The sequence below is a fragment of the Miniopterus schreibersii genome, assembly GCF_964146895.1.
Source record: "Miniopterus schreibersii genome assembly, chromosome: 21".
NCBI lineage: Eukaryota > Metazoa > Chordata > Mammalia > Chiroptera > Miniopteridae > Miniopterus > Miniopterus schreibersii.
Genome location: NC_138123.1, coordinates 8,230,170 through 8,364,538, shown reverse-complemented (window position 1 = coordinate 8,364,538; position 134,369 = coordinate 8,230,170). Strand labels below are relative to the sequence as shown.

At 40.5% G+C, this 134,369-nt stretch overlaps 3 protein-coding genes across 4 annotated transcripts; 1 reads left to right on the top strand and 2 right to left on the bottom strand.

The window, feature by feature from the left end:
* The first annotated feature begins 17,502 nt into the window (after positions 1-17,502).
* Positions 17,503-34,605, top strand: SCCPDH (saccharopine dehydrogenase (putative)). The gene is made up of 12 exons (XM_081123833.1): positions 17,503-17,852; positions 19,448-19,560; positions 22,021-22,101; positions 24,232-24,361; positions 27,049-27,098; positions 29,079-29,209; positions 29,867-29,984; positions 30,757-30,876; positions 30,965-31,021; positions 31,674-31,785; positions 32,979-33,060; positions 33,966-34,605. The coding sequence occupies exons 1-12, from the start codon at positions 17,675-17,677 to the stop codon at positions 34,069-34,071; spliced, it is 1,278 nt and encodes a 425-aa protein (XP_080979959.1). The 5' UTR covers positions 17,503-17,674; the 3' UTR covers positions 34,072-34,605.
* Positions 34,606-35,786: 1,181 nt separating this feature from the next.
* Positions 35,787-68,978, bottom strand: LOC308550305 (kinesin-like protein KIF28P; the record flags this gene model as incomplete). The annotated part of the gene is made up of 23 exons (XM_081123986.1): positions 35,787-36,259; positions 39,264-39,446; positions 39,669-39,842; positions 40,101-40,195; positions 40,422-40,588; positions 41,337-41,471; positions 43,088-43,362; positions 45,614-45,721; positions 46,241-46,359; positions 47,191-47,335; positions 48,439-48,562; positions 48,695-48,749; positions 49,723-49,813; positions 51,090-51,181; positions 52,467-52,576; positions 53,001-53,068; positions 53,958-54,069; positions 55,309-55,463; positions 57,187-57,411; positions 58,328-58,363; positions 61,511-61,714; positions 67,288-67,482; positions 68,910-68,978. The coding sequence occupies 23 exons, from the start codon at positions 68,976-68,978 to the stop codon at positions 36,083-36,085; spliced, it is 3,114 nt and encodes a 1,037-aa protein (XP_080980112.1). The 3' UTR covers positions 35,787-36,082.
* Positions 68,479-125,423, bottom strand: AHCTF1 (AT-hook containing transcription factor 1). Of its 2 annotated transcripts, XM_081123772.1 has the most exons (36): positions 125,278-125,423; positions 120,218-120,345; positions 118,001-118,254; positions 116,162-116,342; positions 111,983-112,190; positions 110,302-110,418; positions 108,731-108,815; positions 107,681-107,831; positions 106,053-106,185; positions 105,786-105,967; positions 105,320-105,381; positions 104,402-104,530; positions 103,409-103,499; positions 101,991-102,080; positions 99,664-99,804; positions 98,922-99,026; positions 98,022-98,115; positions 97,302-97,425; positions 97,087-97,143; positions 96,137-96,283; positions 95,437-95,624; positions 91,332-91,476; positions 91,123-91,254; positions 90,304-90,454; positions 89,725-89,875; positions 89,316-89,423; positions 87,326-87,518; positions 85,444-85,647; positions 84,454-84,850; positions 82,827-82,950; positions 80,500-80,579; positions 78,683-78,891; positions 75,317-77,144; positions 72,561-72,694; positions 71,372-71,439; positions 68,479-70,416 (listed from the first exon to the last, which is right to left on the bottom strand). In XM_081123772.1, the coding sequence occupies exons 2-36, from the start codon at positions 120,336-120,338 to the stop codon at positions 70,224-70,226; spliced, it is 6,777 nt and encodes a 2,258-aa protein (XP_080979898.1). In that variant the 5' UTR covers positions 120,339-120,345; positions 125,278-125,423; the 3' UTR covers positions 68,479-70,223. The 2 variants fall into 2 exon arrangements, with proteins under 2 accessions (XP_080979898.1, XP_080979899.1); XM_081123773.1 differs by lacking the exons at positions 116,162-116,342; positions 120,218-120,345; positions 125,278-125,423 and having other exon boundaries at positions 118,001-118,084.
* Positions 125,424-134,369: the final 8,946 nt, after the last annotated feature.

Genomic DNA, 134,369 nt, shown 5'->3' with positions numbered 1-134,369 from the left:
ATGTTGAAAATGCGTTTGATAGTACACTAGAGCAGCGATTTTCAGCCTTTTTCACCTCATGACACACATAAACTAATTACCAAAATTCTGCAGCACACCAAAAAATATAGTTTTGCCGATCTCACACACAAAAATAGGTATAATTTTGATTGATTTACCAAAAAAATAATAATAGTAGTAATTACCTACCCTTTTTGCTTCAAGGTGTGACTCTTTAAAAATCTGGTACCAAGAATTAACCAATCGTGACCAATAAGATGCAGCTCTATTATATGACCTATAGATCTATGGTTCGAGACAGGGCATTCACACTGGGCGGCTATTGTGTTGGCTCCTGTCATTTTTTTATTTGACAATCTAAGGGAAAAGAGGTCAGTGCCCTGACTAAAACAGTCATGTTTGTTGCACACTGGTTGCAAATCGCTGCACCAGAGTGTGCCAGTTGTTTACCCCGGGATCTTGTGGCCGGCTGGGAGCTGTGGCTGGGAGCTGTGGCTGGGAGCCGTGGCCCAGAATCATGGGGGAGTAACACTAGCCCAAGAAAACATCAACTTCAAAATCTGAAGTACAGTTTCTCCTGAACGTGTGTCACTTTCACAGCGTCATAAAGTAAAAATAAATCATAAGTCGAGCCATGATAAATCGGGGACCGTCTGTATATAATACCAAAGAATTGCAAGAGAGCTACCAAAGCTAATGCATTAATTCCGCAAAGTTGTAGGGTACAAGATTGACACACAAAAATCAATTGTGTTTCTAAACAGCGACTAATACCTTGGAAAGGAAATTAAGAAGGCAATTTCATTTGCAGTAGAATATGAAAGAATAAAATACCCAGGAACAAATTTAACCAAGGAGAAGACTTGTACACTGAAATCAATAAAACATCGCTGAAAGAAATTAAAGAATCTAAATAAATGGAAAGCTGTCCTGTGTTTATGGAAGATGATAAATCTTCATGACTAAGGATTTGCAATGGATTCTTAGGACACCACCAAAAACACAAGCAACAAAAGAAAAATTTGATAAATTGGACTTTATCAAAACTTTTAAATTTGTGCATCAAAGGAAATTATCAAGAAAATGAAAAGACTAATAGAATGGGAGAAAATTTTTGCAAATTAAACAACTGATGAGGGTTTAATATCCACACTATATAAGAACTTCCAGAATTCAATAAAAAGAAAAACAGCCCAATGTAAAAATGTGCAAAGGACTTGAGTACATATTTCTCCAAAGAAGATACATGCAAAGTTTTGAAAATATAGTATGGGGGTGATGGTTACACAACATTGTGAATGTACTTAACGCCACTGAATTGTACACTTAAAAATGGTTAGAATAGCAACTTTTCTGTTACACATTTTACCACATACTAGTGCACACATACAAAAAACTGCCACTACCAAGTGTTGGTGAGGCTGTGGAACAACCAAATTCTCATACGCAACTAGTGAGATGATGAAATGATACAACCACTTTGGAAAACAGCTTGGTAGTTTCTTATAAATTTAAGCACCTCATCTACTATTGATCCATAATAGCCAAAAAATGGGAACACCCCACTCCCTTCATTACCACAGTAGAAGCCTATTCAATAAAAAAGAACAAATTATGGATATACGAGTGACATGAATGCATCTCAAGATGATCACTCTGAGTGAAAGAAACCAGAAACAAAGGAGTACATACTGTATGTTTCCATTTATATAAAATGTAAGGAGAATGTAAACTCGTTCACAGCGACAGAAACAGATCAGTGGTTCCCTGAGGGGCAAAGGATGGTGGGAGGACTGCTGGTCGTGGGTAGCTCTGGGGACTGATGGAAATGTATCTTGATTGCAGTCACAATTTCATGGGTATATACATCTTTCCAGATGCATTGAGTTGTACACTTTATATAGATGCAGTTGTGTACATAAATTATACCTCAATAAAACTGTTATTTTTAAAAAGTAAGTTGAGCTTGTAGCTTCATGGCATGTCAAGGTATTGTGAGGGGCAAGGGAGCGCTAGTGTGTATCACTGTTGTTGCTTAATTGGGCTAAAAAATACATATTTGGTGACCTCCAAGTACCACCTCTCATTTGCACAAGACCTAACTAGTCAACTAGCTACCCAACAGTGTTGCAGTAAGGTACATTCGTTCAAAATGCCTTGATTTCAGTCTTTACCTTCTGAAATGTGGAGATGGTGATTTAAAACTATGCCTTTTTTTTTTCCCCACTCAATGCATCGGTCCAAATTCCAAACCCAATCTAATTATAGCCATTCTGTAAGGACAACCTGATCTCCCTCTGGCCGGAATGCATTGATCAAAAGTGAGGTTTTGAGATTTTATTGCTTTTCTTAATTGCCTTGGATCAAGGGTCAGGAAGGAGATACGCACTTAGGGAGCAGAGAAGGCTCACATCATTCACTGGAATGACGACAGCCCATAAATGGCTCGTTCTTATTTTCCAAGTACAAGGTTGGGGGTTGAAAAGGTCTCAACAAACCAAAGAAGAAGAAACCCTTGCCTAAGCTTCTGGTCTGGCTGGGAATTTGGTCCAAAAGTGACAAAATATAGCCAATTTGCTTTTTTTTTTTTCTTTCCCAATTTCATTTTTCTTGATTGGAAAAATGAAATCATTGGGATAGGAATAGTTAGTTTGCTGGACCCTGAAGAGGAGAGGCCATCCCTGGAGTGGGAATCCCGGTGATGAAAGATCACATTAACCCTCCTTCTCTTGAGACTTCAGTTTCCCCGTCTATGTAATTTCTAAGATAACTTTAAATGTCTGTGGTACTCAAGACTCTTAAGTCTTGCCCTGGCCAGCGTGGCTCGGTTGGAGCATCATCTGTGCACTGAAGGGTCACAGGTTCGATTCCCAGTCAGGGCACATACCCAGGTTGGGGGTTCAATCCCAGTCGGGGCTCCTAGGGGGGAATACAGGAGGTAACTGATCAATGTTTCTCTCACACATCGATGTTTCCTTCTCTCTCTCTCTCTCTCTAAAATCAATTAAAACATATCCTCAGGTGAGGATTTTTTTTAAAAAAATTAAAACTCTGAGTCTCTAGAATTTAAAAATGTTTTTAACCTTTCACAAAAGTGAGAATGTAATCAGAGCTTACAATGTAATGCAAAATAATTCAGTTCTTCCCCTGTGTGCCGTGTCCCCTATAGTGTCCATCACACTCAAGATCCAAATTTACAAAACTCTGTTTTGCTCCTGGTTTTCAGAGAGCAGCAGCCAATGACACAAATAAGTGATATGGCCTGTAATACCCATTTTTGTTTAGCTCGTAGGTCATCTTGTTTTTATTCAGGCTGTGTTCCAGATATAAGATTGCTAGCTGGACCTCGCCAAAACTAAATTATTCATCTTCCCTTGTGATAGAAGATGGCTTTTTAGTTTGGTGCGTGTTCCCAAGCTTAGCTTTCGATTGCCACTGCTTTCCCCCAGCAACTGTTAGTCCCTCTGCCTTTTTGTTTTCAATCCGGGAGACCAGTTGCTCCTGATGAGAGCTTTCGTCTTCTCTGTCTGACCTCTTCAGGACAGCAAATCCCATTTTCTGTTAAAAATAAATAGAAGTGCATTAGTGTTAGCCGTGGCCCACATCCATCTGGTCTCTTCCTTTCTGTGCAGAGTGATAAATTGGCAAAAGGGCAAGAGGAGGAGGGTCGAAGAGCAGGCAATGCTGGTCCCTGCAGAGCCACAGCCGGTGTGCACAGATGCCAGCCTCCTTGTGCAGACGGGGCTCTGTGTGTCCTGGGAGGTCCCCTCCCCTGAGCTCCCTGGCCACTGCACATTCTAATGTGGGACACAGAAAATGCCCTGTTAGCCTGCACAACCACAAAGCACCTTGGATTTGTCAGAGGAAAAAGCAAGTAAGAATAGAGGGGAAGGCAATGAAAGGTAAAAGAACTTTAGAAATCATGCATTTGATGAGTGTGTGCAAATACTCCCCCTCCCCCATCTAGCTGGTTGCTCCTCAGCCTAGCAAGGCATAAATACTTCAAGGATCAATAATTTAAACAACAATAAATGTTAATGGAAAACGTTAAAAAGGGTAAAAAAAAATCACGAAATGCAGGCCTGAGAGAAGGTAGCATCTGGGGGGAGATGAGAGGCACCTGCATTTCCCTTCCCCAGAGGCCCCGAGGCAGTTCTGGGGACCCCTTTCTGTGACCTCACAGTGCAAAGCGTTGTCTTAGCTACAGGGAGGAATGAACAGGCCGCCACTGCATTAGCTCTGGGCTTATGGAAAGCAGACCCTTCCTGCTCCTCCCTCCTTAACAATTCCAGGCCCCATTTCTCATGGGGTTGCCTTTCCCAGACATTATTTTTCTTTAAATGTTTTTTGTTTGTTTTTTTAAATTGATTTCAGAAAGAGGAAGGGACAGGGGGAGAGAGATAGAAGCATGGATGGGAGAGAAACATGCATCAGCTGCCTCCTGCACGCCCCCTACTGGGGATCCAGCCCCAACCCGGACATGTGCCCCGACCCAGAATTGAACCAGCGGCCTCCTGGTGCACAGGATGGTGCTCACCCGCTGAGCCACACCGGCCGGGCTGCCAACGTTATTTTTCAATAGGGTTTTTTAGGTCTGTGGAATACGCTGGCAAAAGCAAAAATGTTTCTCATTCCAGTAAGGACAAGTCAGGACTAGTCAGAAGGCCTCAATAAGGAAGAAACCTAAGTCAAAGTTTCTCCAAGGGAGAGTCATTATCTTAGGAACTGTGCCACTTACGGATTTACTGACTTTCAGCTCCAAAGAGTTCACCCATTTGAACTGCTGCGTGGACATGGACCTGGGCCTTTAGTTTTGCCTGGGGGGCTGCACTGAAGGTTGTGGACAGAAGGCACCAGAGGCGCAGTGCGGGAGGAAAAGGGGTTGATTTGCTTCCTGGACCCAGTGTGCCGGCTGCGGGGTGCCTGCCACCTGTGGCACCCGACACGCTCACAGCTCTCCCAGAGCCCGGCCCCTGCCGTGCACCCAGCAGCACCCAGCTTCTCCCCTGCCCCGCCCCAGGAATGACATATAAAACCGAGGGCAGCTTGATAGCCTCTAGCGATCAAGAAAACTCCCTGTGAACATCTGCCCTCCACATTTCAGAGGGCAGATTTCCAGAAACTTCCACTGCATGGCACACACAGCTGCTCCAGTATTCAGTGAGTCACCCCCGCACAGCCCTGGATCTCAGCCCGGGTAGGGTGGGGGCTCTTGCTTGGGTGCTCTCTCTCTCCCTATAGTCCTTCCATCTGCCGTGTCCATATTCATTACAGTTCTTCTTATTTCTTACTAGCCGATCCCGTTATAGTTAAGAACTCTTTATATTCGGATAACTGTGTGATATCCCACTCCTGATCGGACCCAGATGGAAATGTGCTCTAGAAGGAACCGTGTATTTACTGGCACCTGTATCACCCACCTGAAACAGAATTCTACAGCACCTGGCTACCTGAGAGCAGATTTTGATGGTCGTTCACGAGCGGTGAGCAGGTGGTAGGCCTTCCCCGTGTCTGCGGGGCTGTTCCTCACACGCTTCCCTCGTGGCAGGTGGCCCCGGAGCAGGGGACCCCAAGCTGAGCCAGTGAAACTCAAATGGGGTGTTTTCACCCCAAAGCAATGTCTCTCCCTTTAACTGAAATAGAAAAAATGTGAAGATGTCACTTCAGAGCTGCTGGCCATCACATCCCTTGCCCAGGAGGGGGCTTTGAATGTGAGGTTTGTCCACAGATGTCACCAAGATGAGAGGTGACAAAACAGACAGAGACTTCCTAACGCCATTGTGGAGTCTCTGAATATTTCCAGGACAAGGTCGGTCCTTTCCGCCTATAGAAGCTAATGAATCCCCCAGTTTTTCATACCCAACTTCGGTTGACTTAGGTCTCTGTCTCTGGCAACTGAAAAGAGCCCAAATATAACATTTTTTTCTAGACTTCCCCAGAACCAGTGCTTGATGCATTAGTCTCTGTGGAGCCAGAGAGGAGAAACAGAAACATTTCCAAACTAGGCAAAGACAAAACTTTGAGCCCGTTCATCCAGGTTCAAGACAGTTTCTATTTTTAAAAGCTTTCATCAGAATAACTTCAAGTTCTGTTCTCAAAGCTGGAAGTGCTAAGATGCTACACCTCTGCTGGTTTCCATGACTACTTTCCCCAGCTAGGATAATATCAAGACAAAAGCCAGAGGATTGGTGATTCCACTTCTATTTTGTGGTCAGATTATCACCAATCTTTTTTTTTTTTTTATCATCACCCAAGGATATTTTTTCCATTGCTTTTCAGAGTGGAAGGAGGGAGAGAGAAAGAGAGAAACATGGAGCCTGCAACCCAAGTATGTGCCCTTGGCCGGAGTCAAACCCAGGACCCTTCAGTCCACGGGCCAACACTCTAACCACTGAGCCCAACCAGCTAGGGCAGATTATCACCAATTTTAAAAGGAAATGCTTAGCCCCCTTCACTGCTGTCTCTCTTGCATCTTCAGTTTTCCCTAGTCTGGTGGATATATTAATAAGAGGCAAAGGGAGGGGGTCCCCTGTCACCCTGCTGAGTTTAGATTCACCCTCCAGATGCGTTCCTTCTGATTGGTGACATTAATTCTTGTGACATAAGTTGGGCTAAAGTGATTCCTGGGGCTAATTGCTCAAAATAGCTCTGTGTTTGTTTCATAAATAAACTCTGTGGCAGGCTCACAATTTTTTTTCCCCCAAAGGAGAGATTCCGACGGCCAGCATATGGGTCACAGGCTGTGGGTTTCAGGATGGAGACAGAGGACACAGAGGCGTCTGTCTCTCAGGAACACCACGTTTAGCTCCCAAGGCCTTGAATGACCCTTCTGCCATCTCCTTGCTTTCCCATCTGCCCCCTGGGAAGGAGACCTCCTGGGAACATTGTACCTGATGATGACATCGTCGCACGAGGCACTGCACCCTTGGATGAGCAACTGCAATGTCCCCCTTCTCACATCCTGCCTGAAACAAGCCTTCCAGATGCTCAGCTGCAAAATCCCCAGGAATCTGAGGGTTTTCTCAGCACATCAGAGCTTATGATTGGATAGTGTAAGGTTTTATACCACCCTGTTTACCACAGGGCCTGTTTCATCCTAGATTCAATGCAAACACTTTTTGATTGAAGGAAGACAGCCAACTTTTATTGGGTCACTATTATGTGCCAGGCACTCTGGGAGGTACTAGCATGCATGTCAAATTATTTAGGAGGCAGGATGGCAGAATAGCCATGGGCAAGAGCTCTAGTGTCAGAAAGACCTAGACTTCAATCCCAGTTTTCCCACTTATTCACTGTGTGACACTCAGCTTGTTACTTAACCTCTCTGAACCTGTTTCCTCACCTGCAGAATGGGAATAATAATAAATCACCTCCTAAAGCTGTTACAAGGATTAAATAAGGTAATGCATATAAAGCCCATTGTCTGGTACTCAGGAGATGTTCAATAAAGGTTAGCTATTGTTGTTGTTGTTAGTAGTGGTTGTAGTAGCCACAGAACAACTCCGTGACCCTGGGAGCATCTTCTGTGATAGAACATTGTCATAGAGAAAGTTCAAGTCCTGAAAGAAAACTTCCAGAGTGTATAAGCCTGAACATAGTGGCTCCTCAGATACTGGCTGGATCAATGACAGTGCCAGCGTCTGAGAATCTTGCTACTTGGCCCAGAGATTTGTTTATTCTGTACTTGCCGTGTGCTGGGCACAGCGCTAGGCAACGTGATCCATGACTTTATGAAGTTGTTGTGGAGACAAGGCCAACAAATAGAACATTGTGAGCCATCCAAGCAGAATATACTGTTAAACTGTATTGCACTGGCAGAAGTGCTGGGTGAGTTAAGAAGTGAAAAGTAGCAGTAACTCAGCACCTGCTGTGTCCTAGGCCCAGGGTTTAAAACATCATGTTATTTAAGTCTTCGTTAATTCTAGGAGGGAGATCTTATATCCCCATGCTAGAGATGAAGAAACTCCGGCTCAGTGAGATTCACTGGCTTCCAAGGACACACAATTAAAAAATGGCTGAGCCAGAACTTGAACCCAGGCCTCTTGGCTTTTAAACCTGGCAGAATACCTCCTCCCAAATGGAAGCAGACATCCTCGCCCATCTTCAGAAGAGGAAACTGGTAGTCAGGGACATTAAGTGACTTGTCCAAAAATAGCAGCTGGCTGAGCTGGATTTAAAGGCGGATCTGGCCCTGGCTGGTGTGGTTCAGTTGGCTGAGCGCCCTCCCAGGCACCAAGAGGTCGCTGGTTCGGTTCTTGGTCAGGACACAGGCCCAGTAGGGGGCATGCAGGGGGCAGCTAATCGATATTTCTCTCCCATGGATGTTTCTATCTCCCTCTCCCTTCCTCTCTCTCTAAAACTCAATAAACATATTTAAAGGCGGGTCTGTCCATCTCATGATCTCAGCATTCCCTGCACACCTGACAGCCTGTCCTGGGCACCTTCCGTTGTACCGCAGGAGGGCAAACAACGTGTGGCGAGTCTGAAGAAGTGGCATCTTGGCTGCAGCCCTGAGTTGGGTGAAGGTTGTGGGGTCTACACAGAGGCACCCATTGGGCCTCCTCAGGACAGCCAGCCCCTCATCTTACAGATGGGGAAAGTGAGGCCCAGAGCAGCTCAGGCCACCCCCATCGCAGTCAGTCCCACCCCTGTGCCTTGGTTCAGTGGCCCCTCACCCGCAAGCCCCTCTGTGCGCCCACCTGCCCATACAACCTACTCCTTCCCGAGACTTTCCCCAGCACACCCTTCCCCAGCCTTTCCAACTTCCAGCTCGGCTTGTGGGCCTGGTAGCTACCGGGAAAGCGTTTGTAAGTGGCCAGGTGATATTATTAATTATTGTCAGCTTCCATTTCTTGGCTCCTGATAGCACTCTGCAAATGTTTGTTTGAAAAGATGGGGGGGGGGGAAATCATTAAATAAACCAGGACACTAAGAGCCAGCCAGGTAGGAATGTGCTGAGTATTAAAAGTGGGTAACCTCTCAGCAGCGCCACCTGGTGGAACCCACGAGGAACTTCATCAGGCAGGGCCTGCAGCCGCTGGTGCAGGGGACAGTCCCCTGGGGAAGCTGACCCTGATGCTTGGCAAACCTCCCCCAGCCTTACCCCTCCCTGCCCAATGCGGAATGTTGAGAATCCTGTGAAAAATCAGATGGAAACCATACAACCGGGAGATTTTACTGTCGTTAGAGAAACAGGCGAGATCTCTGGACCGGTTTTCATTAGCTGATCGCACGAGACAGACGAAAACCTCCACATTTGTCACCCGTGATGAGTGAAGGTGGATGCTCACACACACGCAGTGATGGTCCCCGTGCCCATGAACCTGCACGTCCTTCGGGAATTCGAGAGGGGGAGGCAGCCTGGGCACAAGGACAAGCAGGTCATGGCCCAGGAATGGGAGGCGAGGATGATTCTGAGCAGAGATAAGCCACCTTCTACCCAAGAACAGAGGAGCACAGAGGATAATTGGGGGAGTCTCTTTCTCTGCTGAATTCTTAGGTCACTGTACTCTTTAACTCTAGGATTTCTGGTTTGTTTGGTATTTTGTTTTGGTGGGGGTTTTTTGTTTTTTTAATCTTCACCCAAGGATATTTTTTTCCATTGCTTTTCAGAGTGAGTGGAAGGGGGAGAGAGAGAGAGAGAGAGAGAAACATTGATGTGAGAGAGACACATCGAATGGTTGCCTACCACTCACGTGCTGACCAGGACTGGGGATCGAGCCTGCAGCCGAGGTACATGCCCTTGGCTGGAATCAAACCCAGGCTGACGCTCTAACCACTGAGCCACACCGGCTAGGGCTTGGTTTTTGTTTCAATGGTTTCTATTTCTTTGTTAAACTTCTTTTGTTCATGTGGTGTTCTCCTAAGTTTGTTTAGTTGCCTGTGTCCTTGTAGTTTGCTGACCTCATTTAAAAGGATTCTTCTGAATTCGTTGTCAGACAGCTTATAAAGCTCCATGTCTCTCGGGTCAGTAACTGGAGCTTAGTTAGTTTCCTCGGCGCTGTCATATTTACCTGATTCTTCGTGATCTTGGATCCTTGCATGTGTGTCTGTGCATTTTAGTACACACTCTCCTCTTCTAGATTTTACAGGTTGGTTTCGGCAGGGAAAGACATTCACCAGTCAGCTCAGCTTCGTGTTCTGGATGGGCCAGCTAGAAACATCCACACACAGGCGGGACTTGCTATCGGGGTTTCTAGTTGGACAAGGCCCCTGCTTGTGCTCTGAGGCTGGGGGGTGCCATTGACTGGGCTCCGTGCTGCTGGCTGGGCCCTGGGGTTATTTGGAGCCACTGTAATCACTCTGTAGTCACCGTTGGTCAGGTGAGGTCTCAGGCTATGTTCCCTGGCATGGCTCTGGTTGGACTCCACCATAGGGCCGGGCTGTGGGCCAAGCTCTCCAGTGGCTCCTGGATGGGTGAGGTCTCAGACTGTGCTCCCAGCCTGGGTGACACTGCTGGCTGCACTGTTTTTAGGTTGGATCTGGCCACAGGCTGTGTTCCAGAGTTGGGTGGGGCTACAGGTGGGGCCAGAGGTTATGCCTGACAGTTGGTCAGGGCTACTGATTTGGCATCCTGCCTGGGTGGGCCATAGGATGAGTTCTGTGGCAGCTGGGTGACTGTGGCTATGCTTCCCAGAGGGGCAAGACTGGGGGCTCCGCTGAGCATTTAGAGGGAGCTGTGAGTTTGCTTCCCTGTCTGAGAATGGCCATAGAACAGTTTCCAGAGCCAGTGTGGCCACTTGGCAGGGGACCCAGATCAGGTAGAACTTCCAAGTGAGCTCCCTGCCCAAAGGGGCCGCTGGCTCAGCTCAGCAGATAGGCAGAGCTGCTGGCTGGGAAGTCTGCTTGGGCGCCTTTGCAAGCAGACATTGTAAGCCCTGCCTCCCTTCTCCAGCTCTGTCTGATCCTCCCCGATCCCCATGAGTAAGACCCAAGTGAGCCTTAAAGGAACAGCCCACAACACTGGGACAGCATCTAACAGCCCCCACAAGGTCCCCTTTTGAGGACACTGCTCAGTAATAAGAAATCAAGGCCCATGTCTCACAGAAGGCCAGAGCCAGAAAGAGACTAAAGGTCTTGGAAATAAAACTCAAAGTGCTAAAGGACAATGTGTGGAGCTCAGACATGGGTAAACAGAGGCCAGAGTATTCATACCACGAGGTTGTTTGATAATTAAATGAGATATTTCCTTTTCATATGAAGAGTTTGGTGTTCATAAAACAAAAGTGGCAACTAAGTCCTTGTCATCAATTTAGGAATTCCAGCCCTTATTACTGGGCATATTATGTGCTAATGTATTTACTGCTTTGTTTGATACATTGTATCACCTTTATTTGTGATTATAGAATATTTAGTATTTTAAATGCTCCAGTTTGCAGTAATGGTGGGTTTTTTTCATACTAGAATTTAGGCAAGATCTTGGAGAAAACAATGTTATTGGATTCAGAGAAAATGTAGAAAAAAATAATGAAAACTTATTTTGGAAATGAATTTACATTTGTGCATGTACAGGAGAAAGACAGAGAGAGAGAGAGCACAAAGACAGAGGCCTAAAGATCAGCAAAACCCACCATTTCCTGGCATGTTCACGCATGTTAGATAAATGTAGACAGTCTGAAGGTATGTCCCATGGGGCACTGGCAAGCCCGGGTCTGGCTGAGACCAAACCTGAGTTCCTCATGGGTCTGCTTTTATTCTGAGAAGGCGGGAATGACAGTCATCATCAAGCAACCAAAACACGGCTTTCCTGATGACGCTGAGTCACCTCCTGCATCGGGCAGCTCACACATGCAGGAAACAGATGGCAAAACCAGAAGGAGTGTGTCTGACAGCTAGAAGTGGGTGTGCAATTAGCTGGAGTCAACATGGCTAAATATGTATTATTAGGTGGAACATATAAATCCTTCTTACTCATTTTGAGAATATTTAAATTTTCATAAATTTATCCAGATTAGAAGAAATAACTACTATAGTTGGGGTGCAAAGATATTTTAACATTTGATGCCAATATGTGTCCTGGATTATTTCGAATCATCCCAGACATTATATCACTTTATCTGCAAAAAATTCACTATGTGCCCTAGTCGGTTTGGCTCGGTGATTAGAGCAGCTGCTGATGGACTGAAGGGTCCCAGGTTGGATTCCACCAGAGGAAAAGTGAGGGGTGACCCCCAGTTCCTCCTGACTCACCGATCAGGTAAGCTTTCCTCCCCCACTGGGAGAGAGGCCTGGGAGAGGACATCAGGTGTGTTACTCTAGAGGAAGTTCCTCCACAGCGAACCTTAAAACCATGGACAAGAGGTGCTTTTCTAATGGTACTCAGAAAGGTGTGTATGGGGTATTGTGGGGCACCTGGGATGTTCCAACCTGGTGGTTCCAGGAAGCCTGAGTTAAGTTTTGGGGTCAAATTTATTCAGGCAAGAAGAGAGAGAAAGGGTATTTTGCTCAGAAGGCAGAATATGGGCATGATCATGCCGACATGGAATAGCATTGTGAGCTTGGGGACCTGCAAGCCTTTTAATGTCATTAAATCACAACATATGAAGGAACAAAGGGTAAGACAGAGAGCTGGCATTGTATGCAGGGACCAGATTAGGGAGCCTGGTGTACACCCAATAGGGACCCTAAAATAGTCTAGATTCCCTTGTCAAATGAGTAGGGGTAATGAGAGGGAGAAGGCAAGGGTTGTGAGGATATTTTTAATATGCCCAGTACCTAGCTTGGTGCTTGCCAATATTTCAGTAAGTGATCATTGTATTGAAATAATTTGATACTTTCAGATGAGGGGTTCTGGCGGGTGCTAAAGACACCTATCAAATGTACAGTGTCCCATCCTGTTCTCTCGAGTTTTTCTCTTGAGTCAACCGTCTACAACGGTGGGTTCTCAAAGTGTGGTCTTGGGCCAAGAGCACCAGCATTACCTGGGACTTTGGTAGAAATGCAAATGCTCAGACCCCACCCCAAACCTATGGAATCAGAACCTCCGGGGGTGGGGCTCTGCAGTCTGTGTTTCAACAAAACCCCCGGGGGATTCTGATACATGATGAAGTTTGAGAATCACTGGTCTAGAAACAGGTCCATCTAAGTAGCACCATGCATGCCCACCCAGAGAAGTTTTTGACCTGTGATCTGTATATTGTCTGTTAAGAGTCATTAGGCTTTTAGACACCAGCAAGCAAATTGTTCTGAAATTTTGAATCATGGTTTTATATCCTGATTGTTAATGAGGACAATTCCAGTTTTTCCTGTTCGCTGATTTGCACATCTCTTATAAAACTCTTGTTTGCTAATCTTTTCCTGTTCATGACTAAAACACCAGTTGGAACTTTAAGTGTCCCCATATTGTAACATAGCTCTCCTAACTGCGGTGGCTGGGACATCACGAGGATACTCAGAGGTATCCAGAGACTGTGCTTCTTAAGGAAATCTGATTGATTTGATTCAAACATGCTCCATTTGAGTGAAACCAACTATATTAGGGTTCCGGAGAAACAGAACGATTAGAGTGTGTGTGGCAGGGGGAGAGGGGGAGTTATTTTATGGAATATGCTCATGCAGTTGTGAGGACTGGCAAGTCTAAAATCTTCAGGGCAGGCCAATAGGCTGGACACCCAGGGAAGAGCTGATGTTGCAGTCTTGGGCTCAAAGGCAGCCTAGAGGCAGAATTCCTTCTTCCTCAGGGTACTCCAGTTTTTTCTCCTAAGGCCTTCAACTGATTAGATGAGGCTCACCCACCTTATTAAGGGCAATCTGCTTTACTCAAAGTCTGCTGGTTTCAATACTTTCTAAAACTTTTTTCACAGCAACATCTACACTTGTGTTTGGCCAAATCTGGATACCATAGCCTGGCCAGTTCACAAATAAATTTCACCATCACACCAACAAACAATTGGGAGACCTAAGTTTCCCATACTGGATGTTTATTTGGGGTGTTATGCAGGCAAGAACATATTCTGGTCCAGAGATATGCCAACCTGATAAGCTTCCAAGGAACCTGACTTTTCCCAACTGGCTGAAACCAGAGTCTGGATACTTATAATGAAGATAAATGTGTGGGTTTACCAATACCTCATCACTTTGTCTTGCTAAGCATTAGCAAGGGTTATGTGGTCAAAGTGGTTCTCACTTGAGGTGATTTTGCCCCCATTCCCACCTCTGGGGACATTCTGGAGACAATTTCAGTTGTTGCAACCAGGGTGGGGTGGGGGTGGGGCTGCTATTTGAATCTAGTGGGTAGAGACCAGGGATGTTGCTAAACATCTTCCAATTCAGGACAGCCTCCCACTAACAAAGAATTCTCTGGCCCAAATATCAATGGTGCCACGGATGAGAAACCCTCATATAGACTTAAAGGCAAAGTAGAAACTTAATAAAGTAAAGAGCTGGAGCTCTGACCTCCTTAAAAATTTTATATGTGTATATATTTCTCTATCCAAATACATGATATCAATATATGCCCATGTAAGGGTTATTTTGAACCTGAGCAAATTTTGATGTTTGCCAAGCAACTAAACAAGAATAAAATTTCTCTGTACCTACTGTTTGAAGCAATAGGCAAATTAGGAAGCAGCTGGGAGTGGCAAAATAAATAAACCAACCCCATTTTTGTTAAGCAGAAGACTAAAATGTTCAGGGCAGGCCAGTAGGCTGGACACCCAGGGAAGAGTTGATGTTGCAGTCTTGGGCTCAAAGGCAGCCTGGAGGCAGAATTCCTTCTTCCTCAGGGTACTCCAGTTTTTTCTCCTAAGGCCTTCAACTGATTAGATGAGGCTCACCCACCTTATTGAGGGCAATCTGCTTTACTCAAAGTCTGCTGGTTTCAATACTTTCTAAAACTTTTTTCACTGCAACATCTACACTTGTGTTTGGCCAAATCCGGATACCATAGTTATTCATTTGGAGTTATTGGTATATGGATGCTAAGTAAAGCTATGTAGCCGGGATTGTCATCAGAAGCCTGAAGCATCACCTGTTGCTTCGTTACATGGCTTGGCATAAGCCATTATTTTGTTTGACTCCAACTCTCTGCTTACTCAACACCAGACCTGCACAGTTGAGCAAGGCTGAGAAAAAACAAGCATGGCCAATCAGTCTTGCCCTAAATTTATGATCACTAATCTCAGGAGGGTGGTCACACTGTCTTTTCCTAGACCATTATCAGCCCTCCCACCCTCCTAGATGACCCTTCATTCTGGATTCTATCTCCTCAAGCCTCATGCTTGCATAGAGGAGTGGCTTCCAACTTCACTGCAGAAAGTTATGTAATCAGAAAAACTTTCGCAAGTTCTGACCACTACACCTATCCATTTTCCTGCATTTTTGTCTTTGTAACACAAGGCTCAAAGGTTGGTTGGAGAGTGCCAAGATTATTAGTACATTTGCTTTGCAGAGCAATTTGATTACATCTCACATATGCATATTCTAGGACTAACCATTTTCATTCCTAGGTGACATGATACATGTACAAGAATCTCATTATAGCATACCTTGTAGAGTACAAAAATTGTCCAAAAGGATTATAATCTCTCCCTCTATACACTCATACTACACATCATATTTTGTTCTGAACCATTTGAGACTAAGCTGAAGACATCATAAAAGGTCATGCAAAAGGATTAGCATTTATTTAAAAAGTATTGCAAGACAATACTGTAATGCTTAGAAATACACATATGGCAGAAATAGGAAGATAGGAAAAGGAATTATAAACACCAAATTTAGGCAAGTGGTCACCATGGGGATAGGGAGGGAAATGTGTTCAGGGATGGCTGCCCAGACCTCACCACCTGAAATATTTTTCTTAGGTTGTGTGTGTCATGGGTATTCATTTGTTATTGGCTTTACCTTTTTTGTATGATTTCATAATTTTAAAAAGCATCGATCTATTCCTATTTTAATGAGAGTTTAGAAAATCAGGAGATGTTGAATCTTGTCAAGTGACTTCTTGATGTTTATTAAAATACGACTTTACTTCAAAATCTAACCCTGATTTCTCTACTTGGTACATATGACAAGCCCAATAAATACTTACTGGATCAGTAAATGAATACCTGTCTCTCAATCCTTCTATATCTACACCTTACTAATTTAAGTGAAGGCCAAGTTCCTCTCGAAGACTCTCTCTTCGGTGAACTGTGCCCGTTACTGCACACCCAGGGGTCCCTCACACAGTTTTGGGCATCACCAGCAGGTTGTAACCCAGGGCAAGTGTTTCTCTGGTTTCTTCTGCCCCAGAGAGAGTTCCTCTTCTCCTTTGCAACAAGTACTGCAATTAAATTGTTTATCCCCCGATTAGGGACTCCCTGTGTTCCCAGGATCTATTTTAAGGCTTAACACAGAATTGGCTCCTTGGAAATGCTTGCCGAATGGCATTAAATGAGACAACATATTTACACGCATCTGATACAAATGCAAGCGAATGGTTTTTTTAAATACTTTTAAATTTTATTTTAGAATGGTCTAGATTTACAGAAAAGTTGAAAAGATAGTGCAGAGCATTGCAGGTAGGCATCCTAGGCCCGTCTCCTCTGTGACAGTTTCCCAGACTGTCCTTGTTTCCGAGGACCCTGGCAGTCTGGGGAGTACCAGACAGGTATTTTGCAGAACCTTCACCATGGTTAGACGGAAGATAGGAGTTTGGGGAGGAAGACCACAGAGATGAAGTGTCATCTTATCCCATCGTACATGCCAGTGTTCCTTGCTATCGACAAGACTCATCAGGGACGTGGTTAACTTTGACCATTTTGGCTCCCCCGTCTTTCCACCGTCTGCTCTTTGGAAGCAAAACACTAAGCAAAGCTCCTGCTCAAGGAGAGGAAGGTGAGCTCCTCTCCGAGAGGAGGTAATAACCCCACAATTATTTGGAATGCCTCTGAATGGGAGCTATGTCACTTCTCCCCGTTTATTTCTCTATTTAGTTGGCATTCAATCATTTATTGACATTAATGTGTGTGTGTGTTTTAATATACGAATAGCACTGATCAAGAAACTTTCTTATTTCTTTTGCATTTTGAGGATTTCCTGAACCCACCGTTCATTCTGCTTCTCAGCTCCAATGGCAGGACAGCTCCGGAAGTTACTTCCCTACGGAGCTTGCCAGCATTCACCACGGTGTCACCGCCCACCGAGCGCGGTCCCCGAGGGGTGGGACCAAGGGGATGGAGTCGGAGGCTCGCGGCAGCCGGCGGTGCTCCGCGGAGACCCCAGGACCCAGACATCACTCGTGCAAAGCGCTTCGAAAGCAAAATGATGCCTTGGCGCGTCATCAGAAGGTTTTTGCAAACGCTTTTCTCTGCGCAAACCCCTCCTGCGACAAAAAAGAGCCACAGCCGCCGCCTGCAGCAGGAGGGAGAGGGCGCGACGCCCCGGCGCTCAGAGCTCAGCTGGGCTACGGCCTGGACGTGGCCGCAGCTGCAGGGAAAGGAGCTGCAGGGTGGGCGGGGCGGGCCGGGGCAGTGGGCGGGGCGGGCCGGGGCAGTGGGCGTGGCCTCTGCGCGGCGGCGCGCAGGGGGCGTCGGGAGCGCGGCGCGGAGGCGGCGGCAGCGACGGCGGCGGCAGCGACGGCGGCGGCGCTCACTCCGGAGGCGGTTGCTGCGCCGGGTACTGAGGTCGCTGCCTGAGGCGCAGGCGCCGTGGACTCTGCCCGCCCCGGGCCTCGGTTCGCTGGGAGCTCGTCATGGCGACCAAGCCGCGGCCTTTCCACCTGGTGGTGTTCGGCGCCTCTGGCTTCACCGGCCAGTTCGTGACGGAGGAGGTGGCGCGGGAGCAGCTGGACTGCCGCCTGCCCTGGGCCGTGGCGGGCCGTTCCCGGGAGAAGCTGCAGCAAGTGCTGGAGCGGGCTGCGCAGAGGCTGGGTAAAGGAGGCGGGGCGGCGGGGCCGCGGCCCGGGGGGGCCCCCGCTCCCGGCCCCGGGGCTCCCACCGCCCGAGCGAGCGTTTGTCCTTCCCGCGTGCGGCCCTGGGGCTCCCCGGGCCCAGCTCGAGGGCCGGAGGGCGACGGCGGCGCCCCCAGCAGGGCCGTGGCTTTGTTCCTCTCGCCACCTGAGAAGAAAACAGCGCGTTTCTGTCCGTCTGTGGAATTTTCCCTTTAGTTTGAGGGGAGCCCCGCTGGCGAAATGATCCAGCACTTGAGTTTTTTTTCATTTTCTCCGCGTCCCTCCCCAGAGCTGGAGGTTCCTCCATGTTGGGCTTCTTGGAGACCGTCCTCCCCGTTCGTCTCGGGCGCTGGGACGTGGGAGGGAAAGCTGAGGCGTTTTCCTGGCCGGGAACGTTTGTTTAGTGGGGTTGGTTTGTTTAGAATCCTCCGGCAGACTCGCTCGCTGTTGACCCACCTGCCGCCCCGGGGGCCCCGAAGTTCGTATTTCTGGTTGGGGCGCTTGGCGTTCATTCCGCGGGCGCGGGGCAAGGGGTTTCTCCGGGGCCGGGGCGTGTTCCGCGTGCCCCGGGTGCAGAGGTGGGGGGACAGACAGACGGGGGCGCGCAGACCCTGCCCCCGCGGTGGGGGCGACGTCTAATTCAGGACTCGGCGGCCTTTCAATTAGCCTTTTTGCCACCCGAGTGTCCCCTCGTGCGGACAAATGGCACCTATTAGAGCTCCGGGTCTGCCCTCCTGTTCTGTTCAGTTTTTATCTCGCTTTCTTGTCCTGGTGGGAATGTCGCATCTATTTTGTTTGGGGCTGTGTCCCAAAGACATAACCACATGGGCTGGACTCTCTCCTGCAACTTCCTGCTGCCACTACCCCCAAATACAGGATCTTGACCAAAGAGCTTTTTGGTCTTTCTTTACTTTTCCAAAAGAAATCATTTCACTGTTAAAATAGATCCTTCCCTGTCTTTTTTCCTGTTCTTCAGGAACTGTACAGGCACAGCCTACTTACCTTCCACCCGGTAATGCCCAGATCAAGTTATTGTGGGGGATGCACCTCGCCCTGTCAAAACCTGCCTTAGTCTCTGGATTCAGTGAATTCCAGTTACTTCCTTTATATGAGCCTGAGTGTGCTTACCTAGACTGTGCTTTCTGCCGGAGTCCTCTTTTGTTTGCGTTATGCTGATATTAACAGCTATCCTCTACCCACATAATTTTATCATATTTAGCTGAGAAGCTTTTTATAACATAATTCTTGGCAGAGAGGAAGTCAGGACGATCCGCTGTTCAGTATCTAAACGACTGAAAAATTGTCGTTTTACACAAGATTGTCACTTACATGTTACTTATGTTGGTTGTGTGTGTTTTTCAAGGTTAGTAATGTTTTTAGTCACCCTTAGTATTAACTCCATTTTCTTCATAGCTTTTTCCTTTTTTATTACCCGGTTGAAAACAGTTTTTATCTTTTGTTGGAGAGGGAGAGTTAGCTTTCAGGATTTTGCTGTCACTGATTACTATGAAAAGAAGATCTGGAAGACCTAATACTGTATCACATTCACTTAAGATGATTTATTTCTTATTTCAGGAAGACCGACACTACCATCTGAAGTTGGAATAATAATATGTGATATCACTAATCCAGCCTCACTTGATGAAATGGCCAAACAGGCAACAGTTGTCCTCAACTGTGTAGGACCAGTAAGTAATCAGCCCTTCTTTGTATTAGAACAAAGAACCTCTTCATTTCTAGCAGAATCTGGTATTTTTTTCTTCCAGGGGAATATGAGGGCAGAAGACAGAGAGAGTTGGTTCAGGGCCTTAATCCTATGTGGGGAGTTTTCACTTCTTGTGATTAGCAAACAGATATGATCAAAATCTCCTGAGAGAGAGAGTGACAGGCCTCTGTGATGCCATACTCCAGGAATGTATTCGGTTTGTTTGGTTTGTTTATTATTTACGGCTATAATTGCCAAGCCTTTTTTCTCTTTACTGTATGCCCTTAAGTAAATACTGTTTGAGCTTGTTCTCCTAATACACTATTTATTTATAAATTATATTTCTGTATTATTGTACAGATATACTTGTTAATAACATGCAGAAAAATAGAGATTGAAAAAGGACACGTTCATTTATTGAATGTTTGCTATACAGGGGTGGGCAAAAGTAGGTTGACAGTAATTAACAAAGTAGGTGTACAAATTAACAATGCAAGAATAAACTTTGGGTTTGAGTACTCACAACTATAAACCTACTTTTGCCCACCCCTGTGTGTAAATGCATTAGTCTAGGTACCTGCGACATAATGGTGAGCAAAACATAATCTCTCATGGAGCTTACAGTGCAGCGGGGGAGACAGAAAAATAAGGTTCCAATAGTGGTAGAGATAAGTGCTTTGAAGAAAAATAAAGCACAATAAGGAAATAAAGAGGTGGGCACATCAGGGCGTATTAGGTGGTCAAGGAAGGTCTCTGTGAGGAATTGACATCTGCCTGGAGACCTGAGAAGTGAGGGAGCAAACCATGTGAGTATTTGAGAAGGGTGATCCAGGGACACGCACATGCAAAGGTCCTGAGATGAGCATGTGCTTGGCAAGACTGAAGAATGTGAGAGAGGCCAGTGTGACTGGGCCGTGAGCAGGGCAGAGAGGTAGGAAGTTAGATTGGAGCAGTACCCAGGGTTGGCTAGGGTCGTGTAGGGTCTGACAAGTCAAGTTTTGAATTTTCTTCTAAATGTGATAGTCGTTGGATGGTTGAAAACAAGGGCGTGATTTGATTTACAGTTTTGAAGTTCTTTGACTTCTGAGAGGAAGAATAGGTGGTAGGGGAGTAGCAGTAGGGTGGCCCAAGCAAGGCAAGCACAGGATAAGGGTGTTAGAGGTGGTTGAGTTCAGAGTATATTTTGAGAGGACCACCAACTTTTGCTCTTGTACTAACTGGATGTGAAAGAGGCACTTTTGCCTGTGTAATGGTGAATGTTGGTGACCTCAGCTAATCTGAGGAAGGCATCACAATTGGAACACTAAGCGCTGGAACACTAAGCATCTAGAAAATTATTGATTATTTTCAAAATGAAAGCAGGAAGGTTTTTTGATTGTTTTCTGTGGTCCTTTGCTTGAATTACTTCTATATACATCCTCAGCTAGCTCCTTTGCCCTTCCCTCCCCAGTGCTCTGAAAAACCCCCGGTACTGGTTATTCCAGCTCTCCGCCTACTCTTTACCTGAATGGGAGTAACCCAGCATGGCTGAAGAAAAATGCATCCCCATGCTGACTGGTCCCACTTTAAATGTGTGATTGTAAACCTCTCGGAACCCCAGCACCTCCAGCAGTTTTGCTCCTTTTTTCCCTAGGCTGTTCTTTTCTCTTCTACTCTTAGAAGCAGCAGTTTTACAACTTTTTCCTCACACTTTTAGCATCCTGTCCCTTTTTCCTGTTATCTGGTGACTTTTAAAAAAATGTTTATTGAATTTATTGGGGTGACATTGCTTAATAAAATTATATAGGTTTCAAGTGTATAATTCTCTGATACATCATCTGTATATTGTGGGTTCACCACCCCAAGTCAAGTCCCCTTCCATCACCATTTATCCCCCTTTACCCTCTTCTACCTCCCCTCACACTCCCTCTCCCTCTGATAATCGCTATACTGTTGTCTGTGTCTATGAGTTTTTGGTTTTTTATTTTTTTCTATGAAAATAGAAGTGGCCAAAATAGGTAAAAGTTCAGTGTTGACAATCAGGGTCCTTCCTGAACGGCCCAAGGGTTTGTTTTTAGACTCATCGCCTACCACTCCTCTCAACTCCCTGTGCTTCAGGTATCCTGAACAGCCCCATTTCTTGCACCTTTGCATATACTTTGTCTTTATCTGGATTTTCTTTTCTGGCAAATCCTTACTGTTCTTCAGAATTCAGCTCAAATGAATCACTTTTATAAAACTTCCCATTTTGTCTTCAGTTAGAGGTAAGCACACATCCCTCTGTAATTCTATCCCATGAGAGTTGGTATATTGCAGTTACATTATTTTCTCAATTTATGTTTAGGCTACTTTATTAATGTTTGATTTATTAATAACCAAGACAGTACTTCCAAAACTGAATGGTATTTCATTCATTTAAACTTGCTTAGTAAGAGTAAACTGTTGGTTTCCTTTATTCCCCCAGTATCGATTTTATGGAGAACCTGTAGTAAAAGCATGTATTGAAAGTGGAACTAGCTGTATTGACATCTCTGGAGAACCTCAGGTATGTAAACTGAAAAAGAAAACAGAATTAATAGCACAATTTTCTGTTAAAGTGGAAAACATTTAATGCAGTTTTGTGGACATTTTAGAAGGTGATGATCTCCTTTAGAGATGGTATTCCATTGTTGGCTTCCAGGAGAGCACGATGGTAAGGTTTTAGCTTCAGTTTTCTTGAAATTTTCTTCCCTACAATCTTACTTATTTCAAGTCCTTGGAATATAGCATATGCTGATTTTTTAAAGTTACTCCATTCTGTGAACTGAATTAATTAAAATAGTGTGCCGTGGAGTAATTCTCAGAATCTTATTTTTGTAACTTTCACTATAAATTTCTTTTTTAAAAATCTAGACACCTTTACAACATTACAAAAAAATAAATGTAAAATCTTCTCAGCCTAAAAATGTTAAATGTTCACATTCATTGAATGCTTTCCACATGCCCTGCAGTGTGCTAAATAAGCATTTTATGTAACTTTTTAAACATTTCTGTAAAGTAGGTATCTTTTTCCTTGTTTTATAGATGAGGAAATTGAACCTTAGAAAGGTTAATTAACTAGTTCAGTCATGCAACTAGTAAGTACAAAAACTAGGACTTGAATTGAGGTTTGCCTGACTGCAGGAAGTGTGTGTTGACAGCACTGAACTACACTACCTCTTTTAAAACTGTGACCTCATATGTCCCTGTAGTCTACTGATTACTACCATCAGTGTGCCAATATAGTACCTACTTAGAGTTTATCAATTGATAGTGTATATTGGAAAATACTAGGAAAGTATAAATTACCAAAGTTTACTCATGAAGAGGTAGGAAACATTGAAACAAAAACAATAAAAACAAAAATAATGAAACAAAAACCAATTTCTATCTTACTTAAAATATTCCAGAGCAGAGAAAATGGTGAAAAACTTTTAAGTTACCATAAAAGTGATATCAAAACTTAATAAAGATCTAGAATATATAAAGAACTCTTATAAGTCATAATACAAATTCAGATAATCCAGTTAAAATGAGCAAAGGGATGAGAAGAGACAAATTTGTGCAGAAGAATTCCAAATAATTCATGTAGCTACTCTGCCCTCAAGGATTGGAAGCATAGCTCCCCACTCCTAAGTGTAGTCCTTACATAGTCACTTCCTTCCAAAGAATATAGTATGGAAAGGGGGAAAAAGAATAACTTTACAGTGAAAAAACCTGAAAAACACTTCCTCAGGCAGGTATTCAACATCAGCGTCAACATAGATAAACTGTATTGATAGTATGTACTTCTGATACGATTTCATGACATGGCACTCTATACCCCTGTGGTCCTCCTTCCAAACACCTATAACCCCAGTTCTCATCATGAGAAAAACATGCAATAAATTCCAATACGGGGCATTCTACAAAGTACCTGACCAGTACTCCTCAAAACTGTCCAGATCATCAAAAACAGGGAGAGTCTGAGAAATTGTCACAGTCAAAAGGAGCTCAAGGATACATGACAGTAAATGTAATATGGTATCCTAGATGGGGTCCTGAGACAGAAAAAAGACATTAGGTAAAAGCTAAGGAAATCTGAATAAAGTATGGACTTTAGTTAATGTATCAATTTTGTTTTACTAATTGTAACAATGTATAAGGTGTACTTATAGGGGAAACTGGGTGAGTGGTACTTGGGAACTCCTCAGCTTTTCTATAAATCTAAAACTTCTAAAAAAATCAAGTAATTTTTAAAAACAGAAAAGAATTTGAATAGACATTATTAGTTCCCTCTTACATTCCCTCCTTTCCTGCCACTCTATTTTTCTGTTACACATATGCATGTGTAGATACATGTCTATAATGATGTTCATCTGGCTAATGTGATTTGATGTAACTTGTTTTGCTTTCTTTGTATTTTTCTGTGTTAATAGGTATTTTTATAAGATGTATTCTTTTGCATTTACAAGTCATTCTGAAAAAGTAGTGTCAGTAGGTCAGATCAGCACCTGACATGTGGTAAATGCTAAATAAATCAAAAACATTTTGACAAAGAGCCATATTGGTTAGCATTTTCAAAGGTTAATTGTTTTGTCTTTAAAGGTAATCATTTAATACTGGTTGAGATGTTTCTGTACAGTTTTGATTCAGATCTTTTGTCCTGAATTTTTAGTTTCTGGAACTAATGCATTGGAAGTATCACGAGAAAGCTGCAGAAAAAGGGGTTTATATCATCGGAAGCAGTGGCTTTGACTCCATTCCGGCAGATATGGGAGTAATATATACCAGGAATAAAATGAATGGTAATTATTGATCAATTTGCAATAGTTGAATTTGACAATAGAAAGACTTCGTGTTTGCAGTTAATGATGAACTAAAATCTGGTTGGTTGAGAAAAGAAATATAACTATAAATGGGTAATGTTAAAATACATACTTTGTAATATAGCTATGCTTGTTATAAAATGCTATTGACACTATTTTTTTTTTGAGAGATGGATAGTATAAGTCTTCTAAAGTGCCAAGTTATCCGTTGCCTCAATTTAGTTATGATTACAGCTGTAAAATTTCTGGGGGGAAAATTTTGGCAGCCATTATAAATTCAAACTTGCTTTGTTTAGGAATTGATACATTTAAAAGTATAATTTATATAGATATTATAATTAAAGGTTTTACTTTTTTTTAAAGCATATCTTTATTGATTTCAGAGAGAGAAAGGGAGAGAGAGAAATAGAAACATCAATGATGAGAGAGTCATTGATTGGTTGCCTCTTGCACACCCCAGACTGGGGATCGAGCCCACAACCCGGGCATGTGACCTGACCAGGAATCAAACCTCCTGGATCCTAGATCGATGCTCAAACCCTGAGCCACGCCCGGCTGGGCAAAAGTTTTAATTTTTTTTAACCAACAAAGCTAGAAAGCATTGAACAAAGTTTTTGACATCTTTTTTACCCCATTTATGAAATGGAGACAATGGTTATAGGCTCGATCCCCTGTCGGGGGCGTGCAGGAGGCAGCCGATCAATGACGACTCTCTCATCATTAATGTTTTTCTCTCTCCCTCTCCCTTCCTCTCTCTGAAATCAGTAAAGATATATTTAAAAAATAAAGACAATAATTTAAGAATAGAAAATATTAGTAGTGTATCATCATCAAACTTCATGGAAGTTACTAACATCATGCATATTTTTAAAGTATTTATTTAGAAAATGACCTGAAGCAGATAATTCCAGTACCATACAAACTGTTCTAGAGCTTACAAAGATGGAAAGTATTCTAGTTTGTATTAAAAAGTTAACTGTGAAACCAAAGCCCAACAAAGCACACACAAAAAATAAAAGCTAAAATCAGTTTTGCTTGTGAAATAGGTAGTAAAAAGAAAATGCTAAATAAAATTTTAATAAACATCCAGTGACATTTTAAAAGAATAATATATCCAGACCAAGATTTATTAGGAAGTTATGTAATCATCACATCAGACTATCAGAGGTGAAAGCTATAGGCCCATCTCAAGAAATGATTTGAAAATTCATTTACTGATTTCACATTTTTAGAAACTGAAGAATAGAATACTTTCTTAACATAATAAATGTCATAGAGCAATAGCCAATATCATACTTAATGATGCAGCACTGGAACCATTTCCAATAAAAAGAAAAACATGAACATCTTTAAAATATTTAGTCTTTCAATCCATAGACCTGGTATGTCTCTGTTTATTTTTAAAAGTCTTTTAAGTCTATAAAGTTTAGACGTTTTCTTCATAATAACCTTACATATGCCTTATTGAGGTTATTCCCAAATATTTACAAGTTTTCGTTACTTTGAATAGGTCTTTTTATTTTTCTTCTTAAGGGAGAAATAATACTTTAAGGTTTGTTTAAAAACTTTTTTCAGATACTAAAACCTAGGAATCAGCATTTTAACAATTATGCTATTCAGTTTTTGATGCAGGTGGTCCACATCTTATAACATACTGCTTTAGTTGTCTTTGTTCTTTCTGTGGAGAGTGTTAGGTCACAGAGCCATATATTCAGGCCACATTCTCTTAACAACCCTTCACATCATCTTTAGTGAGATACACTTGAATGATCTGTTCTTGGTTTTTGTCAGTGGCCAGACTGCTGACATTTATGTGACGCTGGTTCTCTTCTGCAGCAGCATCATTGTGGATGACAAGATTTTTCATTACTTTTCTCAGTGTTAACTTTTCTAAGCACCCATGTTTTCATTTTTTCTTGGAATTAAACCTAGGAGCGCTGTCTCTTATGAAATTGATGTATTTCATTTTTATCAGATTTTGAGAATTAACCAGCCCATTATGTTTTTCTTTTGTCTTACTGCTCTGGAGAATTTCGGATATTAATTAAGTACTTAAGCACTATGCCTATATGTTAGTCCTCATGGGTAATATAATTGATTTCTCCCCTTTTTTCTGGTTTTGGTTTTGTTTTTACTTTATACTTATATATATATATTTTTTTTTTCTTCTTTTTTTTATTTTAACAGACTTATTTTAAGTATTTTACAAACCATCACAGAGGCCATTTTGATAGGTTTTCTGTACGTTAATTGTATGTCACTATTAGTAAGTATTCTTAAAAGCTGTCATATTGGAAAATCAAATAATTTCCATAGATGTAATTTTGAGAACTATGTCTTGCTGGCCTTCCAGAATGAATGAGCTAAATTGTTGCCTTATTGGAAGAGATTTTTAGCATCAGTTTGAATAGGAGGAAATATTTTGTCAGTACTAGGAGATAAAGTTTATGCTAAACTACTCTTCCTGACAATTTACTTGGCTCAGCTGATTTTTAAATCTGTTTACAGTAACATTATAAAACTGTTCTCAGTATTGATTTTCTGACTATATCAGCTGTAGGCTTAGTAAAAGCAGTCCCTAAATGAATAGAAATACGTCATTGTTACTTGTCCTGGCAAAATAGATTTTATTTGATTTTACGTTGACCATTTTCCTACTCTTTTAGGTACTTTGACTGCAGTGGAAAGTTTCCTGACTATAAATCCAGGACCTGAGGTTAGTTTTTCTGTTTGTCAAGTATTTTCTAAGTTAATATTAAAACATTTTGGAAATGATACATGCCTCTTAAAGATTTAGATTAATTAAATTATATGTACACACACACATATATACACATATATTTGTAATTTTTAGTGTATGAAAGTCCCTGTGTTTAATTTTAAAAAATAAAGATACTGGATTGCTGAGAATTCCTTTGATCTACGAATAGAATCTATTTTTAAAACAATTGCACAGTTCGTTATATTAGAATTAATTACCATGATCCTAACTAAAGTTTCTGTCAGTGTTTTGTAATAAATATTGTCAGCCAAGACAGTTATCACCTTAATGCAGAGTAGATGCATTTTTATTATGTGCCTAACTTGGAGTTAGGTACTTTTGTGGCCAAACAAGAAATGTATGGTGTAAATATAATCTTACTGAGTTTACAGTCTTTTTGGGAACATAAGATACTTGCATTTCTGGGAAGAGACCATGTTTTATGATAGTACTTTTATTGTCAGTAGTGTCTAACCCAGTTCTGTATCTTTACTTGAGGCTTTATAAGTATTTGTTCTCTTTAAAAAATACTCATTCAGCCCTGGCCGGGTAGCTCAGTTGGTTAGAGTGTCATCCTGATATGCCAAGGTTTTGGGTTCGATCTGTGGCCAGGGCACATACAAGAAGCAACCAGTGAACACATAAATAAGTGGAACAACACATTGATGTTTCTCTCTCTCTCTCTCAAATCAATAAAAGTTTCCCAATCTTACATTTAAAAAATAAAAATGTAAAAATATTCTTTCAAGTACTGTGTAGTTTCACAAATCAAACCCTTAAGACTTTAGCTCTGTTTTAGTTTTAACAAAACGGAGGAAATTAATCTGGACCAAAATGGAAATTAGGTTTGGTGTCGCTCTGCCTTTCAATGTCATCAAAGCTAAATATGACAAACCTGACTCTTCCGATGGTTTTATTGTCCCCCCTGTTCTGCTGATTAGCAACCAACAGTATCTTCACATATGCCTTACTTACTGATAATTCCTCTTGCAAAGTCTTGTGACCAAGTTGGTTTTGAATGTTTCTAAAGGACTTTGTTCTTTTAAACAAGGTAAACAACATATAAGGCAGGATATAATATAGTTGTGTACAATCAAAATTATAAATTAAGTTTGAAATATTTACATAATAGAGAAGTAAAAGGCCCACTTAGAAGTCTGGTAAAGAAGGGTCAGCACTGAGACAGTAGGTTCCAGTATTCCATCCTCACCTGTGCTCTCCTTTTGGCCACTCATTTCCAATTGGATTTGGAGGCAAGGGTTGTAGAAGGTCCTGAGAGCTCGGAGTCTCATGAAAGAGATGAAAATGAAGTGGTGAAGGAGAGTGTCGGTAAGATCAAGCAAGGATTCTATCTGGGTACAGTGTCAGTAAGAAACTGAGGGATTGGGGAAGAAATTAAATTACAAATATTAATAAGCCTTAAAATTAAAAAACTAGCAAGACTTCTGTGGGAGACATTTATCTAACTTGGGGCTAGAATAAGTGGTGTTAGGGGCAGGTGGGTACGATACTGCAGGGAAGGAATAGGTGGGCAGTACATTGTGTGTGTGCACGAGTGTGGGCGTGAATAGATGGTGACGTTTTAAGGAGTCAGCATGAAGATGGGGACTAGAGGCAGATTTGAAGGAATATGGTCAGTTGGTTGAATGAAGATTATGAAGTGAAATGCAGTGGCTTATTGAAAAGAGCGTAAATAATGGTAGGAGGGAGGAAGAAAGGGCATTTGTTGGTGTAGACATTGAATGTGACCAAACTAATGAGTGTTATCACTGCCTAGCCCGTCATGAAATTCATCGCAAGATTTCTAAATAAGGGTTTATGCCGTGCATGAATAGAGGTGAAATGTTCTTTGTGCCAATTATAACTTACTTGGTTTTACATTTTAGTAATTATCCCTTAAGACGTGTTTCTTTAACTCTTGAATTATTTTATTAGGGGTTGTGCATTCATGATGGCACCTGGAAGTCAGCAGTTTATGGTTTTGGAGATCGCAGCCAATTGAAAAAGCTACGAAATGAGTCAAAAACGAAACCTCTCCCAATTGTTGGTGCAAAATTAAAAAGAAGGTATATTGATTCAAAATCTATTAGTATATCTAGTCTTAATTATTTTGTGTTGATCTGGCTATAAATAAAATATGCTACTAAGAAAAGCCTGGAGACTATTTTGTAGTAAGTCTAGAATTGATTTTAGATAAATAAAATATAATTAATACGTTACCCTAAGCTTAAGTACTTCGTATATAATAATACATAATACGTTTGTACCCATGGAAAAAAATTTTTGGCTTTTCACTATCAATATCAAAATTAAACATCAATTAAATTTTGTGTAGTAAAACTAACTTCAAGTGTGATGATCATATGTAGATTACTTAATCAATACATTAATAGCATTTATATGTAAGAACTGTGACCTCAGAGTTTGGCTGTTGAAATGAGTGTTCTTTTTATCATTGTCCAGTGAAATTGATGGGGTAAAACATAGTTAAACTACATGTATTAAGTGCCTTTGGTGTGAAGAGTACTCCTCTGTTCACTTGTCACTTGTTTGGGTGTAGATATAGAGAGCAAAGGACAAAACTGAAATATTAATTAAGAGCAGATCTGCCATCTTCATTGTTATTACTGCCTCAAGAAAAGTTAAATTTTTTTCCAGAAATTTACCAATTAAAATTGTGGTCACTGTACATGGAAAAAATAGAACATGGGTCTGTCTTGCAGGTGGCCAGTCTCTTACTGCAGAGAACTCAACAGTTACTCCATTCCATTCTTGGGAGCAGATGTGTCTGTTGTGAAGCGAACTCAGCGTTACTTGCATGAAAATTTAGAACAATTACCTGTAAGTGTATATGATTTATTTTTTAATAAAGGATACTCTATGTTTGTTATAGTTTCCCTACAGTTTAATTAGGATTTTTGTGTTTATAAAGCAAAAAAAGAAATAGCTAAATAATGTGCGTTCCAGTTTCTGGAAGTATACAGTGTTGGTAGTATAGAGCATTTTGCATTTTGTGGGGATGGTAATTGCCTCACCCCATAATTGATATCTGGCCTGCTGAATACCTTTTTAATGTAACACAACAGCAGCAAGTTTGGTACAGGAAATCCTGGTTCGTAAACACCCGGCAATTAGCTGCCAGAATATTCTTTCTGTGCTTGTGGAGATGTCTGGGTTTTCTCCTCCACCTCTCCTTGCTACCTGTGAGTATCACCCTACTCCTTTTTTTGAGGGAAGTACACAGTTGCTCCCTCTGCTGAGACTTGAAGAGGAAACTATCTCAAGTTAAAAGATAAGAGTATTTTCTTATAGAAGACATTGGAAGTGTAGTCTGTATTCTAGAATGTATAATTGCTAAATTCAGGCATATTATTCAACTTTTTATATGTGGATTATGTAGACTTTTGTATTCAAGTGAGGAAGCTAATTACTATTTGCAATAATTTCTTTTTAAAATATGCTCCCAGTGTCTGGTTTCTGCATATTCATAAAGTGGAAACAGCTTTTGTTTGATATTTATGACTACAGAGTAAGTTACAAGTAGCCGACATTCTTATGTTGCTTGGCCTAACAAAGGAGGGAGTAACGTTCTGACTTGACATTCCTTATCTAGATTCAGTATGCTGCGTATGTAACTGTGGGAGGCATCACCTCTGCTATTAAGCTGATGTTTGCAGGACTTTTCTTTTTACTCTTTGTGAAGTTTGGCATTGGAAGGCAGCTTCTCGTAAAAGTAAGCAATATGTTTATGAAATTCAATCTAAAAGTATTTTCTGTGAGTTTTAAAAAGATCACTGAGGGTGTTTGTTTTTTCCCTTTAGTTCCCATGGCTCTTCTCCTTTGGTAATTTTTCAAAACAAGGTCCAACACAAAAACAGGTAACTCTTTCTTTTGTATTCAGGTCTCTAAAAGAACATTTTTCTTTATTTATTTGTTTTTTACTTTTCCTCAGTGCAGTGACAATAACAGCTAAGACTTGATGGAACACTTACTATGTATCAGACACCCTTGTACATTCTTTACGTAAATTAGATGACTTAATCTTTTCAAACACCTCCAGAAGTGAGTATTATCTCCAGTTTACATCTCTAAGTGGAACAGTTGTATATCTGTGCCTCAAGTCCATATTGCCATTACTTGCAGGCTACTTTTGTCTTGTCACCTCAAACAGATACCTAAAACCAGGTTATCATATTTTGTCACCCTAAAATAAAAACTAGCTGCAGCTTTTGCTCTAAAACTGCCTATTTTAGTGGTGCTGCCCTCTAAACCTCAACATAAGATTCATCTTTATCTCTTCGCTGTTCCTCATCACCTCCCCCCCACCGCAACATCATACCAGTCATCAAAACTTGCACCTTCAAAGAATTAATTTTTGCTCCATGCTTCAGGGAGAACAGGATATTCTAGCAGATAGACAGTTGATATTTTTATCTACTGAAAATGTCTCGTGAAGTAGAATAGTAGGTTAGATTGTTTCAGGGGGAAATGACGTATTTCTTAAATAAACCTTTGCTTTCTTTTTCTCAGATTGATACCGCATCATTTACAATGACATTCTTTGGTCAAGGGTACAGCCAAGGCTTTACTCCTGAGAAAAACAAACCCAATATCAGAATTTGTACTCAGGTGAAAGGACCAGGTATTTCACATGTGATTTAAGAATGCTTGGGAATTTTACATTGTCTTAAGGTAGTATGCTATTCTTTTCAAAGCATAATTGTTTTAGAAATACATTTGCAGAAATTATTTAAGTATTACTGATAAATGATTGTGTCAAAAGAAGGATTGAAATTATTGGTATAATCCCGTTTTATTAGTGTATCCCTCCCTCTGTTTTACTCTTTCAGTATGACTCAGTAATTCCAAATGGCAGATTTTAATACTAAAAAGACAAGGGGCTAGTTGATACTTAGCTGTTTGATCCAAGGTTTCTTTGGAGTTTGTAATTACCCTGACATCGTTCATAAAATGGGTGTACATGTGTGCATTTTTATGGGGAGAGCTAAAGCTTTTGTATGGATGTTAAAAGTAACTGTCATCCAAAAAAGTTCTAGAACTTTTGCTGTAAATTTTAGATAGCTATACAGATAGTCCCACTTACGAATTATAGAATAATTGTAAGTTTAGTTACTGTCATCCCTGATAGGTTACAAGGGGTTTGTTTTGCAGTTTTAATCAAGTGAGATGGCAAAGATCTTTGCATCTTGCCTTCTTTTCAGATTCCCATCTGGATTATTAAGATAAGTTGACTGTTTTTATTACTGGACAGGAGTGTAAACACTAATGTCTCAGTTGCTTAAAGTTACTTCATGAAGTGAGACTTCTTTTGAAGTTACTCAGCATTTAGTTGTTTGGTGTGTTTTTTAAGAAATTGAGTCCTTTTTGTAAGTGAAATTTAATGTATTAATAGAGAAACAAGAAATCCTAGGATCACTGACTTAGATTATTGTCATGAGGTAGTGGGTAAGAGCTGCCTGGGTGTAGTTCTGGCTCAGCCACTGCCTAACTTTGTGAGTTTGGACTATTCATTTAACCTGTCTTTGCCTCAGTTTCCTCATCTCTAAAATGGGGATAAAAATAATGCTAACCTCATGTAATTGCTAGGAGAATTAAATGAGTTTAGTAAATTTAAAGCACTTAATACAGTTCCTAACACTTTGTAAGTACTGTATAAATGTTAATTACTATTTTTGTTATTAAGTGAACAAAGTGTTTATTGAGATAATTCTGTATACCTAGAGTTAGATATAAAACCTGCTATTAGATTTTCAGGTGTTGTTGAATGCATACTTCATGAAAACTTTTTTTTCTTTGATCACCTGTTTTCTGCAGAGGCTGGCTATGTAGCTACTCCCATAGTGATGGTCCAGGCAGCCATGACCCTTCTAAATGATGCCTCTGATCTTCCGAAGGTGTAAGTCCGGTTTCCTTCTAATTTGAAGATATCTTTTTCATCTGTTATGTTTTAGCTTATTTTGATTTGATTTTCAGGTGTGGGTCTGCATATAAGCATTTACAGTTCCTTTGATACAGAGAATAGCGGTAAATTAAAATTGTGAACAGGAAAATTCCTTATGGGCCTCTGGGAACAATGCAGAGGTAAATGAGGGAGACAGAAAAGTTTGAGAGCCATGTAATTTGACTTTGGTTCCCTGGGAGCCCTGACAGCAGCGTGAATTGATTCTGGCACCTGGCGAGATGATTATCAATTAGCTCTTACCTAAAAGTAGTCCAGCTTCACAAATGAACATAGGCCCTCAGGCTTAGAAATAAATAAATTTAGGTATGACCTAAAACAATATTAAGTAATAAACACAAAAATTATATAAAGTGACACCTAATTAAATTTTTCCAAATACTTGTATACCCTTTGAAAACATTTAGCATTTGCAGTTAGCCATTTAAAGAAACTTTTTTCATTCAGTTTAAGTCCTGTTTATGCTTTATTAATAATCAGTTACCTAAGGTCTTTATTTGATCCTGATCTGAGGGCTGTCTTTGTAAACAGCAGCAGTTACTTGGTTGATGACCTTTGGTGTGCCCCTCAAGCACACCATATTGTGGGACTGTCGAACTAGTCACGTTGAACCAGTGCAGTGCTGGGGCGCTAGCTTTCCCCTGGGTAACAGCTGCTCGCTCATTTGGCTGGTTTTAGGAATGGAATCCAAACTAGTCCATGATAGAATCAGAAGAGTCAGGTTTTCATGAGCTCTGTAGTGATTTGATAGCTAGTCTTCCAGCAAATCAGTCTTCACACTAGAGGAGAAAAGGGCTGGAGACCAGCTTTGCACACTGTTGTATCTTATTATTGTCTTACAGGGGCGGGGTCTTCACACCTGGAGCAGCTTTCTCCAGAACAAAGTTGATTGACAGACTCCACAAACGTGGCATTGAATTTAGTGTCATTAGCAGCTCTGAAGTCTAAACAATTGAAGAATTTTCCAAAGTCATAAAATGCATGCATTAACAGCTTTTATATTTGATATTTGAAATTCTTCTGTAAGCCTGTCTGGCTATATGCAGAAAAGATTACCCAATCTAAAATATGTATACACATTAAAAGCAGGAAATTATTCTAACTTACCCTAAATTTCAAATCTTAGCTGATTTTGTGATTTTATTGCTTGTGAGAGAGAACTAATATTTGACTGACTTTTTCATTGCAGAATTTATGGTCAGTTTTTATAAGTGAGCTGGCAGATCAGAAGGTGGGGTGGTGTCTCTATCTGTGTTGCTAACAGATTCCTTGATGAGTAGCCCAGGCTGGTCAAGGCCACACTGCTGATTTCCTTGCCCTGATATTGAGTGGATCTTACTTTCCAGTGAGTTTTTCTACATATGTGTGGGCCTTTGCCAGATTAAACTGTACTTTTTGTTATTTTAGCTTAGTTTTTCACCCATCTACATTGATTGATTTTGGACTTACCAAAAGTTGAATAATAAAGGATTATCAATTGAATGGTGGTTTTGTGTTTGACTGGCCTAGGTATTTGAGTAGTGGTAGATACGTGCTTGCTGTGTACAGCCTTTCCCATAGCCCCTGGGCCCTGGTATTAAACAGATATCACCAGCCTAGAGCCGCCCCCGCCCCCCCCCCCCCCCCCGCCTTCCCAGGGAGACTCCATTTTGGAACCCTTGATAACCTCTTCTACCAGCAGCGTTTCAGTGCCATCCTTTTTGATTTCCCTAACTTTATATTTCAGCAAGAATTGGAGTTGTCACCTCTCTTTCCTCCTTCCTGATTTCTTATGCAAATCAGTCTAACCGCTCCCCAGATGGTCCTGCATATTAAGGTAACAGGCCATGTGGTTAGGAATGTAGTCCCTAGAGTTGCCCCCCTGCTTACAGTGGCTTGGACGAGCCTCATTTATCTAACCTTTAAAGCCTCGAAATAATAGTGCCAAACTTAGAATTATGGTGAGAATTAAATGAGCTATTAGACGTTTAGCACTTAGATAAATGCCTAGGCACAGAGGAAGCACTCTTTAAGTCTCAAAAGGGTTCTGTACAGCCTTTCCCAGACCACTAAGTGCCTGTCAGTCCTTAACTGAAACCCATCAGTCAATTCTTTGTGTGATCAAGATTGCTTCGAGATTGCCCTGGCTGGTGTGGCTCAGTTCATTGGAGCGTCGTCCAGTACACCAAAAGGTGGCGGGTTTGATTCCTGTTTGGGAAGCAATCGATTGCTGTTTCTCTCTCACATTGATATTTCTCTCTCTCTCTCCCCCCTCTCCCCCCTCTCTCTGTTTGGAATAAAAAAAAAAAAGATTACTTTGAAATTGATTTACTCCTGGCAGATCTCATCAACAGTTTTAATCTCTGCCACCCAAGACCCCTGTACTGAACCAGTCCCACAGTACGGGCACTAACACTGCTTACTTAGTGAACTGAACATACTTCAAATAAACCTATGAAGACAGAAAAGAAGACCAAGATTACAAAACGAGGGCACGAAATAACCATTGGCTCTATGTCTGACAGCAAGAAATTTATCAAAAGAGCTTTATTTGAAGTTTCAAACTGTTCAACATGAAACTATTAATTATCTTTTGTTTTTGTGTGCCAGGGACTATTCTAGGGACTTTATATTACTTTATTAACTTATCATTTCTGTATAACATAAGGAATGAGAGGCTTAGAGAGGTGAAGTCATTTGCCTCAAACTACACAATTCATTAGAGATGGATTTAAGCAGGACTTGACCATAGGGAGTCCAACCCCAGAGCATCTCCCACTTCACCTTCACCCTAGATACGGATTCTTTTTTACATGACTTTTCAGTCAGAATGAAGGAGAAGAGCTTTACTTAAAAGTGGTAAAAAGAAATAGGTTGAATAATTGGGAAGTGGATTGAATGTGTTGAGTCCACAGTTCACCTCTGATGGCCACATTCATTACGCTGTTTAGCTGCCCAGGTCATCTTCACAACTCAGAGCTCAGTGTTTTCCATCAGTGTGTCCCCACTGGCTGTGCAGTAAACATTCTCTCTTCCTTTTCACTATCAGCGCTACATCGTTTTTCAGTTTCCACAAGCTGGATTCAAGTCGGTCCCCAAAGTCCTTCAACATTTGCGACTGTTGGTGTACAAACGGCCGAAGCATTTGGTCGTCTTCCTGGAAAAAAAACAGTGAAGAAAAAAGATAGCAGTAGACTTACATCATTAGAGTAAAAATACGTGTGCGTGTGAGTGGGGTGCACAGTGAGTTCTTCCTTTGGGCCAGAAAGCTGCATTTGAAAGTGGCTGGCAGAGGCAGTAAGTCACCCGGGAGCATCTTTGGTTTCAGGAAGGCCACCTGAATGGTCTTTCAGTTACTGCCAGCAGGAGACACTGGTGAGGTAAGTCAGACATTTCATACTGGAACCATATACAGGGGTGGGCAAAAGTGGGGTTACAGTTGTGAGTATGCAAAACAGTTTATTATTATTCATTAATTATTGTATTAGTTTTCATACAAACAATTGTAAACCTACCTTTGCCCACCCCATACGTTATTTGGACCATGTTGGAATGGGGATTCTCCCCTTGGTAGGATTGGCTGATGGTACCCCCTACCCCATGGAAGCAGGTATCCCTGAGTAGGGACTGATTGCAGGGACATCTATGGGCTGGAGTGCCAGTGCCCGGTGGTGAAGGAGATGGTGACAATGTTCACTAAGATGGGGAAGCCCAGAGGACAGATCATGGCATCTTGTTTTGTTTTCTGTTTCTCTGATTGTTAATCAAATGCCTGCTCAGGCACTTTGGCCATTTTTTCCAATGTTTTTCAACGTGCCATCTTTTTTTATTTTATTTTAAAAATAATTGTTTATATATTTTGGATACTAATCTTTGATGATAAGTAATGCAAATAGATTCTCCCAGGCTCTGGCTTTATTTTTAACTTTGTTTAGAGTGTCCTTCATCTAACCAGTTTTTCTTTTGAATTGTGAGATATACATACAGAAGAGTACCCAGAATGTATGCACAGGAATTTAAAGTGCACACACCAGCTCATGAAAGAACTTTGCCTCCTGGTTACACCCACACCCTCTCCCTGAGAAGCAACCACTAGCTTGACTCGGGTGATCATCTTTTTCTTGCCACCCTAAACAGTAAATTTTGCCTGTCTTTTGACCATTTATGGAATCATACTGAATGGCATATTTTGTGACTTGAAAGTTTCAATCAGAAGTATTGGTGGTGAGATTCCCCGTTGCATGTGGCTGTCGTTCATTTCACGGCAGTGCAGCATTTCAGTGTAGCAGGTGCCGTAATTTACGTGTCTTCTGTGAATGTCCATTAGGATGTGTCCAGTTGGGGGCCAAATTGGAAGATGATGTTAAGAACAGCTGGTGCACATATGTAAAGGTTTCTGCAGTTTTCTGGCTGGTCTGTCATCTGAACCACACCACAGAAAATGATTTGAGTGACTTTTTTCAGCTCTCTCAAAAATGCTATATAACTAGTACAATTCTAAATATGTAAGAAAGAAATTAATTCCTTACATACATTGGATGCCTCAGTGAGGAGGTTCTCAAACTTTGGTTTAAGGCAGAATCATCTTGGAGGGCCTGTTAAAACAGATCACAGGGCCCCACCCAGAGATTCTGATTCAGTAGGTCTGGATGGTGCCCTGGAATTTGCATGCTCCCCAAAGATGCTAAAGCTGCTAGTTGGGGAAGCACACTTTGAGAATCTGCCTCAGGTCATTAGGGCTAAATTCTCTGCAGAATCAGTTTATTCAGTGGAGAAGAGTTGACTTACAGGCTTCTAGGGTAGATGCATCCTCAGCTTACATTAGGTAAATGGCAGACAGTTTTTTAAATGGTTATACCAATTTATACTCCTTCCAGCAGTGTGTGAGAGTTTCTGTTGGAAACTGAATTTATAATGTTGGTGAGATGCTGTAGGAACTTAACTCTTGTTTATTAATGTTGGTGAGATGATGTAGAACTTAACTCTTATTTATATCCAGTAGCCTAGGGTAAAATTGGTTTCAATATAGTACATTGTTTCACTTAACGTCCCAGAACCTATAGACAACATTAAGTGAGGACTTAGTGTACTTCCTATATTTTATGCATTTATAAGTGGTATCTTTTATTAAAATGTTTTCTGCTTGCCCTGGCTGGCGTGGCTCACTGGTTAGAGCATCAGTCTGTGCACCAGAAGGCCACAGGTTTGGTTCTCAGTCAAGGGCACATGCCTGGGTTGCAGGTTCAATCTGATCCCTGTTGTGGTTGGGGCACGTGTAGGAGGCAGCCAACGGATGTGCTGCTTTCACATCGGTGTTTCTCCTCTCCCCCTCCCTCTCTCCCCTTCCCAGTTCCTTCCACTCTCTCTAAAAATCAATGGACAAATATCCTACTCCTTGGGTAAAGATTAAAAAATAAAAAAATAAAATGTTTTCTGCTTGGTGCTATTCTAATGTAGTTAATTTTTTAAGTAGTGATTTTTTTGCGTCTAGAAACTTTGTAATTCTATTCATTTATAAATTCGTTTGAATTTTCTGTTTACATAAATATGTCATCTGGGAATAGTAACAGGCAGCCCGGTATAGTGGGAAAGAGTATACACTGTGGAGCATCCCTGGCTAGGTTTGGAGGTTGGCACTGCTATTTACTAGTTGTGAATCCCTACACCAGTTACTTTACTTCTCTGCCTTAGATCCACCCACTGTGAAATATGGCTAATAATAGTACCTACCTTATCAGGTTGTTGTGAGAATTGAGTTAGTAACTGTAAAGCACTTAGTAAGTATCACATAAATGTATGCTATATTGTTACTGCTTTTTTCCCTTTCCAATCTTTATACCTTGTCTTTCTTGGCATGCTGTGCTGGCTGGAACCCAAAGTACAATGTTAGCGAAGAGAGCTGGCATCCCTGACTTCTTCCTGATGTGAAGGGAAGCTTTCACTGATTCACCAGTAAGCATAATGCTTGCTAAGTGTTTGTTTAATATGCCTTTATCAGATTAAGGAAAGTTCATTCATTCCTAGTTTGCTTAGTTTTTATTATGGCAGGTCACTGAATTTTATCATGTGCCTTTTCTGCCTCTATTGAAGCAATCATGATTTTTCTCCTAAAATATCTTAATGTGATGGATTCTATTGCTCCCAGGATTCTGGTTACTTACAGGAGGCTTACAATGTCTCAATTTGAGAAACTGCCCTCGTGCCATGTTCATGCTTTGGTAGAACACCTTAATAGCTTTAGCAAATTCTCTGTCATAACCGGCTTGCTGGGTGCACACATGGTTCATCTCTCTGGCTGCTGACAATTGTGCTGTCATCCCATTTATCCTCAAGGTATTAGGCGGCTTATGTGCTGAGGTAGAAAGAAAAGAGAGCATTTACTTATTTATGTATTTATTTATTGAGGTATTCCTGTTTTTACTTATCTTGATGGCATTCTGCTGTATCAGCATTTATCAGGCACCAATTGGAGTGCCTTTTTTAATGAAACAAGATATGGATTAACTGATTGAAAAGCTCATTTCTTAGACAGACTCGCATCGAAATGTAGGAGCTTAGAGAGAAGCTAAATAAGTCTTAAGTGGCCTCTCACCTTGTTGACTAGAACCAATTTTCTCAAGTGATTCTTTGAGAAACACATTTTCCTCTCTGAGGGCTCTGTTAATGTTTCTGAGCAGTTCCGTCTCCTGTTCTAACTTGAGCAGCTTCAGATAAAGTTCTGATATCTGGTTTGATGGAGTCTATAAAAAATATGTTACTTTAGCCTTTTCATGGATTGTTTACATATCTTTTGAGACTCACAATTTTTACTACTACATGAACACTGGACTGGGGGGGGCAAGGAACAGTGAGCAGGATTTAAGCCCCTCAGGGTGCACAGAATCAATCAAGAAAACATTTGTTAAGGGGAAGGAACATTGATGATACTCAAGCAGCTGTCATCTGAGATTTTCTAGTTATCTATGACATCCATCTTATTATCACATAAATGTACACACCTGGCCTATATCCATCACAGTAGAAATTTTCTTGGTGTCCACCATGATGTGGCCCTCAGGGTCCTGCTGTGAGCAGCTCAGTTCAGCACAGCCCTCTGTAGTGCGAGGGAGACACCATCAAGGAAAGAAGCATTTCAGTTGTCCAGCCCCAGAGTTATGTAAGGAGATGTTAAACCGTGTAATCGCCTGTGGACTAGAATCCAGGGACCCAGGGGAACATGGCTCTTGGCCACTGCTGTCAAGACCTAGACTATACTTGTGTGTACTGACGTGATACCTGATTGAAGAATGCCCCATGCAGAGGGGAAGTAAACTTGGTACCTTGAAGACCCCATAAGTCAACAAGGAGAGCATTTGTCTGTAAATAATTCAGAAACTCCTGAGATGCATTTAGGGCTGTAAATTGGACAGACTCTTCGATTTGGGGATTCACAATTTTCCATACAGGCTTCGTATATAAAGTGTGTGGATGATCGTAAATTCTGTACCTGAGAAAGGAACATAAAACCAGAAGGGACACATTTGTAAAGAAAAGGATCAGATGAGGCAAAGAATTATAGTCTAGTCTGCACTGGTTAGTTGATAAAAAGATGACACATAACTGAGTCTCATGATCACTGCCTCCAGCACCTTGGCTATTCCACAAAGTCGCCCTTTCTTTATTTATCTTTTGATACTATTCTCTTAGCCTAATTAGTTTAAACAGATCTGGTACTTCTGATATATTGTGACACAGTCCTTTTGTTTCCAAGTAAAAAAACCACCATTCTACTTAGATAATGTAATTATACTGGATGTTCTTTTCTATAATTAAAATTTCTGACTCTACCACTTCAGTCACGTAGAAGGATCAGTACACACTGATCACAGTCCATGGACCTGGAGGGACGTGCTTCTCTTTCTATTAAATAGATGGTTAATAGTCATTTGGGGGCTGAGCAAGCAGAGAAACTTAAGAAAATTTCACGATAAACTCATTTTTAAAACTTGAGTGGGGTCCGGCCAGCGGACCCATGATCCAGGAGATTTGAGGTTTGAGTCCCGGCCAGGGCACATGCCCAGGTTGCCAGCTCCATCCCCAGCAGGGGGCGTGCAGGAGGCAACCGATCGACACTTTCTCAGCATTGATGTTTCCCTCTCCCTTCCTCTCTCTCAAATCAATAAAAATATATTTTTTAAAAAAATGAACTTGAGTGTGTGGTTTGTGCACAGCAGCTCTGTGGAGCAGGCTGGTACCCCATCTGAATGCCCCGCCCTGCGTCTTCCTTTAGCCACTTGGCGCCAAGGCACCGCACAATGCGAATCTGGAAATCCATCCTCTTGCCCAGCAGCTCCAGAGGGTCAATAACGACGTCCTCCTCACCACGTGCTCTAGGAACAGAAGAGGGGAACATCGGTCACAGGTTCGCCTGGGCCCAAGCAAGTTAGGGTGGTGGTGTCAAAGGGAATTCTATGGACTCCTTAAGAGGTGGCCAAGTTCACCGAAGGGAGACCAGGCATGATCGCCAGCTGTAGAATTCACTCGAGACAGAGCCCACTCTATGCCGGTACTTCAAGGTAAGATATGGACCTTTGCAAGGAGGAGACAGGAATCTAACAGTTTCACGTAACATGCACCCAGATGTGGTTGTTAAACTGGCGGTGAAGGTCTAGGTGGGTTCCCAATGGGACAGAGGGGCTGCCACCCAGGGAAATAGCTGGCTGCCCAGGTGCACCCTCTCGAGAGACCATTTTCCTTGCTGAACTCTTCAGAGTCAGCCCCAGGCCTACAAGCTCAGAAACCAATTTGGAAAGCTTCCCAACAGGGGACCTCTCCCATATCAACCACTCAGAGACTGACACCTATAAACTAGGATTCCACCTTATTGTTTCGCGATGGGAAATACAACCATCGGGCAGCCTGGAAGCCTGAGGTAGTCAAATGACCGGAAAATTGCTTAGTCCCAGTAAAGACAGTCGATGGCTTGGTCTCTGAGTCACAGGACTGAGGTTCTCTTGCTGCCTTTTTTTTTTTTAAATATATATTGATTTCAGAGAGAGGGAGAGAGAGAGAAACATCAATGATGAGAGAGTCATTGATCGGCTGCCTCCTGCAAGCCCCCCACGGGATCAAGCCCGCAACCCGGGCATGTGCCCCGACCGGGTAACTGAACCTTGATCGGGACCAGAGGTCGATGCTCAACCACTGAGCCACGCCCGGCAGGGCTCTTGCTCCCTTCTTGAGCCTGTTTGTTCAGCAAGACAAAAAGATGGCATTGGGTGTGCAAGGACCCAGAACCCTTGCCAGCCTCTCTGCTTAGATTTGCTAAGAGGCTTTCACTTTTATAAAGAAACTGCCTAAACTGCCTATGGCCTAAAGAGAGAAAACAGGCGATGCCTCAGGTGATGGAGCAGAGTTCAAACAAAGCCTGTGCCCACGGGAAGGGCTGATAACAGCCTAGAGTGAGGCCAGACACGGAAACAGACACCCCAGTCCCTGCCTTGAGAAAGGGAGCAAAGAAATGATCCGAGCCCGTGCCAAGGATGGAGAAGGGGCGAGCTGCTGGCTCTTGGGCCTGATCGGGGGGGCAGGGCAGGGCCTCCAGCGTGGGAAAGGGCACACTGCAGGCGGCGGATGCCAGACCTTGCAGGTGCCACGCTTGGCTCCGGGGGCCCATTACGGGGAATCAACCCAGGTCTTTGGTTCTCAACCAAAGCTCCTCCTGCCGCCTCTGCAGGATGTCTTCCTCATGGCACTTCCCCAGGGCAGTGCTGAGCTGCTCGGCTGCTGCTGGACATGGATTTCAAATATTCCAGGTCAGCTGGTTTGGTTGCCATGGCAAATATCAGATTTAAGGAGGTCAAATCTTAAATGAGTGAGCTCACTGTCTCATGAATGACCTCTTTGGGACACCAAGTTGGCCACCCCCTCCAGGAGCACTCGGGCTTGCTTGAGTTTTCTCCGTGCGACAGACCCAGAACTAGGCAAGGGGAGAGGAGATACCCACTGTCCTGTCGGGGAGCAGGGGGTGAGGTGGACGTGCAGCACCGCCTCCTCCAGCCCGTCGCAGTTCAGAAACTCCACCTGCTCCTCCAGCGTCATGCAGTAGGCAAGCGGCTGGAGCCAGATGTGGGCCGAGCCCAGGTGGACGGCCTCAACAGGGTCCCAGAAAGGGTCGTCTTCCTGGGCCACGTGGCTGCCTTCTCCATCTAGAAAGCGCTGGTAAAGTTCCTCCATTAGGAATTTCCTGTTGATAAACTTGGCTTTCGACCAAATCCACACCTGGAAACACAGAAGGAGGTCACCAATATTTGATTTCATCTGCTGCTCTCACAGTTCGTTTCCATGATTCTCCCCAGCATGGATGGGCTGGGTTTTGGGTACCCAAGACCACATGACACTTATCAGACTTAGCTTTGGTGAGGTCCTTCAAGAACACCATGGTCCTTCCCGACCTGTTACTCCAGCATTGCTGGGGCCCAGGAAATGACTTAGAGGAGATGATGGAGTTAGAACTCTCCCAGGAGAAATGAAGCTTTGGCGCTTGTGGTACATAGAACAGTGGCCCTCAAAGATGTCCATGTCTCAGTCTCCAGAACCTGTGACTGTGTCACCTTACATGGCAAAGGGGAATTAAGTTTACTGATTAAGGACCTTAAAACAGGGAGATTAGCTTGCATTATCCAGGTAGGCTCGATGTAATCACATGGGCCTTAAACATGGGAAAGGAAAGCCGAAAAGAGGGTCAGAGAAAGAGCAATGTGGCAGAAGCAAGGTCAGAGAGATGCTACCTGGCTGACTTAGACGATGGAGGGAGATGGCCACGAGCCAAGGAACGCTGGTGGCCTCTAGGAGCCTGAAAAGATTCTCCCTCAAGCCTCCAGAAAGCAAAACAGCCCAGCCCACACCTTACTTTTAACCCAGTAAGATCTGTGTTGGACCTCTACCCTGCAGAACTATAGGAAGTATATGTGCTCACAGCCAGTGAGCAGGAAACCCAGGACAATAGCCTGCCACTGTCTGCCCCTTCACTAGGTGAGGGGCAGGGCCTCTATCCAAACGGGCTACTGAGAGAGGGGACCAAAGCCTACGTCTCAGAATAAGGGGTTCCAGTTAGATAGAACATTTCTTGACCATAAGTGTCACATCAGAAGTCGTTACCAAAACTGATGAACAAAATAGACTTAGTGACACTGAAGCATGGAACAGACTGATAAATCTCAGAGGGAAGGTGGGGATGGGGGTGGGTGGGGGGGGAGAGATTAACGAAAGAATCTAAATGCATAACCCACGGCACAAACAATAGTGTGGTGAAGGCCTTGGGGGGGGCGGGGATAGAAGGGGTCAATGGGGGAAAGGGGGGACATCTGTAAATACTCTCAACAATAAAGATAAAAAAATGAAATTAAAAAAAATAAAGAAGTGATTACCAGGTAAAACTAGAAATTCCTCCTCTGAGCAACTTGAAAAATAACAAAAAAGTGACAGATGAGACATTCTTTCCAGGGCTGTGAATCTCTGTAAAATGGACCTTCTCCAGGCACTGCAAAGGCTTCCTTCTTTCTCTGTTTGCCGGGAGTGACGTGGGGAACATAGGACTCGTCCCCCAGAGGCACCAGAAAGACTAAAGCAGAACCTGGCTGTGGCACATATTATGGGTGGCAGAGGACAGCAGGGACGCTAGTCAGTGTGGGCTTTTAAAGGCTAGAGAGCTAAGACAATGGGAACCCAGATAATGAAACCAGTCCACTGCCTCCTTACTGTGCTATCAGGCCCCAGGCCCTGTGACAGGTGAGAGTGACGTTTTCCTTGGCGGGACAGAGAGGCTCTGCAGGACAGGCTGGGGTTCCTCTGCTGGGGGCCTGCAGGCCTGGCACTCAGACTCCCTGAGCCAACAGCTGCTGGGCGGGCGCTGCTGCCAAGTAACTTCAGGTTGGCAGCATTTCCAGTTTCGAAAACCCTCCCCCGCCTCCCAGGGCCCTGGCTTGTTCCTGAATTTGCCGTAACTGCCTCTGGACAACGCTGCCTCCTCCCAGGAGCTGCGGTGACATCCCTGGTCCACGTGGTCCAAGGGTGAACATTTACAAGATCGACCACCGTAAGTGCCACTTGTGTCTGTACCTGGACTACTGCTGCTCTCCACCAGCCTTGTCGTTTAGCCTTCAAAAGCACGCACGTGTGCACACACCCCCCCACACACTCACATGCACGTGGACACTATTATCAGTTAGATAAACTTTCAGGCTCATTTCTGCTTCTAAAGTCATGTTAAAAATAAACAGACGGTGCTCGGTGCCGGTGGTTAGGAAAGATCCCAGGACTTTGCTGTGTGATAAAGGGGCCCAGGAGGGGAAACACGGAGGAGGGGTGTCCTCTCCCACAGCCTGTCCCCCAGAATCCAGCTCACACTCGGAGCACACCTGGCCCCTTCGCCGCGTCCCCACAGGCCGTAGCTGGTGAAACGAACCTTGTCCCCGGGAAAGCTCCTCGGGAGCCCCTGGGAGCCTCACGCCTGCCCCAGAGGCAGCCTCACCTCGCGAGTCCTTTGGTTGGTCACCTTCACCATGACCTCTTTCTGTAGGTCGTAGCCCCTGGAATCTGACGATGCTAAATTCTTCACTTTCAATTCCATTTTAAGTCCCTGGTAAGAGAAACACCTCTCACGAAACAATCCGACGTTTATGAGCATCTCTGCCATGTCCTTCTCAGTCTCTGCACAGAAGGTGGTCCAACTCCTCTTTCTTGGGATTCCCACCACGAGGTGGGACGAAGCACCGGAGTCCCTCAGCAGTGTCCTGGAGCTGACACTTGCAGGCCTTACCGAAGTGATTACACCTCTGGCGAGCTTCCTGATGACTGGGGTCCTGTGTCACCAGGGAGCTAGCCCCAGTCTAGGTCTTCTCTGTGGCACAGAAGCCATCAAGAAGCCTGCGCAGAGGCCCCCCTGGAGCCAGTCAGGGTGGGTGGTTATGGTGGGCTTGTGCTGGTCTGGCATCCTGGGGGCTGTAGTGGTCGTGGTTGGCCAGAGGTGGAAGAGGGACACTAGGGGCTGGGACTGGGAAGGCCTGGGCACTGGCCGAGATTCTGCTGCTAAGGGGGCTCGGCCCTGTTCTCCGAGGCCCTTTCCGGACCTGACATTGAACCACTGTCTGGCTCTTACCTTCCTCAGCTCTTCACTCATTTGATTCGCTTCTGCGACCAGGGGCATCAGCTTGATGTAGTCCTGGAACACAGCCAGGACACTGGGGTCCGCTTGCCCATCGCCACCGCTCCCCGCGCCTGGGAGAGAATCAGGGTGGAAGGGAAGGTCAGGCTCTCGTTCTGGGCTACTTTTTGGCCATGAAGAAACAGACATGCTCACTGGTTCATTCAAATATTCATCAAATATTTACATTTTAAAATTACAAACGTGTGATTAAAAAGTAATTAACTGGGGAAAGAGACACTGCCTGGCTTTTGCTTAAGTAGTTGCTCCTCTCAACCCATGCATGGTGGCAGCCTCGTGACAGGAGGCTCTCTGCCTCTGGTCCCCATTCTTGGTTGCAGGATCCTTGACCCTGGTTGCAGGATCCTTGACCCAAGGTGGTTCCAGTGTTTGAAAAGCAGAAAGGAGGCCAGTAATGTCCAAAGTGAGGTGAGGAGAGAGTGGTGTGAGATAAGATTGAAGAGAAAGTGTGTAGTAGATCATAGAGGGCCTTCAACACCATGGAAAGGAGTTTGAATTTGATGCTCACAACATCGAGAAATTAATGAATATTTTTCTGCCTGAAAAGTATTATGATCTGATAAGTTAGGAGGTGACTACACTGTTCAGACAAAAGAAGGTGGTGGCTTGCCCTGAAATGGTGGCACAGGGGACACAGAAAAGGCAGACTGGATGGAGAAGGTTTTTGACTTGAGAAGTTTGCCAAGATGGTAAATCCTGGGCCTGGAATGAGTGGGGAACCAAGAGCTCTATTTCAGACACTTTCAGGTTGAGATACCTTTGGGACATGCAAGCAGAGATATCAAAAAGGCAGCTGGACCAAGGGAGCAAGTAGCTATCAAGAAGACAGTTGCTTTCCGATCGGCCCATGGAAAATGCCAGAAGTCAGGGCCCAGGCTGCTCACCGAGCTTGTCCACGCTCACTCCCTCTGCAGCTGCTCTCTCCAGCTGGAAAAAGTCATAATCAAACCGGCTCAAGTCCTCACTGCCTCGCTCTGAAGGAAACCCGACGTAGAGGTAGGCACTGTTGGATCCCAAAATAATCCGGTCCTAGGGAAGAGAGGGTCAGCTCAGAGGGACAATGCTGACCTCACAGGACCCTCCCTCTGGAGGCCAGAGGGGGTGAGGTCAGCCTTCTCCAGGAGGGCCAAGGCCCTGCAACCAGCCCAGCTTTGGGAAGAGACCCATAAATGAGGAGGGAAGGGGTGGCATCTTGCTATTGTGTGCATGCTTTCATTTATTTCTTCCTTTATTCTACATGGGGCACTGACTCCCCATCGGGCACTGGGAATCAGTGGGGACCAAACAGACCGAATCCCTCCCCTCCAGGACTTTATAGACTAATGAACAATGTTAATAATCAATAACCTGTGAGAGATGCTTGAAGGGGGAGAGCAGTGCTTCTGCAGAGTATGCAAGGGGGCCTGATCACACTGGGGATTGGAGAAGTTCTCTTCTAAGGTGTACCGCTGAAGGTGAGACTTTAAGGGTGAGAAGTTTAGGGGAGGCAGAGAAGGCCGCTGCAGAACAGGGTCTGGGATGTTTTGAGCTACCAAAAGTGGGACCAGGAGAAGCACATTCAGAGCGATGAGGCCCGAGGAGATGGGGAGATGGAGGCAGCTCACGCAGGCGTCCTAAAAGGGCTGTGACCCAGGATTTCCAGAAGGGAGTGGCCTAATCCAATTTGCTTGTCTAAAAGGCTCTCTGGTTCCAGTGTGGAGAATGGATTGGGCAGGGGGTTGGGCTGTAGGGAAGCTGGAGGAGCCCAGTGGTGCTGGGCACTGGGCTGGGGTGGTGGGGAGGTGATGGAGCTCATAGCTCAAAGAGACGGTCATAGCTCAAGTTGCTGCACGGTCCCTCTCAATGGCAGGCTTTTTAAAAAATCTAAAATGTCATAAATGTTAGGGTTAGGCGGGGTCTTGGTGATCGTTTCGTTTACGCCTCACTCTGGTTTATAGGTGAGGGTCAAAGAGGTGAAGGGGCCTCCTAAGAACACACATGGAGTTAATAGCAGACCCCCCGACTCCCCAGCTGTGACCCTGCCACCGCAGCAGAGGGAGACGAGGGGGTCAGGCCCCCAGCCCTGCCCTGCCCCCACTCCAGCACTCTCTCTGCTCTGACTTAGGAAATCTAGGGGCCGCAGGGAAGTTTACCAAATGCTGCAGCTTCGTCTTGGTCGTGACGGGCACCCCGTTAACAACAACCTTGCATTTGCCGTGTGGAGTGACTGTCACTTTTCCATCCAGATTTGTGAAGGAAGCGTGTTTATCTGCAATTCTAAAAGGACAAGTTTGTCTAAGTGACCAAAAAAATTATGATTTTAGCATCCCGGCCTGGGGGTGACTGGGAGAATTCCGAGGCTCCTCGGATTGAGGGGGTCACAGTTCTCTAACGCTCGTGGAAACGTACCCCAGGCCTTGGAGAGGGATGGCGTTTGAAGCAGCCCGGCCAGCATCACACGAACCTGAGAAGTGAGGGTAACTTATTTTCAAATTGTTTCAGGGTTTCACCTCCAGTTCACATGTCTGATGTTTGGGAAGAGCCATTTCCTGTCCTATCGATAGGATCACGTGCAGGGATGGATTTTTCCACTGAGATTTTTAATCACAAAGGTGCTTGGACATCACCTTACCTTCGGGATAATTATACTTTCTGCCTTTTTTTCTGTTGGGGGTGGGGATTCCTAACTTTTTGAAAGTTCCACACTCTTCATAGAAATTCTGGAGGAGGAGCTATTGAGTCTGGGCCTCAGGAGACGCATTGAAGCCCGGCCACAGGGAAGGTCCTGGTCTGCGAGGCCATTTCTGCCCAGAGCTGAAAGCACCACCCAGGTCTCCCTGGGGCTGACCCCCTCTTCCCAGCCCCTCTGCCATCCTGCATGTGTCCCTCCTGTCTAGGGGGTCGCAGGGCTAGGGCGGGGGAAACCAGATACTCCTTGAATTCTGGTGCCATTTCCCAGTGGATGAATGGGTAACAAAACGTGGTCTACACATACAAGGGAATATTATGCAGCCTTGAAAAGGAGGGCAATTCTGACACATGCTACAACATGGCTGGACCTTGAGAACATTATGCTAAGTGAAATGTGCAGTCAGAAATGGACAAATGCTGTATAATTCCACTTAGAGGGGTACCGAGAGTAGGCAAGTTCAGAGACAGAAAGAAAAATGGTGGCTTCCGGGGCTGGGGGTGGCAGAGAAACGGGGAGCTGGTATTTCATGGGTGCAGAGTTTCAGTCTGGGAAGATGAGACAGTTCTGGAGACGGGTGGGTGTGATGGCTGCTGGCTGCACAACCATGTGAACACACTTAATCCACTGAACTACATACCTAGAGGTGGCTAACTCGGGGAAGTTTCTATTATGTGTATTTTACCACAATAAGAAAAAGAAAGGGAACATGCTCGTGGGGCAGGAAGGCGAGTCCATGGGTGAGTACCAGCCTGAATGGAGTACTTGAGGACCCCCGTGAGCTGCGGGTCCTCATTGACGTTGAGGAGGTGGGGGAGGGTCTTCAGCATCTGCTGCTCCTGGGGGAAAAGTGGAGAGGGCCCAGGTCACCAGACCCCTCAAGAGAGCAATGTTCCTCCCTGTCCACCTCTCATCAAAGCCACCTGTCCATGCATCTTGTCAAATCAACTGTGAGGCAAACCGAGGGGAGGAAGCCGGGTGGGGCTGGGGGCTCCCCTGACAGCAGGGGCGAGACCCTCAGCAGGTCGGCGGTCAGGGGCCTGAGCTCATCTGGACAAGGGCTGTTCCAAAGCGCAGCCAGTTTCCAACTCTCTCCCCCTTCCCAGCGGCCCTCGCATTGTCCCGTCCACTTTGACTTGACCTTCACCCTTTCCTTCAGGCTGCTGGCACCCCCAGGCGTCCCCCCTCTGGTGCTCAACCTGGGTAATCCTCCCCTGGGCCTCCACTTAGCTGCTACCCAAATCTCTTCCCCCAAGTCCTGCTGCCAGGTCAGATAAGCAGACGTTGGCAATGTGGGTGTCACACTGCCCTCTCCTGGTGACCTAAATGCACGGTCATTCTTTGATAGGGTATTGATTGATTGACATTGTGCGTCTGGGGGATTGATAATCAAACAGAACTGGAATAAACTATCCAGGCACAAGGGCTGCTTCTGAATCTTGAAGTTCTGATAAACAGTAACGAGGGTAACCCAGCCGGCGTGGCTCAGAGGTTGAGCATTGACCTAGGATCCAGGGGGTCGGGGTTCGAATCCTACTCAGGGCACATGCCCGGGTTGCGGGCTCCATCCCCCGTAGGGGGCGTGCGAGAGGCAGCCAATCAATGACTCTCTCATCATTGATGTTCCTCTCTCTCTCCCTCTCCCTTCTTCTCTCTGAAATCAATAAAGACATATTTTTTTTAAAAAAGAAAGAGTAAAGAGGGTAAAAATTATTCCCATTTTGCAGTCCACGCAGAACACAAGATCCTGTGTCCCTGCGCTCTGACTCCCACGGGCCCTTGCCGCTAAGGGTCAAAAAACCTGGCTGCCCCTTACGTGGACTGTTACTTTAATGGTGCGTGTGGCTTCTGCGTGCACCCCATGTTGTGCCCAAACCCCTAGAATCCTTGCACCCTAACTTGACGTGGCCTCCTGGTGCCACCCCCCACCTCACTCCACTCCCGCCTCCAGAGCTCACGTCTCTTCTGGGCTTTGTGGGCCTTCAGAGGCCAGGCCTGGTTCCCTCCCACCACCCCGCGGGGTTTGGTCGGAGCCTGTGGCTTTGGGGAGAAGGTCTATGGGGGTGCGGCGTTGACGGGGACAGGGACGGCACCCCCGGGGCGGGTGACGCTCACCTGGGCGATGGCCGCGTGGCGCAGCTGCCAGTCTTCCCGAGCCCGCTCCAGCCGGCGGGCCCAGCTCAGTTGGTGCAGACGGGCCCGCGGCGCTGCGGGGGGGGGGGGGGGGGGGGTATTTAAGCAGCAGCTGGGGCGGGAGGCTGCGGCCAGGCTCCTCCTCAGCCCCGCGCGGGGCTCTCAGCAGGAGTGGGGACCGGCCTGCACCGCCCCGCGGAGAGGACGTCCCTGGGTAAGTTCTGCAAAGTACTGTCACCTTTTAAATCCGAGGAAACTAAAGCAAGGAGCCCTGCTAGGAGGAGGCGTGAAGCTCCATGTTCTGTTTTTCATCCGGGCTGGCTTGTGATACCATGGTTACGGGGAATCCCTCCAGGGCCCGGGGACCCGGGAAAAATGACCTGTCTCTGGGTCTGTGACTGTGCCGATGAGCAATGAATGAGGTGCTCTATTTAGGTCAAGCGTGTCCAGTTTTGGATGGTACAGAGATCTGTGACCAGGCACAGCCAGGCCTGGGCTGGGCTCGAATTCAGAAAGTGCTTTGTTGGGGCCGGAGCCCTAGCGAGTCAGGATGCTGGGAGCCAAGGGTGTGCCAGGTGGGGCCCGCCTGCCCTCTGAGCTGGACAGTGAGGGGCGAGGGTGTGCCCTCGTGTGCAGGGCTGTGTTCGGCTGGTAGCACTGAGAGTCCCTCTGGAGCAAGCGAACCCCGCTGGGGAGTCGACTAGGCCCCGAGGCGGGGTAGTGACGGGCCTGAGCGCTGGGCACGGGAGGTTTTGGACTCACGGTAACACTGTTTTAATGCTGAAGGTTTGTACCAATCTCACTTCGTTGTATATTTTGCGTTTTTTACCCCTCTCGTTCTAAGCTATGAAGGGGCCTAAGATTATAGATAAACACCCCATGCTGCCAACGGAAAGCCAAGGGCTTGACTCGCAGCTGCGGTCGGTTCTCGCTAATGGCACAGTGGAGGCACCTGGGGCACTTTGAGGGGGACTTGCCCAGTCACCAGGTGACTCTAATGCGCAGCCAAGGGCTGAGCTGTCCTAGGAGAGGGCCCTGCTGCTAACGCTTCTTGAGCTTCAAACGTCACTTGAAACATCACATAACATGAGGCCATCAACATAATAAACGTCAAATGGCCTCGGTCCAGCTCTCGTGAGGAAAATGTCCCAGTAGAAGCAATGGACTCGAAATAAAAATGGCAATAAATAGACTAAAATGACCATTTAGAGGGCAGGGACATAATTTCTTACAACTGCATGTGAATTTACATTTATACCCAAATTTATTTATTTTTTTTCAAAGTCAGGGCCCAAATGTCCTGGACAAGGCCCCGAGGGCGCCCTCTGGCTGCTGGCTTAGACTCGGGACTCAGTTTACCTGCCATTCTGGAGTTTCCGCTTCCGAGCAGCAGCCTGCTGTTCTCCGCCCTCGACTCTCTCGTCAGTGTCGAGGTGTTGACCACAGCTCTGTTCCGGACCTTTTTAGCCCTTTTAAGGACAAAGAGAAGGACACACTCAGGCCCCGGGCCCCTTGGCACTGGGCATGCTCTGATCTCAAAGGGTCGAAGCGGGAGCCTTTCGGCCCCAGGTGATCGCAGATTCCATGCTGACTAACAGGAAACCACAGGGAGACAGGTAACTAGCCGATTTGGGATTGGCATCCGCGCTCCCTCCCGTGGATTTGAGCCCAGGGTTCCCCCTCCACCCAGAACTGGAGTGACAGTGACAGTGACAGGCACAAGAGGTCCCTGAGTCCCCAATTCTATTTCCTTTTATTTCCTCTCTTCTCTTACGAATCATTTCGATCTGCCTTCTCTTGAGGCCTTTCCCAAAATGCCAACCCATTAAAGGTACTAGAAGAGTTTGCCAGATTTAGAACTTAAATCTGGGCAATAAATATTCATAAACGTACCTTTCAGCATATCGTAATGTTGATAACGTTTCCTCATAGCAGATGTCAGCTGGACTTATGGCTGCTATCTGCAAAAAAAAATCTCTTTCAGGTTTTGCTTTTTATGTAGGTTTTATTGTTACTGTTGATCTTACATAGTAACATTCATAGAACATCGTGTAATTTACAGGGTTGTTCAAACTTCACCACTCAGGGAACTGAGCAGCCTTGAGGCCGGGACAAGGCTGGAGGCAGAGTTTGCCCAGTTTGGACCCTTCCGCACCCTAACTGAGCACATTCCCCATTGCACCCCCTTGGCCAACATTCCGTAATAAAGAGTCAGGAGTCTTTTGCTGAGACGACAGGAGTCAGCCACTCTCTCGAGTGAACATCTGCCTTGCACACCTAACAGTCCAATTCATTTCCAGTCTTGCCGTGAAATGACCGCCGATTCAGAATAATATGACATTGTTATTTTTAAATTAATTCGTTTCCCCCTGATAATAAAAGTAATATAGGTTCCTTGTAGAGAACCTGAGAACTACAGAAAGAAAGAAAAGGTTGAAATCAGCAATGTAGAGATTCTTTGGACACTGGCAGAGAGAGCTCCCTCCGGGAGTCAGGAGGTAATCTGTAAGAATGGGAAGTGGCAATGCCAAGTGCTATATTAGTGCTGTGAGGAGAATGATTTTAACAACAACGTAATAGCTGAATCAGTCTAAAGGGCTGTAGGAACGCCCGGCCGGTGTGGCTCAGCGGTTGAGCATTGACCTAGGACCCAGGAGATCGTGGTTTGATTCCCGGTCAGGGCACAGGCCTGGGTTGGGGGCTCGATCCCCAGCAGGGGGCGCACAGGAGGCAGCCGATCCATGACTCTCATCATTGATGTTTCTCTCTCTCTCTCCCTCTCCCTTCCTCTCTCTGAAACCAATAAAGATCTATATTTAAAAACGTAAAGGCTGTGGGGAAGCCCTTTACCAGCGCGGTCCTGCTGTTCCCGCCCAGAGCGGCCTGGAGCAGCTTGGTCAGCACGGAGTCTCGGTAGGGAACGTGCAGGACCCTCTTCCCCGCGGCTGCCTCGGCCAGGGCGCTGCAAGGGAGGGCGACACAGCAACACATGAAACACGTGCCTCCCCGGGGACAGTCGGGAAGGGGGCTCCCCACCCCTCCCTGACCTCAGAGGTCTGAGACACGACTGATGGCATTCATTTTGTCCTTTAGATTCCACATACGAGTGAAATCATAGGCATTTGTCTTCCCCTGCCTCCCATTTTACTTAGCGATGCCCTCCAGGCCCGCCCGTGCCCTCGCGGGTGACAGGGCTGCTTCCTTTTTTACGGCCGAGCAATACTCCGCTGCATATGGGAGCCACTGTGGTTTTTTAATCCACTCGTCTGCTGATGGGCACCTGGCTGCTTCCAGATCTTGGCGCTGTGAGCACCACTGCAGTGGGATAGGGGTGCATAGATCCTTCCGAATTAGTGTTTTTGGTTTCTTCAGATACATACCCAGAAGTGGAATTGCTGGGTCACCGAGCAGTTTCATTTTTAGTTATTTGAGGAACATTGATGCTGTTTTCCACAGTGGCTGCTCCAGTTTGTGTTCCCAACAACAATGCAGGGGGTCCTCTTTTCCCCGCATCCCCGCCAGCACTTGATGTTTGGTGATTTAAGAAATATTCTATATCTCGCCCGGCCGGGCGTGGCTCAGCGGTTGAGCATCGACCTAGGATCCAGGCGATCGGGGTTCGATTCCCGGTCAGGGCACATGCCCGGGTTTTGGGCTCGATTCCCAGTGGGGGGCGTGCAGGAGGCAGCCGATCAATGACTCTCATCATTGATGTTTCTATCTCTCTCTCTTCCCCTCCTTGCCTCTCTCTGAAATCAATAAAGATATGTTTAAAAAATATATTCTATATCTTGATATAGGTGGTAAATACAGAGAGAGACAGAGAGACAGAGAGACAGAGAGACAGAGACAGACAGAGAGACAGAGAGAGAGAGACAAGGACAGAAAGACAGAGACAAGGACAGAGAGACAGAGACAAGGACAGAGAGATAGACAGAGACAGACAAGAAATGTAAAATTCGACACGGTGGTTGCCCCCAAGGAAAGCACAGGGAAGGAAAACCAACTATCTCTTGGGTTGGGTGGTGGTTTTATTAATGTTCACTTTATTAAAAAGTAATGAGCTAGTGAAAAATACAATATAGGGGAGGACCGGCCAGTGATGACAGTGAGTCATGAACTGAGACTTACGATTAATCTAATTTTTGATATCTGAGGTCATTTTTATGGCACAAAGAAATACTTACCCGCTGATGATTACCTGATCACATTTCCTAAATTGGTTAAACTTAAGTTAACCCGTGACCCTTCCCGCAGCCTGTCTCCTTCGGATCCGGAGGATTTCTGCCGTTCGCTTCCCGCCAAATCCACCAGGTTGATGTGGGCCTGCTTGGTGAGGCCTCTGTCCAGGAAAACCTGGGAGAAAGCACCCGCGTCACACTGTCCGAGTGGAAGCAGGCTGCCCAGGGGCTCCATCTAGCTTACATGTTAAAATAGTGTTTTCTAATTGTTTTCCACACTCAGAAAAGGCATAGTAAGATTTACAGGTTCCAGTGCCATCCGCTTAACAGTGACATTTTACAATAGCCCATGACCAGGCCCAAGGGTCTCAGCTGCCTGCCCGAGTCTGTAAAGCTATTTCCAGTGAAACAGTAGATACCGATTCTTGCTCTAGAATTCCCGCGGTTAATGCACATTTTAAATATAAAATGCCCTGAAATCTGCAAACGCAGTAACTACTGTTCAGTGTGGTGTGGTCGTGTCGTGGAAGGAACGTGGATTTTAAAACACGGCAGATTCCCCTGCTGGTCACAGGACTGTGAGCAGTGGCTGAACTTCCTCAGCTGCAGCACAGGGGTGACAGCACTTTGGGGGGACGTCCTGACAGTAAAAGACAATAGATGGCACGGTTCTAGCCGCGCCTGGCGACAGTAAGGGACGTCGTTACCGACACCGATCAACGGCATTTGGTTTCTAGAGATCTCTGCTCATTTTTTTCAGCCTGACTTCTTCTCTTCTAAAATATCAAGGTGAAAAAATAGGGCAAACCGTCTAGAAAGTTGATGAACTTCCCTAACGTAAAATTGAGTAGTGCTGAGACGTTCCTTAAAATGTTGTTTAAGGCTCCCGGCAGCCCCGGGAGGGGACCTCTGCCTCCCCGAGAGAACAGGGACCCGACTCGGGGAGCAGAACTTACTCCCAACGTCTCGGGGCTGGTCAGTGAGGCCGCACGTGGTCCGGTGGTGTCCGCTGTCCCCGCTTAGAGCAGGACACCCTTCATTTATTATTATTCCTCCGCTAGTGCTGGGCTCAGGGGACAGATGTGGCCAGCTCGTAGCTGATTGTAACACTGGCCCAGGCTCTGCGGGGAGGGGTGGGATTGGTTCCAAGACCATTCTCAGGCACCAAAGTCGGATGCCCAAGCCCCTTATATCAATAGCGGAGTATTTGCATACAACCTACGCATGCTTTAAATCATCTCTAGATTGCTGACAGCGCCTAACACAACGTAAGTGCTGTGCAAACACCGTTACACTATATTGTTGAAGAAATAACAAGAGAAGCGTCTGTGCATGTTCGGCACGGATGTGGCCACGGCAGTCCCGGGCACACAGCACACGTCGGCAACGGGGGCCTTCCCCTGCCCCCCAGCATTTCTCACCCACGACTGGTCGAGTCCGCAGATGGGACCCTGTGGGTGTGGAGGGCTGACTGTGACGATTTCTGAATCAAACTGGTGACACTGTAGAGACAGATCGCTCTCTGACACCCGCACCAAGGAGCATGGAGAAAAGCGGGCTTGCGTTTCAAAGATTCTGGTTAGTAAAGAGTTACCCGGTTTCAAAGGCTTTGTTGCGGTATCTGGGGGTCCCCTAGGCCCCTGGAGCTGAGAACTGGTCACTAGATCCATGCGCCAGGGTGGGCATGGATGAGGGGGAGGCAGAAAAATAGCAAGTGCCTCAGTTTCCCCCGCTCGTGACCTTGCTGTCTGTGACCTTGCCACCTCACGACTGGAAGCAACGCCTTGATCCATCTGGAAGGATCCTATAATACTCGCCAGCTCCCCATGCTGCTGGGGACCCTTCTCGGGGACGCCCTTGGCGGGAGATGGGGACAGTGGCCTTCGCCCGGCCCTCACCTGCTTGAACTGAATGGTGATGACCATGTGGGACCTGCTGCTGCTGGCGTTCATGTTGGTGGAAGCTGTGGTCCTTAGTTTCGTGCCTTGTTCCATGAGCCTTTCAATCTGGGCGTAGCTCTCACACGGCACGGACGTCAGGCCGTCCACGTAGAAGCCCAGCTGGGGATCCTCCCTTACTCTCAGCCCTCCGGGCTCCTTGGTTCTAGACAGCAAATCTCTTACCTATGCGGGCAAAAAAATTAAAAATGTAAACTCCAGGGAGGCAGGGATTTTTGTCTGCTTCACTGTTAGAGCTCTGCCTAGAATGGATTAGGTGCTCAACAGATACCTCTTGGATGAATAAATGAGCGTTACATTCCTGTAGGTACCAGACAGCCTCAGCGCTCACCCAGGCCGCGGTGAGGCTCTCCTGACGGCCTCTAACTGGCACTCCCTTAAATCCAACTTGCTCTGCCGCCGGAGAAATCTAAAACCCCAGCTCTTCTAAAACCCCAATCTGATTGCCTTTCTCCCCCATAGAAAACCCTCCATCGGTTCTCCATCACCTCCTAGATAAAGGCCCCTTAGGATGTGGCCGCCTGGCTTTAGCTTCATCCCCTGAGGCTCCCCGACCTCCCCCCATGATCCAAGTCTGGCTGCACGGGGCAGTCCCTGCTCCCCTAAATGCCAGGGACCTTCAGACATTCCTGGACCTGTTCATTCCAATCCTGCTGCCCAAAGTGCCCTTAGTGGCGGCCCCCGACCCTCCTACTGCTTCACCAAACTCATAAACGCCTTCCAAGGCCCAGGCTAACCCCTGGGCTGCGACCACCAGCCATCCAGGCAGCGTCAGGCACTGCTCGTCTGTGTCTGTCTTGTCACCATTCCTGCCTGGAGTGGGCGTCTGGTGGCCTCTATAAGGCCGGAGAAAGGATGGGTGGGGGGAAATGGCATGACCGGAATGGAAAAACAGTTCTTCGTGGCTGAAGCCTAGAGTGGAAACGGGGGCACGAAATGAAGCCCGAGAGGGAGGTCAGGGCGGGTCCGTGTGGGGCTGGAGGGCTCTGGCTTCTCCTGTAGGGCAGGTGAGGGGAGCCCCTGATGCCTGTCAAAGCGCAGAGCCTCTCGGATGGGCGTCGGGAAGCACGGCCACGGTTACCTGCTCGTTGTAAATTTCCAGCATACTGAACGCAACCTGCGTGGAAAAGAGCGTCGAGTAAATGAAGATTCTCTTGGAACGTTCATCTTTGGGGGGGAAAAAGTAATACGGAAACAACAGAGATGTCTAACGGGGAAGAGCTAACATTAAATGAGAGAAAACTCTTATTTCACGTGCAGTGTGAGATTCTCAAATGGTTTTAATGATACGGAGGAAATTCTTAATATAAATTGAAAACAGAGGCAGAACTCTGTGTGTGTGTCCGTTTCAACTGGGAACATAAAAAGGGTTTCTTTACAGCTCACCCTCCAATCTGAACATATGTAAAGAAAAGCTGGTCTTTGCCATGTTTTTGGAATATTGCTAGTCGTGCTTTCACCTCTTAAACAAGAGATTGGAGGAGTTTGAATGGCTCTAATCTAGAGAAAAGGCCCTGAGATTCTTCTTTTTTTTTTTTAATTTTCTTTTTCTTTTCTTTCTTTCTTTCTTTCTTTTTTTTTTTTTTAAAATATATCTTTATTGATTTCAGAGAGAGGAAAGGAGAGGGAGAGAGAGAGATAGAAACATCAATGATAAGAGAGTCACTGTTCGAGCCCACAACCCAGGCATGTGCCCTGACCGTGAATAGAACCCCAATCGCCTGGATCCTAGGTCGACACTCAACCGCTGAGCCACGCCCAGCTGGGCTAATTTTATTTTTCAATTACAGTTTACATTCAATATTTTGTATTAGTTTCCGGCGTACAGCAGAGTGGTCAGACAGTTACAAAGTGATCCCTTTGATATTTCCAGTACCCGCCTGGCAGCCTACGTAGTTATTACAATAGTATTGACTATATTCCCTGTGCTGTACTTGACATCCCCATGGCGGTTTTGTAATTACCGACCTGTAGCGCTTAATCCCTTTACCTTTTTCACCCAGCCCCCCTCCCCCCTCCGTTCTGGCAACCACCAGTCTGGTCTCTGTGTTTCTATTTTGTTTCTTTTGTTCGTTAGATCCCACATGTAAATGAAATCATATGGTATTTGTCTTTCTCTGCCTGACTTATTTCACTTAACACAATACCCTTTAGGTCCATCCATGCTGGCGCAAAAGGTAAGATTTCAACCTTTTTCTTTTTTATTGCTGAGTAATATTCCATTGTATTTACGTACCACAGCTTTTCTATCCACTCGTCTATTGATGGGCACCTAGGTTGCTTTCGTATCTTGACTAATATTAATAACACTGCAGTGAACATAGGGGTGCATATAATCTTTCAAATTCGTGTTGTGGGGGCTTCAGATATATACCCATAAGTGGAATCGCTGGGTCATAAGGCAGCTCCATTTTTAATTTTTTTGAGGTAACTCCATACTGCTTTCCACAGTGGCTGCACTAATTTGCGTTCCCACCAGCAGTGCACCAGGGCTCCCCTTTCTCTGCACCCTCACCAGCACTTGTTGTTTGTGGATTTGTTGATGGAGCCGTTCTGGCAGGTGTGAGGTGATATCCCATTGTGGTTTTAATTTGTATTTCTCTGATGATTAGTGACATTGAGCATCTTTTTCTATGTCTAATGGCCATCCGTTTGTCCTCTCTGGAGAAGTGTCTATTCAGGTCCTCTGCCCATTTTTAAAACTGGATTGGTGTGGGGGTTTGCGGAGGTTTTTTTGGTGTTGAGTTGTATGAGCTCTTTATGAATCTTGGGTATTAACCCCTATTGGATGTATTCTTGGAGAATATCTTCTCCCATTCAGTGGGTTGTTTTTTCATTTTGTTTATGGTTTCCTTTTGCTATGCAAAAATTTTTAGGTTGATGTTGTCCCATTTATTTATTTTTAATTTCGTTTTCCTTGCCTGAGGAGATAGATCAGAAGAAATATTGCTAAGAGAAATGTCAGAGATATTATTGCCTATGTTTTCTTCTAGGAGTTTTATGGTTTTGAGTCTTACATTTAAGTCTTTAATCCATTTTGAGTTTGTTCTTGTGTGTGGTGTAAGAAGGTGGTCTCATTTCGTTTTTTGCATGTGTCTGTCCAATTTTCCGAACAGCATTTATTAATTAGACTGCCTTTACCCCATTGTATTTTCTCGCCTCCTTTGTCATATAGTAATTGACAAAATACACATGGGTTTATTTCTGAGCTCTCTATTTTGACCCACTTATCTATGTGTCTGTTTTTATGCCAGTACCATGCTGTTTTGATTACTATGGCCTTGAAGTATAGTTTGATATCAGGTAGCACAGTACCTCCAACTTTGTTTTTCTTTCTCAAGATTGTTGTGGCTATTTAGGGTGTTTTCTGGTTCCATATAAATTTATGGATTATTCTAGTTCTGTGAAATATACCATTGTTATTTTGATAGGAATTACATTGAATCTATAAATTGCAATTTTGAATCTATAAATTGCAATTTATAGATTCAGTGTAATTCAGTATATTTCTAAATATACTAAAATGTTAGTATTTAGTTGAGTGCTACAATTATGAGTAATTTCTATTCTCTAACTTGGACACATTACTTTTAAAATCAGGGAAAATTTAAGTACAAAAATGATGGATTATTGAATTTTCAGAACATAAATTTAATCTCTTTTTGCTCATTTAGAAGAAGCAGAAACATTAGACTATGCTGACAGGTATTTGCTGACATTTAACTGTCATGTTTTAAAGCTAATTATGTTAATGGTGACTCTTCATCTTAAAAATGTCACCAACCTTCAAGTGAATCTAAAATTCAGTCTTGGGCCTTCTATGCTAGGACAAGTAAGAAACTCTGCTGGGACAATTAAGAAACAAAATAACATTCTTTATTTAGAAATAAAAAGCAATAAATTAAGATGAGAACACACTTTGGTAGAAGAGGGCGGCAGAGGAAACCACAGACTCGACTCGGCTCGGGTCTGTTGTATAAGCCTCAACAGGCATCCCTGGTGAGTGTCAGTATTAAAGATATGTGTCCGTGACACTCAAAATGCCTCTTACAGATGTTTCCTTGGGTTCATCTCCATAGAACCAGAAAAATTCAACATTTTATTTGGCTGCAACTTGATTTTGTGATCGTGTAGAAAGGATTTGGGTATGAAAAGTTAACCTTATCTTAAAAGAGAGATGCCCATAACTTGCCTTTGGGGTGGAGCATTTCCAAAATGAAAAAATAAACAGTCCTTAAAGAGGGTCTCTTAGAACAACACATACCTGGTATTCGTGATCTCTCTGCCGGCTCTCAATTGCTTGGAAGAGCTCCTCACACACACTGGGAATGATGCCCTTGTTTGCGCCGAACCCGATCATGGAATAGCTTTTTCCAGAGCCAGTCTGGCCGTAGGCCAGGAGGGTGGCGTTGTAACCTTGCCACGCACTGTCCAGAACTCCCCTGCCCAGGTCCCGGAAAACATCTCTCTGGAAGGAAGACCCAGGCGTCATGCTCAGCACAGGCTTCTCACGGTACCCCTAAAATCTACTAAATATTCTGGTTTTGATGGCTTCCACCTTAATTAGCACACAACCTACGTGAGACAGGGCTCAGATGCTGCCTTAGAGCCAACGGGAGAAAGCTGGAAACCAAAAAGCGTGTCGTCCGCCTGGGGGACACTGGCCACCAGGCATCGCCAGGGGCCTCCCACGGCTGGGTCTCCACCAGCAACGAATCTGTGGATTTTACGGCCTTTCCCGGACACGCGCTAGTTCTTCAAAATTCAGGAGGCTACAGAAACTTCAAGGCTAAAGGGACAGAGACCGGCCGGGGTTTCCTGCTCTCTTCTTACTCTTTAATCCAAATAACAGCCTCACAAAATTCCTACACTGATTTCTCTACGGCTACACCGTGGTTTTTTCACACGATCTACTGGGTCTAAAGCATTTCTCCAACACGCACACGTGTACATGTGCACCCTGTGCGTGTGCACCCTCTTTTAAAGGGGGGCACATAGATGTCGGTGCCCACAGTTGCTTGAAACAGAGGGTGTGGTCTGACTGTGTGCTCACCTGGGCTGGGGCCACAGCCAACAGGAATTCTCTCATTTGAGGCAGTTTCCAGAGTACATTCTTCTTAATATAAATAAAATTGTGAGCATCACTTGCTCCATTTGGTATAGTATATACCTTTATATAACATATATAGTTTTTATTTCTGGGAAAGAAGCAAATACCAACATAACACGATTTATCTGAGGACAACAGACAATAACCAGTTTCCTTGTACTATTCATTTCACACGAGAGGAATAAACATTATCGGACAACTAGCGGGTTAGGGAAGCTCCAGGCCTAAAATGTGGACTTTGAGCCGTGGTTTCTCCAGAACATTGTAACCATACTCTTGGCAGAAGAGAAAGAAAGGACTTTATAGCGGATATCTACCCCACCTTGGGAGCTAGTCGCTAAAACCGAGGAGGGGTTACTAAGCTTAATTAAATGACTAGGCTTGCTGGCCTCTCTGAGCTATTTGTAGATTTGGGGGAATGTTTCACTATCAATTTTTATGGGTTAAAAACTTCAAACAAGTAATACAGAATTTTACTAAATAAAACCTTATAGAATGGAGTCGTTCTATAAATGTTGTGGGCCGTACAGTTTTCCTGTATAGTTTCCCCTTGAAACACCTTTGGGACGTCAGCTATTTGTATACGTGGCTTACGGTTAACCTAAGGCCAGGGCTGGTGGTTCGGTTTTTAATTTCTTGAGGAACCTTTACACTGTTTGCCACAGTGGCTGCCCCGATTTCCTTTCCCGCCAGCGGTGCAGAAGGGGCCCCTTTGCCCCACATCCTTGCAAAACTTGTTCCTTGGCTTTCTGATGATAGTCGTTCTACCAGGGTGAGGTGATGTGGTTTTGGTTCGCACGCCCCTGCTGACGGGCGATGTTGAGACCTCCCCATGTACCTATTTGTCCAGAAAGGTCCTCTGCTCATTTTTAAATTTGATTATTTGGTTTTGTGCTACTGAGTTGTCTGAGGTTTTTATATAGTTCGGATAGTAACCCTCGATCAGATAGGATTTGCAAAGGTTTTCTCCCCCATTCCGTACGTTGCCTTTTGCCGTCTTGATGGTTTCCTTTGTGTACGTGAGTTTTTTGACTTGATGTCCCACTTGTTTGTTGTTGCTTTTGGCGTCAAATTCAAATGACCGTTGTCAAGATCGATGTCTTAGGAGCTTACTGCCTGTGTTTTCTTCTGGGAGCCTTATGTGCCCAGGTCTTATGTTCAAGTCTTTAATCCGTTTCAAGTTAATTTTTGTGAGTGGTGTAAGGGAGGGGCCCAGTTTTCCCAGCACCGTTTCTCGAAAAGACTATTCCCACGGCAAACTTGGGCTTCTTTGTTGTAAACTGAGGCGTGGGTTTGTTTAAGGGCCCTGTTCTGTTCTATTGATCTATGTGTCCATTTTTATGCCAATAACCTACTGTTTGATGACTATGGATTTGTTGTATAGTTTGAAATCAGGAAGCCCGATGCCTCCAGCTTTGCTCTGTCTCAAGGTTTCTTTGGCTAATCGGGGCCTATTGTCGTTCCTGTAAGTTTTAGGGTTGTTCTATTTCTGTGAAAATGCCATTGGAATTTTGCTACAAACTGCACTGGATCTGGATCCAGCAGGTCCCAGAATAATGTTGTTTCATTCAATGTCATGTCTTTTTAATGCCGATGAGAAAATTTTTGATTCCCAGCAGAGGCAACCGTCAGTGTGGAGTTCGCCTGTTCTCCCCACGTCTGCGTGGGTTTTCTCCGGGGACCCCGGTTTCCTCCCACATCCGAAAGATGCACATGCGAGGTGAATGGCTGTGTCTACATTGTCCCAGTCCGAGTGAGAGTGCGGGGGGGGGGTGACCCTGCGACGGTAGGGTGTCCCATCCAGGGTGGGCACCGCCTGGCACCGAGCTGCTGGGAAAGGCTCCAGCCACAAGTGACTCTGAACTGGAGTCAGCCAGTGGAAAAGAATTATCTGACTTGTTTTTATCAGTGTTTCTTAAATGTATGCATAGTTCACATTTATTTTAATGGTTAATAGCAGAAGTGTTTTTTACTCTTTAAAGTTTGACTTTTAATTTTTTTTAACCAAAAATATGCCATAGGAACTTCACTCTTGTTTATATCAATTAGCCTAGGATAAAATCGGTTTCGGCATGCATCGCTTTATTTAAAAGTCACAGTCTCCAAGAACCTATGGACAATGGTAAGTGAGCACTTACTATATTGCTTTGAGTAGTATGGATATTTTAATACTATTCACTCTTCCAAAATACGAGCACAAAATATCTTTCTATTTATTTGTGTGTTCAATTTCTTTTGCCGGTGTCATAGTTTTAAGTGCATAAGTCACCTCCTTGGTTCAATGTATTCCTTGGTATTTCGTTTTGAAAAATGCTGTCTTTCTTGAAGTAAAATTAATACTCATTAAATTTATTCTTTTAATGTATACTGTTTTATGAGTTTTGACATGTGCATTTGGCCATGTGATGGCCACCACAGTGAATATATATTTTTAATTTTAATAACTTCAAAAATTTCCCTTGAGCTTTTTTGCACTCAGAGCCCTTCCCTCACCTTCAGCCCCTGGAGAGCAGTGATTTACTTTGTGTAACTAGAGTTTTTGTTTTTTTCTAGAGTTGTCATTTAAGTGAATTGTACAGTGTGTACTTTTTTTGGACGTGGCTTCTTTCACTTAGCACGATGCCTTGGGATTCATTCATGTTGTTGCATGTAATGATTAGTTCCTTCTGTTGCTGAACTGTATTCTATTTTATAAATATTTCACCACTTTATTATCCACTCACAAGTTTGATGGACATTTGAGTGCCTGGTTTGGGACGATTATATATAAAGTTGCTATGGATGTTTGTCTACAGGTGTTTGTGAGGACAAATATTTTTGTTCCTCCTGGAACTGCTGGGTTGTATGGTTAAAGGAGTGCTTTAATTGTAAGCTGCCTGTTTTCCAAAACAACTGAGCCTTTTTGCATCGCCGTAAGCACTATATTAAAAGTCCCAGCCCAGCCGGGTGTGGCCCAGAGGTTGAGCATCGACCTAGGATCTAGAAGATCGCAGTTCGATTCCCAGTTGGGGCACAGGGCCAGGTTGCGGGCTTGATTCCCAGTCGGGGGCGTGCAGGAGGCAGCCGATCAGTGACTCTCATCATTGACATTTCTCTCTCTTTCTCCCTTTCCCTTCCTCTCTCTGAAATCAATAAAGATATATATATATGTGTATTTTTTAAAGTTCCAGTTCTCCCACTCGCATGTTGACCTTTGGAATTGCCAGTGTTTAATTTTTGTCATTCTCATGGATGTGTAGCATTATTTAATTGTGGTACTAATTTGCATTTCCCTAATGACGTTGGATGCTTTTTTCATTGGTTTTAGGTAATTTTATATATCTTCTTTGGTGAAGACTGTGATCAAATCTTTTGCCATTAAAAAATTTGGGTTTTTTAAAAAATATTAAGTTGTAAGGATTCATATATTTTGGGTACTTTATCAGACACGTTTGGAAAATATTTTCTCTTTGTGGCTTGCCTTTTTATGTTCTTACTTGCATCTCTCAGAGCACTACCATGTTGAGTAGGAGTGGGCATCTCTGTCTTGTTCCTGACCTTAGAGGAAAAGCTTTTAGTTTTTCATCCTTGACTCTGGTACCAGCTGAGGGTTTATCGTATATGAACGGCCTTTATTACATTGAGGTACTTTCCTAGTCCCATCTTGGTGAGAGTTGGATGTTGAATTTTGTCAAATGCCATTCTGCATGTATTGCCGGTTCCTTAGGGTTTTTTACATAATCATGTCCTATGCAAATAGTTTTACTTCTTTCATCAGCACACCACTTATTTCCTATTAACTGCCTTACTGCCCTGGCTAGCACCTGCAGTAAATGGATAGAAATAGTGAGACTGGGCCTCCTTGACTTATCCCGTCTTACAGGAAACATTGTTTCACCATCAAATGTGATGCGACCTGCATATTTCAAGGAAGTTTTGCTTCTAGAAAGCTCCCTCCCATTTCAAACTTGCTGAGAGTACTAATCATGACTGGGTGTTGACTTTGTCATACTTGTTTTTGCATCTGATCATGTATTTTTTCGTAAACAAGCATCCTGGTCATGTATTTTTCTCCTCCTGTGATCGTTTATATGACGAATTACATTGATTTTCAAATGTTAAGCCAATCTGACATACCCAGGAAAATTCCTTACATCAAGCCTGATCATCTCTGCCTTTTGACGTTTATTTACATCTGGTGTAATAATCAACATGGCTGGCATTGTCTACCATCTTGCTACTTATATTTTTATTCCATTTCCCCCCCTTTTCCTGCCATGTTTTGGGTTGAGCCTCATAACTCAAGGTGCATCCCAGGGTCCACGAGCTCTCTTCAGTGTTGAAGTCAGACCTGACAGGGTATTTTTAGGAGTGGTTTAATAAAGGCTGTCATCTTTGGGCTGAGTTTTTAAAAGACAAGTAGGCAGACAGGAGAAAAAGTTGTGGGGACGTGAACAGAGCCTCAGTGGCCTGTGGTACAATGTCACCCATGTATGTAACAGAAGGAAAGAGGCAGGACAAAAAATACTCGATGACAGTTGAAGTTTCCCCACTGCCTCTCACACACTCTGATCGCAGACCCTGTAACGTTGAATGCGCTTATTTGCCCATCTCCCCACGTGAAACTGTGAGCAGCTTTAAGGCGGAATAGTACGTGGTATGATACAATATTTGATAAAACCAAGGTTCTCACGTTTTGCTTATTTTGCTTATCTCAGAGAAGCAAAATATAATTGACTCGACTGATATTTTTCAAAATACACAACACTGGGAAACCAACTGACTTGAGTGCCTAAAATTTAGGCAATAGCTGCACTCTGGATCTCGTTTAGCATGAAAAAGCAATAAATTTAAAACCAAACTCTCAAATGGAAGCATGTACTGTAGCACACACGCGTAACACCTCATTTGGAAAAAACCTTCCATTGACGTGTTTTAAAAAAGCAATTTACCTGGCCTGCAAATTTACTGTTAGGATCAGCTGAAGTCAACACACCATCTTTATCCACTTGAAATCCACTGTGAGACCAATAAGCCAGGTCAAAAGTGAACGTCTTCGTATGCTCTGGGTGCTTAGGGTCGTGTATAGTGGTGCTAGTCCTGGAATGCATGGAAATCACACATCTGCTCCCAGCATTCTTCTCTCTCTGTAGTCAAATCACAGACTGAGAGTCAAACAGTAGCTTTGGTCAGCCACGTTGCTTCACAGGTCTTTACACCTTGTAAGAAACTCGGCCAGGAACTTACCATTCCTTCACCGAGCTCCTTTCCTCCTTGCTACATTCTAGCATGAGCTCATCAGCTCGGGTGGCGGACTTAAATCAAATGCAATCTTTTTGAAGAGGGGACCTAAAGGCTGTGTAAATACGTAACTGTTTGTCTACTTCTACATCCTTTGGTTTGAAACTTGCAATAATATTAAAGGCCAGTGAAAAATAAGCCCTGGAACAGCTACTTTCAAGTGTGTTGACTGGTTAGGATATAAAATGGCCTTTTCTTCTTTGGGGTGGTAGTGGTGCAAAACATTTAATTCGCTGACCACAAGTAAATTCTCTTGACATTTATAGTTACCTAATTATGTATCTGCCTGGTTGCTTAAGTATTTTCTGCAATATAGACGAATGTTAAGGGACAGAACTGATACAAACGAAAAATGTGCAGTCATATTGAATGTTACACATCTTGCTGGACAAGAGAAAAAGCAGCAGGTTGTACAAGTGGGAAAAGACCTCTCTTGAGGTCGCCACTACACGGCACCCCGTTCAGGACCAGTTGGTCCAATAAGCCTTTGTGCGGTGTTCTGTCTGGCACACCCTCTCCAAATCTTACTTATGTATCCTTTACGGTCAGCTCAAATGCTTGTCTCCAGGAAATCAAGATCTGTGGAGGCACAACCACACCTGCTCTCTCTGGGTGCCTAGAGAGCTCCCTTACTACTCTGGCACACACTGCTACAAAGAAACGACTTACATAAAACTGTAAGCCAGGGGAGCACAAAGGATTTTCCTTTGAATCCTTACTCTCTAGGACAGCCTTTCATCCACAGCAGACTGTCTTAAAGTAACTAATGCATTGGTAATCAAAGGTAAACAATTGCTACAAGGTCCTAGAATGAATCTAAGCCATATTTTTATCCTAAAATGTTGTAGCAACACAGTTTAATGACCAGTGTTTTTGCAGAAATTTACAGAAATACACATACATAAACACACTTTAAACAGTTCATTCAAAATTGGCAATCTGTTTGCTTATGATCTACTGTTGAGGGGGGGGAAAGTACATCTATCAGCAATAGACACCACATGTCTACATTCCCCAAACTGCAATGGCTTTAAAAAGTATTAACTTGACAGTACTTCTCTCTCAATATTTTTATTGTGCTACTTGCGCAAAGAAATTGTGTACTGAATTATTTAGATCTTTAAATTATTCATTTAACAAGTTCATTTAAATAAGTTTAATATTCCATAGATGACAAGCAGCTTAAATACAAGGTTTGATACCTAAAAATTTAAAAATAAAATGAAAGTCATAGTCAAATTTTCAACAAGGCAAGGTAACATTGATCACTAACCTGACTAAACGGCCGCACTCGCACTGCTACTTTCACACTGTCAATACTGGGTGTAGGCATTTTCATCATTTTCCCATTATTTGTATTATTTCGTAGAAAAATAATATAGAAAGCACACTGCTTTCACTTCACCCTAAAACATTAAAGTTTAGCCAACAAAAGCAGTTTGCTTCTAGACAATCAATTATTAACGGTCCATTCATTACACGCTATCAATTACCTGTTATAAATTATTTTACAACACTTATTTATTGATGAATTGTATAGCCTACATCAAGTATCAACACTTTTAATTGCACACAGTCATTCTGCAGAGAAAAGTGGTTGTTTTTTTTCTTCTTTTTCCACATCTACTCACACTCTTCCCCCATCTTCTACGGTCTGTGCCTGAGGTGCTGTGAGAATTTGTCAGTTTTAAAACCTGAATATTAAGGAATTTCTGTGATTCAGTAGCAAGCTCCTTCAAAGCAGTAATAAAATGTCTTCAGACTTCTCATTCTATCAGTATTAGGCACACACAAGGTACAATGAATATCCATGAAAGAGATTTTTTTCATATTCCCCTTTCTTCTCAAACCCTTTTCAGAAGTTGCTAGTGAGCAGTGAACCGGTCACTCTAACCTGGATAATTGGTCTCTGAATAATTTAGAGACTTTAAAGATAATAGCCTTTAAGCCTGTTGAACAAGAAATACCAACGTTACATTTAACCAGTGCATTACTTAGAAAATTACTCATTTGAGGTAGAATACACAGAATTTGTTAAAACTACAAAAAAGTGGCAAAATTCCATGCCCATAATTCAATTTGAACATAGCAACCCGAAACACCCCCCAAAACACTTTATGATTAGAAATATTAATCACAGAAGCAAAGTGCATAAATTATAAAACAGCAACTTAAAAAAATTAGCAGTTCAGTTGTCCTCATTTTTAGATTGGTGTAATACTTTTAACTGTAGAGAAAGGAAATGGGACCAATGCCTGCTAGCATATAAAATTATTACTAACAGAAATTCCCCTCTCAAAAATCTAACCGACACAAACCACTGTGAAGTATATACTTTATTTAACATTCTAATAATACGCCATATTTACATATTATATAAATGTATGAAGTCTTAATATAAAATAGGAAAAAAATTCCTCCACTAAAAGGATCATACTCCATATGGAGTTATTTTACTTATGGAAGACCTTCTGTTTACAAAAATTTACAATTTATATAAATTATTATCTTCCAAATTAGATGATTTTTAATAATCCACATAATTCTGGTGATTTTACAAATAGGTGTATGTTAAAACTTGAAAAGATCACAACATTTTCCTGCGCACAATTTGTTTTGGGAAGGAAGACGGCTTCTTTCTATTCCTTCCGAGAGCTTTTCCTGCTCCTTGTACTGTAGCCCTTGACTTTCTCTTCACTCCGTCACCTGGGGTTGCCATGGGAGAAATCAGCTTAACTTCTCCTGGAGGAGGTGACCAAGAACTTTCCTGTTCTGGGATTCTGAAAAAAAGATATAATCCAAGTAAGAATAAACACATCATAATATGACATAGAACTGGCTTCCCAGTATATGAAAAGAAACCTTAGGGATTACCTTTTCCTAATGCTTTCATTTTATAAAAGAACAGAAGTGAAGCTTTAGTCACATAAGTTAATTAGAGGCAGAGTTAGTTTCACAGGACAGAAATTTTCCTTTTTAATTTGGATATTCAAAAACAACCACTGCTGAATGTGTCCTTTAAATGTTTCATATGTACTAATAAATACTGCTGGGTTATAGGGACTGACCAAGTACCAGTAGTCCGGGCACAGAATGAAAGCCTAACAGGCCCATGAAGGTATGAGAAACAGCAATTGTCAAACAGTGGCAATTAAAAACTATGTATGTATTTTCATAATGATATGTAGTTTTCCACATACATAAAGCTAATTTCTGTTTAAGTAGTGTTCTTATAGTCAAAGACTCATTAAATTAGTTTTTAAAGTAAGATAAAATCGATTAATTTACTTTTATGAAATCCCATGATGCCAAAGCACAGCATAAATAAAATACCATGTAACAAATATATCTGAAATGGAGTAATTTCCCCATGAATAGTTTTATTGCTATTAGTGACATAATCACAGAAGTTTTAAGTTTATATTTACGTTTTACTAACAGTCATCTATCTTTACTAAGGAAAATGTAAAACATCCCACTCCTGTCCCCCACCCACTGCAAAAACAAAGATTTATTGGGTATTACACTTCTCCCCCTCTAAAAAGGATGAATGGGCTTTCCCACTATAAAGAAATCTAGCTTCTACAGTGAAATCTAACAATTGCAAGGAGCAAGTGCTTATAAATGCCCCTAAGAATTACCCTTTTCTAAGGAGCCTGATTTTCTCTTTTAAATCAACTCCTCAAATCTAATTTTAAGAAGCAAAACAGAAATTATAGCTGGAAAAAGTCATACCTGCTTGCTTGTTTTGGTGTTTCAGTCCTGATTCTTTTCACTTTTTGCTGTCCCACAGCACTGTCTTCCTAAGGGTTAAAATTTTAAAAAGACAAATCTTCAGTAATTAAACATTTAAAGTCTAAACTTAAAAAGTTCTTTACTAAGTCAAGGAATATAGTCAAACAGTGCTAATGAATTCAAACTCAGCAAGTCCCAAATGAACTCTTATTTCTTGGTAGAAAACTCAGTCAGCTAAGACCACTTTTTATTCCCTCACCCTGACACATTCAATTACCTGTCCTCTCAGTTTCATTTTTTTAAATGCGTCCATTGCTCACAGCCCTTTTGTTCTCATTGCCTCTGTCCAAATCCAGGCTCTCATCATCTCGTAAGAGTTGGGCCACCAGAGACTACTTTTCCTCACCAGAATTCATTTTTCATAGAAACAATTTAAAGTATGTACAGGGCTATTTGTTAATGTGCAAACGCCCCCCCCCCCACCCCCCCAATATGTTGTCATGCTTTTGTGCCTCTGCATCTGCTGTTTTCTCTGCCAAGAATGCTTGTCTCCTTTACCTTCTGTCTACAGCGGTATTTGGGTATAAATGATTCTTATTATGCTATAAAATAATCATGTGTGTTTCTGCCTTCTCAATTAAACCGAGCTCCTGAAAGACGAGGAATTACCCGAATTATTTTTGTCTAAGTTTCTGTCCTTGCATAGTAGCTAGATAATAACAGAGATTTCAAAAAATGCTTATGAATTTATGTTGGCAAATACAAGGGTCTCATAATCCCTGAACGATTTTTATTTTAGAGTTTTGTGTAATTAGGTGATGGAATCGACTCTGGAATCGACTCAAACACTGTCTCTTCAAGTGTGGTCTATGGATAACATTCCAGGGTTCAGGGACTTACACATTTTAAATTAAACACATCCAGGTAATTTTGATGAGACACTAAAATTTAAAAATCTATCCCCTAATCAGTAATTCAAACTGCAGCTGCCAATAATATACCATCAGTAACACACCACAAATCTTTCTTAAATGTAGGGTCTCAAAAGTGTAGACAAGGCAATTTCAGGGTAATAAAAATACAGGCTCTTTTTAAAAAAAGTTTACTGAGGAACATTGCTTCAAAAAATAAATAAAATAATAAAAAGCAAGCTTAAACAAACACACAAATAAAATTATGCATTTCTTACCAGTTGATGTACAAATTTGGGTGTATTAGACATGTTCTTCCGCCTGGTCCTCAGAGCAGGAGGTGAGAGGACAAATGGAGAAGATAAATCTGAAACTAATTCTTTCAGCTGTTCAGGAGCTTCTACTTTTTTAGCTAAAAAAAGGGTACAAAAAACAACACTGTATCTATATCACTTTATATAAAATATACTTTTTTACAGAAAGTCTGAAATAAATGATGTGTATTAGAAAGATATAAATATTCCCCCAAGAGAAAACACTAGTATCATAACATGGTACCCATGAGAAAAATGACAGGAAAACCCCCAACATCATCTGGGTAATTAAGTGTTTAGAAACAGTTAATGCTGCAAACTAAATAATGTCATAATATAAAAACAGGACTTAAAGCAGATACAAAATAGTATTACTATACTAGTTTCAATCTTCACTGCTCCTCAAACATTCTGAGAGAAACATCAATCTCACATATAACCTGAGCTAGTTTGCTTCATTAATTCTTACTGTTCCAGAGACAAGGTTTTTATTTATTAATTTTATTTACAAAAAAGTAACTCAAACCTCTCCTTCTAGCTCATTCTGAGTTAATATTCTAGTCAAGGGGAACAACAGAAACGTCCACATCATAAACAGAAAAAGCAAGCAGAGAGAAAATAATATTTTTTAAAAGCTGATAGGAAGCTATTCCACAGATCTATAAAAATGGTTTAAGAAGGATAATTAAAAACATGTATCACAGACTTAGAGTTTCCATATTAATGTCAATTAACAATGTAATTGTGGAAGTGGCATGGTGTAGCTGAACCACTCTGCCAGAGATTAAATCCCAGCTTCTGGCCTTACTAGCTGTGGGGCCAAAGGTAAAAGTTACTGAGAAGTCTCTGTGCCTCAATTTCTACAAAATGGGGTTATTAATAGCACTATCAAGTTATCAATGAAGATTAAGGGATTAAGAACAATGTGTGGCATACTAAGTGCTTTGTAGATGTTTGCCTTTGTGGGTGCCCAGTCTCACTGAACACCAATTTCCTCAATACTTAACTGAGTTTTAGTGAGAATTGAATTGATAAATGTATACCCTAGTATAGCCTCAGGCATATAACAGATCCTTCTTAAGTATCTGCTGAGGAGTAGTGGAAATTGGAGAAAATTTATTGAAATGTCAAGCTTCACACTGTTTTAGCTATAAAACACATCTAAATAAAATTTTAAGATAACCTGTTTCTTTGACAGGTTTCAATACATTAAAGGACAGCCTCCAGCTTTCTAATGTAATCTAAATTTCTAGCCTAATATTTCTGTATCCACTCCTGTGAACCTTCCAACCCTCCCTAAAGGAGCTTTGAAATTACAATTTAAACAGGCACAGGGGGGAGAGATGTTCTTAGCAGTATAGAAACTATAATCTCAGGACAAAAGAAGAAAGGAAACTGCATCCTATGGTGGTAATTGCTTTGTTAAAGTCATGAATACTCACAAGCACCCTGTAGGGTAGGCATTACTACCTTCACAGTAAAGATGAGAGAAAAAGGTTCAGAAAGGTTAAATAACTTTCTGCCCAGCTAGTAAGTGGCAGAAATGAGAGATCCCAGTCTCAAAATTCTCATCTGTAATTTGTTCATCTCGTACTAGAAGGTGTCTATTTATACTACTACTAGAAAACGTGGAAACAACTCAAATACCTAACAGGAGAATATTTAAGCAGTCTGTGGCACATTAGTGAGATGAAATGCCACATGTGTACTCTACCAAAAGGACAGAAATTTTCCTTTTTAATTTGGATATTCAAAAACAACCATATTCAAATACAAAATCCATGCACACTCAGGGTTTTGAGAATAAGAGTATCTGAAAATGCTCGTGAAATAAGTGGGGGTGGGAAGGGAAGCAGAACATAGACATATACACAAACCATAGTTTGTTGGGTTTTTTTAAAAAGAAAAAAACCTAACTATATATACCAGTGACCGGAAGGATAATGTGACCAGTGGTTAGTGGTACTCTAAATGGATAGAGTATCTATTTTTAATTTTCTATGGCAGGCATGTATTATTTTTATCACAGAAAAAAGTTATAGTAGATGACTATGTAAAGATGGCAAAAGATCAGAGTTATTGATATGTTTGCTATCCCTCACTGATATCCCCCTGCTCTGCAAGAATTTTTAACAGCACAGATATATTACATATCTATTTATGTACTTTATGTATATCTGTGCTTTAACCATAAACAGAGTAAATTATTTTCACCCTTGTGAAAGACCCATCACCGCTAAGAAGATATGAGCTATGTCAACCAAACAATAGAGTCATTAGCTCATCAATGGCTCTGAGGGAGGTTGGGTTCTGTAGCCAGGACAATGGGCAACAGACAACATGGACTTAATTTCTGTATCCTAATCAATAAAATTCTGCTGCTTCTATTTGGGGAAAAACCAAAATTAAGTCACTTAGGATATAAGAGCAGAATAAAAAGAGACGATTTTGTTCTAAAAAATTAAACGTAAATTATAGGATTTTAAAGTTTACATTGAACCAGAAAATTCTTGAACCTCAAAATAAACTTTAAAATATGAAATCTTTAAATTTTACCATTAAAACATCAAAATTGTTTTGTTTTGGAAAGGGAGGAAATTCCCTGTAACTACAAATCATCTTTAGAAGAAATAAAGTCTAAATAAAATAAAATCATGCTTAAAACAATTCTGAAGCGAAAGACTGAATGAGAATTGTGCTTTGAATAGAAGTAAAAGTACCTTTCTCTTTCCTTGAAACTTTTGACACAGGGGGAGAAAATACAGACTCATTTTCTGGTTCAGAAAAGTCTGGCAGTAAGATGGTCTTGCTAGATCTAGTCCTTGTGCTACGGGAAAATTGAGTCAAAGGAGTTTTGGCAAGTGGTCTTTCCCCTCGGTCCTTTGGTTCCTTTTGCGTCAGGTCCTCGTCCATGTATTTTTCTGATATTGAGCGTAATGAACGTTTTTGGCTTTGATTCTCAATCCTTTTTGTAATCTTTTTCTTAGAGCTCATCACTGTAACAAGTTCTTCATTTGGCACTAAAACTGATTTTTCTAAAGTTGGCTTTCCAACATCAACATTTTCACTTCTAGCTGGGGTGTTTCTTGTAGATCTCTTTTGGATGCTGAGAGCTGTGCTGTTCTTGGGAGTTCTCCCTTCCTTAACAGCCTCAGGTCCTACATCTAGTGATGGGTTTATTTTTCTTGGTCTGCCACGTTTCCGAGGTGTGGCAGGCATATCAAATTCTGCTTCAAGAGTCAAGTGGGATGAATCAAGTTCAGAGCCTCTACCACCTGATGCCTTAACGTCTCTCTTTTTAACTCTCTTACTACGTTGAATAGGCAGTTGCTGTTCACTCAACTTCCCATCTTGTTCATGTCCTGTGTCTTCAGAAGGTTCTAAATTAGTACCTCTCAGTCGTTTGCTGCTCATGCTAGGACTTGCCACTTCACTAACTTTTAGATCATTTACAATTTCAACACTGTCCTGATTTTTTATAGATTTTTTTGTTCTTTTTGGAGTCTTTTTTGTAACAGATGAAAGCTTAGCTTCTTTTCTAAGAGGAGTTTCTGTGGTTGTTGATTCCAACAGCTGAGATGCTCTTGAACTTCTTAATACCCTACCTGGAGTGACCTGCACTTCTTGTTCCACAGAGTTAATACTCTCGGAGTCTTGATTAATACCCTTCTTTCTCCTTCCTCTCTTAGGAGTAACAGAACTTGGTGATATTTGCTGGTTCTCAGCTATTTCTCTGACATTGGGAAAGGCACTTTCAGAAGCCTGAGAAATTTCTTGTGTTTTCCTAGTTTTCTTTGTAACTGAAAGTCCCAGCATCTCAGGAGAAGCAACATCTGCTGACTCTTCCTGTTGCACTGACTTGACATCCAGGCTTTGGACACGTCGTCGTCTTGTTCGAGTTCTGGATGAAATTGTGTCATTAACTTGGCTAACATTTACATTCACTGTACTTGTTTCTTGAACAGTCTTAAATGTAGATTTTACTAGCTTGGTGGAACTCATTACCTCTTGGCTTATTAAAGGTATGTTTTCTTGAATGGACTGTTCCATTGTATCTGAAGTAATTTCTTTACTTCTTGTGTCTTTAATTACATCTAGTATATTTTCTGTAATTGCTACTTTAATTGGCTCAGGCACATATGGTAATGTCTCTATCTTTTGGGACTCTTGATCACTAGTTATGACAGATGGCAAATTTGCAACATGTCCATGGTTATCACTTTCCCCAGAGTACATGTGTTTTGGCTCAGTTACTGCGTTAGCTGCTTTGGCTAACATGTTAGATGCTGCAGAATCACCTGTCTCAACTTCTTCTTCACCTTCCAATATCAAGGTGAAGTTGCTCTGAGCTACAAAAAGTTCTCCATCTACTTCAGCAATGTCACCACATTCAGCAGAGTCTTTATTATCAGGCAAGTCACAAAACTGTTGCTCTATGGTCTCAAAATTATATTGAAGCTTAAGAGTTCCTGAGGGATACTCATTAAATGAAAGATTCCTAGCCTCTTGTCCTGAATCTTGAACTTCAAGCTTTTCATTTTCAATCACCTAAAGTGAATTAAAGATAAGAGACTGGTTAAAGAATTTATATATATATACACACACACACACACATATATATGTATTTAAACTTAAAACAATGTTTTTAAGTGACCATCTCACCCTTGGTGTATGAATTTTAAACATAAACTACCTTTGACGTGGCATATACTTATGGGTTTACTTTATAAAACATCCACTTAAGCAATCAGACTTTCTTAGTCAAAATAACTAGACAGAAAAAGATTAAGAGTCTGAATGGAATTAATACAGATACCCACACTTCCCTGGCTAAAAAAGACAGTCTTAATTAACAAAACCTTGAAAATTATTATGATGCTAACAGTTGTGAGAAGAATTAAGGACTTATTCTATTCTCACCCAAGAAAAAAATTAACTGGAGATAAAGAAATAACCCCCAAGCTGCTTTCCTGACAACCCCGTTCCCTGGCTACCCACGCTCCTCTATGCCCCGACCCGCGAGGTTGAAGAAGAGTGCACTTCACCTACACAGCCCCTTGGGCTAGACTCAATCCTCTTGCCTTTGCTGGGGCTGCATAAACCATGAAATTCCTAAGGCTCTCAGGGTCAGGACCTCTCCTGCAAGGGTGTGGTGGAAGGAGGAATGGTCCTTGCATTTACCTTTTGGTAAGGGAAGGGGAGAAAAAGGAGGAGGTAGAGAGTAACAGAGAGATCTCCTGACCAAGAAGGTAGAACATTAGCACCCACCTAGACAATGACATTTTCCCACTCCCCAAACATTCAGAGGTGACAGGCTGGAAACACCCAGAAATGAGGACTCCCACTTACACCAGGCCCACAAGCTTTATGCTTCCCAGCTAAAGGAACGGGACTTTATCCATCTATTCCACGTGAGAAGTCATAAAAATAAATATAGACAGCCATGACGTTTCTGAGTTAAGAAACTTGCCAAATACTATACAACCAAATTTCTATAAATAATTAAAAGAGCTGGTTTTTCACCATCTTAAATTCATTTATCATATAAATGTTGCCTGTCGATAATAAGAGAATTGGTAGAATTTTTAGAAACCAAAGATCATATTACGTACCAAGAAAAACCCTTCCTGGAGTGTTTAGAAGTCCAACCCCAGCCGGGTGAGCATCACCCTCCCACAAGTATGCAGGGGGAAAAATTCTATTTAATCACATTCAATTATTTTCAAATACATTCTCTGAAGAGTTTCAATGTCCTACTTCTCTTTGGAGTAGCCAGTATCTGCTTTCTTATGACTAAAAGAACTTTCATTTGCACCAGATACTAAGCAAAAATTACACTGTTAAATTTGTGACTTCTTTACCACAGCCTTTTGGTTTTGGTTAAGTGAGAAAAATAATCTCTTACTTAAAGGATGTGTTCTTTTATATTCCACAAAATATTTTGAAACACAGATTTTTTATAAAGAGGTTTTTATATAGCAATTAGGTAAATGAATATATTAGGTTTGAACTTGAACTATGGCATGAAACCTAACTAAATCAAAACAGAAAGACTGACAAAGAATTAAAAAATTAATTTTTTTTACATGAACTTCTTGAGTATCAGGAGAATCGTCAGAAATTGGACGCTTTTCTTCTGGTAAGTCAGCACTTTCTTTTAGTACGTCAACTTCTATTTCATGATCTTCTTTTAAATTCACTGCTATTTCCTGGTCAAGCCTATGTTCAGAGATAATAGGACTTTCAGAGATAATGAGCCCAGAGCTTCCATTATCATCAAGGACACTGGCCACAGCTGAAAGAAAAATGAGAATTCATCCTTCATGTTTTAAGCCACAAAAATTATATATACACTATTTGGGAAGCAAACAGAAGGGAAAAGGCTACACTGCACTTAAGAATATTTCCTTGAAAAACTGTTACCTTAATGGGGAAAAGCCCACGAGGATTTACACATTAATCCTGTTTCTTCAGTATCCAATTATTGTTTAAACAATACATGTGCTTTCACAGGGATAAAACATTAGATAAATGTTACATTTGAAAATGACAACATTGTTTTTTCTCAACTGGAATATGATTTTTGCAGTTATTGGAAAACATCAATATGATAAATGCTTTGAGGAGCTTGGATAGTTGTTCCTTAAATTAATCTGAAAATTATGTTCACCAGGTTAGATAACCAGCTATCCTTGTTGAGCAATTATAGAATTACAGGAGGGATATGCAATCTGGGCTTTGATCTAGCTGTAAAAAGGGCTAGATAATCTTTCTTTTCGCAGAAAGCACCCAAATGGCCACAAATACACTTCACCACTTAAAAAAACAACTTGAGGGTGGGTATCTCTTTTCACCTTCCTCTTTGCCAAAATTTTATGTCACTAGCACTTGCAGGCCATATTTGGATTTAGTTTGTGAATGATACAATACTCTAAATTAAAAATCCTTTAGTGTTGCCCTGGCTGGTGTGGCTCTGTGGTTAGAGCTTCAGTCCAAGCACCTCAGGGTCAAGGGTTCAATTCTCAGTCAAGGGCATGTACCTGGGTTGCAGGTTCAATCCCTGGTTGGAGCACATGTGGGAGGCAACCAGTTGATGTGTCTCTCTCACATCGACGCTTCTCTCTTTCTCCCTCTCACTCTCCCTTCCACTCTCTCTAAAAAGCAACAAAAAAAAAATATTGGTGAAGATTAAGAAAAATCAATAAAAAGACCAACTTGGGAAAAGCATTTTTACCCATTTAGTAGATAATGGGGCTAATATACAAAGACTACTTATTAAAAAAACATGGAAAAAGTTTTTCACCTGCTAGTTTGGCAAAGAGGAATGGGAAGATACGAACTTTCCCTTCCAGTCTCATCAGTGTATGAAAGCATAAACCACCTTTATTTGAGAAAACAATGTATAGACCAGTCTCACACATAGTAAGTGCAGAACTGGGTTATGAACCCAAACAGTCTGGTTTAAGGCTCCTGTACTCTTTAGCTACCATATTTATCTCCTCTCCTCTTTCAACATATAAGGGGAAATATACACAGGGCAAAAAAAATCAGGAAAAAGGAAGTTGCCCTGTGTAGATATGAGTCTCAGAAGATCAAGAAGCAGGTAAGCAGTCAGGCTGGGTGGGAATTGGTAATTTACTTTGCTTTTCTTTGATGTTCTGAAGGAAAATATGTTCACAAAAACCATTCTAAGATTTCTACTTAGAATAGTTAGAATCAGAGTGCCTTACAAGCAACCCACTGTTTTGATAGTTGATACACCTCCAAACACCATATACATCAGAGATAAAAAATTGAGATAAAAAAAAATCTGAATAGATTCCTTTGTTCTAAGAATAAAAGTCTTTATTCAAAACGCTACAATGAAATAATTCTGAAGTCAAAATAATACATTTATCGTTACCTGCTCGAATTGTAGAAGTGCAGATTTCAACTGATACTTCGTCTGAAATTGGTATCTTGGACTTTGGGGTAAGGATTTTCCTTTAGAAATAGAAATACATACTTTACAGTGTGAGAGGATCTTATCTTCTCTAACATGCTTTAAACCCTACGCCCTCTCCTGTCATACTGCTGATTGAAACCAAGATTCAGAGAAATTAATACTAGGTAAGTTCATTTTGAACTTCACTATAAAATTTACAAGTGAAGAAACGAGTAATGCTATATTTACTTCTCCCATTTTCCAATATTTTACTTTGTTGGTAACAATGCCATGGCCTTAAACTACAAATAAAATAATTTTAAAATGTTGCTCAGTACAAATTACATTCATACCAATTTTTAATCAGCTGTGGTCACATTTCCCACATAAATTTGTCAAATATTATGGATTATTTCCTACATACTCAGTAGAAACAGGCTCAGTATTTTAATGCTAACTGTAAAGAGTAAAATAACTCCAAATGGAAAAGCAATGGGACTTGTATTAATCCACTTTATGAAATTAAGTTCTGGAAATATAGTGACAGTGATCCTTCCCATTCTGAGCTGGACTTCCCCCAAAATCCAACTAAAGCATGCTGATTTTTAAAAATGGGAAAGACACAATTATAAAGTAAATTATACATTTATTTATAATTTGTAAGACTTAATCACGTTTATAGTAAGAATAAGAACCAACAACTAAATTAGTTTATATTCAAAAAGGAACTAGCTTGCCAAGATGGAGAATATTCACCTAGATTACCACTGATGACAAAAGTTTCCTGTCATGTGACTGCTCTTTGCTTTCTGATTGTTACAATTATCCATCAAACCCATTGCAAGAAATATTAGTTTTCATTAAATTAAAAAAACACACATTAGAATAAAACAGTCCAGCTAATCCTTTCATATTGTTTTCTCCCACTTTTTCCATGAAGGCCTGGCAAAGATTACAGCTAATCAGAATTTCTCTTCTCAGAAAAGCAGCATATAATTGAGTTCAATGTATGAGAAGTAATGATTATGATTTCAGTTAGTGGTTTATAAAATCACTCTCAGGTCTTATAAAGTAATAAACCATTTACAATGTTGTAAATTATGTTTTATGTGGGTTAAGCTTAGTAAATTATTCTTTTTCCCCCCAATTTTTTAAAAAATTGCGTTTTAGAGAGAGAGAAAAAAGTCAATTTGTTGTTCCTCTTATTTATGCATTAACTGCTTGAATCTTGTATGTATCCTGACTGGGGATCAAACCTGCAACCTTGGTGTATCGGGATGAGGCACTAACCAAATGAGCTACTAGGCCAGGGCTTCTTACTAGTTCGTAGTAATTGAAACTGCACCTTTTTTGGTATCCTCTACAATGGTGTTACTGTTGTTATTATTATCAGTGATGTGCAACGTGTCCAGTCTTGCAATGAAATAAGGAGCTTGTGTCATAAGGTGAATCAATTACTCCACTGATTAGTTCAGCTTTCAATAAAGGAAGTGGTGTACTAATTTTTATATGTTTGTTGATGAGAGGCGGGGGGGGGGGGGGAGGGGGCGAAACAAGGATCGGTTGTCTCCCATACATGCCCTGCCCGAGGATTGAATCCGTACCCTTTTGGTGCATGAAACAATGCTCCAACCAACTGGGCCACCTGGTGAGGGCTGTACTAATTTATATTCTAACACAAGCTTCTTATCTTGTTGTGAACCATAAACTGTTTGGAAAGCTGGCATCAATCTGTTAGACCACACTTTAGTAGCACTGCCCTACATCATCTAGCACATCTCCTAAATGTGCAAGTGCTAAATCAAACTAAGTGTGAGCATAACAGTTTACGCAGTCATTTAAAAAGTTAAAACTTTGCTGGAGTTCTGTATCGACCAAATGGTAAGGAACAAAACTGCCTCTGAACTATCTCCCCTATGCTCCATGCTCCACCTTGACGCTATAGGAAACTTACACCTGATCATCCTGAAACCACCAAGTGGAAGGCATGGAGGAATGGATGACTGTGACTGAAACTTTTAGTCTTTAACAAATATAGGACCACCAAAGAATGTGAGTTCTATCTCAATGCATCATGTAGGTCTCTGTATATTCAGGAAATGTTTAGTATCATTCTAAGAGTTCATGATAACTACTAAATAACACACAGTTGTTGTATAAATGAACTTCTTTCATAACAGAAAACAATACCCATTATGGAAATGTCAAAGATCTAAATAAGAGCAGATCTATGCATAGACTATTTTACGACTGGCTCAGGTTCACTAAACATTATTAATATCTGAAATTTTCTCTAAAAAACTTACCTTTCATGGGTTGATGGTACACAAAGAGACGCTTCAACTCCTTGAATAGGGCTGAAGTGATTTAATCCTGAAAGTGCTTCTTCTGCAACTAAAAGATCCTTTGTTTCTGCGTCTTCTAAAATGCCTATAAATCATACAGTTCAGAATATTCACAATTACTTACGTTAAATGTTTAGCAATTACTCATAGTCTTGGACTAGTACTTTTTGAACAAATTGTTAGGTCTGCTCTTCTGTATGTTTAGGTTTATTCCCTTGACATTAGAAGGGCAACTGGTTCCTTCTAATTCTCTGAGCCTAGCCCAAGAGCTCCCCTCCCCTTCCTTTAATCTACCACTTCTCACTTTAGTCTTAACAGGCACTGCTACAAGTGTTTTTACATGCATCAATTCACTTAATCCTCAACATTCAAAGTGGTAGTACTACTATCCCCATTTAAAGGGGTAAAAACAAGCATATAATTAAGACTGCTTATTCCAGATCACAAACCTATTTAAGTGGCTGACCTAAGATTCAAATCTAGCCTGTTTTCACTCTAGAGTTTGTGCTATATAATCCCCCACAAAAACAAATTTCTATTTGAAACTGCCTTATTTTAGAAATATCAATAAATATACTGCCATGAATATCCTAACCTAATACCATTCAATATTTTAGTGGAACACAGCATATGAAAAGAGTAATGTAAACTTACAGACATATGTTGTTTATGAAAAAAGTACTAAATTCTTAGAGCAATTAATAAAAGCTTGTGTTTATTAAATAAAGACATCATAGCCCAAACTTCACTGGATTCACATTGTAAGAAATCTTAGTTCAGCTTAGGCAGGAAATACTTCCTAAAAGAAATCACTATGACCCATATTTTCATAAAAGTATTTGGTTTTACAGATTTAAAGTTAGGAGTTACCTTTAAATAAGCTTGTTAAAACTGTGCAGGGGTAAGAAAAGAAAAAGGAATAAAGTTTTCTGGTCCACCAAATCTCTTCCCCCTTCCTGCTGTTCCCGATTCCTTCTATGTGCCCTAGTATATCACTGTTGAACTATAAGAGTTTGTTTCTTTACGTAGTCCACTAGGTTCTAAATTACATACAAGCAGGTGCCATGTCTACTTTACTCACCTCAACACCACCTAGCACACAAACAGGAGAGCCCACTTGTTGTACATACATTAGGGGCTTAAAATTTTTTTGACAGATGAATATAAAGACAATAAATTCATGGGCTTTGTACCTCTGTTTTAATTGTCCAGTGATTATTTTGGAGGTATCGATAGAGGGAGAGTAGAATGAACTTCCTTAGACAACCTGGGTAAGTTAAAAACTGTTTATAGCAATCTCATCTAAAGTTAGTACTTGTCATAGCTACAAGAAGGCCTTAAGTCAGATTGACAGCTGACATTTCTTCCTTAAATATTCCTGTTCGTTTCCAAATTAAAAAAAAACAAAAACCACCACATAAATTCTTCTCCTCGTATCTCATACCTACTTGTAAGTGGAAAGAATAAGATGTGTTTGTTATATTGTGTCATGTAATTAACCCCAATGCTTTTCTTATGGTGAAAAAAAATTCTATTACAAATGAGGGACATCAATGGCCATTTTGAATATTTGGAAATGAGTTCTTACCCATTTGTTTCTCCAGGTCTAGAGGAGTTACTTCTGATTCAAACACCTCTTTATCACTGTCCTCAGTTTTTTCAGTTAAATTAGTCATCAGTTCAGTGGAAGAGCTTGCCGGCTTAGAGGCCGTAAAATAATACTCAAAATCTCCTGGTGATGGTGCATCTTGATACTCCAATGATTCGGTTGAAACATCGGTATTTTCTTTACTCACATCTAGTTTCTCCAAACTTTGTGAAGGTGTATTCTCTGACCTCACATCCATTTCTTGATGTTCCATTTCAGGGCTATTCAGGGAAAATGGTATCTTATCTTTGTTCTTCAGCCATTCAGTTTCTCCTGGAATTCCACATTTATAGAAAGGTATGGAAACAAACACTTTTCTTTTGCTATCATCTGTAGCCTGTTAAGTAAAAGGTTTTGAAAAATAATTTTTACTAGAAAAATCAGTCAAGTCTAAGCTATTAATCCCAATGATACCCACCCTCTCCATGTTCAATACTTCTCCCAATTCTCATATTTTAAATCCATTCTTCAGATAAAAGATTAAAATTTAATGATTAATGTTTCCCTAATTAAATATCAGTATTTCCAAGACTTTACTAGGCAAGGTGACCCAATAATCACCAACTGGGTTCCTAGTAATCCACACTGGAGCTCTGAAGATATACCCTCCTAAGGAACTTAATATGAGAAGCAAAACAATATAGATTAACAAACAAAAAAAATGGACTAAAAATTAATTCTTGATTCTAGTCCCATTTCTGCCACCAAACAGCTATTTGTAAGCAATTTACTTGGTGTTTCTGAGCCCTACTTTCTTCATCTGTAAATGATGGGTCTAGTTTCTTTCTGAACTAATATTTTCTGATTTCATGACTATCTGCAAGATTATATAAAAAAATCTAGTGATATTAAATGGATGTATCTAATTTTTTATTTGTGGGAGCTAATATATTCTTAAGCCTTTTTTGTTCCAAATATTATCAAACTTACTCCAGTAATCCATTTTGTGGTCATGCCTTCTTCCACAAATGAAATTCTAGTTTCTTTAAGTCGTAAAGGAGGAGTAAGAGACCTTCCAGGTGACTGAGAGGGAGACCCTAAAGGTGTTGATCGAAGACCAGACCTTAGGATGGACTGAGGAGTGAACTCGGCAAATCCAGAGGAGGTAACTGACATGGCCAAAGATTTGGCTTTCTGTGATAAAGTAAATGGAAATCCACCATTAGTGTTTATAAAAGGCACATACATAAGGACAGACAGGGTCAACTGAGTCACAATGGTGGCTATATTCTGATCTCCAATAAACATATCAATAACAAGTTTTATTACAGATTACTGGAAAGAAAATAGAGAGTGCTCTGAGTAGAATTTTATATGTAAAACTACAGAACATAAAAGTGCATCCATAGTTATTCTAAAGGCCTTGATTAAAGTGCATAAATAAGATAAATTATTTAACTATTGCTTAGAAAACTTTAGTTAGGTGAAAGAGATGATAATGTGTGATGTACAGAACCTGGCTTAATTAGAGCACTCTAATGTAAATGAGACTGACTTTAAGAATGTTTTAGGCCCAGCCAGCGTGGTTCAGTGGTTTAATGTCCACTTATGAACCAGGAGATCACGGTTCAATCCCTGACCATGCCTGGGGCTTCAGGCTTGATCCCCAGTGAGGGGCATGCAAAAGGCAGCCAATCAATGACTCATCATTGACGTTTCTCCCTCTCCCTTCCTCTCTCTGAAATCAAAAACTTTTTTTTTTAAAAAGAATGTTTTAAAATCCAACAGTACCTAAATTACTTAATAAAAATCCTGAGGATTATAATGCATAAAAATAATTAGCATAGAAACTATTTAGTAGAAATAATAACTTCCCTAAGGACTAGTAAACAAATTATTCCATTAGATTAAATCTGTTACAAGAATGTTCTGATTTTTTCCCCCCTAGATTGTTTTTGGCAGCAGGGACAAAATTATCTTGATTTTATTTCATTTAAACCTAGCTGCAGACAATATAAAATTTGATTTTTTTTTAATGAAAGAAAAAAGTGTTAGAAATACTATACTGGATATTAAATGTCAGGAATGTTAACAGTCTTACTAACCTTCTTTTTCAACTTACTTTAGTAACTATTTTAGGATGGGCATTTACTGAAACATCTTTTACTCAACTTGAAAAATAAAGAAATTCCCCGGTTCATTACAAAGCTAGATATCAAGAAACAATGAAGAAAAAAATATCCTAGGATTAGATCTAGAACACTGGACAAGGAGCTAGGGGATAACATATGTAAAACATTTTGACAGTATGAAGGTAAAAGACCACTGTTACCAGTCATCATTAGTTTTGTGGTTTCTCAGCTAGTAATTTATCAGAAAGAGTGGAAGCAACTTAAAGACAACTATCTATTAGCAGGAAAGAGTAACAACTTATCATTGCACTGAAGGAGTCAGAGAATTAAACCTAAAAACTAAAAAGCATTTGATAGAATAACAACAAAATGGTATAAGAAATAGGATTTAAAAAATAAAAAAGCAAACCCAAGAATGTGAAAGCATTTTTCAAAGGATACAGGCTAATTTATAATGATCACACAGAGCCCTGCATTACTTTCAGGACAACAACATAAATGTTAACCTTGAGCATAATGCCACTTAAGCACAAAGGGTAAATTCAGTCAAGTCTATTTAAGAAGATGTAAAAATACAGAAAGCATTTTGGAAAGATACCCACAAAAAGTAAAAGGAAGGGGGAGAAGGCTTAAATCATGGATTATCCATAAGTATCAGTTATAAATAGTGATTTCTCCCAGCTACTTAAAAAACAGTAATGTCCTAGCTTCACTATGAATGCTAAGCATGGAACACTCACCTTAACTACAACAGGAGTTTCAAGCAAATGTAATTCTGAAGCCCTGGAAGTATTTTGATGTGATCGTTTTAACTGTGAACTTGCTGGCAATGAACTGGGTGTTAGGTACAAAGGATATCTTGGAGGGGTTTGCTGAATAAACCCCAAACATTGAGAAAGCTGAGGAACAGGACGAACCACCAAATCCAGCAGTCTGTAATCAGAGTACACATATGAATAGAAGAATCCTGGTAACTTCTTTACTGAGTTATACTAAAGAAGCAAAAAGAATTTAGTAACCCATTTAATTACTCAGGCTTCTAAATTTACTGGTAAATATGACAGTTACATGAAATATAAATCCAGTCAAGTACATTAATGAAATGCATGTTCAAAATGCTAGAAAATTAATTCAGTAGCAAAAAAATTAGGAGTTCTAGGTAACAATTGATCTAAAAAAAAAAAGGGAGTTCTCCTCCCCCCCCTTTTATCAATGTTGACTGAGCCCCCACTATGTGCCAGGCATCTATTTTCAAATGAAGATAACTGCTAATTTAAAATACTAATGAAAATAGGGCAATACTTCCCTACCAATCCATTTGCTACAATTTATTTTCATTGACACGTAAAAATTCTTTTCAGCTACGTGTGACATACATAATACTGGTTTATTCTACCTTTACAGTTTCCATCACAATAAAGAGGAGACTGACCGATAAAAATAGAATATGAAAACATACTAAGCAGGCATAGTCCAAATAGCTTAAAAACTTAAATTACAAATAAATGAAACTTGAAAGTAAAATTCTCAGGCTGCAATTTCTGTTGGACGCTCCTTTCCCAATTTCCTAATAGTCTATATTTTATGGTTATATTTTCTAGCAATAAAAACAGTACCTTTTCACTATCCCAAAATGCCTATGTTCTCGGCTGAGAATAACTAGAAAAGTACAGCATATTTTGGTGCCCAGAAACAAAAACTTCCAGTTGCTGCGCTTTCCCTGTCATTCTATCCTTTACGTTCAGACGTGACTTTCACAATAGAAGGGGCAGACCAACAGAGGCGATAGGTGCTTTTAAGACCCAACCTATTACCCACTGGGGACATATTTATAAGAAGCATTTTCTTAACACAGGGTCTTCCTACTTGTTATTCTATACTAAGCACAGCTTTGAGATTTCCACTAAACAAGAATATCCAAACAGGTTGCTTGACATTTCTCTATTGTCTGTTCTAATTATTCTTCTCTGCCTCATTTGTACTCAAATTCTGTATTTGTAAACTATTTACCCACTTTTAAAATGAGCTGCCCCAAACTGGTATTTTGTTAAATGCCTTACACTGTGCTAGCATTTTATGTTTTAGGTGCCTATTTATGAATGATTGCTTCTCAAATGGCACTAGCACCTGCTGAGTAAAAGCCAAATTCTTACACTAACAAAACTTTTGTCTTTTTAGTATAACTATTGCATTAGGTCTTAGGATTTCCTCAAACTTTTTGACCATGATCCAGGTAAGTAATGCATTTTAGATCATACACAAACTACAAATTACATAAAACAGCACTTAGCTTACTATCTGCAGTGCCCAGTGATTTCATCCTATTCTATTTCACTGAAAGATATGATAGTTAAAATCCATTAAGTTTACATACTACCCACTAATGACAACCAAAATTAGGGATTATGAAAACAACCTTCATTTATGGATCAAACAACAAGGAGATTAGTAAAGAAAGCAAGTTAATTTATTTTGCTCATGATTTTAATAAAAGTTTGCTTCGTTTCTCTAAGCAGTCTGAAATCATTAGGCAAAAATTCTAAGTAGTCTACCAGCTGATGTAAAATTTACTAAAGTTACTATACTACTGCTCAAATTATTTTTAAAAAGCAAACATTAAGAGCTCTTATAAGAAATTGGAATACTGGTAAAAATCTAAATATAATTAAAAATTAGTGTAATTACTGTCTAACATTGGGTCTTTAAAAAAATGATTTAATAAATTCTTACCTAGAGACTTTTTGAGATGCTTTCAAAATTGGTGTTCCAACAAATGCTCCAGGCAGCTCTGGATCTGGGAGAGAACATACTACAGGAGATGGTCCTTCTATTTTAGGACTACAAAGAAAATAAAAATGTAACTTTTGATTATGTATCACAAGGAACATTAAATTAAAAATGTTATAAGAAGATAGGATTAGATGGGAGAGAATGGCTTTCATTTTTTATTCTATACATTTCTGTTTATTTACAAATACCAAGGAACATACTCACTTATAAGGACAAAAAACATATTTCTTAGAACAAAACCAATATAAAGTTTTTCCTTTTTATATACACTAATAAACTCTAAGGTTAGACTGTTTATGAATGCTGTTGATATCCAGGAAAGATTATAAAAGTTGTAAGAAAAACGTACCTATTGTAGGCTAAGATGCTATTTTTAGGTTCATCACTTTCCCAGACCTCTCCAACTTTAGATAACACGTTATGGATGAAAGTAGATCTTGTTAACACAGTCCCTATTACAGCTCGCTTTGGAACTGCGGATAATGGTTTGGGCCGAGAAACTGTAAAATGAAGAATGTAGGATTTACTTAATTTAATCTGTAACACTAGAATTTTAATAGAAGATTAATATAAAAGTGATTGGAAAACAGATTACTAGGTAAGAGTTTGGTAAGGTAAAAATTGTATTTGGTTTAATAACATCTATGCAGAAATTCAACAATTTGGGCTTTTAGGAGATGGTCAAAGTTACATGTTCTCTAAAAGTTGGACAAGAGTCTTCAAATGAAATTTAAAAAAGTTCTTTCATTCCTTACTACATTACTAAGTGAACTGTAAAACTTCCAAGAAAGCCTTAAATTTCTTGGGGTAGAATGGCAAATAAACGACCACTGTGATTATTCAAAGCAAAAGTGAGCTAAAATATAAGATAGCAATGGTTGCAGAAGGTAATCATTCAATATAATCTCTAACTTAAACGAAATCTTACCTGTTCGAATAATTGATAACGTTGACACACGGTAAGGCTTAGCTCGCTCAATGGCTAATTTTCGATGGACTCTAGGAAGAACTTTCCCATACTGGTCTAATATAGAATTTCGAGCCACTGATCTCTCCCGCAAGTAAGGATCACGATCATTCTATTGAACATATCATAACTGGTAAAAATTCAATCTTCAAACATGTTAGGTGCTATGTTTATAAATTTACCATTTAAAATACTATGAATACCCAAGACTATCTTCCTCCTACCTACATCTCCATTCTTCCAAACCAAGGACCTCATATACACACCTAATCACGTTACCAAACCTTACCCACCCACCAATAAACTCCAATCCAGTCTTGAGTCACAACTACAAAACACCTATGTCATTTACTAAGTTTCTACCTGTATCAGTAACATGTACTTGTTAGTTTACACCTTTGTACATCCTCACACAGATATTATTTTACATATAAGGAACCCAAGGCAGAGAGTATGTTCCAAGCATACAGAGCAGATTAAGAATTGGTCTGATCCCTGAAGTCCGTGCCCTGTGCACTATATAATTTCTACTGCTGTCTGCTACCTCTCCCCTCCTTTTCCCTGAATGAAGTGATTAGTCTGGCAAAATTGTAGACAGAAATGGCATATATAAAGGAATCAGGTAGATAATAATACCATGTTCCTAATTTTGCTGTAAAAGGTAAGAAAAGGAATCGCCAAGCTCAAATTTCAGTGGTTGGTTACCAAGCTACAAGCTCTTAGATAACAAAGTCACTAGTTTTCCTTATTCTCATCCCCCATAACAAAACAAGTTTGTACCGTAACATTAATCTTCAGAGTTTGGTTCAGCTTCAAGGCAGGGATGTAATTGGCACGCTGTAAATGGTGAACTAAAAGGAATTCATGATTCTGAACACTGGTGCTGGACTGCAAAAATCTCACCAAACACTCCTAGGAAGAACATAATAGATTTGTAAGCTACTAACATTTCCTGAATCTTTGACAAGTTTTTATTGATAAGTCATTACCTGCTCAGTGTCTGTAAATGGTAACTTCAGCAAATCCTCCATTAAGCCCATTTCCTGACAAACTCTGTATGTCTGCTTTAGTAACTCCTCTATATTCGATCTACTAGAATGGTGTCGCAGTAAACTCCAGGCCTCAATAATGCACCTGAAATCAGTGTTTATCAAAGTTTAGTTTTAGAAAAGCTATTTAAAATGTTCAAAACACTTAATCCATCTAAAGATTCTCAAAGATACTTTGTACATGTAATTTATGAGAACTTAATTTAATTGAATACTAATCACTCCATAATTAAGTTTTCTTATGTCAACAAGTCATCTTTAAAGAGATAATTTTATGCTCTTCTGTATCATTATTTAGGTGTAAACTAACAGGAAAGCAAAGTACACAGAAGGTCAAGAGAATAAAAACTAATGTGATTTGAAGAGAACTGAAAAATTAGCATGGTGTGACAGAAAGGCCAGGCTCTTAAGGAAGTGACCATCAGCATGAGAAAGGAGTAGAAAAGAGCAAAGACAGAAACAAGCACATTGTGTTTATGGGGAGGTGAAGGGTTTAGCTTAGTAACAGAAGATTTTGGCTGATCTATAGCAAGATCTGTCTGGAAAACTTGGTTCAATCAGACAATTTTAGACACCATGTAGGGAACACAGATATCCTTCTGTGGACAATAGGTCATTAAATGAAGCAGTGTTTCTCATGATACTCTAAAAACAAACAAAAAAAACACAAGCTTAAAACAGTATAGTGATTACAATACTAAAAAATTAACCAATAGCCCGGTCAGTGTGGCTCAGTGGTTGAACATCGACCCATGATCCAGGAGATCAAGGTTCGATTTCCAGTCAGGGCACATGCCCGGGTTGGGGACTCGATCCCCAGCAGGGGGCATGCAGGAGGCAGAGGATCAGTTACTCATCGTTGATGTTTCTCTCTCTTCTCTCCCTCACCCTTCCTCTCTGAAATCTGACATATTTTTGAAAAAAAATAAAAACAATAAAGCAAATAAATGTCTACATATTTATTAGATAACAAAATGTATTGATTATACCAAATTGACAATGATTAATCTGGCACTTAGACTTTTTGAGGGACTAACTTTCAAAGAAGGGGATAGAATAAAAAATGGCAAGTAGATTAAATATTAAGGAAATCATTTTCTTAAAAAAATCATTCCTAATTCTAAATCAATAGGTAATTCTGACTATAGTAGGCTTAATAAAAAAAGCTTTATAGTTTATATTGAAATAATAACAAATACTGAAAGACTAGTGAATAAATGACATATATAAGAAACCCACAATATGTGAACCAATTTATGGTAATTAATGTTCATAATGAAATAAATCTGAGGAAATTGCGAGTGTCCATATTTTCCGTTGCTTTTCAGATAGAATAGGAGAGAGTCAAACACTGACATTAGAGAGACACATCGATTGGTTGCCTCCTGCTCCTGGACTGGGGCCGAGGATCAAGCCTGCAACCAAGGTATGTGCCCCTGGCTGGAATCGAACCCAGAACCCTTCAGTCCAAGAGCCAACCCTCTAACCAGCTAGGGCAGTCCTTTGTTTTTATTTCTGAACCTACTGTATAGGACAAAATGTTGCTGGATTTCTGGAGACTGGCTAATTGAAGCTTTACTGTACTTGAGAGGAGAAAACAGCCAACATGTCCAATAGAAACAAGCTGCCCAGCAACCTGCCACAGTTACAGAATCTGCCAGCCTACATGGAGGAGTTTCCACAACAGTATAACACTATAAATCCAATGTGGAGATTTTAGATTACAACCAAATAAACCAGGCAAAGAATTGGCAGAGCTGGTGATGTTTATGGCACAGATTGGTAACTGCTACCCAGAACATTTAAGTAACTTTCCTCAGGAGTTGAAAGATCATCTCTCCTACAATCATGCTGTCTTGGATCCAGATCTTCATTTGGTAGAGCCAGTATTTGGATAATTTGTGCTGTGTGTTCCTGTGTATGCGTCTAATATGTGTTTAAATTAAAATACCTCTCAAGTAAACATTTTTAAATTGTAAAGCAGAACGTGTCGCCCTTTCCTTTTAAAATCCTTCTGTGGCTTCTTATTTATACTTAGAATAAAACTCAAATCCATTAAAAGAGAGAGAGGTTTAGAAATTACATGTTTACTATAGCTAAGAGAAAATGAGGATCTTAGCAAATCAGAGAAACATGCTATGTATGACTGATTCAAAGGACAATGGAATAAAAAAAGAAAAAACAGCAGCCTTTCAAACGTGTTTTTTCTAACTTTCCAACATCTGCACTTTGATGTAAGCATTAGTGGTCACTTACCACCTCTAAAAGGACTAAAAAGTGAGAAACTTATATGCAACTGAAAAAACTCACATGCTGCTTGCGAACCCAGTATTAGAACTCTTTACTCATTTATTAAATTATTTGTCACTTTTAACTTCTTATATTCACTCTAGACAATGTTTTAGCTAGCTAAGTTTTTTATTTATTTATTGATTTTTAGAGAGAGAGAGAAAGAGAGAAACATCAATTTGTTGTCCCACTTATTTATGCATTCATTGATTGTTTCTTATATGTGCCCTGACTGGGGACTAAACCCACAACCCTAGCATATGGGGATGACACCCTAACCAACTGAGCTACCCAGCCAGGGCCTAGCCAAACACCTTTGCTCGCCCAAATTATTTCTACAAATACTTCCTAATTCATAACATTTGAGGACACTGTAAGTTTCTACATGTCTAGCCAACCTATTATTAAACTACAGAATTTTTCTTCTGATTCAACCCTATCCCCTCAAATACATTGTTTAACCAAACAGAACAAAAACTTAACTTTCAGAGTGCTGATACTAACATGCTGTTTGGTTCACAAATGACACATGGGGGTGAGTAAAATGACCAATTCATAAAAATATAAAAATGATCAACCTCCCAGCCAAAGTGGTTCAGTTGGTTGAGTGTCATCCTGTGCACCAAAAGGTTGCTGGTTAGATTCCCAGTCACGGCACATACCTGGGTTGCAGGGATCCTCGGTTGGGGCACATATGGAAGGCAACATCAATGTCTCTCTCTCTTTCTCAGCATGTCCTCGGGTGAGAATTAAAAACCAAAAACCAAAAAACCACCACTATCAAAAGGATTGAAAAAAAAAAGAGTTGTATAAAATAAAGTTATAATTTGGTAAGAAATTTCAGTTCCAAGCAATTTCTCCAACTAATTTGGTTAACAAGGAAACCCACTAACCAGACTGCCCTATTTTCAAACATCCATTTAACTTGTCACTATTAATATATATGACAAATATAATAATTACAGCAGTACTACTATAATATAAATGGCAAATATATCATGCTGATTAGAGAACATTAAAATACTGCCAAGGGAAGAAACAATATAAAGACATCACCTGTTGAAATCTTGTTCAAGTATTAAGGTATGAAACCTGATACTTCAGTTATTTAAATAGATGCTTCTAAGTTTCCTTTCTATAACAATGCAATGGCAAGTATCAAATGCAAAGAACTGCAATACCCAAGCAACCAATATTACCAAAAATACCAGAGTACCATCATTAAAATATACTCTTAAAGAATATAATTATCACCCTGGCCAGGTAGCTCAGTTGGTTATAGAGCGTCATCCCGATATGCCAAGGATATCCCTAGTCAGGGCACATACAGGAATCAACCAATGAATGCATAAATAAGTGGAACAATTTGAAGTTTCTCTCTCTCTCAAACCAATAATAATAACAAATATATATATAAAATTACCAACTCAACATGACTTTATTCTTTCTCTATACTTCTGGCTCCTTTTCAGTACTCAGACATCAACTATTCATGCAGGAGACTGCCAATATTCTCAATCAGCAACAGATACAATTTTAAACCTCAGTTTGGTTTCCTCTGTTACTGAAGGTACCTCTTTATTTTATTATAGATAAAAGATGTACTACATTTTTCTTAAGGTTGAAAGATGAAGAATTTTAAGAGTACTATATAAAACAAAAGCAAAATATATATTGCTACTGTCTATTTCATCAATGCCTTTATATTAATAGATATGAGCAAGAGGATGACTGTACTTTCAAAATATGTACTTACCGATTAAAAAGCAAAACAGTGATGTGAAGAATAATATCACTATCACTGGACACTGTTGGCTTCATTGTTTGAATATATCTGAGGGCTTGTCTGTGCTCACCCTGACTCATAAAGGCTTCAATAATCTTTGAATGCTGCCATGACACAGGTTTTGCAGTAGCTGGGTGAAACAGAAGATCCAAACCATTCTGTAAAAATGACATGAAAATTGGTTAAAAAGACAGGCAATATTAAAGCCACAAAAATCAAGATAAAACCAGTATAAATACAAACTGAAAAGATCTACTTTAATCTCTAATAAACTTTATTTTAAATAAAAGCCTTATCAAAAGCCTCACACTTTTGAGGCCTCATTATGCAATTATACACAATCCCTCCATCACCATCTTCATACATCAACGTTAAATCCTGCCTTCTGTGGTTCCCCCAACAAGCTAAACATATTTCTAACATAACAACCACTATATCTGCACTATTAGTAATGGTTCAGGTTTATTTCCTCCTTTAGACAGAAACCTGGGGTTCTTAACCGTTTTATCTTTGTATTCTTACTGCCTAAGGTAGTGAAGGCATTGCCTGAATGAACTCCCTAAATTATCTCTGGAAGTAGACTGAATCATATCTTTAATATCAAATTTAATCATTACATTATTTTAATAGTTTACAAAAGCTTTCATTCTAGGTGAAATAACAGACTCACCTCATTGTCATTATGATCTATCAGCCAAAACCCTTGAATAAGTTTAACCTGGTCCCAAGAAATGGCAAAGGCAGTTGGAAATGACTCAATAGCAGTATCCGTTTTGTTTGGGAACGAATACATAATATCAAGTAGCAAATAAATGGTCTTTGAAAAAGAGGATTAAGGACAATAAACAAAAACTCCTGCATATGTATTTGTAATAGGTAGCAACAGAATATAACAGGAAAGATTCCTGAAAGACTTTAGTGTTTAGAAATAATTATGGATATCCAGCTAGGGGAAGTATAGTTTTATTAAATATGGGTACAGCTACACCCATGACCGACTTCATTCCTTCTCAACTGTAAGTACCACCACAAAGGAGACGAACTAAAGCATACTTTCTTCACAAAGTCAGCAGCTTAGCAAATTTAAGAAACAAAGCTATAGACAAAATTCCAGTTATCCAGCAAAACCTGGCAGCTTAAGCAAATGCATCAAGTGTCTTATAAATTATGAATAGAACTACACATTTTTGAATAAATAACTGACAGTACAAAATCTTTTTCAAAGACCACAGGGCTCAACACAATGTCTAAGGTAATAAATATTAAGCTAACTTAAATGTACTCATATTCGGCACATAAGTTAACCTATCTGAGTATGACTACTTGCCAGTAACATTTTAGAACAGCTGTTCTAAACTTTGGTAGTGTCTCAGACACATTTGAGAATCTGATGAAAGCCATAGACCCTATCCCTACAAAAATAAACATAAAACAAAAGTTGGCAGTTTCAGGTTAACCACAGACCATCTGAACCCAACCCACAGGTCCTGGGTTAAGCAACCTTCCTTTTAAAAAATTCAAATGTGAAATTGAGATTGGATAAGATTTGTAACGGTTCCTACTATTCTGAAGTTTTGTGACTTTGGTAATACATGAATTGATGAAAATTTTAAAGGATACAATAGAATGTTTGCTTGCTTCAGTAACGTCGTCTAGTAGGTATATGTCAAGTAGTGCCTATAAAAGAGAAAAAATTCAGTGCATTTTATATACTCATTCATTCATGCTCCTTGTTTTTCCCAGGACTGGGCCAGGTATGAAAATACAGCTAAGGATATCTCCCTGCCCACAATTTGGTAGACATTTTAAGAGATACAATGTTATTGCAAACCTACATGTAGACTAGGAGGAGGATATTTTCCTGTGCCTCCTTCATCCCGTTTCCACAACTTCTCAACTCGATCTCCTAACTGAGAAACCATTCCATCGATCATCAAATAATCAGGGTTCCATTTCCCTCTGTAATAAGGGGAACATTAAAGATTATTTTAATATTAGTGGTAATTATTATTATCAAACAATAGCAATGAACTCTTAAAAGTAACGATCCCAACTATTAAAGGGAGAAGAGTTGTGAAGGGGGGCAGGGGAAGAGAAAATAAGGAATACAACAAAAAACAGTCGTCCAAGTCCTGAAATGTGCAACTGTTAACGCACAGAATGTAAAATAACTGGTGATATACTTTATGCTCTTTTGATGAATAGCAGCTTCCAGTCTTTTTCTGAATAAGAATTCCGAATAAGAATTCCCAGAAAAAATACATGCTTAAAGTATAGAATCTCCTCTAACAATGAATCATGGTAAATAGTTTTATTTAGGAAATAATAGACATACTCATGTTCTAAAATAAAAGTGTGACCAGTGTGACCATTAGGTCAAGGCAAACATTACAAATAAAATAGTAATGTTGGTAGCAAATTCTGATACTTTACTGAGAATTCCACCCATTTAATCATTTTATAACATGATGAATTCTGTTCTACCTCAGAAGCCTTTCTGACTTCTTACGAAGGAATTTCTAAAATGTTGTTTGAAGGTTCTGAATGTACTATACCTTGATAAAAGCTCACACTTCTGTCGACGATTGGTGTAGTAGTTCTGAATTACAGGGTAGTTGTAGAATAACCTTGACAACTGCACAGCATCATCTAGATTTTTTTTTTAAGAGTTGGAAAAGAAGCTAGTAATATTTCCAAAATATCCCAACAATACTTAGGTTACTCACATTGATATTTTACTATAATTTTATATTGTTGTTTAATTTGTAAGCTTAAATTTAAGTAATACTACCCATCCCTTTATTAATAGATGCACAAATGAGAAAACCAAGTCTCTCATAAACATCTCTAACAACAAGGATGCTAAGAGAATTATGAAAAAGAAAGATCAACAGCAATTAAGGACAGTGAGAGAGAAACATGTTTAAAATCTAATGTTTAAATAAAATCTAATCCTGGGAATGCAAGAAGTTAGAGGCTTTAGAAGTGTATCCTAAACAAATATTGTGAAAGTCAAATTCTGTAACTCTTGATACTGACATTAATCATTAGATAAAAGGAGGTATTTAAATAATGGCAAATAATATTAGTTAATAACCATATTTAAAGAGCCCTTAAGAGAAAAAGATTGAAAAATTAGATTATAAAATACTTAAGTTCTGTGGAACTAAATTATAGCTGGTGATATTGAACCAAGTTTCAGAAGCCATGTTTTGTCAAACATTCTTTCCTTCAAAATGTTATTCAATAAACATGTATGGAAAACCTGTGTATCAGGCACAGAGTGAGGTACTGAAGATACAGACTTAGGAAGGGTGTAAGAAAAGAAGGTAAGAATAAAAGAAAACATAGGTGAGGCAGTGGAAGAAAGAAAACCCCAAACATTAGAACACAACAAAATTATGAAGATTTAAGAATGTTTCAATTAATATTTATAGATTAAGTAAATATTTTACCTAAGCCCTCTGGTAAAAGCCCAGAATGAGAGAACCAAAGAACCATTTGTGCATACTGACAGATGAGCTGAGAAACCATACACTTGTTGGTTAAGTCCATACGACCTGTAAAGAAGAGGTAAACACCAGTTGTTTAACTTTCAACCACAAATGAAAAATCAAGACACTCAGAAGTTTTCAAAAACTAACTAATTCCATGGTGATTTTTAACAGTGTTAAAACTTAGCTTGAACAAATAGTTTCCAAAATGCTAAAGTAACTCACTGACTACAGTAGACGGTTTAGGTAAATGTGCTTCCATCTATACTTCCATTTAGCTAATTTCAGAAGTCAAATTTATACATTAATATAAACTATACATTATCATTAACATAGGTTATTCACACCAGGCCTTTAAATAAAATTTACTATCTTATTTAAATGGCAAAATGGCAGAAAAAAATTACAATGACCTCTATGAATAAAATCTTACGCATAATTTTAAAATTTGAAATTCTACTGTAAATGCATTATACCTTAATAGTCATTAGGTTTAACTCCAAAATTTCCCACACTAATTTAAGCATGGGATCACGATACAGCTAATAACATTCTGAAGCTTTTCATAAACAAACAAAACAGCATTTGAGAAAGAATGGCCTTTTTGCACAATGATCCATCTAAGACAGGAAAATTTACTCTTTTTTGAAGTCAAGAAGTAAAATTTAACAAAACATTCATTAATATAAGACAAATAGCATACCTCTTTCAGTGATCTCTTGTGCCTCTGTTGCAAAACAACTTAAGACTGTATTAAGATTGCTAAGAAGCAAATGGCATTGTTGAATAGACTGTATAGTCTGTGGATCAATGAAACGACACGAACCATCAAATAATGATGTGCCTTTCAAGGATAAAATACACAATTAGTTTTGACACAGTAAATCTGAATTAATTAAACTCACAACTGCAAACTTTCTCAAATTCCTATTGACCACAATTATTCTATACATTAAGAGATTTACAAAGACAAGCTTGAAATGGCAAACACCCTCCAGGAACCAAGAAGGGACAATTTTTTTTTTTTTATATATAGATGAGGTAAGCAGTACATAAGCACAGAGAAGGTGATATAGATTCAACTTCAGATTCAGTAAAAATCAGTTATATGCATTAAATGCTGCTTCAAATAAATCTTTTATATTAGAACTTTTATGTACCATTATGTACCAGTAATTGCTTTGCAATTAATATTTTATAAGAACTTTCTTCCACCTTAAGTCTTCAAAAGTGAGACACTAAAACTAAGACTCAGATAAAGACTTATTACAATAAAATTGCAGGCATGTTATAATTCTTTGTAGACTCAGTTGTCCTTTCATTTCAAATTGAAGGTTGAGTTTACAACCTTGGGGGGGCGTTTAATTGCAACTGGTTATATCTTTTGATAAGATTTAAAGATTTAACTGCTTTAATATTTACATGTAAATGCACTTTACTATGTAATGTATAATAATTGCTATGTTGTTGAAAACAAATATCTGAACTCTAAAACCTTCCTTCCTCAAATCAAATTATTTGCTTTACCCCCGGGCTGGGCAGGTCAGTTGCTGGGTAGAGCAATGTCACAATATGCCAAGGTTGCAGTTTTGATCCCTGGTCAGGGCACATACAAGAACCGAACCAACCAATGAATGCATAAATAAGTGAAACAGCAAATCAATCTCTCTCATCAATTAAAAAAACAAACACCAAAGTATTTGCTTTACCTCTCATACATTAGGTATGCTTATTTTGTATCTTTTGTCTAAAAAATAAATCTTCATTTAACCATTAATGAAGCTGAAGGCAGTAATAATGGCTGTGTTGTTACCAAGTTCAAGTTTGAAACACCACATTATGCTCAAAGAATAATAAAGGCAGAGAATTTTATAAACTGAGTTTTTTCTTTTTTCACATATTCTGAAAACATTTTCTTCTGAAAAAAATAAGTATTTTTTTACCCTGATTCTGAATTATTAGGTGTTCCAGACTTCAACTGTACTGATTACTGAAATATTTAAAATTATTTACTCCGTGTTTATAGTTTCATAAGTATGGCCTAAAATACAATAGAATCCCATGTCTTCCTATACAACTTTGTTGATTTAAAAATCCTATTAAGAATGAAATTTTTAAATCCATTTTTCATTCATCATGCCACAACAGAAATAAAAACATATACTTCTAAATAAACTTTAATTTTACTTTCATGTACAGAGCAATCATGTATTATTGCCTTTTAACATTATTTTTGCACTAATTGGGCATAATGGATTTTTAATATTCACAAGATACCTCAAAACTCAAAGTGTACAACAGACTAAAAGTCAGACAGTCAACAGGAAAAAGACTCGGCAGGACCGACAACGGCACCGGTTAGAAAATAGACGATGAGCTTTATGCTGCTTTTCAGCTCTTTGAACTCATAAATATTTTAAATAGAAAATGAGTAAGTAGAGGAGCTTCTGAGGTTAGCTGGCATATTCTCCTTAATCATAAGTATTTTTTGTAAATTAAACTCAAGATCAAAAGATAGATAAGTTATAATTCTAAGACTTGCTACTGCGGATATAATACATTGCCAGTTTAACAATCTGTTGCAAAATCTTCAAGAGGAAACAATTTTGGTATATTGGGGGGGAACGGATTAGCCAAAGAACTTCTATGCATAACCCATGGACACAGACAATAGTGTGGTGAAAGCCTAGGGAGGGAGTGGGGTGGAGGGGGTCAATGGGGGGAAAAAGGAGGGATATCTGTACTATTTTCAAAAATAAGGATAAATTAAGAAAAAAAAAAGATAAGCTGATCTTCAAGCAAATGCCTTTGCTCAGTGGAAATTATATTATTCATTTTTAAATTATGTAAAAAAGAAAATTAATGTAATGCCTATCTAAAAAAAGAGGTAAAGGAAAGAAATAATTTTGTCATTCTAATGTAAAAAGAAAGTTTTCTTCTGGGCCTTCTTTAGAGAGTTTATAAGTTCAAAATGATTAAAATTATTATTACCTACTTAAAAAAAAGATTAATTTTTAATATAACACTTACATAGTCTGTCAAATTCCTCTTTTGTGAGAATCACTTTATTCCATGTCCATTCAAGAACAAAGCGCAAATTAGCAGCAGAATTTGGTTGTTCTTATTTGTAAATTTAAGAGGGAAAAAAGAATGGTTATTAATTACAAATAAAAAATGAGTAACTTTTTAGTGGAGAAACCTGACAGAAACCACCCTAACCAAGTGACCAAGGTAAAAATCAACATTAACAGAAACAAACTGGTATCATGTATCCTTCTCAGTTCAGTACATCACTTTACGTGAAAAATGTAAAATCTGAATCTAATCATGAGGAAATATCAACAAACACAAACTGAAAGTCAGTCTACAAAATAACAGGGTTATATTCTTTAAAAATGTCAATTTTTGGAAAGACAAAGGCTTAGGAATTAAACCAACTTCAGATTAAAATGACATGAAAATTGCCCTGGCCAGGTGTGGCTTAGTTGGGAGTGTCCTCCCCTATATCAAAAGGTTTTAGGCTGGAGCCCTGGTGTGGTAGCTCAGTTGATTAGGCGTCCTCCTGATACACCAAGGCTGTGGGTTCAATTCCCAGTCAGGGCACATACAAGAAGCAACCAATGAATGCATCAATAAGTGGAACAACAAATTGATCTCTCTCAAATAAATAAAATTTAAAAAAAAAAAGTTTTCTGGTTCGATCAGTCGGGGTGAGTACAGGAGGGAACCGATTGATATTCTCACTCTCCCATCCTCTCTTTAAAAAAAATAGGCATGAAAATTAAATACAATATATATTCTGCATTCCCTACTGCCCAAAAATGCTACAAAGGACATTACTGGGACAATTAGTGAGATTCCAATATCTGCAGATTAGATAATGGCATGTTATCAATGTTAATTTTCATGATTTTTATAGTTGCAAAGTGGTTTTAAGTAAATATCCTTGTTCATAGAAGGAAATAATATTGAATTATTTATGGGTAAAGAAGCACAATGTCTTCAACTTATTCTCAAATGATTCCAAACAAAAATAATTTGTGTGTAAAGAGTGAGAGTTATGCAAACAACTTGGATAAATCCCCAAAGAATTTTGTTAAGTGGAAAAGAGACAACCCCAAAAGGTTATATACTGTATGATTCCATTTGTGAACATTTTAAAAATAATAAAATTATAGAAATAGAGATTAGTGATTGCCAGGGGTTAGGGATGTGGCTATAAAAGGGCAACACAGGGTACCCTGATTTGATGATGTTGTTAGAGGTTTGCCCCATTTTACCATTGGGGTGGTGGTAAAGTGTATAAAGGAGCTCTCTATGTCTTTTAATTGTGTAACTGCATGTGAATCTACAAATAGTTCTAAATTAAGTTTAACCACCCCCACAAACAGCAGGGTGATAATTTTAAAAATACAAAAGTAATTTTTCATTAAAAATCATAATCTTACCATCCAATATCCACCTTCTGATATACCCAGTCAAAAGTCCCAGGGAACTTGTATGGATTGCTGCTGACAATACAGCTTTTAATTGTTCTTCCTACATCATGAATGAAAAAAAGTAGGAAGAAATTATATAAGAAAGGATATGTAATCACAGACTCAGAGGTAGGAAGTTCTAGCTCAGAATACAAAACTTTAAAGGCTTAAAAATCATTATGACTCACTAGGATGGCTATATAATAATTGGCTATATAATAAAAGACAGACAATAATGAGCATTGGTGATGACCCAGCAATTCCACACCTAGGTATACACCCAACAGAAATGAAAACACAGTACCACACAAGAACTCAATGTGAAGCAGCATTATTCCTAACAGCCAAAAAACTGTCCATCAACTGAAGAATGGATTTAAAAAATATGGTATACTCATATGGTCAAATATTAGCCATAAAATGGAATGAAGTACTGATACATGCTACAACATAAATGAACCTTGAAAACATTATGCTAAATTAAAGAAGTCACAAAAGGCCATATATTAAGATTCCATTTATATGAAATACCTAGGATAAATTTATCTATAAAGACAGAAAGCAAGTTAGTGGTTATGATAAGCTGGAAGAGAGAGAGAAGGGAAAGGGGTGACTGCTAATGGGTATGGGGACTTTTGGAAGGTGATGAAAATGTTCTAAAATTGAATGTGTTTCCTGTCCTATATCCTAATATACAGCTAATCTATGATACAAAAGAAACTATGTTCAAATCATCTCACCTGCCCTGGTTGGGTTGCTCAGTTGGTTGGAGTGTCGCCCCCTACACCAAATGGTTGCGGGTTTGATTCTCAGTCAGGGCACATACCTAGGTTGCAGGTTCGATCCCCAGTCGGGGTGAGTACAGGAGGCAACCAATTGATGTTTCTCTCTCTCTCTCTCTCTCTCTAAGATCAATAAAAACATACCCTCAGTTGAGGATTAAAAAAAAAAAAATCATCTTACCTGACTTAAACTGGAAGGCTGAACATCAGTAAGTCTTGGTGAGAGAAGGCCAGCCACAAGACATCGATTATAACCATCAGAAATGACTTCATTGATAAATGGTCCCGACTTCTTTAAAAAAGTCAAAGTCTGAAACAGGTCGATCGATAAGATATCAATCAATACTCAATTCAAATAACCAAATTTAAGAACACATAATAAACTCATTACCCTACTTATCCACTTAACATTTTGAGTAAAACTAAAAACACTGAAATGGAAATTGTGGAAGACTACATTTCTGTACTTCTTTCAAGGAAAAAGGTTTATAGATACTAAAGCTAAATCAATGCTTCCTAATTATAATACTATTGATAAGGGTACTTTAGGTAGCTTATATGTATTTATGAAAGGTACCTGTAACCTTCTCTAAAGCTGATAGACTTGGTGACAGATCTTAATGAACTGAACACACCACACACACACAACATCCTGCAGTTTATACCTCCCTCTTGGTCTAATATAAAAGAAATCTGATATGAAGTATAAATATGGAATTCATTCATATCTAAGTGATTATGAATTAAAAGGTCTGTCACTTGGTGTTTTCCTGGAAAAGTATTTTTCAACATATAGTCATCACCCACTCTGTGGCAGGCAATGGTACCACTGTGCTAGGTACCTTCTTTGCATTATTTTATTTATTCATAAGAGTTCTGAAGAAAGGAGAATTCAGAGAAAGGATAAAAAGGGATATGGTAAGGTGATGACCTATTTTGCTCTTTTCTTTGGGGTTCAAGGAGCTAACATCCACAGAAAGCTGCTAAAAACACCCCAGTATCTCTCATTAACCGAGTAAGAGGGTACCATAAAGTTTAAATCCATGATCTGACTTGAGTTCGATACGAAACACTGTCCACATTGTCAGCTGTTACCTACCTCCTTCTGAAAGCCAGTACAAGTTAAATGAACAACTCCTGAGTTTAACAAACAAGTGGAATCTAAAAAAAAGATTTAAAAAATCCACTTAAATATTACATTTGAGATGGCACTGATACAACAGAATTTATCTTAACAAATTGCTAGCCAAGGTATCAAATTATATATAAAAACTTCAAAATAATTTCTCCAAGTATTTCTATCTTGAGATACGTATAAACCTTATCACAAATGCACTAAATGTGAAATATTTAATCTTTTCTAGCAAATTCAAAAGTGATTTCTTTATAAACCATGTATTAAATTTCTCATGTACATGTATCAAATTAACTTAAGTTATCCATATATTATATGACAACAAGATATGAATAGGTAATACTATATACCTACGTTAAACATAAATACACACACGCACATACTCTTGCATGTTATTTTTCTTAAAAGGTAATGTTAGGGAAATACATACCAAAATTATATGAACTTGGGTTAAAAAACTGCTCAGGAGGTGAGTATGAAGGAGAAACTCCTCGACTTAAACTTCTTTCGTGTACTAATATATCCAAGATGTAATGTGGAGAAGTCCTACTTACAAGAGAATCCAGTGACCACAATGCAAAATAAGAGCAATTATGTAGATATTCTCCCGATCTGAAAGAAAAGTTGACAAAATTATAAAATAACTCGACTGTTACAGATACAAATACCAAGGGCGGGGGGGGGGGGGGGATCGTACCTTAACGAATCTGGCATTTGTGCATGATACCAACGATTTATGTCAAAAATCCCCAAATATACAGAAGGCTTTCCTTGTCCATATATATTCACTTGCCAGGTAAAGATTGAAACACTAGTGTCAGGAGACAGAGCTAAAAGAAAAATAATTTTACAAAATAGAATTATCTCAAAGTAAAATCTCCCAATTAATATTATGAGATTTTCCTCAGAAATCTGTATTTGATTTAATTTGCCAAAATACATTCCTATCACATACTTTATAAGTAGAGATTTATTCACTTGTATCTTGACTGTTTTTATATTTCAAGAACATCTTATTAAGAACTCATCAGTAAAGTTATATTCTGGCTCGTTTTCAGTTAACACCTTGGCAACTTTGAGGTATTGGAGGTAGAAAGTAGAAAATTATTTGAATCAATATTCTCCCAAGAATGATACATAGCCAGAACCAGAGAGTACCAGTACCTAAAATGGATGCCTTTATGCCTTAGAGCTTAATTCTTTAAATGAATTCTGTTTGAGTAGGACTGATCTAGCTATATGGTAAAGAGGAAAAAAGACAAGTACCTTAGCGGTGGCTATGGAATGAAAAGACAGGAACAAAGAGACATCAAAAGAAGGAAAGAGGAAAGTAAAAATATGAGACATGACTAATGGGAAATATATATTTTTTAAAGATGCAAGAGAAGAATAAAAGAGTTTCTGTTTTTGACATTTGGTTGGATGTAAAAACTGAATCACTAACAGAGGTGTGGGGCCTAGTACACAGACATCTCTAGGGTGAATGAATGAGCTAACCATGAGAATGAATCCCGAGAGAAACACCAACACAACCAGGGTTCTAGTGAGCATCCCCAGAACTGAATGACCCTATCACATTAGCACATTTAAGCCTGATGCCCAGCCTTTGCAAAAGGTTTATCATCCCACTCACAGATGAAGAAACAAAGGTTCAGAATGTTAAAGTTTGTCAAAGGTCACAACTAGTGACAGAAGTGGGATTTGAATTCATGTTGGATTCTAAAATCTATGCAATTTACTATGCCAGAATGTTTACCAGGCAGAAGGGATCACACTAAAGACAACAGAGAAAAAACTCAAGGCAACCAAGGCATGTTTGTCATAGGTCTTGAAAAAAATACAGAGAAACATTATTCAAACTATTCACAGTAGTCAAAACTAGAGACCATTTTTGTTTATCTGTTTTGTTAGATTAAAATACAAGAATCCCTCATTTCCTTAATCTGTTCAATTCTTAAGTTCTACATGGCAATATGGAGAATAAATACCCAGTATCTCATACAGACCTGGACAAATTCAATAATTAGTATTCCAATTTTTTAAATGCCAGGAGTGTAAACTCTAGAAACCAATACATATCGTAAATTTTAAATCAAGATAAATCGTGACCCAGGTCGGGTAGCTCAGTTGGTTACAGCGTTATCCCCATATGCCAAGGTTGCAGGTCTGATCCCCCCGTCAGGGTACATACAAGAATCAAATAATGAATGCATAAATAAGTCGAACAACAAATCGATGTTTCTTTCTCTCTAAAATCAATTTTTTAAAAAGAGATAAATCTTAAATCAAGCATTCACATAACATACAAGAGTACTTTTAACTAACCTTCACTCATGCCTTCTTCCCTGTCACCATGAGATCGAAATTTCTCTATACTCTGGCATCCCAACAGTTTGGTATTACTAGTCTGTCCCCTCAAAGGAAACATGCCACATGTGAGGTCCAGTGTATATCTTTCTTCACAGTACTCTAACCCCTGAAAAATAAAATGTACAAAAATCTGTATCTTAATAGGGTTCTAAGGAAAAAGTCATTATAAAATTAAATGTTGTCTAAATTTAAAGATTTTTCACACAAAGAAAACCAAAAAAAAGTTAAACCCTCAAGAGAATGTATCACTGAAAGGAGCTCTAAAATCTTATATGGCACAAAATATTTATCAAATAAAAGGCTAGTTTTAGTCTCAAAAATAATCACCAATAAATTTTCTAAAGCTGTTATCAAACATGGGAACCTTCATATACTACTAGTTGGAGTGTAAACTAGACTAACCATTGAAATTATATATACATGTACTCTAGGCCAGCAAATCTACTCCTGTGTTCTCAATGAAAATCTTGCTCTAGAATAGTTCTTAAATTTTCTTTGATCATCAATTTAAGAATCTGACAAAAGCTATGAAACTTCCCCCAAAATGCATAAGCATAGAAATGTCACCCATAACTCAGGGCCTCCTGGATTCCCATCCCTATACCCTCAAACACTAGGTTTAGAAAGCCTGTTCTAGAGAATGGAATGTGAGGATTGACCAAATATGGCTATTCGAATCACCCCACTATTTCCTCAAGAATTTGCCAGAAAAATAGTCATATGAAATTACTTTTCCTGGGTACCATTTAGGTCACAAGCTTCAGTTCTGTCCAATTTCCTCATTTTAGAGGAAAATGATACCTCGAGTGCTAACAATGCTACCTTTGGTAAAACAGCTGATTTCCTAATCCTTGATCTAATACTCATTCCATTATATTATGAATACAGTACTAACCTAAATACAAGACTAACTTTTCAATATCTTAGTATCTTAAAACAAAGACTTAAAATAGGTGAAAAATGAACAGAATGGTAATATGAAGCCATATTACCATTACCATTTACCTCATATAAGATTTGTCCTGATGCCAAACATCTTCTATCACCGAAGGCCAGCTGAAGCAGATGCAAGCTCAACACATCGCCTTCGCTGAAAGAGAGATTAGTTTTTTCTTTTGTGTTTCCTACTGTCAATGTAGCCTTCATACAATATTGAGTGCACATGATAAAACTAAGGTCCCTGTGAAGAATTCCCTTTTATTTGGTTTTCACAAAATGCAGTCCTTTGAAACAGAACTGATTTTTAATTTTTTTATTCCAGTTAAGCGATGGTGTTTGTATGCTTTAGGAGACACCTTCTGTAGAGACTCTAACTCCCAGTTATAGTACACTTAGTACACTTTAGTATGCAACAGGTATGCTTTAGTTAGGCATATGGCCGCCTAAAATATACTCATTTCCTAGCTTCTGTAGGCCCAGTAGGTACAGAAGGCCCAAGTTCTGGCCAACGGGGTGTAAACAGAACTAGCCCACGGCAGCTACGGAAAACAGTCCTGAAGGTTTCCGGTTCTGCTCCTTGTCCTTCGCTCCTGCTTCCTGGCCTAATCCCTCATTTTGTTACGCTTCTGCATAAAATGAAGATGCTGCCCCCTCCTTCCTTCCCACGGAGCCTTCACAGGCACATTCCCCAATGCTGCTGGCCCACATTACACTTGGATGAATGGAAATATGAATTTGACTCAAATGAGGGGCATCTCAATAGCTGTCTATATATTTTCATTTCAACTTTTCTCCAGCATTGACCAATTTCAAAAACTGCAAATCATTTTTTCATTCATTGCCTTATTACTACAATGTAAGATTAAGACAAAACCTCAAGTAGCAACATCTAACACCAAAACCCAAATTGTCCACAACTCAGGAACATAAAACCTAAGGTAGAAGAAGAGGACTTGTGAAGAGAAAGTACTGGAATCAATGAGTTGTCAAGATCATGGCATTTATATCACAAACTTTAATTTCATTGGTCATCAAAGAAAGAATACCTAAGAAAAATAAAAGAAAATAAATACTTAATATTGTTCTAGCACTGGAAATGAACAAGCTTAACCAGTTAGAAATTAAATTGAAAAGAAAGCTTTGTCACTAGTTGTAGTTACAAAAAATTAGAGCTTATCACAGACAGGAAAATTAACCAAATTAACCCTAAAAATATACTGCAAAAGGCAAGCAGGACTAGAAAACAGAGTAGGGATAAAAATGAGAGAGGCATACAAAACAAAGAGGAAAAAGGAATGAGGTTATAAAAGAGGAAATATATTCTTATGAGAGAAGACAGAAAGCCATTAAAATTGCCCATGGTAATAAGAGGTTGCGTGCTCACCTGAATTGGCTTACTCCTTGAAATACTGTTAAGCAAGCACAATTTCTCCTCACTGATATCTGAGAAGTGCCTTAACATGTAGAAATAATCATTTAACTTTTTAAATCATTTCAATTACCACTCACTAATTCACTGAATTCTGCTGCTTTCACTAAAGAGACAACGTAGTACAAAGTACAAAGCTTTAAAAAAGAAATAAACTGCTACTCCATTTTCAACAAATATTTTTAAAAACCACATGTATTACACTTACCTATCTTGTGTAGACTGAACAGCCCATAGGTAACAGCAATTTCGAGGATCATTCTCAGGTTCTTGAAAAGTAACAGCATATACAGGAACCCTTCCACCTTCCAATTGTGTGTAGTATCTGTAAGAGGCATAAAATTAGTATACTTCATACTTTTAAATTATAACTACATGGAAAAAAAGGTGCCTCAATGTAAAAATTTGAGTTAGAGAAACTACTGTCTCTACAACCATCCTCAAAAGTACGAAGGGTAGCCCTGGCTGGTGTGACTCGAGAGATTAGAGTGTCAGCCTGCACACCAAAGGGTCTTGGGTTTGATTACAAGGGCATGTACCTCTGTTGCAGGTTTGACCCCGGGGCCCCCTTCCACTCTCTCAAAAAAAAAAAAAAAAAATCAATGGAAAAAATATCCTCGGGTGAGGATTAACCAAAAAAAAAAACCCCACAAAAAACCTAACCAAAAAAAAAAAAACCTACAGGGTACAAGACATCAAGACAATGGGCACCCATCCCCCAAGTAGAACTGGGAAGGGTTAAAATTACTAAAGCACATGCATACATGTATGTGTGAACTAGTCCTTCCAGTACATATAAATGTGTGCCGCTATGTACTGCTCCCCAATAAGAGGTTCTCATAAAGAGATGAGGTACTGCCACAACACTCCATTTCAGCTGCATGGGTTTAAGTCAGTTTCCTCACTACCACGGCAAAATGAGTTAAGTCTGAAGAGTTCTCCCTAAAAAGCATAATTAGCCAAAACATGATATAGTACTAGAGAAAACAACGTAGAAGCCAGATTCTCTAGGTCCTCAGGAGCAATTCAAAGACCAGAGCTGGTAAAAAGATATCAGCAAAGTGAGCTACTAGAGAATAGCATCAGCGGAACTTTGCAGAAAAATGTGACTTTGAGGAAGGGCAAAGATAGTCAGCGTTTACCTAAGGTTGGGACTTGTAATATCTTAATATTACCAAAGAACCCAACAGGAAGGAATGGGCCTAGCTACAGATGAAGGAGTTTTCTTATTTTCTGCTAATCTTTTCCCGTCACTTAAAACTTGGTAAATAGGTATCAATTTGTTGGCAAGACTATCTAACAGCAGAAAGTTGGAAGGGTGACTATTTTGTTGACTCATTTTCAAGATAAATTACTCAAGATAGCTGTCCAGTATAACTTGAAAAAAATGAAGAGACAAATTGGCATTTACTTAACTCTTGAGAGAGATTAAATTAAAAACCTGTAATGCCTGTTTGCTACCTCCCTCAATAAAGGGCTAATCCCTCAGCAATTTTAATAGCATGGAAGTATCAATATAATTATATTTGGAAGAAGTTTTTCACAGCATAACGATTTTAAAATACAGTATTTTATAACTGACTTTTTTTAAAAAGCCTTTTTCTGTCAACTGAGAACCACTACTTTACACATATGGTAATGAAGAATAGTACTTCTGAAAGAATTCACACTATACAAATATGTAGTTTATCTGAATCAACCTAAATTCATGTGTTAAGTCATTCCTTTATTATATCATCATTTAATACAATGAAAAATTATTCAGTTACTCAATCATTAATCTATCCTACCTTTTTCTCTTTAAGCTAATTTTTACATATTAATAGAGTACAAGTTACATTCAGAGAGAAACTACCAAAAATCAAATCAGAGAAAAAAGTTATACTTACTCTCTTTTCATGCTTTTCATATTCCAGAGTGCTAGATAGCCATCAGAAAAACCTACAGCAAGCTGATTTGTCTTGTTTATGTAACTAAGAGTTGAAACAGCTGTTCCTGATGGGCTTACTAATTGAAAACAGAGATGGCGTCCTTCTTCTATAGCACGTTCTCTGATGTGTGGTACTTCAGCTGGGATACCAGCTATCACTTCAAGGTCTAAAAATAAAAGTGAGATAAACTATGAAACAGCATAAAAACAAATGTGTCACCCATTATGCAAGCAGAAACTGAAGACCACTGGGTAAATCAAAGTAAGATTAGTGATAACGTATGCTAAAGTATGAAGTAGTCACCCATATCTACTTAAATGCTGTAATTTTCAAAATACATTTAATTATGTAATTTTAACTCAAATATACCCTTTGGAAAAATGGCTGGTTTCAGGTCTGGGTCAGAAAACATAAGCCTAGCACATCTTAGTGTGAGAAATTTAGAAAATTATCCAGGCCTAAGAGGGATTTGTCAGACTACATGAACATTTGAATCAAAAACCAATAATAATAAATGACCTGTAACTAATACAAAATAATAATGTAAATTTTAATTGAAAAATAAAATTTTTTAAATGAAATGAATGAAACACATTAAGTATGTAAAACCTCATGAGTTCCTGCCCTCCTCACCTACAAAAGACCTTACTGAATCACTGGAAATAACTGGGTACCAGCTTCTTACCCTGAAAATTAGTACTTAAATAGTCGCGGTCCGGGCACATGCCCGGGTTGCGGGCTCGAATCCCAGTTGGGGGTGTGCAGGAGGCAGCAGATCAATGACTCATCATTGATGTTTCTCTCTCTCTCTCCCTCTCCTTTCCTCTCTGAAATCAATAAAGATATATTTAAAAAAAAAAAAAAGGAAAAGAAATAGTAAGCATTTTTTGTAAAAACTGTATTTCAGGTTAAACAAATAGCCCTAACGAGGAAATTCTTTAGATTAACAGAATTTTAAATCATCACTTTTGAGGCCCCAAATGAGAGAGATTTAGGCAACAATCTCAATGGATGAAACAACTGATTTAGAGTAAGGTTTTTCAACCTTAGCTCTACTGACATTTTGGATAACATAATGATTTGCTGTTGGGGGCTGTCTTGTGCACTGTAGGATGTTAAGCAGCATCCCCGACCTTTGCCTTCTAGATGTCAGTAGCAACATCTGCCTCCAGTAGTGACAATCAAAAATGTCTCCAGACATTTCAAAAATTTACTGCCCGTTGAGAACCACTGCATTTAGATTGTTTGAGAGAAACAAAGGTTGGTGGGAAACTTTAAATAGGAAGAGGAAGGATCATGCTGTCATCATCTGAACCCACTGATCACTAAACGTGAAACGAGATGCCATGTGCATCCTGATGTGATACAGTATGAAATACCAGCACTTCTGAAGTATCCTTGCCAAATGTTAAGTTTGAATCAGAGAGAACTTACATTTGCGCAGAAAACACAAAATGTAAATGATACCACATGAAACACACAGATAATTTCAAAATGTGGGAGAATTATACAGGATAACTTCTTCAGCAAGTCACTGGTGCTAAAAATTAAAAAGGAGAGGAGACGACTGCTTTACCTTCAAGGAAACATGAGAGGTGTCAAGTGTAATGTGGGGACCTTGTCTAGATCCTTATTCAAACAATCTAAATGCAAAAAAGATGCTTTGGAGACAATCAAAGAAATCTTATTAGACTGTACTATCGATTTCAACCTTTTTCATCTCATGGCACACATAAACTAATTACTAAAATCCTGTGGCACGCCCAAAAATATATTTTTTGCTGATTTGACAAAAAAAAGGTATGATTTTGATTCATTCACACTGGACAGCTACTGTTGTATTGGCTTTTGTCATTTTTTTATTTGACAATCTAAGGGAAAAGAGGTGAGTGCCCTTGACTAGTCACGTATTGCATGTTTTAAAAATTCTTGGGGCATACCAGTTGAAAATCGCTGTACCAAGGAATTAATGTTAGGAGTGGTTATGACATCATGATTATGTAGTAAAATAACTATTATTTGCTTTGAATTAATGCAGAGGAAACGGGAAGGGTAATGAAAGAAAATGAACACACATACAGTAAATTTTAAAAACTAAGTTGAATTTAGTTGATGGGTATGTGTGAATTCTTATATTTTTTTACCTACTTGAACATGACAGGAATCTTTAATAAAAAAGAAAAATATTCAGGCCTGTATAATGATATAACTGTTGTGCAAGGACAGATTCCCTCAATGCTATTATGAGGGCGTTAAATCATATCCCTTTGTTCTTGAAGTTACCCTCCTGGTCCATTCTGTTTCTATTTTTCCAGAGAATAGCAGCAAATGATTAAATTTTGCCAAAATAAGTACTTCAGACAATGAAATACTGTAAACTTATTCAAGAAAATAAGGTAGACTTTACATATACAGATGTGGAAGAATATGTAAGAAATACCGTTACGTTTGAGAAAATTGCAGAACAGTATTTATGGTATGATAAATGTTAGGAATTTCATTTTCTTTATGTGTATTTCAATAAAGTCTAAATATTTGTAGTCATAAGTTACTTTTTTAAACAAAAAATAAATTTTGCATTGAACCCCAAAACTCATTTTGTGTGCTGTAAAATTTAATGGCTTCATAACTCTGAAATGGTTCTGACCTCTGATCACAATCCAGAGTTTAATTATAAAATTATCCTTGTGCTAAATTCAACTATTGATTGTTGATTTCTAAAATAAAGGATGTTTTAAATCTATTTTGATCTGAAGAGTTTTAATTATGATACAAGCATTTTAATTAGCCTTACACCTATAATATCATATACAAAACACACTCTAGAACACAACTTCAAGACTATTTAATTCCTTTATCAATCTTCTATAAAAGAGCCATTAAGCCATTTCTAATATTCTACAAATTCATTTTTAGTTAATTCTTTTTGCTAATCAATTCTTTTCATTCAAACTTTACCCAGGATTTTATTAATCATGCGAAAAAAAAATTTTCTTAAGTGTGCAAGTAGTCATTTATTTCTTCCAAATCAAATTTTTTCAGGTCTTATTTTACAGATTTAAATTTAGTTCAAGTGGCTAAGTTTCTCAGTCAACTTCTACTCAAATTTTTACCGCCTGCTATTTTATTACATACTGACAATTATTATTAGTTATGCTTATTATACATTGAGATAAATACTGATCATATGTTGTATATGTTATATACTGATCTGCAATATTACAGAATTGCTTTAAAAATCAAGGTCCTCAAAGGTCAAATGGTCCTTTCCTGAAACACACTTTTTTCTTTTTAAACCCTTAACCGAGGATATGTTTTTACTGTTTTTTGGGGGGGGTGGATGAGAGAGAGAGAGAGACATCAATGTGTGAGAAACATCTATCAGTTGCCTTCCATACTCACCCAACAGGGGATGAAACCCGAAGCCTAGGTATGTGCCCTGACTGGGAACAGAGCCCACCACCTTTTGGTGTAGTAGATGGGATGACGCGCTAACCAACTGAGCCACCTGGCCAGGGCCACGCAAGGTTTTAAGTTAGTTCTCCTCCCTACATAAACCAATCGAGGGTCCCATAAATTAAAAAAACAAAAACCTAAAAGCACTTGATAAAGAGTAAATTTATTAATATAAACATTAGTATTAAATAGAAAAAATTGGATTTCTTTTTTAAAAAATTTTAGTTCTATTTTGGGATCTTATTTTGTGAGGTAAGACTTTCAATCACTCTGTTATTTCCTAATAAACTGTCTTGTCTTACCACAGGAACATAAATAGCACGCCAAAACACTAAGCTAGATCCCACATGAGTAAATAATAAAATCTTTATAAGGTTCAAGATTTTATACTTTTAGCCCTTCACTGTCATTTGCTTGATATTATGCAAGTGTATATCTGAAAACAAATACATCAATATCCCTCTCTTTCAGTACCTACTTTAGTATATGAACACTTCAGCAATAAAAGACTAACATGCAAAAAGTATCCAGTGCCCAAAACATTAAAACAATCGGTCCAAACAATAAAATATACATTAAAAAGTTTCTATATGAAATTTTTTTACTTTTAAAAAAAATCAATCCCTATCAGAATATTCAGGTGCTCAATTTTTGGTTTCAAGCAAAGAATGACTAATTTACCTGATGCCTCTAATTCATTCTGACTACATGATAAGTCATCAAGACACAGGTCAATAAGAAGGACCTGTCCAACATTAGTTACCACAGCTGCCACACCAAAAAGCCATCGTAAACTTGGGTGCAAATGCTGAGTGCTTGCACTGGCTCCTCCATGATTAATTATAGGTTCAATAGCTGTTACCTAGAAAGGAGAATATATGATTTGCTTTACTTAAACAAAGTGAGAAAGTACAATTAAAACCTAATAAATTTTTAGCTTAAAGCAGGTTATGAGGTTTAACATTTTCACACATTTTCTAATATAAAATCATAAATCTGCATTTCATACTTGTGAATCTAAATAACATAATGAAATCTTTCAATATAATAGGAATTACACTTTTATTTCAATACATAAAAATCATGCAGTTGAAATAACTGATGTTTACTGAGAACTTAATATATGCCAGACACTGTGCTAACTGGTCCATTTAAATGTTCATGATAACCCTTTGATACTGGACTATAATTATACCTGTTTAAAGATGCAACACCCAGAAGCTTAGAAAGGTTAGCTGAGTTATTCAAGTGACACATTCATTAAACATATAATTCAAACCTAGACTTTTCTCTTTAGAGCTCTTAACCAGCTACTCTATCATTATATAGCCTCTTCTCTTAACAGTAAAAATAAATCATTCCAAAAACATTTACTTTTTTTTTTTTTAAATCTTCACTTGAGGACCTTTTTTCCACTGTTTTTCACAGAAAGTGGAAGGGGAGGAGAAAGAGAGAGAGAAACATTGATGTGAGAGAGACACATCGATTGGTTGCTTCCTACACGAGCCCTGACCAGGGCTGGGGATGGAGCCTGCAACAGAGGCCTGTGCCCTTGGCTGGAATCGAACCTGGAACCCTTCAGTCCTTGGCTCTAACCAATGAGCCAAGCCAGCTAGGGCAGTTTACTTTTTTCTTTAAAGTCCTGTTTATGCCTTAAAGCCGTAGAGGTATAACGGTCTTTAAAAGGGCTATAATTTATAATGTATACATTTTTATATATATCTAAGTGCATACTTTTTTTCACACCAAATATAGAAAGAATTCTACTCTCCCATGACTTTATATTTGTGGGTGTGTGTGCACCTGTAAATGTACACAGGTTCTCATCATGTATGAAAGAGCAGCAATAAACCTGCTAAAGATAAACCAAATTCAAAGTACTGCTATAATTACTACTGGCTAAGATGTCTGGCATATGGAGGACATACAGGTACTAGAGTTAACCTTAAATAATAACAAAGACATGTTTTTCACATTGCTCCAAGGTATGCAGTTGACTCGTGAACAACTCAGGTTTGAACTACACAGGTCCACTGACACATGGACTTGTTTTTTCATAGTACATACAGTACTATAAATGTATTTTCTCTTCGTGATTTTCTTTTTTTCTCTAGCTTACTTTATTGTAAAAATATAATATATAATACATATAACATACAAAGTATGTGTTAATTTTATCAGTAAGACTTCTAGTCAACAGAAGGCTATTAAGTTTTAGGGGAGTCAAAAGTTATATGCAGATTTTCAACTGTGCCAAGGCAGGGATCAGTGCCTTAACCCATGCACTGTTCAAAGGTCAACAGTAGTCTCAAACAAAACAGGAAAAAAAAGCCATAGGAATAAATATTTTTATTTTGAAATTTTAAATGAAAAATAACACACTTCTATAAAAGTGGACCAATTAGAAGTATATACGTTTACCTCAATGAATTTTCACTAAGTAAACAAAGCTTTATCACCATACCCAGCAGGGGTTCAGTTCTGAAAACAGAATGCCCACATATCTTAAGCAGTACCTACCCTTCCAGGAAGAACAACTGCTTTAACCACTCTTGATATACCCAGGTCATAAAGACAGAGAACACTCCCTTCTGCATCTTCCAATCCGATTAATAATCCGGTTCTCTTCTGCCAAGAGAATTCTTTCACAGCAAGGATTATAGGTGACTCGTCACTCACTCCACTGAATCTATACGCAGACAATCGCTCTCCTGTTAAAGAGTTTACTACCTCAAGTTGTGGACCACAAGTCAAGTAAGCAAGTCCATTCTTCCCTAGAAGAAAAAAAAGCAAAAATGTTGCTTATTTTAATATTGTATGTACATAACAAAACTAAAAGCTTTTACATATGTAACATATAGTTCATTATATAAAACTTTACGTTATCTCCAAATTGAAATCTAAACGTTTGTAAAACAGAATGGCCCTCAAATTAGTAAAATAAATTGAACTACTACCACAATAATAAAGTAACCATTCAGTAAAGGCACCATGCTATGTGATTAAATACATCATCTCATTTATTCCTTGTCATACCTCAATACAGATATAAAGCAACTCAACTTTCATGCAGTTCAATAACTTGCCCAAAGCCAAGCAGCTACAAATACCAGAGCTAGAAGTGGATACCAAGTCTAATTCCAAAGCCCGTACTTTAACTACATTATACCCTAAGAGTTAAACTAGGTGTTATAAAATGTAACACACGACTCTATTCCAGAACAGTTCAAAATCTGAGAAGACAAGACATAATCAGCATAACAAAAGGAAATATTAGAAGTCCTTCTTGGTCCCTTACTAGTCACATTTGGATTTTACCCTGCATGCAATGTAAAGTAACTTGAGGGTATTAAGCAGGACAGTGACAACCTGATTTATGTTTTTAAATGTTACTCCAGCTGCTAAGCAGAGAATGGACAATAAAGGGGAAGCACGGAGAGGAAGTAGGAAGATGATACCTATGCTTGGCTGGCGGCCAATAATAGAGAAAAGTTGACTGACTGAAGGTTCATCTTAGAGGCAGAACTAAAAGGACCTGCTTGCTGATGAGTAAGATACAGGAGGTGAGTGAAACAGAATCAAGAACAGACCCGGAATTTTCCTGAGCTGCTAGAGGGACAGTGGTAACTTTTACTACATCTGTGATGTCTCTCATGCATCTAAGTAGATGTAGTCGGATATGCTAGATTATAGCTAAGGAGAGGCTATATAGTTTAAGGAAATAGCTAGGCACATTGGGGACATAGAAGGCATGGGTTCAAAGCTCATTTTTGCCACCTGCTATCTGTGTAACTAAGATCAAGTTATTTCACCTATTTGATTCTCAGATACATAGAACAGTAACTACTTACAAGTCTAATATTTATCTCAATGAAAAGTTGTTATAGTGCCCTGGCTTATACTAAGTATTGTTCCTACTTTTAATATTCAAGAGAATAGCACTGCAAATAGTCTTCCCTCCTAGGAATGAGTGCTGTGATATCTATTTCCAGAAAAGTCTTCTGCAGCCCTAGCCGGTGTAGCTCAGTTGGTTGAGCATTGTCCTGTGCACTAAAAGGTCACCAGTTCAATTCCTGGTCAAAGCATATGCTCAGGTTGAGGGTTGGATCCCTAGCGGGAGACAGCAGATAGATACTCCTCTGTTTCTCTCTCTCCCTCCCCCTTCCTCTCTCTAAAATCAATAAAAACATTTTTTAAAAAGTATTCTGCAGTACCTTTCACTAGACTGAAATTCCTAACTTAGTAGCTTCTTTGGTGTGTGGCTTTCTGCTGTATTATAGAATCCAAACCATGTATTTTAGATCTTGTTCAAATTAACAGAACTATGAAACTAAGATTTTTCTGAATATTTTTCTCACCCAGGGCCCTAAAAATCAGAATTTTTCTACTCCCAAGACTGCTAGGTTCTAATCCAAACTCACCAGTAACACTAATTATAAAACCAGCTGTGTATTATTTCTACTTTCCAAATGCAGATACTCAATACTAAAAGATATAAAATATATGGTATTTTTAATTAAAAAAAAAATAAACTATACTCCTCCACAGTCACTGAAAATGTGTTCTAGAGTATAGAGACGCTATTACATATGTAGTTGTAGATGTTATGTATTTATCTAAGACCGCTCTAACCAGGATATGCTTTTTTCTCATCCACGTTAAAGAAATTGCAATAGATGCTTATTACTTATCTTAAAAATCAATCAAATTAGTAAATTTTCAGCAACATTACTTTACCTGCAGCAAACTTTCCACGAAGTACAGATTCTAATGTTATTTCATCTTCTCCAAGGGCTTCAATAGTCACTTCTGGGAACTGTAGAAGACCACTCGTCACTTGTGCTGTTAACTCTTGCATACTTTCACTGCAAATATTTAGAAAAGATATATTTCTACTATAATACACTTGATTATCTCTAACCAGAAAAAAAGAAAAAAAACACACAAAAATAAAATCTATAAAAATACATATTAATGTGCTTCTGAGTCTGAGGTATTCTCTCCCAAGAAAATATTTCCCAAGCAGACTTAGGAGAATAAAGATTCATTAAGCCAGATGTCCCAAGGATATGTATGATTCCCTAGATTCTTTGAAAACCGGTTCAATGCAATTAATCTAATTGCCTATCTGACTCAAAGATCACTTCACACACAAAACATACTAATATATACTTTAGAAAAGTTACTGCTATGGTAAAAAGGAAAAAAATCCATTTAAAAATGTCCAAATTCACAGTAACCTCAGAAACTGAGTTTGGCACATATCTTTAACTAGATAGGAAAAAAATCTAAAATTATCTTTCATTTCCAATATATAGACGACTAGATTCCCTGAATGATCCTCCCATTGTAAACAACCAAAAATGATTAAAAATATCCAAGTATTGCCCGGGTGGGCATGGCTCAGCAGTTGAGCATCAACCTAGGATCCAGGCAATCGGGGTTCGATTCCCAGTCAGGGCACATGCCGGGTTGCGGGCTCCATACCCAGTCGGGGGCATGCAGGAGGCAGCCGATCAACGACTCTCTCATCATTGATGTTTCTCTCTCTCTCTCCCTCTCCTTTCCTCTCTCTGAAATCAATAAAGATATATTTAAAATAAAAAAAATCCAAGTATCTTTTTCAATGATTACTGACTTGACAAAGACAAAAATGGAGAGAGAGTAGGAATTTTGGAAGACAAGTAAGCTGGCTTGGGCCTTGAGGATAAGCTACCAAATCCAGTCCAGATGATCCCCCCAAAGTAGAACCATTTCAAGAGTTCTTTGGACTTTTATCTTCAAAAGTAGCCAATTAATGCCCAGGCCAGTGTTGCTCAGTTGTTAGAGCGTAGGTCCCAAGCACCCATGAGTCTCAGGTTTGATTCCCGGTCAAAAACACACACCTGGGTTGCAGGTTCGATCCCCAGCCCTGGTTGATCCCCAGCCCTGGTTGGGGCACATGTGGGAGGCAACCAATCGATGTCTCTCTCGAGCTCTCCCTCCCACTCTCTCTAAAAAGCAATGGAAAAAATATCCTCAAGTGAGGATTAACAACAAATTAGCCAATTAATTCAAGTGACAATGAGTTTATCCCAGAAAATCTTGGGCAGTTAGTGAAATTAGGGTATAATTAAGGACATTCAGAACACCACAGCTTAGGTAATCTAGGTATTACTCCAGTATTGGCTGGACTGCAGTGATTGTAAATTGAAGGTAATTAACATGTATATACTCATTTGTGGAAAACAGGTGCTCAGCCTAGAAAACATTTCTGAGTGGAATTGTTAAGTCAATGTAAAAACAAACAAAAAAACAGCCCTGGACAGTTTGCTTAGTGATTAGAGCGCCGGCCAAGGACTGAAGGGTCCCAGGTTCGATTCCAGCCAAGGGCTCATACGTAGGTTGTAGACTCAATCCCCGGCCCCAGTTGGGGCATGTGCAAGAGGCAATCAAAGAATGTCTCTCTCACATCGATGTTTCTCTCCCCGCCGTCCCCCCTTCCACTCTCTCTCAAAAGCAATGGAAAAACTGTGCACGGGTGAGAATTAAAAAAAACACACAAAACAACAACAAAATACATTGACATACTACTACACAACTGAATTCACCTATAATTTTGGCCTAAATACAGAACACTGACAACATCAAATGCTGTGAAGATGTGGACCAACAGGAACTCTCATTCATTGCTGGTGGCAATACAAAATGGTACCTCCACTTTGGAAAACAGTTTGTCAGTTTTTTACAAAACTAAACAGATTCTTACCATATGATCCAACAATCACACTCCTTGGTATTTATCCAAAGAATCTGAAAACATGTCTACACAAAAACTTGCACACAGATGTATATAACAGCTTTACTCATAATTATCAAACCCTGGAAACAACCAACACATCCTTCTGTAAGTGAATGAATAAACAGTGGTATAATCCATACAATGACTCCTCAGTGCTTTAAAAAAATTGGTCAAGCCATTAAAAGACATGGAGGATACTTATTTATTTTTTAAAATATGGTTTTATTGATTTTTAGAGAGAGGAAGGGAGAGGGATAGAGATAGAAACATCAATGAGAAAGATTGATTGGCTGCCTCCTGCACACCCCCTACTGGGGATCAAGCGCACAACCAGGGCATGTGCCCTGACAAACTGACCTCACGGTTGGGTTGACACTCAACCACTGAGCTGCATTGGCCAGGCAGACATGGAGGATATTTAAATGCATATTACTAAGTGAAAAAAGCCCATCTGAAAAGGTTACATACTTCATGATTCCAACTACGACATTATGAAAAAGGCAAAACTATGGAAACAGTAAAAAGATCAGTGGTTGCCACGGGTTAGCAGAGAGGGAGGGAAGAATCTACACACAAAATTTCTAGGGCAGTGATACTACTCTGATACTGTAATGGTGGATACAGGCCATTATACATTTGCCCAAACCCACAGAATATACACCACCAAGAGTAAACCCTAATGTAAACAATGGACTTTGGATGGTAATGATGTATCAATGTAGTTTCACCAACTGTTTTAATCTGGTGTGGAGTATGGATGGTGGGGGGAAGCTATGCATGAGTGGAAGCAGTGAAGGTACTGGAAATATCTGTACCTTCCATTCACTTTTGCTGTGTACCTAAAACTGCTGTTAGGTACTCAATATTGGGCCCAACTTATTTTTAAGTACACTACGTTGTTTCAGTACTAAGAAAAACAAAATTTGCAAAATTACTAGGAAAAATATTAATACAGAAAACCATGTCACTTCTGTGTGAAATGCACACCCTCAAAAGCAGTTGAATTCCACTACAGAAAATAAAACTTGTACAATAATTATACTGCAACATATACTGAGCAAAAATTTCTACAAAACATTTTGTATGTGTATTTTTCTTCTTGACTCAAAATGACAGTTATGATTTAAATGTAAACAGTGGACCCAGAAAATTCCACCCTTTTAACAGTTGATCTTTCAAACTTAATTCAAACATCTATTAATCACCAAGTACTTTTAAACCATTGTACTGGAAAAGGAATGCAGGGGCAGAAAGATCACCTACTTCCTAACCTCAGGGAGTTACACATTAAAATATACACATACCCATTAAAATATCAGGCACAAATAAATGCTACAATAGAGGTATATATGCTGTGAGATTCCAGGGAAGAAGTGGGATGAAGGGAAACGAGAAAGGCAGCATAGAAAAGATGGCATTGACACTAAGGATTTCAAATTTGAGAACTAGAAAAAGGCAGAGAGGCACTCCAGGCTGAAAGACATGAGGAAAGGGACATCAAAGCACTTCTTTAAGAAAACAGGCCCACCACTGGGGATGATTCTGGGGTAGCTGAAGCGTAAATCTGTGAATAGCGGAGGCGAAACAGAACAGCCTCATTATAGACTGCTGATCTAACCTAGGGCAGTAAGGCTTCATTCCAAATGAAGAGTTCCTGAAAATTTTCATGGTTAGGAGAGAAACAATGTTTGGTTCCTTTTAAATCCTCATGTGTCTGTCGCAAAAGTGCTGTATCTTTTATTTTTTTAAAAAAATATATATCTTTATTGATTTCAGAGAGAGGAAAGGAGAGGGGTAGAGAGATAGAAACATCAATGATGAGAGTCACTGATTGGCTGCAGCCCGCAACCCGGGGCGTGTGCCCTCGCCGGGAATCGAATGCCCAGCGGGGCAGTGCTGTATCTTTTAAAAATAATTTCTGAAAAATAAGCATTGCTGTTTTGCGAATTGGTGACACTCTGGTACTAGGTTACTGGAAAATTAGTTATCAAAAACTACAGCACGGAAAGAATGTGGACGTCCTATAGCGCTTAACTCTGAGCATCTCTCAAGCATTAACTGGAGCTGGGCTTGTCATCCCGGATTAAATCCTACAAAACAAGTAAACTACCCTAATTTCTTCCCTCCTCGCAGATCCAATCAATGAAAGTTCATAAAAGAAAGTTCTTAAAATCTCCTGGCGCCTTAGAATAATTTGAGAATAAAATAATTTATTTTATTCCAAGAGACACATTTTTTACAGCTAGCTAGTATAACTAAACTTCGTTGGCTTTGCGAGCAAATTTCCCCCCACCCCCCACCCCAAAAAAGACACCATCACAGAAAACCAGTAACAAAGTAATTGACTTTCCAGCTGGGACAACTAAGGCAAATTAATACCCTCTCCAAGGTGTACGGTTATTTTAAATCTCCAGGCGGGACAAGCAAACCAAGTCAATACCCACTCCAAGGTGCACACGTTTATTTTAAATCTCCGTTCTCTGACCATTTCCCCGCAACCTTTTAAATCCAAAATCAAACTCCCCCCCCGCCCCCCCCCGCCCCGCACTCACCGGAGCCAAGCCCAGAACCGTGTGCAGTACGCTTCGCTCCAAAACCGCCTCAAAACGCCACCAGGTTTCCCCACGAGGAGGCCCGCCATGGTCTCAACCGCTCCGGAGAACGGCAGAGGCGGGCGGGCCAGCCCCGAGAACGCGAGAACCGGGCGGCCAGGGCGGAGAAAACCCCGAAGGGCTTCTCCGCGGCCATGTGCCGCCGAGTCGCCGAGCCGCCACTTATATAACCCGTCCATGAAGTGTGCGGCAACCGCCAACGTTCACGTTCGCCTCAGCACAGTCCGCGAGCCGGGACGCCGAGGTTCGTTGGGCCGGTAAACGCCAGGCCTAGGCCCGGCACGAGGCGGGCCCCGCGGGCCGGGCGAGGCGGGAGAAGCCGGGCGGCCGTTCGGGGCCCAGGCCGCGCACACCCGCCCTCCGCCGCGCGAGCCTAACGCCCTCCTTCCCTTCCCCCTTCCTACCTGAGAAGGGCGGGTGACCGAGCCGCCACGGCCGCCGAGTCCAGTGGGGCGCGAGGCACGGCGCGAGCTCCTCCCGCGCGGGTCCGTCACAGCATCTCCCGGGAGACACGGCCACCGCGGGCAGGCGGCACGCACCTCCGCGCCGCGGAAGCCGCTTCTCTCCGCGCGGCCTCGCGACCGCCTCAGACCCACACGCCCCGAGCCTGCCGGCACCGGCTGCAGGCCGGCGGAGCGCTCAGCGACTAAAACGCAGACGCGGTTCCGGGTCCTCCCCCACGCGACACTGCCCCCTCCGCTCGGACAGCGCCAGCCCCGCTCTGCGCATCACCCTGGGCGGACGGACCGAGTCCCACATGCCCGGGAGGGGAGGGAAAGGGGAGGACGCGGAGGGAGGGGGGAGGGGGAGGAGATCCCGGCGCGGGGACCTGAGTTCTCGCGAGTGTTCCGGCCCCCGGCGCCGGCGCCGCGGGAATTTTTAAACTCCGCGTGAAAGAAGGCGGGGGAAGGAAAAGAAGGGAAGGGAAGCCTGCAGGGTCTGGAAAGGCCGGTATTTACATAAAATAGCATCCGCCCGCCCTCAATGAACTGAGGGGAAGAAAGACTACGATTCCCACAATGCCTTGCGCCCGGAATTGCTGGGGCGGCCGGGCTCGTGGGCCTGGCGCCTGGTCGGGAATGGTAGTCTTTGTCCCCGCCTTCGCTCCCGCGTGGAGACTTCTGTGGCGGGAGAGTCGCTACGTTATCTTCTGGCCAAACTTGCTGGCGGACAAGCGATAATCTTTGCCCTCCTGGCAATCCCGTTGGCCTTCAGTGTTTTTCGTTCTCTCTGCTCCTACTTATGGTGCTAAAAGTGAGCATTAGACTAGTGGGGGTGGGGGGTGGGGAACGCTTTTTCCGCAGGTGCTCACGCTGCCTAATCTTTATGGACAAAATCTTACCCTAAGTCAGTGTTACCTTTTCGGTCACTCTTGAGTTTCGTTATGGGGTTGTTTTTAAATGATTTGTTGTTAGTATCTTTGAGGCTGGTAGCTCCAGCACCAAACACGTTTCAATAGATAGATGTGAGATCTGTCCTTAATAGAAAGCACCAAATAAAAGGATTTTAACTTGAGGATTCAAGCAGGCCGCTTTTAAAAATCAAAACAGTTTATCTTTTGGGGGTGGAGGGAGGTAGGAGAGGGGAAAAGGGGGCTAAGTGGTGATGGAGAGAGATTTGACTTATGGGGGCAAACACACACTACAATACACAGGTGATGTATTATAGAGTTGTGCACCTGAAACCTGTATAATTTTATTAACCAATGTCACCCAATCAATTCAATAAATAATAATAAAAGTTTATCATTTTCTGTTAACCCTCTTAGATGTTGTTTTTGAGACATGCTGCCTTTTAGAAATGTAATTTCTTTTTTTCTATAATTTTTGCTGCTTTATTGACAGCAACCTCTAACTACCATATTTGTTTGCAAAAGGTAGTGGAGTAAATTGTAGCAGAGAAGGAAGTAAAAGAGGATTTTGGTTGTTTGCCTTTATTTTATTTTTTAAAATATATCTTTATTGATTTCAGAGAGAGGAAGGGAGAGGGAGAGAGAGAGAGATAGAAACATCAATGGTGAGAGAGTCATGGACCGGCTGCCTCCTGCAGGCCCCCTGCTTGGGATCAAGCCCACAACCCGGGCCTGTGCCCTGACTGGGAATCGAACCACAATCTCCTGGATCCTAGGTCCATGCTCAACCCCTGAGCCTCGCCCCGGCCAGGCTTGCCTTTATTTTAAATGGACCTCTTCAAAAGGAAACGACCCACCCCTCTGTCCAGTATGCTGATTTATTTCCTACCTGCCTGTCCTACACTTTCTTTCTTTGGCACCACAGTATGCTTATTCATGAGTACTGTACTTCTTGGTAGTCTAGAGACTTGAGTTCTCAACTCAAGTATGTTGCTAGTGAGCTGTGTCACATGAGGAAAATTAAGTGACCTCTCTGGGCTAAAGTTATCAGATCCATAAGAGCAACAGTAACGGATTAGATGATCTATTAATTCGTTAGATACTTGTTAACTTTGCTCTAAGGTCCCTGTCAATTGTAAAATTAAAAAAATTTGTCTCATCTTTTCTAATACCCAGGTTAATCAACTTTCTAAATTAATCTTCCATATTTTATTTAGTTTATTTTTTGATCTTCCAGATTTTAATCGTTTTCCATCATTGGTTACCAACAGAATGGTTTCTGTGGGATTGCCTGTAATCTGGATGAACCTACCCTTCCTATTTAATTTCCCCACTTAGTTCCTGAGAATCCTTTCTCCATTCTCCTCCAGATGTTTTTGCCTGTCTCCTAGCCTCTTCTTCTCCCCTTATCTAAATCTTAATACCCCTCAGGATCCAGCCAAGTCTCTTAGAGAAAAGAGAACCCAAATCTTCCCTTCAACTTCAGCCCACATTAATCATTAAGAACTTGCACTGAAGATATGCTGTCTGTTATTTTTTGTCTGTTTCCCTTTTTTGCCTCTGACTCCCTCCATCCACCCACACCCCCAGCTCCCAGCTACACTGAGAGCACAGACTGTATCTTAAACTTTTTTAAATGTTTCCCTCATAACTGCTACTTTTTCATGTTAACTGCTTTGTAAACTGAATTTCCACTTTGAAGCTCTCATTGCAACCCACTTTCTCCCCCTTTCAACTAAGCATATGCCAAATTATTTTAGTTTGTTTCAAGAGATGTTAATAATGTTAAGTGAAAAAAAATCTGGGTTTGGTGTCAAACGAGTTCGGGGAAGAGCTGATTAAATAAAATTAAACATTTCTTTTATGTACTACTTCACTGCATTGAACATGCTCGGCATTTCCAAAAGTTACTTGACCGTGGAATGAATCCATTTAGGCTTGTGGAACATCTTGCCTTCTTAGTGTTCCACAGAATGAACTTTGGTAAATACAGTTTCAGAGCTTTCCTTTTCTGGATGAAGCATTGTGTAGTAATAAAAAAATATGGTCTTTTAGAGCCAGACAGACTTGAGTTTTTGTTTTTTTCATTACTTTGTAGCAACATGACTTTAATCAAATTACTTCACTCTCTGAGCCTGTTTTCTCACTGAAAAAGAAATGATACTTTGCAGAGTTGTTGCAAAGATTAAAGGGAAATATGTGCCCGGCTCAGAACTTCATTCCCTTTCTACCTATATGGTTGTTAGTTACTTTTGTAAAAGGCCTAGGAAATGATAAAGACTAGTGTGGACCTTCATGCTTCCATTGGGAATGTTTATTCAAGAGGCAGTACTTCAATACCAATCCAGCATCCTGATAGTGAGGGACAGCCATCTGATTTTAGAAAATTTAGAGCCTCATTGAAGTGTTCTGAATTAGATCTTATTTGTTTTGCAAAGTAATGGGGGGGGAGGGGACTTGATATTGTAACAAAAACAAATGCCTCTGTCCTAAGGCTACACTTTCATCATTTTTTTAAAAATCCTCAGGGAGGATATTTTTTCCATTGCTTTTTAGAGAGAGTGGAAAAGAGAGAGAGAGAGAAACATCAATGTGAGAGAGACACATCCACGGGCTGTCCCCCACCCCCTAGGGCCGAGCCTGCAACCAAGGCTCTTGTCCTTGGCTGGAATCGAACCCATGACGCTCTAACCGCTGAGCCAAACAGGCCAGAGCCAATTATGCAATCTTTTCATCTTATATCAGCCAAACATACATTGCCTCCTCAGTGAAGCAGCTTTTGGAAAATAGACACTTGATAAATCTTCAGTAAATAAGGCTGGGGTGATATCTCCTCTGAGGGTAGACAGTGGACATCTTAACCTCCATAAAGGGGGTGGGGAGGGATGCACCAGAACCACAGTGTAAGAATTATTTGTCTTTTGGGTTACAGTGTTCAAAGATCAGAAAAGGTCAAGAATCTTCCCGTTTGAAGATCATGAAGATTTCAAAGAGTAAAATGCAATCCCGCTAATACTTCAAGGCTCAGATGGAGGCTGGTGGCAGAAACATGACAGGACAAAGCGGCGTGTGAAAACCAGTTTGGCAGCCTCGGGTGTGATTCCAGCTGACTGGAAAACCATCTGTTACCGAGGAGAAATCTCAGTAAACCTCTCCACTGCAGTTGCAGGCGGAGTCCTTAAGGACCACGTGCTTTTGTTAATGTTATTTAATTAGAATAATTTCTTTCCTTTGCTGTTTTTGCCGGCCCATGTCAAACCTGCCTAATGTCAAACTCCTGGAGAGGAGGAGATCTGGAACTGTCGTTCCCAACTTCATGTCAGCCTTCAAGTCCCCCCCAGACCATCACCACAGGCCAGGAGCAGCCTGAGTGAGCCACGTCCCCCTCTAAAGCAGCCTCAGCACACACAGTAGTGTCACACACACACATCCCAGCATGTGGTTTAAAGCACATACTCCTGTGAATTTCCTTGAATGGGTGACACATCTTGGGGGGCAGTGTTAGTCCCTAACCTCTGCTGCCTGGCCCCAAAACTCTCCACGCCTCAGGTTCCTCATTTGTTGTGACAATTATGTGTAAAGCATGGAGTTTAAACTTCTGCCAAATATTTGCCGTTCCCAATCCTTTGTTGGGCATCAGGTTTATTTAAGCTTATTAAGAATAATATGTGATAGTATGCGACATATTTCCCCGTTGTTTTGGATGGATTGGTCTACATAAATGTCAGGCTATATTTCATCACTGTATTAAGGTTTTTCTTTTAAATTGCTGGTCATTGATTTTTAATGTTAACCCACCTAATAAATAATTTCGTATATAAATCATAGGTTATGGCCGTTAGAGGGCCCTTAGAAATGACCTAATCCACTTTGTTTCAGTACAATTTGTGCTCAAAGTCATGTTTTGTTATGGGAAACCTAGAGAGACAGCCCCCAGGGTTCCTAAGTCCCTGTCTCTTACTTTCTTCCACTAGAAGAGAATAAATCACCCTTTATGACACATCTGCAAACAAAGTAAATAAAACCTATTCTCCCGCTCACTTTAAAAACATCAACATGGATAATTAGGAAACAAAACACAGTTGAGATATGAAAACGAAACAAAACCTTTCCAGTTTAATGAACCAGGAAAAAAAATTTTTTACACCATAATCACGGCTATTATCTGATGTGTTGGCAGCAAGTTAATAGAAGGGGCAGCCCAGACAAAGGCAGTTAATGAACGATGTTGCCGCTTGCACTTGGTTGAGAAGGCTGCCTGTTGAAGTGGGAAAGGGTTCAAGGATCCATTACAGCATCTGTTACACTGTATTCTGATTACTTCTTATGTTATCTCCCTGACTACATTGTGAGCTTTGCTAAGGCAGAAACAACGGCTTTGCCATCTCTTTTCCACAATGCTCAGCAAAGTATCCAGCATCTAGTAGGTATTCACTTTTTAAACATGAATCTGTGAATGAATACACTTTCTCTTCTATTCAGGGACATAGGGGAACAAGACAAAAACGATAAAGAGGTATCTGGCAATAAAAGCAAACGTGGGGGACTCCCCCTTGATTATCAATTAGAAATAGATTCTGTGAGAGATGCATTTGAATTTACAACTCACGTTGATGCAGCTGGATTGGACCTGGAGCGGATCCACCTCCCAACAGGCAATCTGGGCACCGTATCCAAGCCGAGGCAGGGCCTTTGCCCGACTCTCTTCGAAGAGCAGCTCCCAGCTCTTGCCCCTTGGGTATGGTTGGGGCTGAGGTTCTTCACAGTTAGTGATAGACTGCTTTCAATTAGGGAAGTCTTCCTGACTCTCACCATTTCAAATTTTTAGTGCCCTGAGAGGTACTAGACATCACAGAGATGACAAATCTAAAGTTTTGCAATAGTTCCATAAATATGGATGTTTTCAGCTGGGTTTTGTGGTTGTTGTTGGTTTTGGTTTTTTGCAGCTCCTTGTTTTTCCCCTAAGAGTGAACGATGAAAATGTCAACCCTTCAGTCCCGACCATTGTCCTCATGTCACTGCATTTCAGCCACATGACTGTCCTGATCCCCACTCCCCGGCCTAAGATTTCCACCCCGGCCACCCTGATTGCTTCCTGATTTTTTTCTGGGCCCACCTGTCACTGTGACACCATCTCCCATCCACACCGTGTAATTTCCTCTCTGTGCCCCTACAAGATGGTTTTACTTTCATTTTCTCCCAAAGCTTGTTTTTTCCTTTTGTTACTTTTTCAAATTACACGGTTCCTATTATTTTTCTCAATTCTTATGTCATCTGATTCCTCCTGCACTTTTAGCCTTCTAAAGAGGTTTCTTACCCTCTTGGACTTTTATTTACTCCTGGGATTTAGTATATTGCCAAACATTGTGATTACTTTATGTGTGTGTAATTTATTATTATTTTTTATTGAATTTATTGGGGCGACACTGGTTAATAAAATTATATAGGTTTCTCCCTCTCCCTCTCTCTCTCTCTCTCTCTCTCTCTCTCTGTCTCACACAGACACACAGATATTTCAGCCAGGCCTGGGAAGCCTGATGACTCACAATTGCCTCACAACAGAGGCCAGTCTATGCTGAATCTACATGGTCAAGTCCAGCCCCTGACTTCCTTTTCCACACTAGCTTCGCCACTGCCAATTGGAGTACAAGGTCAATCCAGACAGAGCCCAGTGCCACACAGTGTTTTTTTGCTAATGAAACACCAAACAGATCCCTGTTAGGTTATGTTTAGGCCACTGTGAGCGGTATATTATGTGTTTCCGTACTTCTCAACCACACATCTGTTCACGTAATCTCTGGCTTCCCTCCCACCGTGGTCAAGTCCATTCATGACGTGTGTGGATTTCACTTGTGTTTATTTGCAGAGGGCATTCTTATTTTAATTTCTGGGGGGGATACCTTGCTCTAATCTCCATGAATTACCAGGTACCAATATCATACTGTTCTAGAATTCTAACAGAACACTTACAATAACCATCATTTTTCTAATATAACTATAAAATTATGGCAAGGAATGAGAGAGAGAGCACTGTGGAGGGAGCACCTTTTGCAGAACTGTTTGCTGAGGCCATCACCTCGTTCCTTGAATCATGTATATCTGTACGGTGTGGTATTTGGAAAGTGCAAAGTCTGCCCTGGGTTGCACTCCTAGCTCCACCGCTCATTACCTGGGAGACCCTGGGTGACTCACCTGACCTTCCTAAGCCAGTGCTGCTCCCAAGTGTGGTTTTGAAGCTGCCTGGACAAGACTTCAGGAGATAAGGGGCTGGTCACAGAATGTAAAATCATCCATGCCACTACGAAGCACTCACTTTTTCTTTCAAAGAAAAGCTCTCTCCATGAAGGAAGAGGTGCGTTGATTTACATTCTGGCCCAGGCCCCTCAGCAATAAAATTGGAAAATAATACCAGCTTCATAGGGCTGTTCTTCTAGGCACAGTGGTGATGCAGGTAAAGTCCCCAGCATGTTTGATGGACAATAAACAGTTGTCATTGTTTTTGTCTGTCTGAATTGCACAATTTGGCACAAACAGCAAATTTTTCCAGCAAGTTTAAAACCAATAATTCCTACAGAAGACAAGTGAGGCAAGAGACTAAGGGTATTACCCTCTCATTCCCTTGATTTCTCTGAAGACGCCCAGCCTTGCCTCTCTGAGCATCTGTTTACTCATCTGTAAATTGGGATAATAGTGCCCACCTCCTAGAGTTGTTATGAGAACTGGATTGCATACTCCACGTCAAACACTTGCAAACATATAGTAGGTGTTCAATAAAATATTCGTTTTCTTCCTTTATTTCACCAGCTTTGAGGACACTTTCCGGAATATCAACATAATATTCAGGGAAACAGTAACCAAATGCAGAAGTTTTCTAAAGGTAATAGCAACTTCAGGAAACAATTAAAGATGAGAATATTGAAGCAGAATGCCCCTGCTGGTAAAAATGAAAATAGGAATACCATATAATGGTATTTTTTAAAAAGTAATTCTGCAAGAAGCAAGTTAATTTGAACGCTGGCTCGACCCATTCATGTTGGAAGTTGTGAGACAGTGTCTCTTAAAGGGTTCTCTCTCTTAAACTGTATTTTTCCCCCCTTCCTTCATGATCTGAATGTTTTTATTCTGCATGTTCCCCAAAGTGACTGACCCTTTCCGCTTCCTCGAAGTGCCCTCCCCTCCCCCTGCCTTCTTGCTATTGAGTTTGTGATGTGACTTTTCCTATCTTTTCCACATTGCAAACAAATGGAAAAGACTAATTGCAACTCTATCATATAATATAACCATCGATTACATACTAGCAATTGTGTATATGCCAGTCGATATAAATGTATGAAAGATACATTTCATCACAGTTAAAATGTATAAGGAATCTAAACAATTGAGCTTCAGAATTTATTAAGTAATATTTCTTTAACTTGTGCCAGGAGAAGAAATGGCATCTGTGTTTTATTTTTTAAGTGCCCGTGTTCCCCATTTCACACACACACAAAATCTTTTTGTACTAAAGTGCTAGACTAGATTCCAGTTACTGGAAGCCCAATGAGTGAGTGAATGAACTGTTGACATAACTCGGCATGAAAGGCTCTTTGCATTAAGAGGACAGCGTGACTCACCACTTTTATCGGGCCGCTTCCTGCTTTTGCACAATTTTCTTATTTGTGATCTTTGAGGAGAAAGACGAAATTGCGTTTGCTTGTAATCAAGGACAATGTTTGCATATATAACTAAGATGGACTCTTGAATGGTTTAATAATGATTTCTAAAGAGATCCAGATTTGCTATCCTTTGTGGTCACACATAATCCTTTTAAAATAATGCTTCCAATAAAGAACCAGACGGCAGGCACGGGGGTTTGCAAAGGTTCTCGATATTTTATTGCTCAAATGGCTCTGTCACTGCCCAGTTGAGTAGGTAAGTTACTTAACTACTCCATGCTTCGGTTTCCTCACTTCCAAAATGCAAAGAGGTAATCGTTTTATGCTGTGGGGTTATTGTGAAAATTAAATGACTTAACATGTATAAAACACTCTAAAGCAGTATTTGGCACCTAGCAAGTGCTCAAGAAATATTAGTTACTCTTATGATCACTTCAAACTTAAGAAGACACCCATAGTTTCTTCCAATCCACATCCCCCTGTTGACCAC

What these genes read in the sequence shown, in the direction of transcription:
- SCCPDH (XM_081123833.1), top strand. Translation starts at nt 17,675, where the DNA reads ATGGCGACCAAGCCGCGGCCTTTCCACCTGGTGGTGTTCGGCGCCTCT. An exon ending in TCCTCAACTGTGTAGGACCA is followed by an intron (nt 19,561 to 22,020) that starts GTAAGTAATCAG and finishes TTATTCCCCCAG; the next exon opens with TATCGATTTTATGGAGAACC. An exon ending in GGTGCAAAATTAAAAAGAAG is followed by an intron (nt 29,210 to 29,866) that starts GTATATTGATTC and finishes TCTGTCTTGCAG; the next exon opens with GTGGCCAGTCTCTTACTGCA.
- AHCTF1 (XM_081123772.1), bottom strand. Translation starts at nt 120,338, where the DNA reads ATGCAAGAGTTAACAGCACAAGTGACGAGTGGTCTTCTACAGTTCCCA. An exon ending in CAGGACAAATCTTATATGAG is followed by an intron (nt 107,832 to 108,730) that starts GTAAATGGTAAT and finishes TTTATTTTTCAG; the next exon opens with GGGTTAGAGTACTGTGAAGA. An exon ending in GGAAGAAGGCATGAGTGAAG is followed by an intron (nt 106,186 to 107,680) that starts GTTAGTTAAAAG and finishes TTTTTCTTTTAG; the next exon opens with CTCTGTCTCCTGACACTAGT.